At 38.0% G+C, this 144,179-nt stretch overlaps 7 protein-coding genes across 7 annotated transcripts in view; 2 read left to right on the top strand and 5 right to left on the bottom strand.

Annotated features, from left to right (window-relative positions):
* cacnb2b (calcium voltage-gated channel auxiliary subunit beta 2b) overlaps positions 1-7,500 on the bottom strand; it is a 20,562-nt gene extending 13,062 nt beyond the window's left edge. Inside the window, exon 1 of the mRNA XM_014998672.2 lies at positions 6,825-7,500. Within this exon, the coding sequence (XP_014854158.2) occupies positions 6,825-6,842 (18 nt within the window). The 5' untranslated portion in view covers positions 6,843-7,500. The remainder of the gene's footprint in view (positions 1-6,824) is intronic.
* Positions 7,501-19,020: 11,520 nt separating this feature from the next.
* Positions 19,021-25,013, bottom strand: tmem236 (transmembrane protein 236). The gene is made up of 4 exons (XM_014998674.2): positions 24,102-25,013; positions 22,361-22,433; positions 20,502-20,625; positions 19,021-19,719 (listed from the first exon to the last, which is right to left on the bottom strand). Exons 1-4 carry the CDS (start codon positions 24,356-24,358, stop codon positions 19,094-19,096), a joined length of 1,080 nt encoding a protein of 359 aa, XP_014854160.1. The 5' UTR covers positions 24,359-25,013; the 3' UTR covers positions 19,021-19,093.
* Positions 25,014-25,147: 134 nt separating this feature from the next.
* On the bottom strand, positions 25,148-35,905 carry stam (signal transducing adaptor molecule (SH3 domain and ITAM motif) 1). The gene is made up of 14 exons (XM_014998673.2): positions 35,515-35,905; positions 33,975-34,059; positions 33,572-33,647; positions 33,195-33,290; positions 32,936-33,082; positions 32,716-32,806; positions 32,347-32,542; positions 31,998-32,092; positions 30,556-30,644; positions 30,308-30,395; positions 30,146-30,200; positions 29,431-29,584; positions 29,138-29,259; positions 25,148-28,136 (listed from the first exon to the last, which is right to left on the bottom strand). The coding sequence occupies exons 1-14, from the start codon at positions 35,552-35,554 to the stop codon at positions 27,932-27,934; spliced, it is 1,539 nt and encodes a 512-aa protein (XP_014854159.2). The 5' UTR covers positions 35,555-35,905; the 3' UTR covers positions 25,148-27,931.
* A 1,365-nt stretch (positions 35,906-37,270) lies between these two features.
* colec12 (collectin sub-family member 12) lies at positions 37,271-66,481 on the bottom strand. The gene is made up of 10 exons (XM_014998675.2): positions 65,936-66,481; positions 62,088-62,138; positions 45,104-45,226; positions 42,375-42,461; positions 40,202-41,245; positions 39,324-39,884; positions 39,054-39,196; positions 38,860-38,966; positions 38,633-38,775; positions 37,271-38,258 (listed from the first exon to the last, which is right to left on the bottom strand). The coding sequence occupies exons 1-10, from the start codon at positions 65,940-65,942 to the stop codon at positions 38,239-38,241; spliced, it is 2,286 nt and encodes a 761-aa protein (XP_014854161.2). The 5' UTR covers positions 65,943-66,481; the 3' UTR covers positions 37,271-38,238.
* Positions 66,482-70,802: 4,321 nt separating this feature from the next.
* Positions 70,803-75,053, top strand: clul1 (clusterin-like 1 (retinal)). The gene is made up of 8 exons (XM_014998677.2): positions 70,803-71,038; positions 71,200-71,348; positions 71,441-71,611; positions 72,428-72,866; positions 72,953-73,075; positions 73,162-73,376; positions 74,617-74,795; positions 74,915-75,053. Exons 1-8 carry the CDS (start codon positions 70,936-70,938, stop codon positions 74,928-74,930), a joined length of 1,395 nt encoding a protein of 464 aa, XP_014854163.1. The 5' UTR covers positions 70,803-70,935; the 3' UTR covers positions 74,931-75,053.
* Positions 75,054-75,155: 102 nt separating this feature from the next.
* yes1 (YES proto-oncogene 1, Src family tyrosine kinase) lies at positions 75,156-101,772 on the bottom strand. The gene is made up of 12 exons (XM_014998676.2): positions 101,376-101,772; positions 90,429-90,710; positions 88,649-88,748; positions 86,500-86,598; positions 85,662-85,765; positions 85,215-85,364; positions 83,590-83,745; positions 81,789-81,968; positions 80,161-80,237; positions 79,820-79,973; positions 79,082-79,213; positions 75,156-77,061 (listed from the first exon to the last, which is right to left on the bottom strand). Exons 2-12 carry the CDS (start codon positions 90,700-90,702, stop codon positions 76,853-76,855), a joined length of 1,635 nt encoding a protein of 544 aa, XP_014854162.1. The 5' UTR covers positions 90,703-90,710; positions 101,376-101,772; the 3' UTR covers positions 75,156-76,852.
* A 4,813-nt stretch (positions 101,773-106,585) lies between these two features.
* Positions 106,586-113,630, top strand: adcyap1b (adenylate cyclase activating polypeptide 1b). Its single transcript, XM_088014740.1, is given in 6 exon segments — positions 106,586-107,637; positions 107,973-108,077; positions 108,948-109,082; positions 109,451-109,555; positions 110,197-110,293; positions 110,295-113,630. Coding segments are annotated over 5 exon segments (627 nt in total). The 5' UTR covers positions 106,586-107,637; position 107,973; the 3' UTR covers positions 110,481-113,630.
* Positions 113,631-144,179: the final 30,549 nt, after the last annotated feature.

Raw genomic sequence — 144,179 nt, forward strand, 5'->3', positions numbered from 1 at the left:
TTTTTTTTTGCTTAGTTTAGATTGAGCTACAATGACATGATCTTTATCAAGCTAATTATATTCTAAAACCCTCTGAGGTGAAGTAGTTAGAGCCATTCTGTGTGAAAGAGGGGACCAAATTCCTCTACACCAATAAAAACATACTTTTCCATTTATCATGCAACCATATTTAGGTTTAGAGGGAGTTTTCCACAATCGCTCATGTTGGTTTGGGTAATTTTTTCCCCCCTATTCATAAATTAAAACATCACTTTAAAACAACATTTTGCTTCATATTTACTCAGGATGTTTTTTCTGTTATTTATCTGAGACACTTAAGCCGAAAAAAAGTGAAAACAGAAAGATCCAATAGCCTTTCAGCACTGAAAGTTTGTATTTAACCAACTATGAAACAGAGATTGAGGTTTGGTGCTTGGGGCTCTTTTAGTAGCCTTTGGAACACAAAACAACTGAAGTGTTATGAAGTAAATTTGGATGCCAATTCAATGCTGAGTCTGGGTCAATATTAAGTAGTTTATTAGGGCAATATTTACCACCACGAGTCAATCTGCAAAAGACAGACTGAACTAAAGAATTAATGACCCAAGAAACCTCCACCATCAATTTTGGATCTCAACCAGCGTAATGGTGTGATGAACTTCAAGGAACTATGCTTAAATAAGATTAACACACGAAATGGAGGTCTTAATCTCAGCGTTGTAAATATTCTAGTGAAAGAAAACTACTTAAAATTACTTTCCCATATATGGACTTTCAAATTATTGAAAATTATAGGGTGTATTTCTTTTGTTTGTTTTGTACACCACCTTTGTATTTTGACACCTGCAAGTTCTATGTTCTTTGTTGATCTCCCATCCCAGTCAGTCATACTTTCACCACGATGAAGAACCAGATCATCATAAGTATAATACTCTGTTGAGAAAAAGACGACTCTCTCATGGGGCCCTGGTCTCCCAGTAGTCTGTCCATTATTTAACAAACACCAGTGTTTGAAAATGGCCTTGAAAAGGCATCAAAAGAAAAATAATAAAAAAGAGGCAGCTAACTGATGCTTTAAAGTCACTTGAACTCTGTCTCCCATTCTGTCTACATCGTCTCCTACTTGCTGCTTTTGGTGGTGTGCTGTTTGAGCGCCTCTCAGTTGCAGCTGACAGGGAGAGAAACCTCCAGAATGATTTTACTGTTGTACACAAAAAACATAAGACTGCCACATTTCATATGCAGTTGTCCACTACTGAAGCAAACTGAAACAACAGCAACAAATGCATGAGAAAGTATTTGAGGCAAGGAAAGCATAGGCGAAGTAAAGTGAAGGACAAAGATAATGAGAGCAAGTAAAACTGGATTCCATGATGTTCAACCTGAAGGTGACTCCTTTTCCGTTCAAAAGTGTTTACACAGCTCTTTTGGTGTATGCCAGAGAAGTGCATTAGGAAGGAAGCCTCTCATTGGGAAGATGAAAATCCCTAATAGGAAATAATCAGAGGAGCCAACTGGCTGACCTGTAGCCCTGCCATTCCTTAAGAGGGCGAACTAAAATGTAGAATGGGTCTTTAAGAAATGCAAACATAAGGGGTACTGCTACATTAAAGATAATAGCAGTGGGTATGCCTTTCCTGGTCAATTTCACAGTTTTAAAAAAGAAATCAATCTAGAATCTGGTGTCATCACATTAGAATAGTAGCAGGCAATGTTTTTGGTTTTCATTGACTCCTGAAGTTGTGAGACACAGCCTCTCCAATGTGGGAAAGAAAAATACTCAAGTGCTTATTTCACACCTAATTTTGACAGCCTCACCTTTCATCTTCTGATTTGCATACTTTACTGTAAACTTTTGCTGTATTCCCATTCAGTTTTCACGAGTGTTATTCTCATTAAGTCCAACATTTGTTTACATTTCTAGAAAAACAGTTAGGTTTCCAAAAAACAAAAAAAAACAAAAACAAAAACAAAAAAAAAAACAGCAAAACAAAAATTCTTCTGAACCTTTGGTTAAGTGAAGGATTGAAGCCAAATTACAATCTCCAACGTTTAAAAAAAATAAAACATAAACATACGATTTGTAGAGTTTTCTATCTAAAGATGGTTTTCTTGTTGCACACTAATTTAACAGATGGGGAGATGTTTCCATAGCAACCATTCAGAGAAATTTGTCACCTAAACACAAACATCGCCCACAGGAAAATTTAAGTCTCCCATTATAACAACTCAAAAAAATCTCTTATGAAGAAATTTTAGACCTTTAATTCATACTGGATGCTGTAAAGGGATATAAGACATTATCCCTTTACAGCTACTGTGTGTTGATACATCAAATGTGTATAAACTGTGTGTTTGTGTGGCTGGTTGTTTATCTTGTGTGTCTCTCTGTGTTGCCCTGTGATGGACTGGCGACCTGCCCAGGGTGTATCCTGCCGTTTGCCCAATGACCACTGGACATGGACACTAGCGCCCCCGCAATCCTGCAAGGACAAGCTGGTACAGATCATGCATGGATGGATGTTTTAAGATCTGCTCTACAGATATTTTCAAAGAACGTCGATGCATTAACATCCTCTGTCTCCAGATGTTTGTCAATGCTTTTCTGTTTTAAAGTCAGTGCAACAGTTTACTAATCTAATTGTGACTAATAAAATCCACCAGTTGGAAGTAAGCCCAGATCTCTGTATACTGTTTTTTTTTTCCCAGCATCAAAGGGAATATTATCATTTTTTATCTAATTACAACGGTGCTCTTATTGTCCTCTTATTGTTCATTTGCCGCTCATTAACGTTTGGTGAATTATTCAAACGACTGTGAGGATTTCTTTGCCACACAGTCATTTGGTCATTAACATTTGCTCATTTGCATAATGTGTGCTCTCCAATACACTTTTCTCCGATCCCTGTTTCATCAGCTGCCTTGTATAATTTGTCTGAAGAAGACTGGCTGTGTGCCCTCAGCCTGATGCTACTTTGGAGTAGATAAGGCAGCTTTCACATAACATTTTCAATATCCTATTACTCATTTAAACAATTAGCAAACTGGCTTGCACAGCTTGTTTGAAAATAGTTTAACAAGATTGTTAAACAGTATTGTTAAACAGTATTGTTTAACAATACAACAGTATTGTTGCATTCTGAAGTAATAGGATTAATAGTGCACACAGTACAATTGATAGGTTTTCCACCATATATATGATGAAATGTATAAAAGTGTCAGTGAAAATTATAGAAAGGGAATTGACAACGTGGAATGTGTGGATTGGGATTATTAAACTTCCATTAAATTAAGGTAATCCTAAATTTAAGGTATTTGGTGGCATAAAGGCAAATTGGGAAATAATGTTTGAGTGGATATCAACGTGAATAAAAAAATTATAAGCGTGATTATAGACAACAAACTCTGCCGGAAGTCACAAACCAAATATTTAAGATAAAAATGATCTGGATCTATGACCACGCATCATAAAAAGGGACATGTAGAGTAAGGAAATGCTTGTTTCTACTATACTGTTCTTTTAAAACATCATATATATGTTCAGATTTAGCCAAAGCAATCAGTATAGATTCAATAATATAATAGAAAGAAAAAATTGTTAATTGCTGCACTAGGATTGCTCCAAACTGGTCAGATAATAATCAGTAGTTAATCCCATCAGTAATATTTTCAGTTTTAAGCATTCAAAGGAGAGTAAAACATCTGACTAATGTAGTATGAGATTAGGTGATGTTGTCGCTGGGTGATTGTTGGTTCTTCCTTTCTGAACAAGCAGCAAATGTTTCTGTAAGTCCACATTTCACCTCCTAAGAACTTGTTAGTCTCATGGTTGAAATATCCCTGCTTTGTTTTACAGCCTCCTGCTTTTATCTGAAGTGACAAAAGTTAAAATTATTACACTGGCTCTTTCTTTTTACTATTTCAAACAATTCAGCTTTGAGGACAAAATGGTTGCTTGCTGCCCGTAGTATCTCACCCACTAATAGGTGCCTGATGAAAGGATAGTCATTGTTAAACACGTTACCCACCAGTGGTTTTATGCGTGACCAGCACAAAATATGGCATAAAAATAAGAAGTAGACCTTGACGATAAGAGATGTGAAAGCCTGAATAAATATTAAGGTGTATTCATTATACTACTTTTAAGAAATGTAGCTAAACTCTGTTACCACTTTTTGTTGCTGTCCTGAGGTTAATCACCCCGATGTGTCTCAGTTTCTTATAAAACAATGACTAAGCACATTCTCTTTCCTTTGGAAACATTTTATAGTTTCCAATATTTACTGTTATCATTGGCCAGTTAATCATCAGAAGAAAAAAAAGCAAAACCAACATCACCAGAGACCGGTTGGTCTCTGGTGCTATGATGTCCGCTCACATTTTCTTTCTGTGTCTGTCCGGGTCTCTGATTGTCTCTGTGTAAGGAGATTAAGATAGCATGCGTCAATCTAGGATTTAGGTCCAAAGAGACAAATGCAAATTCCACACAGACTGCCAACCCTGCTTCCTGTGACTATGAGCCCACAAGTTCAAGCTCCATCATCACACACAGACACAGACTCCATTAACTGTATCAATATAATTTAATGCCTGACTTTTTTGGCTCGTTTAATAGATATAGCTCTGGATGTCCCTCATCTCTGCACATGATACAGTGTGATGTAATATTGGCTGGAAAGAGGGAGGTCTGTCCTTTTGTATGGATATCACTAGGGGAAAAAGAAAAATCTTATTCTTCTTAGAAATAATTTCCAATTATATTTGAACTACCTGTACCTGAAACTATCTGCAACTCGACTGTAGTTCGTAGCCACAAAGTAATGATAGCACATCATACACACAGAGAGAGAGAGAAAGAGAGAGAGAGAGAGAGAAAGAGAGAGAGAGAGAGAGAGAGTGGAAAAAAAAACATTTAAACTGAAAACAGGTCTAACTACAGATACTGAAACCTAACAGACAGCTCTGAGTCTTATTGCTCCTCTTCATGCTTGGGAGTGGAACAGATAGTGTAATACCCCAGTAACAACTACTAAGAGGCTTTTCCTATTCTAAGTAACAAGCAGTGGGCCAAACCTGCTGCAGTCCAAAACAGTAGGCCACCCAGTGAAAGATTTTTTTTTTTATTCATTTATTTTCTAACTTTTTTTGTTTTTTTAAACTTGAAGTTAAACACAACAAATGAGTGTCTAAGGCTAAACAATATGAGTAAAAGATTGAGGAAAAAGTCACTTCAACAACAGAGAGAGACTTTGAAAAAAAATGTTTGGGCTGGGTTCAGTGGACAGTAAGCTCATAATTAACTTACTGAGTAAATAAATCAAATGAAAAGTTCCTGTTTTGTTATTTGCCGGTTCACCGAATGCATTTATGCTTTCCTGTCTCCTGCATCAACAGACTGGAGGTTCTGCAATATTCAATGTTTTGAGTTTGGTAAAATATAAATACATACATTGGATAAAGTTAGTGACATACAGTGGACACACCATGACTACACTTCAGATTTGGATTGGCCTTACAAATACATATCTGAAAATAGTTGTGTTAGCACTAGGTTCACTTGAGTCAATAATTTGTAGGACAACCTTTCCCTACAATTACATGTGCAAATATTTTGTCTCTACCAATTTTGCACATTTAGAGGGGAAATTGTTGCCCACTCTCTTATCAAAAATGCCTAAGCTATGCCATATTGGATAAAGAGCATCTCTGAACATCAGTTTTAAAGTCTTGCTACAGATGCTCAACTGGATTTATGCCTGGAGTTTGACTGGACCATTCTAAAGCGTAAGTTTTGATCCGAGTCATTTCATTGCAGCTCTGGGTGAATGTTCAGGGTTGTTTTACTTCTGCAAGTTAAACCTCCATACAGTGGATCTCTATAGCTCCTCCAGTGCAACCAGCTTCTTGGCTGGTAAATAAAAAAATACTCTCCTTGTCAGTTTTTTCAGAACTTCAGAACTAGATCAGACTTTTTTTTTTTAGTCTTTATAATGCAATTTATTTTATAATGTAGAAACCTCTTAAGCAATTAGAGACAGTTTTTTTTTGGACTCACTAACCAATGATTCTGAAGCCAATTGGTTGAGCTGCATTTCATTTAGGCCTATTAGAGGAAATGTGACTAAGTAGAAAAATAAACTGCTTCTTAAATTATTTGAATAAATAAATAAATAAGCAAAAAAAAAAAATATTGTTCTTCCACTATATAATTATGAACTACTTTGTGTTGGTCAATTGCAGAAAAGCCAGATCAATTACAATAAAGTATGGAGTGGTGTATATTGATGTTTATTAAGTAAATTAGTTTGTCTTTATAGAGAAAGTTATCAGAATAAAAAATAAACAGATACTGTTACAGCTTCAAGCCAGAACTGATCAAAACTTTCCTTTCAGCAAAGTTTGATCAGTTTAACTCTGTACAGTCCCTATTCCCCAGTTGTTCCTGAATCCATTTGCTGCTGCTTCAATGCTGAAGCAAATGGGAATTCAGTCAGCCACTGGCAATTCCCACAATATGAGAGAGAAAAATCAAGGAAAGAGATTTAATCCCTCTGATCCTCAGACTATTAGTTATGCAACTCTCTGAAGCCTGTCATTCAGCAGGACACATGGCATGATACAAGCATGTGGAAACGCAACTCTCTGCCCCTGCAGCGCTGTGGCTGTTATAGTGGTTGCAATGATATGGAAAGGCCTCGCAGACGGGATTAACGCCCAGTGCAACAGATGGTGTCTTTTTTTTACGCTTCCTGTTCAGCACACACTCACAGATACACACATGCAGATACAGGTAAAAGAAAAGAAAAAAAAGAGGAAGCAAATCAAGAGAATCCTGGGAATTTTACCTTCTTTTTGGGCGGCATCGTTGGTTAAAAGTGTCCACCTGCGTTATCCTAACGAGCTGACTTCACCGGTCACCTGGCTCCAGTGAGTGATACATAAAGCATGCCATGAGAACGCGCTTACTTCCGCTTAATGTGTCACAACGGATCGATCTCTGCGCAAAGAAAAGTCCGCTCTTTACGCGCTGTTTTGAGCGTAAAATTTCCCAAAACGAATCGCGACGCGCAGGACGGCACTGGAGAAGAGTTTGGAAGCTGCACCGTGTTGAGTTGAGGGTAGTTACCCTTTCCAGAGTCCTCTGGGTATTAAAGGCTTATTTCTCAGTGTGGCATCTGTTGCGCCGCACACCGCTCACTCTGACCTCAGGCTCCCGACCACGTCAAAGTTGTTGTCCCAACCTGCCCGTGCGTGCGCTCCATAAATCCAGAAATATTTCAAGGTGAGAAACGTCTCATTTGTGCAGCAGATTTCATCCTCGGCTAGTGTGACGCTTGATGAATGTGTTTATGCATCCCGTGCGACTTCCTGGGGTCTGGCTGCACAAATGAGAATATTTTTGGCCCGGCTCCAGGGGAGAGAGATGGAATTAAAAATCAGGCAATAGAAAATGCCTTTGTGCGCCCTGTTTACAGCTCAGGACAACAGACAAACCCAGCATTCCTCATCCGGAAGGAGTAATCATGAGATTTTCTCACCACTAACACTGTGTTCAGCTGCACACACACATACACACACACACACACGCACACACACACCCCCCCCCACACACACACACCCACACACACACACACACACACAGAATGATTGTTATATCATGAGGTTATCCCTTCACTGCGTGGACTGCATATGGCGGGACATCGCTGCAGAAGCCCGGCAGAAGGACTACCGGTGGCGGTTCTCACATGAGTGGCGCACTGGGCTAGACCCCTGCAAGAGCCAAAAGAGCCTCAAATTATAATGTAAATGAGTAATTAAGTACATGCTTAAATATGAAATAATCTAATTTACATTATAGATACAAGCACTAAATAAATTGTTTCCGTGTTTTAGAGATTATTAAAAAAAATCTTCCTTGTGCCTTTTCTAATTTAATAAAACAAAGTTTGGTAACACTTTATTTGAAGGGGGGTGAATAAGACTGACATGACACTGTAATAAACATGCTTAAACTTTACCTTTAATAACATAAAGTTACCTCATTTTTAAAGTGCAATCAGTAATACTTTTATAAAAAAAATTACATCAGTGATGATTTCTTGGTTAATGTCAAGTTGTCATAACAAAGGCATTTTGAATAATGTCAACTTTGTATTAAAATTGTCATAATTTACTGAATGACGCTTTATGACAAGGGTCATAAATATTCATGAAGGCTTATTCATGTTCATGACAGGTTTTTATGTCAGTGTCATGTCAGTCTTATTCACCCCCCTTCAAATAAAGTGTTACCCAAAGTGTGTTTTGCTTTAAAGAATCTGTATTCAGAGCATTCAAATTGGTTCTTAGTACTTATGCCATCCTAATCTAAAGTTTTTTTTGTTGTTGTTGTTTTTTTAAAGATAGTAATTAAAACCCTAATAGACTGTATCTAAGCGTTGTGTTACATGTTATTCATTTGTTTCTGCACTTTCACTTTTCTAAATCAAATGTTTTGGCTGCTACATTCACCACTCTTCTAAAGTAAGTGATGCAGCAAGACCCATTGGTCACTGCAGCTGGTTCCTATCCACAACTGTGCAGGGTACATCAGCAGATGGGCGATGCAGTGGGGTACTAAAGTCCTCTGGGAGAGACACAGATGAGACGTTACATAATTGAAAATGGAAAAGAAAGCTCTGTGTCTGTTGTCAGCTTGGCCCAAGCCTGTGACCTCCGGGTCAGACACAAATGTGTGCCTAAAGTACTAAAGTACAAAATCTCTGTAGTCGCAGTGTATGTGATCCGAATCCAAATCTTTGCCACAGTTTTTATAGCAATTTGACAATTTCAGATCTCCCCTCTCTTTAAAAAAAACCTACTTCTGTTAATTTTATTAGCCAGCAGGAATCATTTATATTAATGTTAAGAAGGCCCTGAACCAGATGCTCTTATATTTCTTGGGGCCTCCTGTCTGTCCTTGGTAGTCTGGTTTCTAATCCTGTCATTATCTTCTCCTTGGCCTTCAAAACTCCTCCTCTTCTAAATATTGATACCAAAACAAACAGAATCACACCCATAAAACAGAGCAGCTCCCCCTAAGCCGTTTCACATTCTGTCATTTTACAGCCACATACCTAAATGTGTTTTCTGTTCATTTTATGATGGACCCAAAGTTAAATTTAACTGTAAAGAAAATAATCTTTAAGACCTTTGCAAAGTACACTACGAGTATGGTATGCATTTGTTTTAGGGTTCCACAAAGATGTTCTGAAAACAACATTCTAAAGGAATATAATTATCTCAGAATAAATGTGGGTATTCTGCAAAGAGCTTCAAAGATCTAGTTTAGATCAAATCATTCATATGTGTTTTAGTTGCAAATTCAGAATCCACACCTAAAATCTGCAGTAATGCATGAAAATCAATTCATACTGGCGCTCTTAAGCCAGTCTTACAGAGCTGGAGCTAATAGGTGAGTTTTGCATTTCCTTTTCTCCTAGCACTTCATTACCACTTTATATAAATAAACACGCTGCTTTGAATTTTGCATTCAAGAGAATTATATTTCCTTGTGTATAATTCTTTTGTCTTAAGGTGACAAATAAGGTTTTATATCCACTATGAAAAAGAAACTCCCATCAATCCAGGCTGGTTTAGAGTCAGTTGTATTTCAGCTTTGACTGGGCAAGCCAGTGCCAGAGCAGTTATAGCTGCCAAATCTAGTTGTAAAAATAGATTTTGGAGATAGTAATATTAATAAGCAGCCAAAACACACAAGACAGAGACTGTTGTATGTGGGCTGATTCTAATGCGTTTTTCCTCACAGTGACTGCTTTGACAAGTTTGCACAAATAGTTTGCTAGAATTCAGTGATTTTTTTTAAATAACATTTAATAACACATTTCTGGTCTATTTCACACCAGTTCTACTGTTAAAATATTTTAAATCAATCCCAATTATCTCTTTACTACATTTTTATACACTCATACAGTTGTTATGTTCAGGAGGCTTTTGGGGGATTTTCTTTTGGCTTTGGCTGCTTCAGTTTCAATTCCACATATGTACCTGACCACCGAAGAATGCTGTGTAGCCTGTTCAGTAAAATATGAAGAAAAATGAGCAAAAGGCAAACAATGTCCAGGATTTGTGTTCAGAAGAGCATCCTCATAAAAATAGCTCAGATAAAGTTTCCAAGTTTTTATCAAGTAAATGTTGGTATTTTTTTCTAGACAAATTACTTTATAATCTTTAAAAACGCTACTCATTTATAAGGAAAAAAAAAAGGTAAGAGAAACTGAATGTTCTTTCCACTCCCTTATCTCTGGTAACATATTAAGAAGTTCTCCCAATTCACCTGAAAGAGTTTAATACCCTCATAAAATGTGCAACATTCATTAAATTTCTGAAACTCATACATCTCCTCAGATCCCACTACTGTCATCCCCTGGCTTATCCACTCTATCACACGTGTCCATATGCACATGTCCGCTCACACATTCATAAACAAGCCTCCGTCACTAAGCCTCTTACAATCAGTGTGCTTGCATGTGAGTGTGTGTTGTTATTTGAGGCCAGAAATGCATGATTGTGCTGCTGGGCCCGAAATGGATGGCACGCACAATTACCGGCAAAGCTCCAGATCCTAACCTCTCACTCAGTCCTCCACTTTGTCCATACAGCTCACTAACGTACATCTGCCTCCAGTCTAAAAACAGAACCCTGTCTCCATGAAGCCAAAATGCTGTGCTTAGTTTGCCATTTTAAACTGTGGCAATTAAGTTGCACCCATTTTCCCCGATTTGAGATGAATAATTGTCTTCCACAATCTGGCTCTCTAATGCAGCTGAAGTTTCTGTTTGCCTTGGTAGGAGGGTGTGATCCTCGGAGCAGAGGAAAGCTAATAGCTAGTTGGTTGATCACCATCTGTTTCAGCTGACTTTAGCTCATCAAAGGAACACACACTGAAAATGTTCTCATCATTGGGATAAAAGATTGTGTCAGCAGATATTAGAACTCTAACAATTGTTTCAGCTGAACAAGAGGAGCCACACCCACCGATTAATCTGGGCCGTGCCCATCGGCATCATTTGCTACAACTTATCTATCAACTGTAGCTCCACCAATAGCAGAGAACGCTTTTGTATCGGCTTTTGTATCTGCTGACAGAAATACAGATGATGTGTTTCTGTGCTTTCCAGGTTTTGTCTTCGTTCCAAAACTTCTCTTCAAACTTCAAACTCACTAACAGCTGTTCTGTCGAATCTGCTGATGAGGCAGAGTGGTACAGCATCTGGCATTCTCAGTACATACATACTTTCTGGAAAGATGTCTATTATGAAATCTGCCCTCTTCAGGTAAGGTAACTGTCACTGATAATAACTTATCCATGTTTATGCTCAAGTGCTTGGGTCATGTATCAGAAATATATATATAGCAGACTTGCAAGTCCACATCTAAATGGCTGAAAATGCTTTGGAATGGCCTAGTCAATGTCTGGACATAAATCTGATGAAGAGGCTGTGGCCCCAGGTCAACAGGCCATTTAGGCTTGAAAAAACTCCAATTGTAGCCAAATTAAACAAAAATCTGCAATGATTAGGGCCCATTTCTTTCACTCTGATCTTAGAGACTAATTTCTCAGTTAATGCAAACACCTGCTGACAGATTCTACCAAGAGTTATTATATTTTAAGTACTTTGTACTCAGCCAGTTTAGTTTAGTCAGTTTAAGTTAATTTTTTTATTATTCAACTAGAAAAACTAAAAGCAGCAGGATTTGTGTGGCGTTTGTTTGACAAAAATCTTTTAAAAATAACCTGCAAAAATATGGATGTGCAAAACTGTGTTTTTGAGACTGAATTTGTCTTAAGACAGTAAAAGTCTGCTTTTGTCCCTCTCTGCTGTCATCTACTGCAGCTAAAATGTCAACAACTTGCAGTCCTTTTTTCCCCAGACTATATGGTAAAAAAAAATCGGAACTATCCCTTTTAATCATCTTTGGCTGCACAACTGTTCCACACAAAACTGCTGACGCGCAAAGAAATACCTTCCAAAATGGTAAATTACAAATTAGTATGTGGGTAGAAAAATAATCTCTTTGTAAAAACTGTAATAAACCTCTTTTGACCAGATAACGCTAACAGCAAGAAAAAGTCTTTTAAATCCAGTAACAACTCTCCCCCTCTGTCCTCGTTTCACTCCTCCCCACATCCTACCAGATAAGGAGCCAATACTCACCCAGGAGACATTCTTTGCCTTCAGCAATTTGGACATGGCCCGCAGGTGGAAAGGCAGAGAACCCGACTCCCGACAGACTCAGTCACATGCAAAGACGCCCAGACTGCATTTAGCAGCTGTGGCAACATCCTCCATCCTCCACTGTCTGCCCCCTTTGCCAACAAACCTCCCCAGATTTACATCTGCCTGAAGCCTCGGCTGCCCATCAGACCCAGCGAAACGTTCTGCAAGGAGGAGGAGGAGGAAGAGGAGGAAGAGTGGGAGCCAAAGAGAAACAAAGACGAGCTCCAGAAGTAGCTGTCAGAGGCAGAAATAGAACTTGCATAAAGTTCCCTCCGTCTTCTGCCTGAATCATCCTCTTCTTCCTCCTTGTTGATGGTCACCTGATCACCCTTAAATGACTAACATCCGTGAGAATATGAAGGTAAACGTCTATCTGAAGCACGGCTTAAAATGTTATGAGAAAAAAACAAAACAAAAAAACAACAACCTGCAAACAGTCAACTTTGCCCTCCTAACATCTGGGGGGAAAGAGATGAAGGAAGAAGAACAGTGAGGAAGAGCGATGATGGGAAACTGAGTAAGGTGAAATCAACCAGTTGGAAAAGAGCACAGCAGGTTGGAGGGCAGGGTGCTGATCTCCAGCTTTAGATTAAAGAAAAACATTGTTTTCTCTCTAATGTCTTGTTTCCATTCCATACTATGTCAAACAGAGAACAACAGGGGGGAGGATGAACCTATTCAGCCTCCATGCTTCTGTCCCTGCCTGTGTTATCTTGTGCCGTGATTGTAATCTGGCCGATGAGCCTCTGATTGGTCAGGCAGGGAAAGAGAAGGATTGGTAGAGTCAGAGATTAATGGAATTATACACGATCGCCTGTTTTTCCAGACTTAAAATCACATTCAAATTGAGCCTTTTCTGGAGCGTTAGTGACAAAACATGATGTGAGCAACTCTGCAGCGAACTTTGCACAAAAAGGAAGAACATTTATGTCTGGGCAATAATTTTCCTCTGGCAATATATCTTGCTTTGTTATTTTATTCCCTTTAAATTGTGACACATTTGTAAAAAAATTATATCGGCTTGTTAAGCATCATAGTTATGGGTTTCCTCCCATAAAAAAACAAAACAAAACAAAAAAAAACTTGTCAAATTCACCATCATCTGGGTCTCAGCGTTCATTCTACAACCGCTACATCATGACAAAAGCGAAATTTAACAACAAAAAATTTCTCTTTTCTAGCAGTCGTTGTACAGCACATACAGCAGTAAAACAAGCTGACCAAACATGCTGGAGCTCCTCTTGGGTTGCTATGTAACAGGCTGGGTTACCTTGGGCTGGCTAGGTAACGGAACAGCGTCCACTGACTGTGACTTAGTTATAAGGAAGTTTTTCTAACAGCTGGTTTTTCAGATACCAAAAAACATGAACTTATTACCAGAAAAAATGTTGGGGAGTTTTGTAAGCTCTCTGACTGTTTCTATGAGCAGTAGAGACTCAAATGGAAGCATAGAGTGACGTGTGACTCATAAATATTGGCACATAAGTATTTCTGAAGGATTATAAAGTAGCACAAATTGGTAATAAATCTGAACTGTTTAACCTTTACTGAGCTCAACCTTTTGTGTTGGGTTTCCAGTAACAGTGCTCTCGCTTAGACTACTACACAATGCAGAGCACAATTCAATAAAATATGATTTTCTGTTTGAAACAATTGATGCTTTTATATTCAACAGCCTTTACCAAACTATGCTCACCTACGTACACATTCATCAATGAGTCTTCATCAAATGTGAGCAGCAGGTATCATTTGTTGTTGCGACGCTGCTTTTATTCGACCCGATTTTCTAAGCTCCTTTTTTTTTCTGGCTTGGTGCTGAGGTGGGCACTCATGCTATGCAGCAGTTACAGCGCGCGGTAATCTGCAAGGCTTTAAGCTGACAGTCGAGAGAGTGCCGAGGGCCAACAGTAAGCCAGCTTCATGCGGGGGAAAATATGGCGACGATAAGGTTTTCTGCAGTTGACGCCATCACAAAATGCGCAGCTCTAATAAACATCATAATATCAGCATTAACAGGAATTACCAAAAGAAGTGGAGGCACATGCAAAACTCGTGCAGTAAGTAAAGATGAGTTGGAGGAGAAAGTTAGAGAGGAAAAGTAGAAAAGGGAACAGAGTCAGAGTCAATCTGTCATCAACAGATTGGTGAACCCACACTTGTCAATTTTCTGCCAATATTATTTTACTTACTCTTGAGCCACTTGAATCTCAACTGGTTCAAAAACTTCTGTATTGATTTTACTTGATTTCAGTGAGAAATGCTTCATCAAAGCATATTGATTGATAGACTTTAAATACTTTGGCAACTATCCAAGTGAATGAAGATCACACTTGGGGCTCTTCAGGATTTTGAAGAGCCGCAATTTACCAATATCTATAAACTCTCCGTAGCTCAGGTTATGACATGCTAATAACACAAAACGTTACAACTCTGTTTCATCACAAAGTCAAAGTCATGTAGAGTCACTAAGTGTGTCCATGATACGGACGACAGGATTTGTCAGAATTTGCACAAGCTTAATGCAAAAAAATTAAAAAAATAAAAAAGTTAGAAGCCTTTGTTTTTTATCTGAAAAATATATGGTTAGAAATCAGTAATCAAATAGACTCAACAAGTGTATACTATCCATTAAAGTTTTTTGTCAAGTACACCCACAAGTGTAAAAACATCGCCAGAATACTAAAAATACACAAAAAAATCTGGTGTAAACTTTATTTTTTTGTAGATTAAATGACTGTTTTTGGTGTCTTTACAGGTAAACATTAATCAGTCAACTGCAGCTTATCCAAAATAAATCTTCTTTACTCTCTTGCAAGGTACTTTAATTCATTTGTGTGTGACTAATACAAATGGTAGGTGGCCTGAAGCTCTTTTCCAGTCATATTAACTACTCAAAGTGCTTTACACTGAAGCCACATTAACACATTCACACTCACATATATAAACCAATACTCAGATTAGTAGGCAACAGGAGTCACACCCACAACCTTCCAGTTGCAAACTCTTTACACCAGTAAAAAAATCTTCCAATGTCTGTTACAAGAGGATTACTTTGGAAAACAAAACTATCTGAATTATCATAGTAAACATTATGACATTCTTTTCTTTTTTTTATCATAATAGATCAAAGCCCGGCTGAGGATAAACGAAGAGAATAAAGTGCAAGAGTCCGCAGTTTAAACTCACTGTTTGTGTAATTGAGCATGCAAACGTACTGCAGATGAAAGACGATGCACATCTGAATAAGTGAATTAACTGCTGTACCCCCCTGTAGTCCCTTCGCTCTACCCCGCCGCAAGACTCCACTGTTGCTATGCGATCAAAAGGGTGCGTATAGATCCTGCAGGTGATGCTGCCACTTACATAGGTGGACTGCACTCTCCGCCAGTGTCCCAGCCCACAGCAATGCATCAAGACATCAAGTTTTAGGGAGAGAAGGGGACAGGCCAGATGAGCCTCCGGGGGTTGGGGGGTTGGTCACCTTAAAACCAGCTCACAAATTTCACTCTCATGGTCCATTAAGAGAAGCTCATCAGGGAGTTTGGGGATCCCGTGAGAGACGAAGACTCCAATCTACAAAGTCCACAAGTTGTCGAAGGGGTGGAGAGAGAGGGGAGGTCACCTGGGGAGTCAAGTGTCTGCTTCCTCTTTTGAGACCTGGTCCAGGTGAGGCTGACAGCATATATCTAGATATCCACCACCTATGCAGCGTATGTCAGTCTGAAGAGCAGGGGGATTTCTAAATCTCTTGGTGTGAATATGCTCACCTCATCTTTAAAAGAACAGGTGGTTCATCTGTCGGTCTGCATATTTGCCCTTCCATCCCGCCTCACCTCTATCAGTGTCTCAGCATCCCCTGTTGAGAATCCTTCAGCCTGCACTTCAGTTCAAACACCGAGAACAGTCGGCTGCTGGAACTAAATATCATTTTCTTCTCTGCGAGTCTCTCAGCGCTCTTCAGTTTCTCACATTAGTTTAGTCAGAGATCCTGCATCACTCCACATCCATCTTGTCCTCATCCCTCTCTCTTAAGCTCACTATAGGAGTCCAGAATCAGACAGTTTCAGGTTCAGTGCTCTTCAGTCTTCCTTTTCTTCCTCCTTAAAGATTCCAGCCCTGTAGCCCCTCCTCCTTCTCAACCACTATCTCTCCTTCTCGCTGCGCATGCTGTTTCCTTCACCACAGGGGTACCGTCTCTTCAGGGGCGTTTCAGCTTACCTGAGTCACTCTTTGCGATCCTGTTGCGACTGTCTGTGCACGTGTGTGTCGGTGTGTGTGCAGAGGCTGCAGCTGAAGTGCTGTCCCTCTCTGTTGCCATGCTAGAGCCGGGTAACATTCGGCTAGCGCAGGAGAAACACAGCCTGAATTCAAATGCACCTCTGGTCTGTCAGATTTACAAAGCCTCCTCTCCTGCTCAGCAGCCCCCAATCTCTCTTCTGTCTCCCCCTCCTTCCTTATCTCATGATCTGCCCTCTCTTTATCTCATTTCTCTATCTTATTTTCCTCATCTCTGTTCACCTTGTCCACTCTAAGTGCCTCTGCTGTTCAATTTTGAGTAATTTTCTTTTAATTTTGTGCTAAAAACAGCTTCCTCCCCATCTTATTACCAACTATTTACAACTTAAACATAATTCAGATTAAATTAAATGATCTGGAAGTATTTATGGCTGTAGTGAACCAGTTGATTGTTATACATTACTTTGTGTTGATCTGTAATATAAAGTCCCAATAAAATACACTGGAGTTTTTGGTTGTAACATAACAATATTTTTCCAGCTTTCTTTGAAATGACTGCACCAGTGCAGAGCTACTTTTTATGACTGTACCTGTTACACATTCGCTTTGTTTCACACTGAACCTCATTAAAAAGATACAATTGTAAATTTTTCTTCTTTGTTAAAATTCTCCTCACTGTGTGTGGTGTCAAGGTAAACTTTCTACAGCTTTGATCACAGTTCTTGGTGCTTCAGACTTCTTACTTGTTATTCAAAATTGTGCATAAGCAATATTGGATCATTGGTTATGTTTAAGATAAGCAATTCAGTAATTAAATGGACATGGTATGGTTTTTTTTTCGTATGTTTTTTTTTCCATTTTGAAGAGTGGCTAAAGATATGATCCTCATGTTTATTCAGCAGAGAAACAGGAATAAATAAAATAAGCAATTATAAACACATTTTATCAAGGCTTATTTATGCTTACAAAAGAAATTGTGTTGTTATATATGTTTATTATTACTGTGAAAGGAGTTATATACTTCAAAGTCGCATGAAAACTTTATCTGATGTCGACAAATTGGCAAATTTGAACTCATCATTGACAATCAGGGGATCTTCAAGACTCTTATCAAGAGAAATGGTGTCCAGTCTGCTGTTTCCTATGATCATTTTAAGCATTCAGTCTGTCATACTAATGAGAGAGTGTCCTCCACCACACCAGCAACCTGCACTCCAATAGCAACCATTATTTGTAGCGCGAGCTGCATTAATGCCTTGTTGCAGAATATGGTATAAATTATTGAGAAGCAGGAAGATCATGGCTGTGGGGAAATTAGGGGAAGTTAATTTCAGTTTTTCTGCTCATAAATGAAAGCCAGCCAGCTCTTTACTGCGTGAGCTACAGCTGCTTGGCTGATGTTTTATCACTCACATGGTAAATAAGGTCTTTAACAAATTTCTTCCAGAGCTTCATACAAATGCATTATTTCTCCACCTTATATGATTTTATGTTTTTCTTTGTCAGCTGAAACTAATCTATCACAGGAACAAAGACCATATGAATGTGTAATTCTGTTTAATGTGTCCTGGTAGGGGTGCAGTATAGTTACTGCATTGTGTCGGTGCAGCCACTATGGATGTCTGCACTGACACAAACTCAAACATTCAAAAGAAAACAAAAGCAAAAGCACTTAAAATCTAAAATATCTTCAAAGCACAGACAACACTAAAAAATATATATTTGAATTGATTTGCTTCATGTTTCATATTGTTTTCATAAAACCTTGATTCATGTTCTCCCAGAACTCAAGACTATCTGCTCCTCATCCTCCTTTAGTCTTAAGTTTTGGTCATGTTAACTAAATGCGCTCGACTCACTTCATTCCTGATTCCACTGCAATAATATATTCAGTTAATATTTTGAAGGTAATCTATTACCTCTGTTTATGTTATTTTGGATAGGTTTTGTTCTTTAAAGATTTTGGAATCATGTTTTCATTCAACTAAAACTCAAGCAATGTCATTACAGACCTTTTTGAATTTTATGGGGTTTTTTTTAACAAAAATATTCTTGAGTTAAGCCTGCTAATAGATAACTTCTCTGAAAAGCACCTCACATATTTAGTTGTATAAATTTAAACATTTTCACTTGTGTATTTTTCTCTATCAATAAATATGTAACTTTAAAACTTTTTTTATTACTTTCTGTGTTTACAGATGTACAGATTTTAAGGAATAAATGTAGCAAGAAAACAAGTTCAGAAATAAAATAAATATGTACAGTATTTTCCAAAGAACAAATGGCAAAAACTCTATGTGTGAAGTTATTGGATATCTACCCCATTATGTTCTTTGACTTAGCAGTTATGCACCATATTTAGGCCTGTCATGTAAAATCTGAATACAATACAGTTTGATTTAATTTGACTGTAATGTGACCAAATGTGAAAAAGGCTCACGAGGTATCAATACTTTTTCAAGGAAATTTATATATATATATCTATATCATTAGGTTAATAATTACACAAATGGTGTTTCAGTAGGAGTCCATGGTGCTGCTCTTCAAAGCCAACAGTTCAAACATCCGCAGATGAGTTGGGGTCTTTACGCTCCTCCTCAGAACAGGCGGTGTCTTTTAAATATCCTCAGCTTGGTCATCCATGTGAAATAGATAAAAGTTAAGCTTACCAGGACATTTTTCAGAGGATATAACAAAGGTGTTACAAAACCAAACACAATAATCAGTGCAACCCGAATAATGAAGAAAGGAAGATCCTGCAGCACAGCTCCAGCAAGCGGCAGCAAGAAGCTGTGGGGAGCAATGATCATGCGGAGACAAGAAAGGAAAGCCAGGATGTAGACTGGGAACACCCACGCTGAGTAGAAAATGACTGGCTCCCCGGAAACTCGCACCAACTCCACTGTGTCCATCCAGAACAAGAAACACTCCACAAATACCTCTGCCCTTCCATCTTTCCTCCACAGGAAGCTTAGGGGACCTGAGTAAGGCATCAGTCGTGGGGTGGAAGAGTACAGGTACGAAGCGTTTGGTCGTGTGCTGTGAGGGGATCCAGTGACATCCTGCCTTTTGTTGGCTGTGCTGCCATTTCTGGCCTCTGTCTGGCCTCGGGTCACACTGTTCTGGCCTTCATCAGCTGGCAGCTGGCCTGAAACACTGGTCACATGCGTCAGGTGGGTCAGGACAGGTCTTGACATGTCGTAGTCAGAATCCATAATATTAGCTGCAAATGACAAGACTAGATGTTATACAAGCTTAACAATGCATTGTTATGTTTAAAGTTTAGCATGTAACAATAAGAGAAAACTGAAACTGGAAGGCAACAACAGATAATGAGGACAAAAGAAATGTCTTGCCTTTCTTTCAGAAAATACGAGATTATATGGCTTTGTAGACTCATATTGCTGTGGTGTTATTGGCATAGACGTGTATTTTATTTTATGTTTTTCAAGCTTTCCTATCTTACCATGTTTACTGGGATAACGAAAACATGTTGGAGTTTAAACATGAGAAACAAAAGATGATTATGAGAACACCAAGACCATTCACCATCCATAAAGTATGTGAGTTACTATTAAAGCCCAGTTCTGTGTATGCTGGGATCAAGTGCGTAGAATTCAGGGTGTTCTGCTGCTTTAGGATTAAGTGTGTTTGTTTTTCAGAAAAGTCCCGCGATGCCCTTTTTGTTTCATACCTGAAAGTCCACTAACCGTCTGGGAATATAATGGATTGCTCTTAGTGTGCCTCGAAAGTGGACTGATTAATATTTGCAAAATTTATTGACAAAGTAAAGTAATGTTGTCACTTCTGCTTTGAGTTTCAAGTATTCAACATACCACAAGATAAGGGAACTGTCAGGATTTGTGAGATTAAGTAATGTTAGTTATGGGGAACCGATACAATGTTGGAGTTGTATATTGTCAATTCTGGAGCAGAGGCACCACATTACAGATAAAGAACTGGGTTGAACTCCTAAAAAAATAATCTTCTAAGTCGAAAGCTTACCTTTACCCATGAGGTTGTGAGGCCGTAACCTCTCTATGACATCCACACAAACCAGGGAGAAAAGAACCAAGGAAACAGGCAACTCTGTGAAATGGTCGAGTCTTTGTTGCTTGTCCAGCTGGACCTACAGTTCAATATCAGAAAAATGGATGTTAACATCTTCCCCCATGGAAGTTCTCAGATAATTTTTAAAAGTGAATTTGCAAGAGAAATGTGATTTACAGTAGAAATGTGATTTACAGCAGATTTCTTTTGTAGCAAAAAGAAATCTGCTACAAAAGAAATCTGCTTTTGTAGCAGGGTTACAAAAGCAGATTTTGTAACCCTTTGTAATCAGTGTAATCACAAAGCAATTTGTGATTACACTGTCACTTTGATTCCAATTTCCTTATTTAGTGGGAGTATAAATCTGTGAAAATAAGCTTTGAGTAAGCTACTGCTTTTAAATCCAACTTTCGCATCATGAATAAAATAAAGTAGTCATTTCCTGGATGACTAACACTGCATCACATGGGGAAGAAGCATGATTGGGTGTTCTTTACAAGACTGTCACTCCATTAAAGTTTGCATATATTTGCTTGTCTCATGGACTCATGATGGTATTTAAGCCAGATTCTGGTGTGGACTTAGATAAAGCCACTGTAACACTTTTTGGTAGCCACTCTGTTGTAAATTTAGTGTTTGGAATCATTGTCTGGTTCAAGACATAACTCCAGTCAATCTCTAACCAGTGGATAGAGAGCCTCATGAGTTACTCTGTAATACAATGGAGAGCTAATACAATGTTAGTGTTAGTTTCTTTTCCTCCACTTAGTAATATGCTTAAATCCAGCGGGTCGTCTCGTCTGATCTGAGTTCCAGACAGTCCAAGCTCGAAATGTCAAAGAAAGTAGGTTACCATGATCCATTTATTTTGTTTGTCCATCTCAGGATGTTGAGTGCCATTAAAATTTGAGTTAATGGCAAACCTGTTTTTCTTTACTATCTGTTACTCAGTATCTAATATGGACCACATAGTCTTGTGACATTTCACTGCCTTGGTTTGACTTGCAATGGTGACAAAGTCCTGCTCACTACCAGAAGAGATAAAAGTGGTCAAGTACATCTGGACTTAAGAGGGAACATTAAGTCGATTCTCACTTCTGAGTGTTTACAATTCAGGGGCGAAAAAGTGATCCGTTGTGTTTGGTGTATCCAAACTTACTGACTAGTCATTGTGATGTTTCGATCAGCTGTCAGTCTATTCATTAAACATTATACTTGAACAAACATATGAGCAGAAAAAGTTAGCTTTCATCAGCTATTATGCTAAGACTTTTCTACAGTCTTCAGAGAAGTCTACTGTCACTTTGACATTCACTTTAGTATTCAAAACTATATTTTTAAAAAATATAAAATGTGGGCTGTGAAATCATATGAGAAATGTTCTGAATTTTAGTGATTAAGTTTCATTTAACTCAATAAGTTGCATAAGTTGCAAAAGAAATCTACAATAACGCTTCGGCACACTGTAAATCTTGCAAATGTAAATATACAAGCTGAATCTGTCGTCTGTCATTTATCTTAATGTGTTTTTAATGATGGACCAATAAGAGTAGCTTAGCATCCAGCTAATGGGGTCCTAAACAATAAACAATAAAATTGGTGCCTAAGCGTGCCATATTGACAATAACTGCTCTAAGTATTCAAGATCTTCTTTTTTCATCCACAAAGGGGGTTGCAATGTGGGTTTGCAGCTCAAATAGGCTGTTTAAAGAAAATATGAGCCTCTTCAAGGACCCAGCTGGCGTGTGACAGAACAACACATCAACAGGTACATCACAGAGATGATGAACAGTGATCAGTCTTGAGGGAATTACCTTGGAACTGGCTATTAGAATGGCAAAACATGGCAGCGTTGACAGCAGAAGATATGCCAGTGCTGTCGGTCTCCTGAAAAGTGAATAAGGTTTATGTTGTCATTGAAGTATGAGAAATGTTTCGTAATGCAATTTGATCACATAGCACATTCATGCACTGTCTTCTGGTCATTATCAGCGTAGGAATAGTTATGTGTCCCTTCGTAATGTTGGGGGAAAATAAACTCAAGCAATAAAATCCATCAATGCATATCTTAAAGAGCCTTTATGCGGACAATAAAACTGTTATACTTCACATTCACAGGACTTTTAGGGAAATGTACGAGCTGAATGGAAGTGATTTGACTTCCTAGTATTTCTACTCCTTGGGTTTTTATTTTTTAGAAAACATTTAATCACACTGCCACTATTCTCTTCAACACATATTACTGAACTTTCCCGGAATAGAAAAACACAATAATTGTGAACCAGTAATTGTAAAATTGTAAATTTAATTTATTTGTAAATTGTAAAATGGAAAATATGTAAATGTATTCAAACATTTTTTCAGTACTGTTTTGTTCAGGCTGTCTTTCTAAAATTTCTGTATTTTTCTCCATCCATCATCTCATCAACTGACCAACAATTCTGTCGATGCAGGCGTAAAGCATCCCCACAGCATATTGCTGCCACCACCATGTTTCACAGCATAATTGGGGTTTTCAGGATCATGTGCAGTGTTAGAGTTCAGTATTCTCCATTTATGCCAAGAAGTTACATTTTGATCTCATCTGACCACAGCACCTTTAGTATATTTGCTGTTTTCCCTACACTTGGTGCATATTGCAAACATTTTTATTCTTTTTTGCCATTAGAGGCACATTTGAGGGGAGCGGAGGCAAAACAATCCTGAGAACTGATTCGCCAACCTGAGCAGAGGATTTCTGCAGGTTATCTAAAGTTACCAGCGATTTCTTTGTTGCTTCTCTGGCTGATGAACATTTTTTTTATTTTAGTGGCTGTTTCTCCTGTGTTTTTCCTTGGTCTTTGTGATGTTTTCTGTCCAATAATGTTCTCTAAACCTCTGGGGCCTCCACAGAACGGCTGTGTTTTTCCTAAAAATCACAACTCTATTTATAAATAAAATGACTTCTGGAGGGGATTGAATGCAAATGCATGAATTTGTATCATTATAATATGTTTAGTTAGGGAAATGTGCGAAATTATGCTTTTCTTTTCACTTCAGTATGTTGTATGTTCTAATTTATAGAGGACTGTCCCATAAAATAACATACATTTAGGTTTGTTGTTGCAGTGCAAAAAATGTAAAAATGTTCAACAAGTTTAAATATTTGTACATGCAATATGCTCTCAGCCACTCTTGATGCAATTAATAAAACAGATTTCTGAATTAGTCACAATAGATTTTCATTCCTCCACTGCTTAAAGCCCCGTCCTTATAAAATATTCAGGTTTATGTACACTTTTAGAAAAATAGAAATACTTGAACTGATTCTATTCAACACTTTTAAAAAAATCAAGTGGCAGCAATAACCTACAGGGATCGTTCTGCATCACAATTTACCTTTTGAGCTGATTATTCTTGTAATACTCAACAAAGGACACCAATTTATTCCCCCGGGAATTCAACTCATTTCTTTTGCAGGGTTATTACTTTAGTTTAAGCCTCAAATATCCCTGATAATCTCAGATTCATTTCAGTCCTCACTAAGACAACTGAAGACAAATAATTGTAACTCACCACTGCGTGATCTCCGAGATGAATCTCCGCTTCTTCAGGATCACGTATTTGAGAGGAACCCACACCAGCAAGGTCGCAGAGGTCACATAGGCAATAGAAGCCGCCACCACGAGCCAGTAAGCAGTCACATCCTGCCCTTTCACGTCTCTTATAAGCCTGGCAAATCTCTCCATGACTACAAAGACGGGGACAATGAGAGCCGCGAACTGCAGCACCTCGTACACGATGAGCTTGACCGTCTTCCCTGAGGGCATCATCCCTGAACGCTGGTGGCTACTTGGAAATCGGAGCTTCAGACTTTGACAATCATCTCCCTCAGAATGTCCCTGCGGGAACGTTGAACTCTGCTCACTGCTTACACTGCACTGGAGCTTGTATTGTTTTACTGCCTGCCTAATGAGCTGGTCACATTCATCCTTTTACAACTACAAAAACAGAAGCAATCACCATCTCATAACTTCAAGAAGAAACTGCACAGTGCTTGACAAATGCAAAAGTTCTATAAAAAGTACGGTTACACTAAGATCAGGCATGCTCCAACTTTCTTTACAGATAAATGAATTAAAACTTGGTCATATTGCTCTATTTGTTTATGTTAGAGGAGCAAAAAAAGAATTGAAAACAAAAAGCAACATTTCCCAAAAAGCCTCTGTTTCAAAGGTCAGGGCAGATTCATATTTTCCTATATCAACAGCTAAAACTACGTCTACATCTAGTGGCAATGAAAAGACAGCTGCTGCAACTGGAAAAGATTTGATCAAAACACAAACCTAATATCGGTAACATTTTAATGTAACCATGTCTGTACACATATTGTTGCAGATACAAAGTTGTAATGTTCACATCAAGCTTAAATGAGCTTAAATATGCATATTTTTGGAGCGTTGCTGCAACCTAATGATGGAAGGAAACCCAGGGCAGCTAGCACTGTGCAAACATCAAAAGCTTTACTGAAAACTCATTTAATCATGAAATCATTACTGCAAAAATTATTCCTCTAAATTATGAATATGAAAAAAGGGGGAAAAAAATCACACATTACTCTGTACACTTGGCCTGGTTTTATTGTGAATACCAATTATTAGGTATGGTTAAAAGAATACATAGAAACAGCAGAGTACAAGTTTGGGCAGAACCTTTACAATAACGTTGAGATTAAACTCAAAAACAGGCAGCATCTCAATCCTGCACAAAAAAGAAAAACAAAAGTTACATCGGGGCTGCAGTCCAACGCTGTGGTGCAATGAAATGCTTCATTCGGATGACGTATGACAACAAACTGGCACCTTCTCTCCTTGTCCCAGAACAGCTGCTATGGTTGAACACGACCGATTTGACTCATTTAGTTTCTCTCGACTACATTAATATTTAAATAAAATTCTCCAAAATAGAGTCTGAGTACAAAGTCTAAATTAAAAGTTGTTTTGCATTCTTAAGGTGGCATGTGGATTGCAAGACATTTACACATTTGAAACAAGATATCCAAGGAGAAAATGAAATCAGAAAAGTTTGTCCAGAGTACAGAAACTTGTCCCCACTCTAAAGTTTACTTCAGCATTCGCACTTCAAATTTCCTTCACAAAGCATAGTTAAACATAAAACACAAAACAACTTTAGTTTTCCATTTTATTAGCTCATTGAAAATCTGATTTTCCAACCATCATATCCTTCTCAAAGACTTGCTACATGTAGAAGTCATAAATTATTCAGGACTAAGAACACACTAAATGCATCATCTAATGTTGGGTGAGAGTTAGCAACTAAACATCTTCAACTAATGCCTCTTCATCGGATGAAACGTCCCTTAAGTCGGAGAGAAAAAAAAAAATCACAGAAAACATGTGGGCACGAGATCAGTCAGTTCTAACGTCGCCATTAAACCTACAGTACAATAAGAGAAACGCCCAGGTTCTCATCTGAAATATACAACTAAGTTAGGCAGAACGCACATTCCACTCTATTCTTTGAATACATACATCCTGCAATACTTCATTAAAAATATCATCATAATAATTAAACATAAATTAGAAAGCACTACAAAAAAAAACCAAAACAAAAAAAAACAATGGCAAATGAGGTGTTTACAAAAAAAAATAAAAAATTAGTGGGGCTCAGAGTTTTTCCCTGTTGTAACCAAGTTGGTGGTGCACGCATGTTAGCACAGCCCTGATGGACACAGAGGACTGCAACCCTCTGAGAAAGGATGCAAAGTTGCTTGGATTGAAAAGGAAAATGGGCATGTAGGGATGGCTAATACACCTTTAATTCACCAGGTACATGCAGAAACGGCAGAATTTAATTTTATGTCTGGGAGAGCTGTGCCAACATACAGCCAACTGCACGGGGTCTATTTTAATACAGTATATACAAATGTCATGTGCATGCTTCCGCTGTCCTTGTTTTCTTTCCCTCCAGAAATCAAAGTGGCTTCAGTTTTCAGTACTTCTTAAAGTTGAGAACAATTGTAAAAGATAAGCAGGAGAACTACAAGGTACATTTTCAGCTTAATGTTTTGATGTAAATAAAAAAGTAGAAAAAAAAGAAGAAGAAAAAAATACTATTTTCGTGGCAAGACCGGGGCTGGAATCGGCTGTAGTGGATGAGATCACCGTGGCAACCCTGAATGTGTCTCAGTGTTAGTGTTTTAAAGTCTGCATATGTAGGCCTGTTACTAGTGTTGTCAAAGAACTGCTGTGGATTTCATGCGTTATGTGGATTATCTAAATGTTTTATACAGCAGGTGCAGTTACACTTGTTTACTCTAATCGGTAAAAACTTGTTTTGTTTACAAAAACCTCACATTGTTAAGAAATACGGGACAAATTCTAATAATCACAGGTGAATCTCAAAATTATGTTTTAGGTGTTTGTTTCTGCTCATCCACTCAAATTCTCATTAAAGAGTTTGAGTGGAAAGTTTAGTAGAAGGAAAAACTGGAGCAGAAAAAGGGAAAATGGCAACAGTGAGAACACAGGACTTGTGAACCCAAGTTCCTTCAGCATTTTGGGTGTATCCAATTTTCCTTTTCTTTTTGTTTTAAATGAATTTTAAGTTATATTCTAATTTTGTGACATGTTGAATTTTTAAGCCACAATCATCAAAATTTACTGACATAAATGTCTAAAATTTATCACTCTGTGAATAACAAATTTATTCAGATCCACCTATTTTGATTTTACTGTTAAGCTATCATAATCTCTAAGTGCAAGATGTGTCTACATGTCCGGATAGTTGCAATTATATTTAGAAATTGAATAGATTCGAAAATTAAGAATTCAAATTATGTTTTTTTTGTTTGCAAAATTATTTAAAGAGCCTTTTTAATGGGTCGTTATAGTTTTTTTTTAAAAACAAACAAAGTAACAATAATGTATTTCCATAAATCTTTACATCAAGCATTACTTAATAATTTATTGTCAGATTTTGTACATAAAAAGTGGATTTCATTCTGGCCGGGTTTAAATTAGGTGCTTAGAATTACACCGTGAACAAAACATAAACCAGTCCAACTAACAGCAGCTGAAGAGGTAAAAATGTGCAAAGATGATCAAAGAAAAGAATGATGCATACCTTCAAACTTACATACTTGTCAGCTCAAATCAAAACCTTATGAATACCTCATGACCAGCAGAAAGAAGTAACTGTATTCTCACATGTATATTTTCCAAATAAAACACAAGGTGCACCAAACGCCAGTGTTTGCCTGATCCGATTCAAATTTTCAAACCTGCTGCTCCTCCTTAATGGGAACAACAACGAACTACTTCTTACTGCGGGGTGACAATGTGTGTTTGTTTATCCAATCTGTAAGGAGGAGAAGGAGGGGGGGCCTATAGCAAGGCTTTCTCTGAGTAAGGGGCCTGTGGGACGTCTGAGGGAGGCGCTATGCTTGTGCCAGAGGGGGCGCTGTAGTTTGCAGGAGCTGTGCACGGTGCAGCACTGGCTGGGTTTGGGTAGGACTGAATGTCTGCTGGAGCCATAGCACCAGGCGCTGCGGCGTAGACCGGTGGCTGGCCCATGTACATGTGGACGTCACTGTGTTGAGAGAAGAAAAAAAAAAATGATATTGAGGTGGAACGTTTGAGCCATCCTAGTTTCAATTTGAGTTTACTACAAAAGGAGGTCACAAAGTAACAACAGAACTGGTTTTGAGTTATGAAGTTATTTAGTTGGTGTCAACATTATCACATTTTATTGAGAGCTTCTGGGGCTTTAAATGACCCGGATTTATTGGTCTATTAGGTGCTTTCAGCCACTGGCTTCAACAGATGGAGTTCTGGTGGCTGAACCCCGATTATGGTTTGTGACATGATCTGAACATTTTTGGAACGGTCATGTTTTTTGTCTATTCATCTTGTTTAATGCCTGTATTTATGTTCTTGTAGATGTTTTGAAATATTACAAAAAATAAGACTTCATAAATTAAGTTATTCTCATAAGTCTAATTGTAAATACTACATAATTTAGAAGTTGCTTCAAATCTGCAGGAAAACAGCTAAATAAGGAGAAGTATGCAAAAACAATAAGAAAAAACTAAATATTAAAATTATAATGACTTTTGAAGAACACCCCCAAATTTGCTGTGGGGGCGTTCAAGTCCTTAAAAGCAAAACTCACAGGGAAATGTTGAAAACAATAAGATAGACAAGCTTTCAAATACAAATGGCAAAAGTCAGTATAAAAATTTGTATAAAAATCAGCAAAAAGAACACATTCCTAAATTGAAAACAGAAAGTTGGATTCTGCCCATACTTGTGTGCAACAATCTTAACATTTATTACAAAATTAAACACAGAACAGCGACAGTTTAGCAACATATTTAGAAAAAAATCTATACCAAAATTTCTAATCTTCCATTTGACTTTAAGAGTAAAAATCAAACCTCTGTTTGAAAAGTGAGGACACTATAAGAGCGGTACTAACAAAACGCTCAAGTAAAAAAGAAAAAAAGACAAATTGAAAACTACAATCAAAAGAAGAACTTATATTATTATACTTAGGGTATCAAGAAAGAGATTTATGTTTCAGAAACTCACCCGGGAGCTGGCTGACCCGGTATGGGAGCGCCAGCAGGAAGCTGCTCCACAGGAACCGTGTAGCCCTGCACCCCGGTGCCACTCATGGCATATGAGCCCGACGCCGGCTGACCAGGGTAGACCTGCGGAGATAGAAACGTCCACACAGTCCGTACAGAAACCTTATGAGCAGCACACGTTTTGTAACAATAGTTACTGCCCTTAGTTTGGTTTATAGCAAATAAATAATTCATCATATTAGTTTAATTCAAAACCTCAACAGAAAACGTCCTGTCCTGCAATCAAAACTTTACCTGCTGTGCCGCGCTGGCAGGCTGCTGCATGTAGTACTGCTGGCTCTGCAGCTTGGCATACATGGCGTACACTGGATCTTCGTTCATCAGCTTTGCGTATAGAGACAACGCTTCCATGACCTTTACGTTCAGCTCTGACAGCTCAGAGTGCTTCCTGGCGAAACAAACCAAGAGGGGAAAGTGTTAGCAACCCGTCATTCATTATTAAACTCACACTGGAACTAAATATTTATTAAGCAGAAGAAAGCTGCGTAGTTTGGAGATAGATTAGAAGGGACAAAAAAAAAAAAAAGTATTGAACTCTACAACATGGTCATTCATATGAGGATGCAAAACAAAACAAACAAACAAACAAAAAAAAAAATCCATGACTATTTAAACCTGTTGGTCTCAGGTTGTCATTCACAATGACAGGGGTGTCAAACTCCAGTCCTCAAGGGCCGCTGTCCTGCAGTGTTTAGATGTGCCACAGGTAAAAAACAGTGGAATGAAATGGCTTAATTACCTCCTCCCTGTGTAGATCGGTTCTCCTGAGCCTTGCTAATGACCTAATTATTCTTTTCAGGTGTGGTGCAGCAGAGGCACATCTAAAAGTTGCAGGACAGCGGCCCTTGAGGACTGGAGTTTGACACCCCTGTCACGAGAGGACCCAAATTTGGGTCCTCTCGTGACAGACAGGTTAAATAAATGTGGCATAGAGAAGGCAACATCATACCTGTCTATGTCCTCCAACTTCTGGTCAATCAGAGGTCCCATTTGGTTACATGCACCTGAGGAAAAACAAAAATAAAGATTATGCGTTTCCTCTCTGGTAAACAACCAACAATTTTAACTTCATTCTATACCACTGATTTAATTTATGATACGTTTTGTCTACCTTCTAGCTGGAGCAACTCCACGCTGTCCGACTGGTTGTCTGTAGGATCTGCACTTTGGATCATCTGGAGCAGCTGATCCATTTTGTCCTAAAAAAACGTCACAAGCTCATGTGAAAAGTTAAACCTACACGATCCTTATGAAAACTGGGAAATTTAGTAACGCCACTCATGTTAGTGTTAGCGAGTAGCAACTTTGAAATGTCACAGTAAAGCTCTTTACTGACGCAAGTCACAGAAGGGAACTCGCCTCGTCTATGTACACAGGCTCCTGTTCAGGCTCTATTGTCTCCACCTGGATGTCCTCGCTGAACTGTACAGTCTTCTTCTCTGTCTTCACTGCAAATACACAAACAACAGCAAGAGCAACAGTTTCATTTAAGCACTAAACAATTCTTCCGTACTAAAAATCTGCTGTAAGCTTTCGATGCAACCATCCAATATGTTTTACTTGAATACATGGCTGTTTTCATTTTTGTAGTTTGTTTTACCAGTTGCAAACAAAAAGAATTGAGTTTTTCCATTTATTTATGACTCCGACTTTTGTTTTCATTTGCTATAAAAATATATGAATATGAAGAACCACTACCAAAACACGGGCATGGTCTGGTATAGACTGGTCACTCCTATCAAGGTTCTGGCTTCAAAGCAGCTAAAATTAGTCATTACCCCATTAAGGAGGATAAAGCAACAAAAAACTGTCTGCCAGCTGATTATTACTAAAAACACAAACAGTGACAGTGTGAAAACTGACAGCACTCAAATCAAGGCGCTATATTTTAAAACTTGTCTGTAAGTTTTTATAGTATAGACTGTAAGTATTTTAAGCAGCTGACTGAAACATGGTTGCATAAGAAAACAAGGGTTTCTTCTTAAGTCTACATCACAGACTGAAAACAATAAATGAATGTTTTGGCTAGCACTTAGAACTGTAATAGTAAGAAATGTTTCAGCTCAGCAGCAGCTAGAGTAGTTGCTTTTCGGTTTAAAATACCAGCATTTTGATCATATCAAATGATTTATTTCTAATTTTTGCATAAATACAACGCAATAGCTTTTTGTTCATCATACTGGTTAATGTTATATGTGATTTTTTTTTTTTTTAAAACAAGGAACCAAAGTCAAAAGACTAAGAAGAGTAGCTGAAACAAGTGACATTTTTCAATTCTACCATGTTATATGATCAACCTCCTTTCTGTAGGCTTGAGTCAGACAATTTATCCTAGTGAGATTACAGCACAGCTTATTGAAATCATTTTCAGACAACGCACAAACTAAATCTGCTGACATTTTCGCAGGAAATCATCAAGAATATAAACAACTCATGGAAAAGACACGGCGATGTTCTGAAGAGAACGAATGGAGGAGGAGAGAAGGCGTCAATTGTGCGAGCATACAAATGAATTGCACAATGAAGCTGTGTGCTAAGTGGGAGCTGTAGCCAAACGCTCCACACACTTTGTTTATGACTACATGAACACATAGAGGGATGCCGTTTAATGCATGACTGGACCAACCATCAGGCACTGGAGTCTTATTTATTTATCTTATTTTAGTTGCTTCACTTGTCTACAAGTGCTAAAGTTTCTTTCACTCCAAGATCCATAACGCTGGGTTACTATGACTGAATATAATGAATAGAAAAAGAATGAGTGATTTCTGAAGAAATGCTTTGCTGATCGTAATACTCACTCATCTCAGGTTCTGCAGTGAGATCGGCAGTGACAAAGTTCGAAGGGAACAAGCCGACTCCCTGGTATGTTTCCCCTTTCCACCAGTTGGGGTCACTAAAAACACAACAACTATTTAAGGATCAACGCTACAAGGATCATGGTGAATGACCAGTTTATCTAAACAAAACAAAAATAATAAATATGACAAGCCACATAAAACACACAATCTCCTTAGTTAGAATTTACATTGGCCTTTGAAGAGAAATTTAAATTTGTCAACTGTCTTTCACCACAAGACAAAAAGAAAAAAAAAAAACATGCAACTCCAGAAATGTCAACTTTCAGACTACTTGTGGGATGAAGTTCACCTGTCGTCCAGGATGGTAATGATTTCTCCGGACTTAAAAGTGAGCTCATTGTCCTCCGCAGCCTCGAAGTCGTAGATGGCGCGGACTTTTCTGCCGTCGGACTTGTGTGTGGAGAGCAGGCTGGACGTGCTCGGGTAAAGGCTCGACAGGGACGTCTGCGGTTGCTGTCGCTGCTCCTTTAGCGACAGCTCGATAGCTGCAGACAAGGAGAAAATGCACTTTATGATTTTTTAAATTCATCAGGCTGAAGCAAATTTGCAAAAGTACATATTTGATAAACGTTTTTAAACTCTTTTCTGTTTATTTAAGATTTCCTGTGGTGGTTTGATCATCAGCGGAAAAAGCTGTAATTCGCTGTGGCCATTTTACCTTTGGCCAGATCTTCTTCCTCCTTTTTGTTTGTGGTGGTGGAGGGATCCTTTGCCACCAATGCTGGGCTTGCTTTTGCTTGCTCTGCAGCCTGGGAGAAGATGATCACACATCAGATGACTGAATCATTTTTTTAGCATGCGCACATTGGATCCACTGGCACTGAAGGCACTATGAAGACTAAATGTCACATGACTCAACGCACTGGCAGCAGACCTACCTGGGAGCCCACCGCTGGGAAGGTGACCCCTTGCTCGCGTAGATTCTTGATCATCGCAGAGATCAGGCTGAGCTGCGGATCATTACGGAAGTCCTCTGCCCACTCCACCATCAGCGCCTTCAGCTTTTCGCACACTTTTGGGTGACCCTAGGTGCAACCAAATTAGAAAGGAAAAAAAAACAAAAAACATACAAGAAATGACCACAAGTACACTATGTTTTTGACTTGACATTTTGCAAAACTAAAATTGACCACGCACCTTATTTAAGACGTTGCTGACTTCACTGGCGAACTCTCTAGAGCAAACCTCCAAGTGGAAGATTTTACCACAATTAGAAACACAAGCGCCCAGGAGCTGTGTGGACAACGACAACAGGAAGCAACGATCAAAGAGCTGCAAATCTGAATTCAGACATGACTAAAATAAATCCTGCATCTCAGTGATTTCCAAAAACACACCGGGGTTGGGCAAAAGGATCTTAGGTGGGGTTGAAGTCACAAGACTTTTGCAGCATCTATCCATTTGTCACTATCTGTTTAGCAATATGTGTCCTTAGCAAATACTTAGAACTTCTTCTTCTTCCTTCCAGACTTAACTGTGTGCAAAACACGGCTGTTTGTTTACAGTCTACTTACAGTCAATGCCTGCATGGCTACGTGGGGATCCTTGTGGTTCACTCTTCTCATTATTGAGCGGAGACATTCTTTTGGCCTAAAAGACAAGAGCAGAACTCAGGTGTCTGAAGAAATAAACAGAAAATTTACAGAAGTATTCACAACCCTTCAGCTTTTCTACATTTTGTCATGTCACAACCACAATCCACACCACACTTCTGTGAATTTCTTTGTAAAACCAAACCCTTGTATTCACAGTTTGTATTGTATTTTTGTTTTTCACATAACATTTCAACAACATACACCAAAGTTTGTAGTTTTTGTCATCAACTGTGTACGTCATCATAAAACACTGCATGTGGGCTCAAAAAACGGTGGAAAAAAAAACAGTGTTCTACTTCAAAATAAGGAAGATTAAGTTTACCCAGTGCGTGACTGCCCTATCTTATCACATATGTCCAGAATGAGGCCCCAGTCCTCAGCTGTGTTCATCTCACTGGTTGCTTTCTCTGCAGGGAAGATACATAGCATGCAATATAAGCAGAAATCCAACAGATCACAACATTATTATTATTATTTTTTTTACATTTTATAGAACAAGGTATGAAAGAGAGGCTTTGTTAAAAAATATATAAATAAGCTAAAAAAAATTATTTGCATGTGATGTGTCCAGTTTCTATTTATATGATCATAGATTGGTGTAAACAAATTTCTGCTTCTAACTTGTCTGTGAACTAAACAAATGGTTCGATTGTTCAAAACTGCAAATGAGCACAATCATGAAATGGAAGTCTAACAGCATAACAGAAAACATTTTCATCTCAGATGCAACATATCAAATTCAGATTCTAACATAAAAAATATCAAATAGATAAATAAAGGACTTTCATTCATTTGTTTTCAAAGTTTGTTAAGCCTCTTTCGTATTCCTCTTTTTAAAACATCAGAAGAAATTTTAAAGTCTGCCACATGTAAAAGTATTTCATAATAAACTGGATCTTTGCATGTATAGCAGGAGCTCGAGGCATTAGGTTACGTTTGCAGCAAGCCTGTATATTTTAAAAGAATGACGTTTTAACTTAAACGGAGAAATAAAACTATTGCCACTGGTATGTGTTTGTTTTTCTTTATGGTTTCTTTTATAAGAAAATTAATTGATACAATTGGCAAGAACAGAATGGTCATAAACATATGAAGTGTAGCTTCCTTGACAAAATTAAACATTTTGAAAAAAAAAATAATTGTTCATGTAACAGTATTTAAACTGTTACATGAACAAGAGAGATTATCAGTTATATGACTGACGTCAACCGTTCTATCAGGCTGATCAACTAGCCTGACATAAGGTTATCAATTATTCCTTAAAACATAATCAAAGCTAAGCATAAAACAAGAAAAAAACGACTATAATTTGAAATTATGTTATGACAAACAGCAGGGACTCGATAATAATAATAATAAAAAAAAATCCTAAAATCCTAATAACAGTATAGCCTAAACAGTAAATGCTGGGTCAGAGATTACATATTAGCCCTGTCTTTAAGGTGCTGTTTTTCCTGCTCACTGTTTATGCCAATGAAGTGGTTAACCACTCCACACAGAACAAAGAGAGCTGGAGAAATACAGCGTAACTTCATGGTTTCAGATAACACCACATCCTATTTCGCTTCCACTTTTTGGTTAATTTCGGGCTGGTTAACCCACACGGTGGGATACAGATGATGAGGCAGGGAGCTCATTAGCTGCTGTAGTTAGCTGATGACTGCATCTGATCCCCACTTCTGTTTACATTTACGTTATCACAACATAAATAAGAAACATCTATATACGCATTTGTAATACTAACTTTTTTGTTAAACGAATGTAAGAAATTTTGTTTTAGAAATAGCAAATGATCTGAAAGGCTGCGAAACCCCAAACAAAGCTGTTTGATCCCAGCTACTTATGTTAGCCTGATTACTCACCAACATCTTGGTCAAAGGGGTTGGTCGTAAAGAGAGGCATCGCTAGGGTGTTGACAACAAGATATTTCACCTTCCTTTAAATATTGTTTTTTCCCCCTCCTCTTACTTCATCCACAATAAACACATAGTAACAGCAACTACATAGATGTCAAATGGAGCTAGCTGATTCTTTTCTACACAGTCACTCCTTCTCTCCAGACGGCAACAAGCGAGGCATGCTGGGTAAATGAAGCAGATAGTCTGATAACGAATAAAACTGTGGCACCGACAATAAATCCAGCGCTCAAAGTCAAACACTTATCAGTGTCTAAAGTCCCTTTGAACCAGAAAAAAAATTATCAGAAGATACTAATTTTCTTTGCTGTGGGAAAAAAAAATAAAAATAGCATGTCATCGTCAGGTGACGTTGGTCACATGACGCTTTGTCATGTTTATGTTTAAATGAAACTGATTACAAATGACTTTACAGTACGGATTATAGGTGCATTCTAAAACAAAATAAGCATGAGTGTATATCAGTTTCAAGAAAAAGAAAAAGAAAAAACATATCACTAGTTATTTTACACAGCTGCTTAGAAAGGCATTTTTAAGGAGTCAATAAAGCTCCTGTTTGCATTGTTGATGTCTTGTGAATAATTATTTTATCAGGATAAAACACAAGCTACAGTAAATATGCCCTTGTGTGTGCAAATCATCAAAATGACGCCTTTGTTTTTATTCATTAATCTTTTTCTTTGTATTTACATTCATTCAATTTTAAATTATGTTTATTTTATTTTCTCTTTATTATAAACATATATGTTCACAGTACATAAATTCCTCCTTTAAATCGTGTTTATTGTGTATGCACAGCTGAAGTCATTGAGAGGCATGTGACAACATGCCATGCATTTCAGAAATAGACTTGGAAGACATTTTTGAAGAAAAACAGAGAAGAGTGCGATGGCCAGATTTTATTGTCAAAGAACGCCGAAGCGAAGATCATTTCAAGCAGCCGAAAAAATCAATTTGGTCTGTTTGATGTATTCCAATAAGATGATGATTATTTTATTGTCTTCAGAACTGCTACCTCTCCTTAGTGTGCTCACAAATTAACCAGATGGAAATCTTAAAACAGGGATAAACAGATTTCAAGTTAAAACTCTAAAGACACATTAGGCCAAACTTAAAAGCGCTGCCACCTATTGTTTCTGTGCTGTTTATTGAGGTGGCAGCAAGAAGGTGGGGTTTTGCAACTGAAGTGGATAAAAGGTTTGTTAAAAATCTGTCAAAAGTAATTCGTCATTGAGATGCTGTGGTGATACAGGGGTCAAGCACAACCCACTTATGGAGGCCTTAAGTGTTCGGGGACCTTTTAGTTTCCATAAAGAACTGTTTCAGTATCCCATGGAGCTTTAGGCAGGAACTCTGAGTTGGTATTGAGTACGCTAGCTGCCGTCTACAGTACAAACATGCCTAAGTGTCAGGTTTATTGGTCACACTAAACTGTCCTGTGATGGCCTAGTCACCTGTCGCAACAATAGTATAGGTACCAGCAGTCCAATAAAGATGAGTGATTATAGAGAATGGATGACTGGATGAATGGAGAGGTAAATGTCTGAAAGGCCTGACAAGTGAGAGTTCTGATACCTTAAATCAAATGGTCTAGATTGGGTTTGTGAAAAATAAGACACTAGTCTAGGCAATATCATTTCATTTAACCTGAAAGAAAAAAAACCAAAAAAAAAACCCGCAAAACTCAGTCACTCAACACAGAGCATCTTTACTGTTTTATTGTCTTAAGTGTCTTGGTTGATCATTATTAGCTTGGTGAATTAAAAGAGGGACAGTAAAGCATTAAAACAGATTACAAACCACAACTTATTAAGTAATATATGGTACAGTAAAGGCACCTTTTACATCAGCGAGAGGCAATGCAAACACTTGTTTCACCTGCCATACTGTATTTGGCATGTTGGATAAATCTCTTTATACTGGTGTAAACTGAATTTTCGTGTTTTAAGAGATATGAAATCACTGACAGGTAAGATTCTAAGTAATGTCAGCCCTAAAACAGCAAAACTGCTCAGTAGTCCTGATAATATTTGTGACTGGAACCTAGTAGTTTAAGAACAGTGACATTTACCTGCACTTTACTTGTTTTCCCATACAATATTGGATTGGTTTAGTGAGTAAATGTGAGTGCTTTGCACTGCAAGATTTTATAAGGTACAACATCTTATAAAAAGCTCGGAATCTATGAAGTATTATAAAATAAAAACAGTTTTCACCTTTTCACTCTCCAAAATATGAAAAAAAACTTCTTTTTATTAAAGATTTCCAAGTATAAAATCTGCAAAAATGTTAAGTATAGTAATAATGCAAAAATATCAAACAGTACCAAATTTTATAGAATACTATTTACAGATATACATGAATGGAACTGGCTGCACCAAATCCTAATTTGTTACAGCTTACAGACATAACTACAATCTCATGATATTTCTGTACCAAATCTCAGTTGGTACCGTACTTTGCTCCTTCTTGGGTTCCACAGTTTGTTTTAAAGTGCCTTAAAGAAACAACAGGCACTAAAAGTAATTATTTAGAATCGTCTTCTAGTCTCCATGATGCCTGACTGAGCCGCCTTTATCCTTCAGTCTTTAAGTTGAGCTCCTTCCTTCACATGACTCTCCTTTTTGATGCACCCTCAGCTTCATGCATAGAGGAAGAAGTAGATGGATGCTATAAAACTGGAACCACCACTATGAAGAGAAAAACATGACATGTAAGGCATATATTTAAAATGTATTTATTTACTGAAAACAATGCTTTCAAAAGTATTTATACCCCTTAGATTTGATCACATTTGACACATTGCAACCACAAACAGACATTTTTGATTGGCTAAAAGTCTGTACTTAGAAAAAACAACCAGCACGTCACCATCAACGAGTCCCTTTGAGTGAATCATTTAACTTAAGTTTAGGCTGTTGCATGACAAAACATGCCAAAGTTTAAGGAGTTTCAGTACTTGTGCAAGTGTCAGAGGGAAGGAGATTTTGAATGTCTTAGTTAAAATTTAAAAAGATATAAACACTTTTGAGAGACAGCATTAAGATTTTAAGTAAGTACTGACACTCAGATGAATGTTCACATATGAACCCAATGCGGTCTGTGCAATAGAAATCGTTCCAGTTAGCATTATGGATAAGACCCGCACAATCCTCTCCATTTACATGACCGTGAGTCCAGTTATCGGGCTGACCAGGTTTCCAGTTTCTGATGATGACAATGCAAATTTGTTAAATGTATTCATGCCAGTCTGAAGAAATTAAAAAGTGAATTTATGAATTTATAACTCACGTAAAAACCGGTATGGTTCCATCCACCCACTTCCAGACATTTTCTTCTTCCTTGTCAGTAAGACCCAACCAGAAATAGCCCTTTGAAATGGCATTTCTTATGAATTGCTGGTGGAAAAAATAAGAGAGAAATAAACATTTGATGATTATTTTAAATAATTGGTCGAATTATGTGAAATGTGATTTCATCTCTACCTGTTCTTCATTGTCATTGATTATGAGCATATGGGATGATATGTTTTTACAGAACTTGTTTGCTTCATTAAAGTTGAGTCTCTGGGAACCAGAAGAAAAGTAGTAGCAGCTGTCCCCAAACTTTCTGAACTCAGGAGGACAACCTGGAAAACATAAATATAAGTATTATCAAGTGAAATTAAAACATACGTGGATGCAAACAGTCTCTGTCTGGCAAAAATCTCTGGAAGTAGCAGATAAATTTAGGTTTTCAATTGACGTGTGACTCACCAGGTGCAGGAGTAGAAGCAGCAGCAGGGGGCTGTTCCTGTGCAGAGTCTTTTGATTTCTCCGTTGGTACTGAGGGTAAAGTCGGTAGGGGAGGTTTGATGACTTGAGGGGCTCTGGTTGGTATTATATTGACAGAAGACACAGGACCAGGCAAGCCTGGAAGGCCTGGAGGACCAGCAGGGCCAATTGGACCAACAGGCCCACGAGGCCCCTCCAAGCCTGGAGGTCCTGCTGCTCCTCTAAGTCCCTGTGGCCCTTGTGGCCCTGGCAATCCAGGATTTCCATTGGCTCCAGGGTACCCATTTGCTCCAGGGTCACCTTTCTCACCAGGGTTTCCAGGTCTGCCTCCAGAGCCTCTAGACCCTTTAGGTCCTGGAAGCCCCCGAGCACCAGTGGAACCTTTTGGACCTGTCGCACCTGCTGGCCCAGTAGGACCTCGGTCTCCTTTTGGTCCCACCAGGCCTGGCATTCCTTTGTCTCCTTTATCTCCCTTCTGTCCTGTCTGGCCCATCGGCCCTTGGGGACCTTTATCACCTCTGGAGCCTTTTGGACCTGGTGGACCTAAATCAATAAAAAAAAAAAAAACTTGTTCGTATTGGGTTCTATTGGATCTTAATGAAGAAAAGTTCAGTTGTATCTGTACAATTTACACTTCCATGTTTAATGACTTTTAGGGAGAAACAGCTGTGATCAGGATTAGATCAGTGTCATTTACACCATGAGGCAATATCACAATCAGTTAAACTTGTTTCTTTTTTGTCTACAAAAGTTATACCTAAATGTCACAATATCAATGTTGGTTGCCTACATCTAACCCACCATTATTCTAAAAGCAAAATATTTTCAACAAGCTCGTTAAAAATGTTGTTTGATCTTACCCTGCAGAATGGTGAAGTTGGTAATGAGCTGCGAGTGTTTGCTGTCTACCAGCTTCATCTCCTGCATCACATTGGACAGGTTGTTCACCTCTTGGTCCAACCTGGTTGCAAGCTCATCCTGCTGTGTGCGCAGATCTTTGCTGTTGGTCTTGGCCTCTTCCATAGTGGCATTCAAGTCTGCTAACAGGTCCGTGTGCCTCATCACTGTCTCAGCACAGGATCTTAGGCCGGTCAGGTCAGAGCTGATGACACCCAAGATCTGCGTGGCAAAGCTCATGTTTCCTGTCACACGGTCCATGGCGATCTCATGCTTGTCCAATCGTACTTCCATCTCATCAAACTTTAATGAGGTGGCATTGTCATTGTCTCTCTGGCGATCCATCAGCTCACGCAAGCCTTGGTCATGACTCTCGGTGATGGCTGAGGTGTTCTGGATTTGGATGACCAAAGCATTAAGCTGGGTTCTCAAGTCGTCCAGTGTGTCTCCATTGGAAGTGGCTAGGGCGGAATTATTTGCAGCCAAAACCTGAAGATTCTGGACCTTTTCTTTCAGCCACTGTGAGTCTGAACGCGTATGATTGGCCGTCTGCTGCAGAATCTGATAGTCATTCTTCAGTTTCTGTACCGCCTGACTAACATCTTCGACTGTCTTCTGTAGCGAGCCGAGCAAGTTGCGCTGCTGTCCTTGGGTGATATTAAGTGAATTGACATTCACTTGAGTCTCACTCTGCACTTTGACCTGCTCCTGGAGCTCAGACTGGAGTCGTGCAGTGTCTGCCTGCAGGTGGTCAATCATTCCACTGTAGGAAGCCAAGGACTGATTGATCCCACGCAGTGAGTCTGCGTTGCCATCCAGGACACTTTGAAGCGAGACATGGCCGTTCTGCATGTTGTCTCCTGTGACTAGCAGGTCTTCTAACATGTCTCTGTTGCTTGTTGCTCTACTGCTAATGTCTTTCAGTTGGTTTTGTAACACTTCCAGATCTGATTTGAAGGTACTGATTTCACTGGTGGCATTGAGGGACTTCTCTCCTGCTTGATCATCTGTGGAAAAAAAACAAACAGGTAGTAGTAGGCCCGAACATTTAGAGATGCACTAATTATGGAATTTTATTACTGCCACTGAGAAAAATGTGTTTCTGAACACTATCCCGTTACAATAGGGTAATCATGGAAACACCTTCACAGGACTCTAGATGCCACATGATGTCAGGTACAGGATTTACATGATTGCATTACATTAGTTGTCTTCTATGCCTTCGTTCTACACCAATGGGGTCAAACGAGTCACACCATATCCATGTTGAGTACATTTAAGGTGGTGAAGCAGAATTCTCCCATAACTCTCCAGCTAGTCAAAGAAAATCACCACATCTCGAGGATTGGACTGATTTTTCCTTCTGTGCAGTCCCATTCTTGTTGAGGATCCTTCTTGGAGTCATTAATACTATGTGTAGTATTAAAGATTTCACCCACAATATGCAGCAGCATCAGTATCTCTACAAGTATGATGTAAACCACGGCCAATTAATCCAAATCAGCCATTGTAATCTTCATTATGAATGCAGCATACTACCACAGCCACATAGAGAAAATTACATTTATTTAAATATATTGTAGCATTTGTACAATATAACTGTCATGTTGTAATGAGATAATGTCAAAAAACTTATTTTCAAACAGCAATATGCTTCCAACTTTTAACCAGTGCAACTTTTTTCCTTTAATGTCACACTTGACAGTTTCAATTTGAACTGACTATGATGTTATATTCTGAGGATTGCAACAAATAAAAGAGGACACATTTGGTGTAAGTGCTTTGACCAAGGTTGTAGTTTGAAAATGAAGGAACAAGATTATTCCAATGGATTACACCATGGGCACCAAACCTAAAATTGTTGTTGTTTTTTGCATTAGAGAACAAAAAATGTGCATGAAATTATATATCGTAGGTTGACGTGATTATAGACCAAAGATTGCTTCAGTTCTTTGCATTGATGGATTAATGAATGGTAACAACAACAACAACAACAACAACAACAACAATCATAAACAAGGGAAAAATTGGCTGATTTTGATCAGATGATTGGTGCACTTCTATAAATATTATCTCAGACTCAATATCAGGTTCAATTATTGTATGATAAAGCTACCTGATTCCAAACAGTCTTACCTAGTTTCTTTAAGTCTGTTTCGACAGCATTGATCTTCCCTCCATAATTCTGCATGCCCTCAGTGACATTGTCCATCCTTTGAACAACTAGAAAAAGGGCAAAGAAGAGATTGATTGGAAGAGATACATACAGAGAATATCACTTTTTAAAAAAATATGAAAGTGTCAGAAGGTAAGCAGCAAAAAGCCTTAGTTTAGTTTTTGTTTTATAAATGTGACATTAATTTAATTAAACCAGCAGAGGGAGCTGCTGTATTCTTCCTTTCACTGTAGCAAGTAACCAGGCAACTGAAAACTGTTGACTTGCCAAAGCTAGAGGCTGAGATGTTCATAAATTCCACTTCACAAGTATGAATATGAAAAACAGCAGCTTAAATTACACATCACCACACGCTAAGTCCCACTGTAATTTATCTTCCCCTCTCCTCTGCAACTAAAGTTCATCTCTCATTTGTGTTTTATTTTTTATTTTTTTGCCAGTAGGTGGGTGTCTCAGAACTCAACTGGAAAGCATCCCAAGCGCTTACTGTTATCATTCCAGGAGTGACAAAAACACAAAGCAAAAACATACACTTAGGCCAAACATAACAACGTCTCAGTTTGAAATACCTCTTGGCTCAACGCTGAGAAACTGAGTTGCATCTTTTTCTACATCTCTCTAAAGTCTTTCCAAACCAAACTAATTCTTCTTTTCAATGTATATTCAGCAGTGGCGGGTTACTGGTGGGCATGTCAAGGTTTCAAAATGTTTTAAAAACCCTAAATTATTCTGTCATATTGCTACCAAAGTTTAAATCTGATTTTCGTTTTATTTTAATACAAACTGTATAAAACAAAGTGAGACATTGTGTCTCTGGGTTCAGTCAAAGCATGAATGATTAAATTAAAGTCATTAATGCATTAAATGAACATTTTCATGAAAAGTCAGAGAAAGGGTCAAAGCCACTGCCTGTCAGCTGGCTGAAAGAATGAAAACTACAGTTGACGAGATGCAAGTGACCAGTCTATGAAGCAATCTATTCTAGTGATTTGCTTATCCAATAACCCAACCAGCTAGTATCTGTTTGAATCAGTACCAGTTTCAAAATTTGTTCTATTTTAAGGTAAAAATAGTAACATTTTGGACAGTAAGCAGCTGAAGAAACAAATGTTTAAAATTTTAGACAACACATAATTTTAAATATTTTAGTTACGTTTTCTGTAAATGCTGTGAAAGCTGTGCATTTATTTTAAACATTATGTCAGCGTAAGAATCCTATACCAGACCTTACCAAATTTATGTCCCTCTCTTCTTCTGTGATTCAATATTACAACAAACCTGTATGGGAAAAGCAAAGCAATTTTTTTTCAAAGAATTTAGCAAAGACTATAACCAAAGATGATTGAAAATTGTGAAAAAATGGTGAAACTATTTTTGTATGAAGATGTCTATTGATGTCCAACTGGGCTTACAAACTTGTTAGCATTGCTCAAATTGGCAAACTAATGTTCAACATTTTCACTTCTAGACAGGACTAATCAACTAACATAGAGTATTTTTCACCATAATTTCTTAAACTAAATGAAATGTCTATTAACCTTCAGCGTTTGAAGGCCTGAGGCTGAAGAGAAGCTTACTTTGGCACTAAAGAGCATTTGAAGAAAGCTTGCTAACCTAAGTTGCTGGAGCTGGTGCAGACACTTTGTGACACAGCAGGCAGCAAAAACACATCTCCAACAGGGTAAAGTATTCAAATGTTGACATGAGGCTCAGTACACAGAGAAGACCAAAGAAAAACAGAATACAGCTTGCAACGGTTTTCTTCAAAGTTCAGCTGCTTTTGACACTCGTGAGTGAACTTGTAGTTCACGAGACAACAAATTGGTCCCCGCTAATAAAATTTTTCTTTGGGTTGTTAAGCTATAGTAGTCACTGCCTGGTCATCTGGTATATATTAGAGGCAAACCATCAAAATAGCACGGGCTCCAAGCCAACCCACCCGTAAAGCTGCAAACCTACAACAATCCTGACAAAACTTAAAAGGCAGCAGTCAGCTTTAGATCTCAACTTGTAGATTTTCCAACGAAGGCATTTCGTATTGCCAAAGAGAGCTTTGCAGTGCGTTTGGACCAGATAATACTTTAGAAAATTTTGCTCAGATGTTTTGACAGGTATACAGTGATTGTTCTGGATCACTGTTCTGGATATTGGACAGTTCTCACTCTGCATTATCTTCTGACAATGGCTTTGAGGTACTTGAATGTATCTCTGTTTTTAATTAATGTCTTCAAAAACGTCTCAAAACACTAAAACACTTTGCAGTGAGGCCACTGTCACACAAGGATTTCAAGTCATGACTAATCTTTAAACAAAATCATATCAGTGAAGAACAATGTGTCATAAAGGCCTGTTTTAATCAGTAAATGTTTCTCTGAACTTTCTTATTTTTCTGACGGGACTGAAATGATCATTTGAAATTCTGCATGAACTCAAATTACTTTGTGAAATTCCCTAATCTGCAAAACACCAATTTTACCAGCAGAATTTATTAAAAGGTTTCCAGAGGAGTCTGAATTTGTCTTTCTAGTTTTGTCACAGTGTAATATATTGTGGAAATTCCAGTAAATGAATGCGGGTGGTACATTTTCTTTAGAAAAGGTAAATGACAAAATAACACTTTTTATGTGTCTTTCAGAAAGTGTACAAAATAGTTTACAAAGTGTAACCGTTAACTTCCTGTTTAACTTACCTTTGTACCCGAGGACAGCCACTGCTATAGTGAGCAGGGCGCAGAGCACATAGAGGAGAGCGATGGCTGCCCTTAGTGCCCAATCATTTTTACACTTTGTGCACTCAGTACCCTCCTGAATTCCTGCAAAACATAACAGGGTCTGTGTTACTAATCTGTCTACAGAATGCAGTAAGTCAGCTTAGTCATATTCATGGATAACAATGAGGGCCAGCTGTTACTACGTAACTAAAGATGGGAAGCAAAATAAAACTAAACAAGCCAAGAAAAAGTGAATGCACTCAGTGTTTTGTTTTCTTTTCATAACTAAGTTAAATCCAACATTTCAACACTGGGACACCCTGAACCTTTTGTCAGCCAAGACTGAACTGAAAACATTTGGTGGCATGAGGAGACAACGCAACTCAATGAAACTGCAAACACTGTCCATGTGCTAACCATACCACAACACTGCATTCCTTACCGCCAGCCGATCTACAGCAAGACGACAGAGAAACTTTTTTATAATTCATCTCGCAGATGTTCACTGAAACGTCTTAATAATCCCCTGAAACAATGATTCAATGATAAACATTAAGCAGGATGTTTACTTTGGTTCAATAGAACTGACCAAGTTACGTCCAGCAAGCACAGCAGGAGAACAGCTGGCTGAGACAGTGATGGTTATTATGGGAATTGAAACCTATTGAAACTTAATCAACTTTAAATGAAGATATGGCAGTTTATGTGTTTCATTAAGGTGGAAAATAAAGTGTTTAAAAAATATTTTAGAATACATATTCAATGTGATTTCTTTGTGTTCCATTAATACATTTGCAAAAACTGCAAAGCTTTTTTACCCTTTGTCATAATGGGGCATTTACGTTTAGTGCCCCATTATGACATGGGTTCATGGACCCATTGACTTACATGTAAGCATTTTGAGGTTGACAGGTCAAAACAACATTTGATATACATCTGTAGCAGCATAAAATGTTGAAAATGTGAAGCACTGAATACTTTCCAGATGCACTGTGCCTTAAACTTCAATGTATTTTATTGGGATTTTACACATTCGACCAACACAAACAGTGAATAACTTTAAAGACAAAGAGAAATCTCAAAAGGTTTTCAATTTTACTACAAAGTATTTGTATTCAGCCCAACTAATATGGTACAGCTTCAACTACAGGTCTTACACAGTATGTCTCTACAACCTTTAACCATTCAAGAAATGAACATTTTGTCCATTGTTCTTTTCTCCAGTTCAGTTAAATTCTCAATAAGATTTGGGCCATGATTTTAACTTAGCCATACAAGCAAATTAATATCCTTTAATCTAAACAATCTGACTATGGCCCTGGCTGTGTATATAGACTCATTGTCGAACTGGAATATTAACATCCACTCCAGTCTCAAGTCTTTTGCACTGTGTAAAAGCTTTTCTAAAGAAATGCATCACCATTCTACGTCCACCAACATCCATCATCATGGGGATGGTGTGTTCAGCCGATCTACAGCAAGACAACAGACTACTTGTACAGCGAGGCACTCGACCTAGCAAAAATGTAACTAAGTCATGTAGGGGACACATAACCACATGTGTAAGAAAGTGATCTGGTCAGAGAAGACAAGACTGCTCTACATTTGAAATGCTACATTATATCCTCAGATAACTTTCTCATTTCACACACAGCAACTTGCTCTGTCTCTTTAAGCCATGATGAAACTGCAACCAAGAGACTCTATCCTTCCCAGAGATGGGTTGGGCAGGACCGCAAGAGCAGCACTGGGGTTTAGCCTCTCAGTTTTGGACCCACACATCTGTCCAAACATCCCTCCTGACCACCTCAAGGGACCCCTTTATGGACCCAAACTTGAATATGTAGGTCTGTATGATTTGTACTAAGAGCAGCATGACGGGGGCGAATGCAGGGAGCTTGATCAGAGAAACCTCCCTCTGTTCCTTACCACATGCAGATGAAAGTACAACACAACACCATGTAAACAGGCGGCTAGACGGCTGCAGGTCATGGGTCAAGAACAAGGGAGAGAATAGTTTTTCTTTTGTCTCTCTTGATTAGACTTTGAACCACAGTTGGGGAACTTTTTGTGTTTATCCCAATAGGAGGGTCACTTAATTTCAAGTACTACCTACCAATCAAATCAGTTATTTCTCTTATATTTCATTTTCACTTATATAACTATATTACTATAAATAATAATAGTAATATACACATGCACATACAGATTCAAACTCATAAAACCAAGCATAATGCTCTAACATTTGTTATACACACCATCAAAATTTAACGCACATTGCGTTATCAAAGTTGGCAGACAGGATAAGAAACGGACTGAGACTGACCACGTTCTCCCCTCAGCAACACGTCAAGCAAGATGAAAGCCGATGAAAATTCAGTCTGAGGAGCCTAGTTTTGACTCTTTCCAAAGGTGGAAAGTTTTCCATTCCTGTGCCTGTCCAACTTTTCAGCCTGCATCCAAGGGTTTTTGCTTAAAAAAACAGTTCTGTCTCATATGGTGAACAGACTAAAGATGGTGAGTAAAGGTTTCCAATGAAGGTGCAATGCTTTATTACTCTGGTTTCAGAAAACAACTTCAAGGTTCCTTGGAGGAAATCTTTCTGAAAGCCAAAGACTGTACATATTTGGGGATATTGAGGTTTTTGTCACGTGAAATTGTATAAAATAACAACTTAGAACTAATTGAAATGTCTTATGTTAGGATAAACAAATCCTTCAACACAAAATTTTAACAAAATATTAAGCATATCCTTGAAACACATGCAAAAAAATAAAAACCAAGCAGTTTATGTCCTCTGTGTGTGCTGTGTTTTCAGATTTTTCCATTCCAGCCACCTGCGAGATTTAATGTGAGTCAGCAAGTTTCTTATGTTTCATAGGTCCGTCTTACTTTCTGCACATAAACTATCACAGTACATAAACACGCTGACACATGCATCCCACAGACTGCATGAGAACGCATGGCCTGGTGCAGAGCACCGGAGGGCTGAGCCTGTTGAGAGTTAAGAGCCTGGACAGCAGCCAGGACGTCCCAATCAACAGGCTGGACCGGAGCCAAATCATTTCCAACAAGTGAATAAATGCCAGGAAAGCTTAGAAGAATCAAAATGCTAAACTATGACTGCTGTTTCATGCTTGAAAGGAAGACATTGTCTGTATAATCTCAACATTTTACTTAAAGTAAAGAAAAGGATGTACTTGTGCTTAAGGATCTAGACTAATACACCTGGACAACAGAGCTGTTTCCTGTACCTTTTTCCTGTCAAATGCCAATGAGGCTGGCACTTTTTTTTCCTCAAATTTTTAACATCTGCAGTTTGTACAACTGCTTTATGGGTATAAACATGAGGAAACGAAGGAGATTGTGATGTTTTGAAGTTTTTGTGGTGTTTTTGATACACTCCTGTTCATGTATGCTGATGGCATAAAGTTCAGTGTCCTGCACCATTGTGACTGGGTATGATAATTTCCCATGATGTTACCACCTTGCTTGATTTTTTCATAATAAAGGATCCACTAGAAATCTGGAAATACATTTCTAATGCTCCATATATGTCATAGTGTATGCTATTTATGAACATTTCTGATGTATAGACACAATCTAAGATTTTTGCAAACCATGAACACTTTCAAGGACTTAAGTAGGTTTAGAGGATCGGTTTCACCACAGCTTCATGGTAAAAATAGAGGAGCAGAGATAGACTGCTCCTCTAAAGTTTCTGTGAAACTATCTGTGAAACTTCGTACTATGACTAAAAAAAAAAAAAAAGAAGAAACCACACCATTTCCAAGTACCTGCCATTAGACTAGCGTACACGCACCATCTCACTCCAGGCTGGCAGTGGAAATTTCCATAGCAACACAAAGAAAGCTTGTACAGGCTGGAGTCTTTTTTGTGTGAAGAGCCTTTGTGCAGAGTGTTAATACTGTGTCATATTCGGTGAACGGGTGGCTACCACAAAATTCCTTTGACTTCACCACCTTCGACTTGGGGTTGTCAGAAAGCTAAAAATGTTAACAATTAAAATACCAGTAGTAATATAAACTGACCTCAAGTGACACATCGCAACAGAGAAAACTTATATTTTTGTCTCAATTGCATGAAGGAAGAGACATGTGTCTTTAAAGTAGTTAAGCTGTGTAATGTTAATTCTGCACCTAAAATCTACAATCAGAAATCCCAATAATTTATTCACACATTGTGGTTAAAGATACAAATTTACAGGTACAAAAAGGCTTGGTTCAATACAAAAATTTTAATAAAAAAGCTATAATTTCAAGTTATCTGCAGTGGAAATTTGAGACAGAAGTATAAGGAAAAGGATAACTGCATCATGTAGAGAAAAAGTGCCATTGGATGGTGACCAGAGCCAGGCTGTTAGCCATAGGTTGCAACATTCATGCACACAGGGCTCTTTTTAGTGTTAAGAGTCTATCGCTACTGTGTGTTTAATGGCTCAGCGGGGATCAAGAATGTCTGCCAAGTGGACAGTTGTCTGTTCAATACTGTGCTTCAACAAGCACAAGTGTCCTTGTGCAAAACGCTGATCTGCAAATTGGTGTGTGTGTGTGAATTTGGCTTGCAGTGTGAAAGTGTTTTAGTTGGCTGTTAAGACAAAGCAAGGCGTATTCAAATTCAGACCATTTAGCATTTAAAAGCGCAACAACATGCAATTACCTCTGTAGCCATTCAAGGCGACTGTGGGACAATTTTTATCCTCATTTTTGTTCTCTAACCTGTATCCATTTTGTACCCAGAAACAAATCTTTTTATTCTGACTTGTACTCCACCATAGCGCAGCAGTTTTTAGACTTTTAAAAGATTATTGATTAAATAAGGAAATAAATTATCAAAAAGAAAGTCAAACCTCTGAAATAATGGAATTAAATTTAAATTTGATACATTTAAATGGGATCAATTTATTGGTAAACAATTTACTCAAGTTTTTAAATTACATTTCTGTTGATGCACAAATTATAAGTTATGACCCCTGATCATCATAATCCTGCTGGTAGATGTAGTTTACCGAACATACATACCAATATTTACTTTAGAAGATAGCAAAGGTTTTAATTGATTGGTTATCAAAACAGGAAAAACACTAAACAAGGTATGTAAAAACCTAACATAATGTCAATATTAAATGTCCTGTGCAAGCAGCTTTGTCCCTCAACCAGAGATTGAGAATATTATGAAGAATGAAATACACTGGAGGCTTGTAGTGTGGGTCTAACATGAGGTTTTCTTGCCACTAGCCAATAATAGTGATATATTCGGTCTCGGTACAATTCACCAAGACTTTGAACATCCACACTGCTCTGTGTTCAAATGTATTTTCTGCATAATTCCCACTGACTAACCCTTATCTAAGCGGAGCTTTTTAGTAGTGTCACTACCTAAATTGGTGACTTGGATGTATAACACAGCAGATTGACTTCAACCTTCAGCTGCCTCTCTTCTTTCAAACAGAGGGAAATGTCCAGAAGGTGTTCTAAGGTCGTGACTTTTCACATAGGATCTCTGTATAGCAGAGACTTTCCTCCATGTTTGCACCCCCAACCCTTCCCTATGTTTAGTCTTTGTTGCAAGAAGCTATTGTTTTTAAAAATCCTTACCCAACGGAGAGACTTTCAAAAATTCTGTGTGGACTGGATCATGTGTGGGCTCTATATCCAAGATTATATCCAAAAATTATAAAATAATAATTTCCAAAAAAAAAGAAAAAAAGTAGTTTGTTTTAAAAGAATGTGTCTGTTTGTCCTGACTCTGTACATGAAGCTTATAAATTGAGCGAGAAATATTAATGATTGATAGAAAACATAAGAGTAAAAAGTTTACATTTGTTTGGATTGAATACTTAGGCTGCTTAGGTAATACTAACAGTCTCATTTTCAGGAATTTTAATGTAATTGTCGTCATTTCTCTCTTTTGGTTTTAATTAGGTAACAGGTGGTGCCTTTCATTCATTTGTTGCAATCATGTTAAACCCACGGCGACGCTTGTAAAGTACACTGAGGTTTCGGTGTCCTCCTCTGGCTTTTACAGCTAGCATTCTCCAGGAGGAATGTTAACTGGAAAGCATGAGGGAAGCTACCACTGCAACAAATTACTACAACATTAGGTTGTCTAAATTGCTGAGTCAGTCATAGCATGTCCGGGCTTTCTGTTTGTTTGGGTTTTTTTTTTTTTTTCTATTCAGTCTTCACTAAGAGGTTTATGATTCTTTAAAATGAGACCCAGAGCTCTCAAAACATCTGGGTCTGGTTACAGCCGAGCCAAAAGAAAGGACGCATGAAAACATTTGATACATCATTCCTTCATAGTAAGCATGACGAGAATGAAGGGGTTAAGTCTTGAGTTTGCAATTTTCAGTGTTTTTATAAGAACCACATTCACAGCTCTACTCAATTCCCTCTTACAATGATAATAAAAAGCAGTGGGGCAGGCTTTCATAGGAATGTTAAAGTTATTAAAAAACATTGACACATATTGTGTCCCATGATGTGAAAGCTGAGATTGTTTAAAAAAGTGAAAAAAAATGTATACGTATATATGTTAAATATAATTTAATCAAATTCAAATTGATTTAACTTGTTAGTAAAAAAAAATACTACTTTAGTTTGATTTAACCCTAATTTGATAAAGATGGTGATTAGTATTAATATTATTTAATCTGTCAATTAAAACTTACAAAAAAAATAGAATTAATATAATTTAGGTCCAAAATTCTAATTTTTACTGAAGCTTTGTGGAGAGAAGAACAAAAGCAGAAGATAGTTCTATATTTTAATGTCTGAATGTTGAAATGCAATAACTCCTGGCCGCCACACGAGGCTGCGGTATTTAAAAGCACAGAGACATTCTAACTGACCAAAAAGTAGGTCTTAAAACTGAGATTTAAAATCCAAAGAACATGGAGTGGATTAGATGGCATTTTCTCATCACATCTGTGTGTGGTTACATTCAGACGGGCTATGACAAATGGGCCATGTGCCGTAATCCTCAGGGGCAGATTTTTGAGAACATACACGGGCTTCTTCAACTAAGTTGCACCACTGTTGGGGAAATTTTATGATGTTGGGTTGGATATCAAATGACTCTCTTTTTCAGTCAGTAGCTGCTCCTAAATCGCATTCTCTTCTCTCCTCCCTTCGGTCGTGAAGTGCAAGATGAGATATTACAGTTTGGGTCACATCTGCTGGTTAATACCAGCTCAGTGATGCAATTTAGCTTGTCACTTTAACTCACTGAAATAAAGTGAAATTATGGCAGACAGATTTCCTTTATTTTGCTCAGAATTCATATTTACCACAAAAGTAAAGTATGTTTGCTCACCAACCCTGAATTATGCCATATTTGGTCTCACATTTTCACACATCGCAACCACAAATTTCAATTTATTTTACTGAGAATGAACATGTAGATTGTCCTAAAGCAGAAGGAAGGTGGTATGTAGTAAAGTGTAGCTTGTTCATGTGCAGCCACTCCGTTACCAATGCTATGCCCAAAAAGTGGCAATATGAAGAAAATGACACAATTCTACACATTCAGCTTAATTGTACATCAATGAAGCTCCTTCTGCTGTCTTGATATCTTACCCACAACTTTCTTCAAGAATGTTCTGCCTCTAAAAGCATCCTACCTGATTCAAGTAGCAAAGCTATTCCTTTTATCAGATGTTTTTTTCCCAGGCACTAAAAACAGCAGCTATCAAGCCACTGCTAAAAAAAATAACAATCTGGACAAGTCACTACTGCAAAATTACAGACCAATCTCCAACCTTCAGTTCATCAGTAAAATGATTGAAAAAGCTGTTTCAATGGGTAATTAGCTTCTTAACAATGACCAACCACTTAAATGTCTTTTAATCTGCTTTCTGTGCTCGCCACAGAACTGAGACTGCTCTCGTCAAAGTGTTCAGTGAAATTTACATTTATGTAGACTGTGGAAAAACCACAGTGCTGGAACTGCTGGACCTCAGCGAATCAATTCGACACTGTTGACCATGAAATATTACTGAAAAGACTGGAGAGCTGGATTGGACTCTTTGGTCAACCTTGACTGGATCAAGATTAGGAAGTTCTTTGCGTCATTGGGTAACTTTTCACCTGAGTCGACAAAGACTGCATGCGGGGCGACCCAAGGTTTCATCTTGGTGGCCTTCTAGTTTAATATCAGCATGCTCCTGCTAGCTAAGATTATTATAAGTAACGATAAATTACCATAACTATGCAGATGATACACAATTGTACAAGTTTACATTAACTATTTTCTTCCTGTTTTTTCCATTTTATAATTATGTGCTAATTCATGTCTGTCTACTTCATAAAATTCTGATAAGATATATGTGTAAGTTTATAGATTAAAAATACTTCTGAAGGGCTTTGTTTTGTAATCATGATAATGATTAAGATAGTCCTGTCTCTGAACCACATGTACTGTTTTTTTTTTTTTTTTTTTTTTTTTTTTTTACTGACCACAACCTGAACATTAATATATTGTAATCTATAACAATGACGTTCAGTGAATAGGTTATGTAGTCCAAACAGATTACCTAAAATATAGTTGCAGCCAAAACACAATGCAAGAAAACATTTCTTTTATCGCCAATCTTCATGCACTAATTAATTAATCAATTAACTGGTTGTCCTCTTCAGAACCAGCACACTTCTCTTTAAAATGCAAACAATTTGCAATAAAAAACCTCCTCTTTAGAAAAGACATTTTTACAAGCATGCATTTAGGAAAACATGGAAGCCATAACTCAACTTTATTGGACTTAGAAAAGAAAACAAAACCTTTTCACCATTCCTACTCATGTTCAAACGACGGTATGTTGGAATGAGTTTATTTCATTAGAACCTCAGTGAAGCAAAGCAAACTGACCGTTCATATTTGGGTGTCATTCAACATCTGTTAAAATGTATTACATGTGTTCCACAGATACGTTTATGTATTTTCATATATTACTGTATATGCACTTTAGTTGAAGTTTTTATCAATAAATGATTAGATAAGTGTGTTTGTGTGATGGCAACCTCAGGAAAATTAAAAACTGTGGTTCACTACTCACAAAACTGTGAACTTTTTTCTGTTATACAGTCTTGATGTGAAATCCTATGAAATCCAAACAGGACCTCTTAGCCAACACACTGAAAAAGTCAAACTGAGTACTTTCATTTCTTTGGAATCATTTTATTATATAAAAAAATACATTTAAAAGCTTTGAGTCAGGAAATTTGGCAGATTATTTTCCGTTGCCTTATGTAAGCAGATCACTTTTAAAAGTCCCTTATGGATTCTTTGTCAGCAGATTAGTCATGATTTCATCAACACACAGCAATTAATGATAGTGAAAAAGTGTTTAGACGTTTGACATTTACAGAGTCAAAACAGATGTTTGCTTTAGCTGACAACATTCTTTTGAGTTGAGGTATAGAAATAATCACGCTTTAACTTTTGCAAGTAGCTGAAGTAAGACCCTAACATGGGCTAACGTGGCAGAAAATGTGCTGTCAAAAATATTAAAATAATAACGACGATCATCTTTGAAAAAGAAAATCTGAGCTCTGTGGCTTCTGGGCACAGAAACTCAGAGTAATAGGAAACCATGAGCAGAAATGGTAAGAAAAAGTGTGAAAAAAAAAGAAGAAAATCCAAGAGCAGACAACCAGCATCAAGCAACAAACCGTAACTACTAATATTAAAACATCACTATGATTCATCTACGGAAAAACTGAGATTCCACATTTTACACAAAAAAGCACTAATTAGGAATGAGTAAATCACTCATTCAAAGCACACAGCTACAGAGCAGACTGACTTTGTGGATTCCACTATATTGTTTTTATTGGACGGTGGTAATGTGGAGAACAGTGGGAGGAAACTGGAGTACCCAGAGAAGCATGTAAACATGTAACCTCTATGCAGGAAGATCCCAGGTAGAGAATCGAACCCAGAACCTTTTTGCTGCAAGCCAACAATTCTACCAGCTGTGCAACTGTGCATAAATTGATTTCAAACAAACTCTGTTAATTCAAGAAGACAAAGAAGAAGAGTGCCTTTCAAAAACTAAAATGAAAACGCGTGTTATGAGTTAAGACTAGAAAAAAATGGTTGAGAAGAATACACTGGTTAAAAAGAAGTGTAAAAAAACTCATAACAGTACCAAAAGAATGATATAATCAGGCAATCTAATGCATTTTATAATACACCCCCCTTCCCTAGATAATTAAATAAAAAATAAATATGAACTGATTGTTCCTCAGGCTCCAAACATGAACATTGTAAAATAAATGTCTTATCCTTTCATAACAAAGCAATGTTACAGGGGCTATTTAAACTTCTTTATACACAGTCTAAAGATTTAAGGCTCTCATTATTCTCATAACAACACTACATCCAAGAAAAGCTAACTGAACTGTGTAAAAGGTAATTAAGAGCTATGACTTTGTGTTCCAGATGTTCGTTGTTTGAAATTTTTCATCAAGTTCCTATAAAACTTTGCCTATTATAGTGAGCAGTCCTAATCTGTCTCTGGTGTCTGTTTAGCTCACTGACAGAGTTAAACGGCACGCATACGGATCCAGTAAAGAAGAAACTTCAATAAAGGTTGTACTTCCTAAACCCAAAGTGTTGCTTTGTTCTACACACCATATTATTTATTTTCTAGGAATGTAATTCCTTTGTTACCAGAATGCAGCAGTTTGCATAAAGATGAGCACTGTGTAAGTGTGAATAATTATTAAAACAAGTTATTAAATTGTAACCAAGCGGGGGAAAACAAACAAAAAGACATTACAGTATATATAATGAATCCCAGGGTGAACTCTCACAGATATCTATCTGTGTCCCTGGAAGAAATTTTAAATATCAGAGCCTCACTAATTTTACCCACCCCACCACAACATGAGCATAAATAAACCGAGACATGTTTTGTTACTTCGATTCAGAAGACTTCATTATACTCTCATGTAAGTCCAAAACCACTGTGTCTGTGAGCCGAAGTTGAAGAACACTGGAGTTAAATCTTAGCATCCATCTGTGCAGATGGGATTTTTTGTGGTTGTGGCTGCTGGCTGTGCAGCCCACCATGGAAGCAATTCCAAAACTGAATCAGCAACAACCTTAGCTCAGCCTGATGTGCAGCACCCCGTCCCCTTCTGCAACCCTCCTGTTTATAAGCTTTATCGGCCAGCTGAGCCAGTAAAACCACAAAGCGTGGACCAAACCAGCCGTCCAGCCAAGAATGGCTTTACTTTGTGGGAAAAGACGCTGAGCACAGGGACGATAGTATCTGAATTCCTGTTTTACCGTGGTCCATATCACAACCAGAGAAATTATGCAATGCACTAGTAAGATAAGTTTTTAGAAATTGATACCACATGCAAAGTCTCTAAGGTACAAAATAGTGAAGCAACAAGTCACCAGGCCATTGCCCTGCCTTCAGACATCTCATTGTTTGTCCTACATAAATCTTTAATATGGTGCTGACATCCAAATAGGAGGGCAGCAAAACCTCACACACTTGATCTCAGAGTTCTACTACTTCTGAAGGAGACAGAAACAGGCACAAACCAGAGAATTAAGATCAACACCAAATCAGGAGGCATCTAGAGAGTAAAGAGTTTTTATGCAAACTTCAAAGTTCCGGAAAGATCTTGGTGGTTCCCAGCATTAAAGCTGAATAGTCCGTTGTAAATTGGGCCTGCGTTTCTACCATACAATGTGTATTTGCTTTGCAAGCAGCAATAAAGGACACATGAATAATTTTCACTATCAGCTTGAACTGGGTCATCCAACCTTTGGCCAGTCTTCCTTAAATGTTCCTTAGATGTTCCTTTAATTTTCCTTTGAGACTCTTTGGTTAGCGATATATTTTCTTTGTTCGGCCTCCAAGGCACTGGCCACTGTTACAGTGGCATTCTCATTACTTCCACAGATTGCATAAAGATTTCACTTAGATACAGACCATGTTATCAGGATTTTCACTCACCAGCAACTTTTTAAAATACTTGGCACGTGGTTAGACCCCCCCGCTCCTTCAGAGCTGCCCCAACTGTTTATAATATAGATTCAACAAGGTGTGGCAAACATTTTAGTTCATATTGTCATGACAGCTTCCTGCAATTCCACTACATCCAAAAGATATCATATTAGATTCAAGTCTGATGACGTTGTAATGCAGTGAACCAATGGTCAGAAACTAGCTTGAGATGATGGAGGTGAATTGTGACTTGGTTACTACCGGTTAGCTAAGAACAGAAACTCTCATTTTTATTGGGAGCAGCTTTTTGGAGTGCTGTTAAAACAGGTGGAACTCTGGTTAAATGAATAGAAGGCATAATCATGGGATATTTTTATGTTTCAGAAACTGAATTTATCTCCTGAGCGTATAAGCTGGACCTGGATCTTGAAATGTGATTGCAACAGATAGAGGTGAAGTTAAACTCTGTAGGACTGAAAATTGTATAGCTGACCCCACAAAAATAACACAAGTGTTCTTGTGAGAGAACGTGTGTACGTTATCAGAAGAAAACATGCCTTCATTTATCTTTTTAAACATTTGAGAACCTTACAAATGGAAAAACTCCTTACTGTTAAACACGACCAAGCCAATCCAGTATGTTGATAGAGGGCCAACATAAGCACAACCACAGGAACAAAAGTGCTACAGTCAGCTCTGGGAGCTGGACGGTGAGCAGCACTATAACTCATGCCAAAACAAAACAAACCAAAAAAAAAAGTTATTTTGAACTTTCTTTGTATTATAAATAGAGGATGCAGTGAGGTTTGAGTTGGCCTCTTTGGGACCGGCAGGCCTCCATTGGGTTACACAGCATTGCAGAGGTAGATGTGCAATTTCTTCACTGAAAATTAACTGAGACACTTCTAATATTGAGTCTGTTGTTTCTGTGATGGAGCCAGGCCTGGCTTTGAACAGAGATCTTGTCAAACATCTATTATGTGAGAGAAGACACCCTATCAGATGACGGCGGGTTAAAGGCGTTCTGTTGAAATTGGCCCAGATTTCCCATGGGGGACGGAAAGGGGGAGTGGTGAAATAGAAAATTTGATGAGGTCGGTTAAGATGATTCCAGTCAAAACTACAGCAGCAACATATAAAAGCCACTCACACACAGAAGCTCCTTTGCAAATCCATTTTTTTAATCATTTAATAGTTTGAGAAAAACTAACTCTAGTTTATCGCATGAAGGAGAATCCAAAAGAGAATTAAAAATCCAAGCATTCGATCAAATTTTTGTTTCACTTTTATCAAAAGTAAATCATACATCAATGCCTCCCCATGGCTTTAGCAAATCCTGTGTAGTACAATGTGCCAAAGAAGGGTTTGTCAAGTTCTTATTAACGTCTGCATGTCAGACGCACAAAACAAATAATAGAATCAGGACCTAATCCGGACATAATTGCGCTAAGGGTTCTGGATAGTTGACCTGAGCCCCATCTAAATCTGTCCTCAATTTGAGCAGAAATGCTTGTTGCATACTTTGGATTTTCTCACAGCAGGATGCAGATATTCTGCCCCTGTCTGGCATACATTGTGCCTCTCTTCTATTGGTCGATTAAGTACTAACCAAAGATTTTGTGACCGATAACGACCCAAAACAATTTAAACAAATCATCCAAGCAAATATTATACCTGTACTGTTTTATCTGTGTACATCAGATAAAATAGAACAGATACACACATGAAAAGAAAGGATTGTTTCTGCTTTCTTCTTGTGAAGTTAACCTTTTTCACGATGTCTATAGTGCTCTAATGCTTCTTTCCTCCTTCGTCTCCCCCCCGCCCCCTCCCCTTGACTGGTTTTTATTAAAAACACAAGAGTAATCTTTCATTAGGATACCAGAGCACACACACTGCATGCATGCATGCATGCATGCCCTGAAGTGGGGTCGTAAGTAGAAGGCAGGCATTTTGAAGACATTCTTTTCTCATAATAAAGTCCCTGTAAATTAAAGCCACTCGCTGTTTTGCTCCCAAAAATAAGTCAGGCAAGGAATGTGACTCCTCTGCTCAAAATAAGTGTTGACAAATGTTTCCCCGCTGAAAAAAAAAAAAAAAAAACTAAAATCAAAAACAACCCTGACAATATAAAAAAAGTAAGTTGAAAAAGTTTTTGAAGAAAAAAAAAGTTTGCCTCTTCTCTTGCTCACAAACCTGGATCCTGACTCCTATACACTCCACCTCTCCTGCTTTGTGCGTTTACAAGTTTGCGTTGAATAAACTTCCAGTACGGAGACAGGAAGCAAATCAGCAGCGTCTCAGGTTTGGATTCACAGTGGAAAAATAAACCGTCTGTGGAAAGCAGATGCCGGAATGAGTTATGTACTTCATTCCTCTCTTTGCTAAAAACATATGAATGGCAGAGCAGCCAGAGTTTTCTGTCAGTGCACAAGTATGTGTGGTAGACGAGGAGTTTACATGTTTGGAAAAGGCATTTGCTTTTTTCCCCCCATAGATGAAAAGATTTAGTTCAGAGCAATAAACTGCGAGCAGGAGCCATGAGGTTTTTTAATCAAAGGGCAAAACAAAAGCTGAGTTACTAAACCTTTTTTTTTTTTTTTTTTACATTTTGTTGCATTTTTGTTACAGCAAGAAACATCAGTGCATTTTAATGGGATCATATAATTAAGCAACATTAAGTAGTGCATAAGTGGAAGAGGGTGGTGTGCATTTGTACTCGAGCTTTTCTACATTTTTAACTCTCATCTGCATCATAGCTTTTAGACCAATATCTCAAGATTAGAAAAAGCCATGGAGCGCTGTTCATTATCTGTAAAAGAAAAGGGACAACAAACCTAGATGTCCACCTATATGACAAGCTGGGCAAGGAGAGCACATATCAGAGAAGCAGCTAAAAACACAACTGTAACAATAAGGGAGATGCAAGAATCTGCAGTTCAGGGAAAGGAATCTGTTGACAGCATACACCATATGCTGTTTCTTCACACACCATACAAATCAGGACTCCAGCTAATAATGGCACGAGGAAAGCCGCTGCGCGAAGAAATGTACATTTAAGGTTTGTCACATGTAGAAGACAGCAACCATGTCAAAGAAAGGCTCTACAATGTAACAGTTTTAGCATACACACAAAGTACTATGAGTGAAAAACTAACATTGCTCTTCGCCAAGACCATACCATTCCCAGAGTGAAACATAGCGGTGGTAGCATCATTATGCCGGGATGCTTTTCTTCAGCCTCGTCAGAACCGATGGGAGAATAGACGAATATAAAAATGTACAATCTTTAAACATAACCTATTACTTCAGACTGGAAATGAGATCCACCTTCAAACAGAAAGGCAACTGCTACGACAGAATGGTTTAGCTTGATGGGTAATCGCGTGTTAGAAGAACTCGGTCAAAGTTCAAACCTAAATCTTATCGAGAATCTGCGGTGAGACTTGAAAACCCACGTTCACTGAGACTCTCCATTAAGTCTCACTGAGCTTGAGCTATTTTGCATAGGACTGAAAAATGCAAAATATTCAGTCACTAGATGTGGAAAGTTGATAGAGACATATCCCAAAACATTTGAAGCTGTAATTGGTGGTTCTACAAAGTATTTAAAATCTCAATGCAATACTTTGAAGTGTGTGGCTGAAAAGAGTTAAATGGGTGTAAATACTTTAGCAGAGTGATGTATTTCTCCATAGTATTTATACTCAGTCAAAGTAACTACCACATAATGAAGGCTCTGTGAATGTTTTGTAGGAGTTTATTTATTATCAGATACTTAGAAGATGGATTTTATGTGGAGTGATCCTTTAACCTGGGAGCTGATTGTGTACAGCTGTTTGGTAACCAAACGTCAAGCCTATACATGAAACACACATGTGTTCAAAATAAATAACAAATGCATTAACCCCAATTTGGTGATGTTAAGTTGTCCATATCAAGACAAATGTTTAGTTTGGAACCAAGAAAATCCAAACTGTCCACTTATTAAAAGCATCAATACATGCATATGTCAAGTAGGCAAGAAGACTGTATAAACTAAATGTGGTGACATACAGTCTGTGGATTCCTGCTGCATTCACACCTCTTGACATATGGGTGCCTAATGCTTGAGCAACACATAAATGAGCACTAAAACACCTCTTAAACCAAATAACCTCAAGTGCAGTAACTTGATCTTTGCAAAGGTCCCAGGGTCAACCACTACATCATCCCAAAGTTGCAGCAGCACAAGCCAAAGGAGGCAGTAACACATAAGGAGATGTGCAGGAATTTTGGATCAAGTTTGCTGACCAGTCAAGTTGCATTGGCTCATTGGACAAAAGACATGGCCTTTCTCGAAAGATCAAAAGTCCCACTGCATTGAGCCCTCAACAATTTACAGCATATACGGTAAGGATGAGAAAAAAAATCATTTTTTATTAAAATGGTTTAATTTTACACTTAAGAATAAAAATAAAACAAACAAAAACTGAGAAATATTTTCAACCTAATATCTGGTGCACACACCTTGCATTGCCAGTAAAATATATGAAACCGAAACATGTCAGCGCAATCACTGCTGTGAATGAACTAAAACACTCAAGCGGAGAAACAGTGAGTAGAAAAGTTGATTCACAAAAGAATCACTTTGTACCGAGTGAAATGAAAGCACTCTGATATTGTGAAAACAGTGCGAAGTCAGCAGCTGGTCAGGAACACCCAGAAGTTTGTGGTTTCCAGTTTTACTGTACACAGTAGTCGTATAAAAAGGAAAAGAAACAATGAAGGAAAAAGCCAAAAATGAGCTTGTTTCTGGGAAATTCTGGTTTCTGTTTGACCTCAGAGATTAGTGTAGGTGGGATCTACTCCAAGCAAAATACAACAGCCCCTAAAATGCAATAACTTGTATTAACATGAACATTGTGTTATTTGGAGTGAAACTAATAGGAAGAGTGGTCAGAGCTGGAAACGAAGGAGGAAGCCAATGCTCACCAAACCGTTTATAGCCGAAGGACTGCACCTCCTCTTCATCAGTAAATTCGTCTGCAGAGGAAAAAAAGAAATTAAGTAAATAAAAAATGATTTAATTTAAAAATATGAAACAAAACAATAAATGTTTAGCCTTCAGAAATGCAGGTCGTTTAACATGGTTGGTTAAGTATTTTATTCACATTTCCGTAAACAAGCTTCATTAAAAAAAAAAAAAAAACTTAATGAATACTATGTGTTGACAAAGATTATTTTATGCTACTTTGATCAAAATGACCTAGACAGATCATAAAAAAGAACAGATTCAAGCTCAGAGGGTAAAAAGCCTCCATTGAGAAAATTGGTTTCGTTTGTTTCTGGGAAATCACAGTTACCACATAGCAGACCCCACGATGAGCTAAAGAGTGATATGAATAATCCAAGCTGTTGTAAAAGATCCAAAGGAGGAATTTTGGCTTTCCCAACATCTCCACTAAACATTTTCCGGTTTATGTTTATGCACGACATGATTGTGTTTGTATCACACTTGGACAACATGAGCGTCCCTGGCTGCTCAAGAGTCATTCAGGGGAAATCACGCTTCGCTTTTTATTTCCAAATGGCTGATTTAAAAAAATGTGAATCAGAGTGAAGATTGTTTGGATTTAATTTGTAAAGGCTACAGCTGTGCTACTTAGGAGGAGGTTGCTCAATATTAACATTTCATCAGATGGGAATTTCATTTGTTTTACAGACGAAACTGATGGACCTTTCCCTGTAATTTGAACGCACAGCATTTCAGAAGTAGCGTATTTTCTGGACTATAGAGCGCACCTTACTATAAGCCGCATTTACAAAGCTTTTTTTTTTATAAAATAAAAACCTGGAAATGTATATGCCGCACCGGGCTATAAGCCACTGATATCTCCGCCGCTCTCGGTTTTCCTTAATAAATCTGCTATTAAGGGCGCAGCCCCTCCCCGTCTCCAACGCCGAACCATGGATTCGGCAGTGCAGCGGCTATCAATCTGTGCTGCCAGATCGACAGCCTTCAACTTAAAAGCTGCATCATATGAACTTCTTCGTGTGGTTTCCATGATGAGGGGGTTTGAGTTTGAAAATATATTTCTCCTTCGTATCTGCTGCTATCATGTGCTTGTTCTAAATGAAATATAGCACTTTCTTCTTTGATTTCCAATTTTGACTTCCAATGATTCACTTCCTGCTAAAGACCCCCCTGGTGGTTGAAGAAAAATCCACAGAAAAGCAGCACCGGGCTACAAGCCGCATGGTTCAAAACATGGGAAAAAAGTAGCGGCTTATAGTCCGAAAAATACGGTATTTCATCGTTACACAACTATGGATAAAACAAACTATTTAAAAAAAAAAAAGTAAGACCACCTTTATTTTATCATGCTTAATACACCATCTTAAACAAGCCCAATCATTGAGTTCAGATGTTCCAACCACTTCCATGGCTGCAGGTGTATAAAGTTAAAGCACACGTGGACTGTTTCTTCAAACATTTGTAAAAAGAAAAAAATAAATAAATATATGGTCCTTCTCAGAAGCTCAGTAAAATGAAGGATTGTTCCATGTGTCAATGCCACTTAAAAAATTCAGCAATGACATTTCTTTTCTGCTAATCCTTCCAGAGTCAATTCTTAGTGGTATAATAAAAAAGGGGATACAAATTCACTTTGAAATGTCACTCCAGGTAAAATGAATTTGACTTTTGTGGTTGCAAGGAATTGCCATTGTCTGAGTGTGGTGTGCCAGGTGTAAGGTTTTAAGGAGGTTGTCTTATGATGTGGGATTGTTTTTTAGGGGTTGACCTTTGACCTTCAGTTATGGTGAAAATACGTCTTAATGCTGTTGCTTACAAATAAATTCCGGACAATTTTATGCATCCAAATTTCCAGGATGAGTTTGGGGAAGTCACCAAGCAAGGTCGAGAGGAGAGATTAAAGTTGGTGTGAAGGAACTCCAACTGCCTGGCAAAAAGTCTTGATTTCAATCTTAAACTAGAGTCAAAACTACAAACCAGGTTTCATCTCATCGAACCTCATACATGCACTTCTGGAAAAGTGTTAAAAAATTCCAATAAACACACTCACAAACCTTCAGAAGAGCCTTCCCAGAAAAGTAGAAGTTGTTATAGCTGCTAGGGGTAAGCCAAGTCTATATCGAGATTAAGATATCATTACAGTTTGTGTCTGAATGTGTGTATGTGTGTGTTTGTGGCAAGCATCTTGATATTTTTGGCAATATAATGTAGTATAGCGTATAAACTCTGCAATCAATTTTAACCCACTGTAAGACAAAAAAACCCTGTTAATCTAAGGTAGGATTGTATCCAAAACATGTTTTCTTTTAGAAAATCTCCAGCACTATTCAAGTGAATTTCAACTGGCTTTCATTGCAATGATTAAAGCTGAATTTTAACTAGTCCTCTTTAACACATTAATGGAGTTTGATGTTAAGCCGTTACATCGTTCCTCTGCTAGCAATCTCTAAATGGTTTTCTTCCATTTTTCCAAGTGTTGAAATCTTACACTTTGACACACTAAATTTCCCCTGTTAAGTAAAACCATCCTCCACAGCATGACCAGCATGTTTTGAAATGGGGATGGTGTTTTCAGTGTTACAGTGCTAGTTTTACAACAAATTCTGTCTCGTCTGAATTTGCTGTCTCCTAAATGTCTCCTGGCAAACTGGGAATCTGACCTCTTATGGCTTTGTACAACAAATCGTGTCTCCATTTTCAGGCTATGGATTAAGCAAACGATTTGTGCCATGAGCTACTCTAAGCTTGGGTGTTTTGTTTTTAGAATCTAACCCTGCTTGAAAATTTTCCACGACTTTATGCAAGCTCTGTTTGTCTGTCTTCATCATGCTTGTTTGTTCTACAATATTCTCTAACATTTCTCTGAGACCTTCATACCAGCTTCAATTATGCAGAAATTATGTCATTTGCAGACCTAAAGGGGATGGAATCTGCTCTCCACATTTTTTTATTAGACATTTATTTGCAAAAAACAACAATAACAACAACAACAACAACTGTGTATCATTAAATCCGTCCTTGTTTGTGGTTGTAGCGTGACAAAATGTAAAAACATTCAATGTGGTGTGAATACTTTTGCAAGGCCCTGTTGTTTTTCTCACAATCTACAGTTTTCCGAGAACGACCACAAGGGGGCAGAGTTGTTGGGATGTTCATTCTTTCCCACAAGTTCATAGCCTACTGACTTACCCAGAGGCTGGGAATGACATGCCTCAGTCTTTATTTAGCAAAGTCCAACACATCAGGGAACCACATGAGCCTCACATCCAGGCGAGTTTATTATAAGCCTTTGTTTACATCAGCGCCAGCGTGATTCATACTACGTATTTTAGTGTTTAAAAGCAGCAGGAGTACAAGTGAGGCCACAACGAAGCTTTTAAAATGCTTCAATTAAATCTGACTCAGTAGTTCCTGCAGCAGCACTTGATTTATCTGAGCCAGGGTCAATTTTTAAAATAAGTGCATGAATGAGAGCTACATATTCAAGCGCTATTTGTCTAAAGTCATGTGCATAACTTCTGTTTGGGACAGCTGTTTTTTTTTATCTGACTTTCTGTCTGATGTTCATCGGTGGACAGATGCAAAACAATTTGAGGCAAAAGCTTGGTAAATGAAACCAGATGTTAGAGTAGTAACCCACGCATTCCTCTCCTCTTGTCCCAGAGCAGGAGAAAAAATGAGTGCAGGAAAATGTGACAAAAAAAAGAGCGAAGAACAATTGATCAGTCATCACTGACACTTGGCGTTTATAAGCCTGCGGTCGATTTAAAACAATTTTAATAGTTATCATTAAAGTGAAGCCTACCTTTCATTGTGGTTCACTGGAGTCTGTTTATCTGTTGGTTGAAGTCACATTCACAGCATCGCATTGGAATTTCCCATAAGGCACCTTGAATCTGCAGGTATCACACTGTCCTCGTTTTATTAGCAGGAAAAACAAGTTAAGAAAATGAAAAAAAAAAAAGAAAAAAAAATCGGAGGCAAATCCAAGTTTTTTTTCACTGTGCAGCTCTCTCTTTCTTCTCTTTCAGTACAGGTAATGCTTATGCTGCTGCTAAAAAAAAAATCTAATGAATAAATAAAATAAAAAGAACTTTGTTAAAAAAATGATGCAAAGTTCATATGATTTCCCCTGGCTTCTGTCAGTTCAGAGAGATGCTGAGATGAGCTTGTCTCCCTGTCCTACTCGGATCTGAGGTGGTACTCCCGCCGCTGCAGCAACAAGAGGAGCTTAAAAACTTAAGGAGTCCTAACGTGAGAGGAAGTGCTGCACGCACTGCTCGGAGAAACCACGAGCTCCTCACATCTGTGCGCACCGTCTGCACACAGCTGCTTTCTCTGCGTGCGCTGCTTTGTGATTTTACCATCGAGAATAACTAATGATGACAAACAAATTCTGTTTACACAGTTTGAACTTGTATAACATGGAGGTTTGGCTAAGGTAGGGGGGGGGGGGAAGGTGTGAAATGGATCTAATGATATCCTTAAAAATGCAGCACTTATAAAATAATTTTAAAAGCACATTCTTGATTCAAATTTTGAATTAAAAAGCAACAATCTCCAGTTCTTATTTTGACTTTACTTTGACTTTTCTAAGCTGGATAGAGTCCACCTGCACAATGCAATCTTAGTGCTCTGTTTTGGCCACTTGGGGGCAGTAAACAGGATGATGGAACTGTGACGTTTTGCCAACTATTTTCACACGCAGCAGACTTATTTTGGTTTGTTTTTCAGTTTGGTCATGAACTCAGAGGGAAATTAAATAAGGGACCAAACATGAAAAGGGTTCCGTCATAGAACTGAAATATCCTTTCTTGTGGCTCAGTGGTGAAATTCATGCATAATCGATAGGGCCCAGGTTTGAAAACGTTGTAGAAAATCTTGATTGTATTGTTCAAGAAAAAAATATTATATAATATAAATATATGGCTAAATTTTGAAAGCTTGTTTAAAGTGATTACTTGGAATTACTAAGTTAATCACGTTTTGTAGTTTGAGTAACTGCATTGATTACGTGGATTGTTTAAACCTTATTCCAGGATTGATTTCTTTTTAGGTAGTTCAAATAAGACAAATAAGTTCTGAATAAAATAGAATAACTTTAAGATTAAAAAAACTAAAACTAAAAAGCATGACACATTCACTTCCATATGAAGTCAAAAGAGATGTAATATGACCTCATGAGGGGCCCTGCTTTAAGCAAAAACACATTTCTCATCTCAGTACTTTTAATGTGATCACATGAAGCTCCAAGGGATGCTGTGTCCTGTCGAACTGAGGTTTTCTGTTGACTGAGCGACGCTTAACGTTTCTCAGTTCAGTTTTACCTCAAAGAACATCCATTCATCAGCCCTTTGTACATTGTGAAGCTGTTTAAGTCCTTCATCTGTTTGTCTTCCATAAACTAAAACATACCAATGTGATCAGGTTCAACAATTTAGTGCCTAAAACTCTTGATTTGCGTTCACCTATCTGTGATTAATTGCTTGCCTGCAGTGTTTTACCACTTGGAACTTGTTTTACTATAAAGTCTTTTCTGTGGTCTAGGTGGACCAGGGGATAATATCTGGTAAAATATATAAACCAGGTGCTGAAAGTCCCAGAAAGGGCTAAAGTTCTGTCTGCTTCTGATTATGATCCTTTAAGGACTCAATTTTCTGGGTCACAGATTCTGCAGAGAACACAATTCTTTTGGGGGGGAGGAGGAGGAATAGTTGCAGAGAAAAACCTAAGAACAACGTCCTGTGTCACACATTGGATTCAAATCTGATGAGGAGATACGTAGAAATCATTTACAGCTAAAGAAATCCTTGGTATTTTTGGTTAGTGTCAATGCAAAGAGGTTTAGGCTTACAAAATTAGTCACACCCGTTAACTTTTTATGCTATTGTCATATGACAACCACAACTTTTATTGTGTGTTACTGGGATTCTATGTGATATCTTAACACATATTAGACTCCAAACTTGTAGGAAAATGACAAGTTGCTTTTGTTTAATTTTTTGTTATCACAATGAAAAATCTGAAAAGTGTGGTGAGCCACCTTGTGTCAATATTTAAGTGTCTTTTACATCAGATATTGGGCTATGTCTCTATGGCTGTATGTTTAGGGTTGTTGTCCTCACATCCTTGCAGTGAAAATCAGTTGGGATCTTAAATCAAAATCATCTTGTTGATCTAATTTCTTCCTCATTTAGAAATGTTTCCTTTTCCCAAACAAATTAATCATCAAACACCACAATAACTAAAACAATAGAGATGAGCTCACTGTGATGAAACGGCTTCTGAATGCGTTTGTATTGTTTGGACCAAGACCTCGACGATTCCCACTGACAGATGATTTAAGAGCCGATGCCAGAGAAGCGCTGCACATGTTTAGCAATCAACCATCTTTTATTTATTTTTTGGTAACTAAAACTATTTCCAGCCACTAGATGCTCATTGCAAATGACCAGAAAGCTAATTAGTTTTGTGAGCAACAAGCAGCTCCTTTGATATGACCACTTACGCAAACCCTTCCTCTGAGCATGCCCAGCGGTGGATTAATGGGCATCAACCTCAAGCAAAGACAGTAAGAGGATAAAGTTCACGTAGGACGAGCACAAATAGACCTGAGCAGGTCAAGATAACACAAACACTTCTGTTCACACAAAACACTTTGTATTTGAAGGAGAAAGAGCTTCAGTCTTCTGCTGGTGAGTCGTTTTGGTTCAGATGGACCAATCTTTTTTAGTCCAAATCTTTCAGTCTGATGTGTATTTTACTTGTACTTCCTATTCCCTCAGTGAGTTTTCAGTACATCCGACTCTTTCTCATGATTTGAAAGAATTAGCTCATTTACCTACTCCTTTACAGGGAGATATCTTCCTTACCTCTAAGATTTTTAGGCATCTTTTTTTTATCATTTGAAAATGTTAAAATATTTGGCTCCATCTTTAAATGTTATAATCTTTTAGCCATCTTTTCACAATACTTTATGAAGTTTATAAATAAAGGTTAAATTTGATGGCAGCAGGATTTAAACAAGCAGCTTTTATAACCAGTTTAAACCCTGGCCTCAAATGGGCACATCTCCATTTCTAGTAAATCCTCATTGGTTGCTATATTGTGTAACTCCAAATTATAACTGGGGACAAAGCAAAGCAGACATGGGAGTTCAGCTGCTGAATCAAAATTAGCAAGAGAACAATTCAAAATTTGCTTTGATTTTTTTCATTTTTTTTGCTCATTTTCTGCATATTTTCATGACTTGCTGGAGCCCGGTCTCCTGGAACAGCAGACGGTCGCTGACGTAAACATTGTTTTCCTGCTGAGAAGAACCCAACAATGTAATTTATTCAGGGCTCACACACTTCTGTTGGCCTCTTTGCGGTATGGCTTAGACTAAAAACTACAGTCAGATGTGAAAGGCAAAAGAAGAAATATGGTTGTAGATCAAATAAAATGCAGTGAAAAACAGACTTTCAGTTTGCTTAAAGTGCTACAAATAGCAACAACATGTAACCTTTTAAATCTTCCTAAACATACTATATCTTATGACTGGGACTTTAATATACAAATGTAAGAAAGTCTGGGTATTTTTCTTTCTTGCCATCAGAAGTATTCATTTATTACCAATGAATTACTTAATATTTTTGTTCTTGAAAACTATAAACAGAACTAAGAGAAAATAATTTCCGTTTGACTATATTTTGTGAACAAATGTGTAGCACCACCTAGTGGTAGATTTGATAAGTGTCTCTGCCGTTAAAACCCAGTCAAGTTAAAACCCTATTACCTCGATCAGATTTTTTTTTTAAAAAGTGGCAAACGTTTTAACACCTCTAGATTTTTTTTCCACATTTTGTAATGCTAAAACCACAAAGACCAGTCCAGTCTCACCCAGTGACTGCTGGAGATTGGCACCAACCTGCAACCCTGCGGTTTAGACAATAGATAGATAACCATAAAGTTCATTGTATGTTATTAGGATTTTAGGTGACATTAATTAATGGATATTTGTGAAATAAAAGGGGAACATATATTTTAACAACACTTGCATTTCTATTCAACCTTTATGAGTCAATTCTTCTTAAAGAGCATATTTTACTCAACTTGCAGATGAAAGTATTTCATCTCTACCAAGGTTGCATGTTTTTTCCTCTTTCTCGTTGCAAAAAACGGAGAACATCTGTGATTATCAGTTTTCAAGTCTTGGGACATATACTCAATTGGATTTTGTCTGGACTTTGACTCGACCAGTCTAACACATAAACATGTTTTCATCTACGCCATTCTTTATAAAATTTAATATTCTGTGTAATTAGTGTTGGTGCCCTGCTGGAGGGTGAACCTCCACCTGACTCTCTACTCTTTAGCAGCATCAAAAACATTTTTCCTCCAGGATTGTCCTGGATTTAACTCCATCTATGTTGTTTTATTTCTCAACACTTATTTAAATTTCTCCAGAACATTTTTTCCTGACTTGTCTGCTTAATAATGCTTAATAATGTAATGTTTTCTAACCTTTGACCTTTGCAAAACAGCCGATTCATACTGAGATCAAATTACACATTCCATTTACTCAAAGGTGGCATCGCACATCAGTTAGTTGCAGTGTATTTTATTAATGGGTGTCATAGTAGAGGAGTATTTCCTGATTTGTATTTATATATATATATAAAAATAAAAAAAAACACTCTGGCATGCATAAAGTTGACTTTTACAATCAGTCATCCAAAAACTCCTGAAATAAAAGGATAAAAAAAAACGTCTCTTTTCTTTGTTTCAGACTGATCTGAATCGCATCACAAATCGCCACTAAGAATGAAGTTCCTTCTCAGTTTGACGACTCTCGTCGCTGCATCATGCGTCCTTAGTTTTGCCGACGCTGACCAAACTGATGTCTTCACAGACGACATCTTAAAACGTAAGTTGGCAAGTCAGAATCTTTTCCCATTCCCGTTTCCATCCAGACAAAGAAACACTTAATACGTTCCAAATATTCCTTTAAAATCGGTTCACACGTTTCCAATTGTTGTAAGTGTGAGAAAAGGAACATTTTGCGACGTGTTCATTTTTTTGTCTCAGAGCTGTCAGAGGATGGCGAGAAGCTTGTGAATGAGGAGATGAAGAGAGCGCTGTACGGCGTGAAGCAGATGAGGGAGGTGATGTGGAGGAATGAGCAGAAGCATGAGCACCTCATGAACTCTCTGAAGCACAGCGGAGACAAGAAGAAAGTGAGAGAACTTGCCGGATATAAACAAGAAAAAAAAAAAGATTCAAACACGAAAAAAAAAAAAATGTTACAAGCTCTCACTTCTCCCACCAGGGGGCAGCCCAGCTAGCAAAGGATGTGAGTGAGAAGCTGGAGGAGGCAGAGGAGCAGTGCAAAGACTCCCTGCAGTCAGAGTGGGAGGAATGCAGACCCTGTCTGGAGGACGCATGTAAAACCTTCTACACCTCCACATGCCGCAGGGGCTTTGCTTCTTTCCGCAGTAAGGTATGAAAATCGTCTTCTTACAATGTAAAAAAAAAAAAAAAAAAAAGAATCAAAAAGAAGTTGGGTTGAGACTTTCTATTTTGCTTTGGCACAAAACTGAACAGCTAGTAATCGCTTACTTAAAAACCCTGCAGCATGACAATACAAGCTCTTTTATAATCATGAGTTTCCATTTGCGACCAGCTGTCCTGCTGAGCAAAATCAGAGAACTTAGTTTACCTCACAAGATGTTTTCTTTGGTCTTTAGAGGCCTGAAAGGTGTAACTACAGTGTCCAACAGTGAAGAAATAATATGAAATACAAGCTAATCTTCCTTATGTTGAGTCCAGTTCATAAACAGATCATAAAACAATGCGACAGTGGAGACAGACAACCAATAATTTCCTCATGTACCCCACAAAGACAACACGAGACATTAAACAACCACAGATGGGGGGGGGGGCCCCAACACAGTTTCAATAAATTCAGATTTTAACTGAAATTCTGTCTTTTTTATGTAGCCACATTGCAACCACAAGCTTCAATGTATCTTATGATTTTTATTACATGATATATAAAATTTAGTAAACAAAGAGGCCTTGGATGCTTATACAATGCTCTCTTTGCCTGGTGTCTATGTTAAGGTGGATGATTATTTCATGTTAGGTTAGCAGCGTACCATATTTTTTTTACCACTTTCAGATAACTGCCACCTTTCCCAGTTGTTGGATAATCTCTCCGTAACCCGTGGCAATCATCTCACCACACCCAAGCCTAAAGCTACAACGGAGGATAGCAGTCAAATACTCCAACCGCCATAACGTTCATGTGTTGCAGGTGGAAACCTTTTTCCAAAGAGTCTCCAGACGCTTTGGTCCAAGAGAGCGCCCTCTGGAGGCAGGAGACATCTTGGTGAACCAAAGTCCTGACGAATCAGAACCAGATGTAGTTCAGATTGAGAATTCTTTCAAGCGAGTGATGAGCAAGGTGGGGACCCTGGTGAACTGTAGCATCGCCTTGGTCTCCAGGATGAGCAGCAGGCTTGACGGAGTCCTTCAGAAGGCTTTCCTGAACACCACCAACGAACTGTCAGAGGACAATGCTCCCGATCCATACTACCCTGGGCGCGACTCCGGCTTCCTGCAGGGCGTTGGGCTGGAGGAGGTGCTGGAGTCATTCTTTGACTTTGGAAGGAGCGTGGTGGAGGAGTTTGGAGCTGTGGTTACCCAGGTGTTTGATGATATCCATCAGACTGTGGAGGAGGAGACTAAGAGAGGTAACTCGAGTCTTTTCACGCTGTCGATGCCATTGAACCAGAGTTGTGTGGATCTAATTATATACACGTTTTTCTCCTTTTTCCAGAGATAAAAAGCTTCCCTCGCTTCCTGCAGAACAGGAAGCTGTGCAAAGACCTCCGCAGGCAGACATCAGAGTGCTGGCAGCTTCAGAACAAATGTGAGGCCTGCCAGGGAGCTCTGCTCACAGGTGAATCGCCTCTTCACTCAAAACGTATTATTTTTGTAGAGCTGATTCCTTTACACACCACAGCTCATGCTTTCTTTTCACCACAGAGTGCCCCAGTGTTCGTGAACTGCATGTGGAGCTGGATGAAATCTCCCAGCTGCTGGATGTCTCCAAACAGCAATACGATGAGATCTTGTCCATTGTCCAGCATCACACCGATGAGACGGTCAAGTGGCTGACCAACATGGCAGCCGAGTTCAGCTGGGTGGCTCAGGCTGTGAGCAACAGCAGCACTCCTCAAAATGTTTTCCGCATCACAATGGTGAGTAGGCAGGGTTGGCAGAAACACGCAAACAGATCAGAGGAGGCAAAGGTATAATTGAATAAGCTGTGAACATGTATTGAATCAAGTGTTCTGCACGTGAATCTCCGTGTTTCAAAGGTGAATTTATTTCAGCAATTCAATTTAACAGGTAAAAATCTGAAAACCATAGGGAAGACAAAACAATCACAGACATCATCCGGACGCTCATTGGAAAAGAAGTTAGCTGCTCCCAGAGTGCTGCATTCAAACATGACAAAAAGTTTAGTGGAAGGAGAACCTGTGGAGGACAAAGGTGCACGAATATCAAGAATAACAGACATGCTTACTCTTTAACAACTCCTACAAATTTATACCCTGAATTCTTTGCAACTTTGATTGAACCCCTACAAGCAATTTTAATATGTGCTGCTGAATTCATTAGATGTTTTCTACAAAGCTGTAAGAGTCACTGTATCTAAATCATTTGCTACAACTGCTGCATTTCTAGTGGCATTCCTCCCTTCGAAGCAGAGGCAAGACGAGAAAGGAGTGGACTGCTCCTCAGTTGTTCAAAGTCCTCCTGTTATATGAAAGTAAATTCACAATCTTTTCTAGACAACATCCCAGAGTCTGGAGGAAGAGTGCAGAAGTACAGAATCCAAGCTGCTCTATGCTCAGTGTGAAGTGTCCACACTTTAGGGCAACAAGTCATGAGCTGGTGTTGGTTCACTGTGTTGCAACACGTCCAAAGAAAGTGCAACCATCAATCAGGGAATCTTACATTTTATTCCGTTTCCCCACAGAGAATCTATGAAGTCTTGTCAAAAGGGAAATGAAACATCAGAGCCAACAATGCAGAGCAGCTAAAGTTTTCTCAACATCTCAGCAGACCCACAATACGACCGTCTCCCTGCTGTAGCAACATGTGCAAAAGTTAAACTTTAAATCAACATCTCCTTTCAAATCTTCTGTTCTTATTAGTTTTATGTAATATTTAATTTCTCCAAGATGAATTTTATTATTTTCATTAGACATCAACCTTAATCATCAGCATTAACAGAAACAAAAGACTTGAAATATCACAATGTGTGATGATTCAGCTTCATAGAGCTGAAATCACAGGCTGAGGATTACCAGAATGCGTTTCTGTTCCGAATTTATTACAGAAACATTTTTTGTTGAAATCCTGAATTAAAAAAAAGGGGATGACGCATCTGTGTCTGCAAGAGAAAATGCAATTACCTTTTCTTTTCTCTAGGTGGCACCAGAGAGCCATGAAGAGCAGAACATGTCTGCCACTGAGACTAAGGTGGAAGTAAACGTCCTGAACTCTCCCCCACTCACACTCAACATCCCCGGGGAGCTGGAGCTGCACGATCCAGCTTTCATCCAGTACGTGGCCCAGGAGGCTCTGGACAAGTACAAGGAGATGGTCAGGTGAGTCTCGCTTAACGGCTCAGCTTCAGCAACGTGGTCCACTTCTTTGATGCAAGATAAAGCATAAACTCTTGACATTGGAGCTCTGTTGCTTACAGTACGTTTTGTTTCCCCAACAGGATTGAAGATGCGTAACACTGCTCCGTCTTATTTTCCGCACTTTATAGCAGTAGACATCTTCGTGTTGATATCCGAAGACAGTACAGCTGTAGCCGATATTTATCCGACTCCTTCAAATTTTCTTCTTGTTAAATAGCCGTAACTTGATAAAATATATTCTATTCACAGACCAAGTGAAATGAGACACTTTCTGATTTTTTTTTTTAGTGGATGTTAAACACATGAAAGCTACATGTAGCATTTAGTTTATCATTTTATTTTATTCTGTACAAAATCATTAGTTAACATTCTCATAACTTTCATCATGTGTACCCACACTAGATCAGGTCTCATTCTTAAGGGACAATCTCTTACATGAATGATGCACAGAAAGAAAAAAAAATCACATCTTCAATATTGTCTAATTTCTCATACTTTCAAGGATTCTGTACCTGTGAGAATTTAAACATATTTTGACATTTGTATTATTTATTAAAGAACTAAGCCATGGCTCAGCCATAGTCTCCATTATGTGCTTGTGTTATCTGAGTTTTATTAGATTAGGTTATGAGTGTGAGAGTGGAATGATAAACCTGCATCAGTTTCGGTTATTTTAAACTTTGCTTTGACTGTAGACGTTGCTCAGCGTATACATGTGACTTATTGTAACCAATTTTTTAATCAACTGGCATGTTCAGTTAATTAAACTCTCTTCCCATTTTGAAGAGAGTTTATGAAAAATGTAAAGTCATATGCCACAAAAAAACAAAACAGGAATTTATGAGATAAAGCTACAACGTTCCTCAGCATTTTGGTCAATTTAAAAAGTATTTCATTTATTTTATTTATTTATTTTTTTACAAATGTGACTTTAAAATTTAAATACATTTTTTAGGTATATTTAGGGGAGCCACAAAATGTAAATTCCTGAATCCGCCCCACGTAGGATGTCATAAATTGCCAATTAGAAATTCAACAGCAACTAGAAATATATATTAAATAAGACAAATAAGAGTTAAACTTATTTGTAAGGTCTTTTTTACACATTTACCAAAAGTCTTTCCTGTATGTTGCTAATTAATTAGCTTCCTGAAATTGATATTCAACTGTGAGTAACTCAAAGTAAAAAAATTAAAAAAAAAGTTTATTAGTGGAGTTGTCCAAACAAGACAATTTGACAAATTAAATCAGATCCTTTTTTCCCCCTAATTGCACAGTTTAAAGTTCATTCATAGAAATTGTTCAGTTTAAAAAAGGTAATTAGAAAAAAAAATCTATGTAAATTATCAAAATGTTTTAGGATTCCCCAAATTAAAATGACAAAAAAAAAGAGGCAAAAAAGGAAAAACTGAGTTTTCAATTCAAGTTAAAAATCATATAAAACCAATCTCTTATCCTGAATCGTCCATCTGATCACACCTGCTAAAAATATGTTAATATAAACTGTATATACATCAGCTTTGATCTCTCGGTACATTCTTCCATCCATTCAGCAGACCTTTTATTTAATTAGCCACATGCTTTACACTCATCACATACTCAAGTTAACCAGTTATTGGTCGCTTAGAAAGACGTCCTTAATCCACTTACGGATTCAAACCAAACGATAGTTCATATAAAAGGTCTGGATTCAGATTAAAAAAATCTGACTTAACAATAAAAAGAGGGAATTTGTAAGAAGGTGGGAGAAAAACCATCATTTAAAAAGTTGAGAGGAAAAAAAACACGTCCATTTGTCTGTTTGTATCACAGTGTTGTGGCCAGCTCACATGAATTTATTCTGATAGTTTCCCAGAGCTTAATATACCCATTTGCACACTTGGTCCCATTGTACATCAGGGACAATCATTTTCAGATGCCAGTGTTGTCTTGGCCTACTTCTTAATTGCTTTTTTTGTGTAAAATTTTTTTTTTTTATCTCCACCAATGTACCTTAGAGTTTAACCTAAATCCCAGGACTAAAGGTTGTCTCCAGGCTGGTATTGTGGCTCTGTAGCTGTGAAGTAGTCTTCCAGGAAGGACTGGATGTATTCGAACGTCGGCCTTTCGTCCGGCTCCTTCTTCCAGCACTGCCTCATCATCTCATGCAGCGACTCTGGGCAGCCCTGGGGGCAGGGCATGCGGTAACCGCGATCTACCTGCTCCAGTACCTCTCTGTTCACCATGCCTGGAGAAGCACAGAAACAAAATGTGACTATACTGAAGAAAATGCATCCTAGTAAATAAGGCTTGCACTCCTAGTTTTGTTCTTTGATTTGGGGAATTTGGGGTTTGATTAAGAGACTTGAATGGGATCAAAGTTGGTTAGTCCAATCACTACTGTACCTCCCAAACACAGAGTTGGTCATTTGACCAGTTTGATGGTTCTGTGCAGCTGTCTGCCCCAAAACTCAATTTTAACCATTCATCAGTTTATACACACTTGAGGGATGTTTCAGACCCACTTTAAGAACCAAACATTTTAAGTAATTTGTGCAGTTGTTCATGTCCTAGAACAACCAGACATAAATTAAATTAAATTTGGCAAGACTGAAAAATCGCTGGTCGTACACTGCTCATGCTAATCAAGAATAGACAAGATTTCCATATTGAGACATGAAAGGCCAGTAAATACATGCCCAAAAAGGTATGATCGCATTGAAAGAAAGTCATTTTCTTTCCCCTTCAAAGGTTATGTACTATGAGTTGGTCTGTCAAATAAAATCTCAAGAAAATACTTTGAAGTTTTGTTTGCATGTAAAAACATGAAAAACTTTGTTGGTATGCTTTTATAAAACACTGTACACATAAAAGAAGACTGACTGACTGGCCACCGGTAAAGATGGTAAAGATCTCAGACGGAGAAAAAAAAAAACAAAATGTGGAGCAGAAGCAGGAAAAAAGATTAGTTGTGGGGATGGAAATATTTGGCCAACACATGTTTTTCAAATCCGCATCACCGCTATCCTCAAATAGTCAGAGCAAACATGGAACATTTTATAATGTCAAGAAGACTTATTTGATTAGATGATAAACACAGCATGTTGTATTTCTGTCAACTGCCTAGAGAAACTGCAATCACAGAAACCAGAATTTTAAGAAGGAGAGTCTCAGAAAACCTGAGTGACCTGACAGGAAGCTGGGCTGTTATTTCCCGAGAGACCTGCAGTAGACGTTTAAAGCTGCAGCTCTGACACACCAAAGACATTGTTAGGAGTGTTGGCATAGATGCCCCAGAGTGGCTAACATGCTGCCGTTTGTCACCACCAGCATTGGTGTCAAGCAGAATGCCAATCAGCGCTGCTTTATCCTTGAGCCGTGGATTCCGCTCTGAGATGGGAAGACAGCGATGCTGAACCCTGTGACACGGCACAGAGACCGCTCCGCTGGGAGCTCGACTGCAGTTAAAAGAGGTTATGACGGAATCAGTGGCATGGCCGCGGCCTCGTCCCCCTCCCCTCCGCTCTGCTCCGCTGTGGGAGAGTGGGGATCAGATTATCTCGCACTGGGGGGGAGAGCGGCAGGGCTCAGAGCAGCTGCTGATTCTGGGATACGATAGCCCGGTGGTATGCCGGATGCTACGGTGTTAGCATGATTTATGGCTTTCATCTTAAAACCTGAACTCCTAATTAAATGTTTGGTCATCCATGTTCAGATGTTTTTATTACGTCAAAGGTAATTTAAAGAGGAAACAATGTCATGCTCCCATTCAACATCTGCATCAGAACATTGGATTAGAACATTAACCCCCACCCTACACACACAAAAAAGAAAAAAAAGAAAAAATAAGTGTACATCACTCGGCTTAAAAAGGAAACAGGGGCAGAATTTAATTAAACTGAATGATTTTTTTTTAGTGAAAGCAAAGCCACCAGATGGTCTGGCAGGCTGACATGGTGGTTCGGATGGGCTGCGTTCAGAACGCTGATAAAGGCGCATACAGACAGCCCGGGTCAGCGTGCTCCGACTGGGAGAAAGAGATCACATTGGTGGAGGGGTTTTCCCCCTGACTGACAAGTCACAGGACACCGGCTCTGACTCACACCAGTTAAACCCATTTCTATTCTGATCCACACAGGGGAGATAATAAACGATTTAAATGACGGAGTTAAAATATCAAGGCAGGCAGGGAGGAGGGAGGAGGAACCTGAAGCAGCACATCCTTATAAGACATCTTTGGTGTGTACGAGCATCCGTGTTCTGCTCACCTGGATATGGAACTCTGCCCTTTGTTACCAACTCTGTCAGTAGTATTCCAAACGACCACACGTCTGATTTGATTGTGAAGCGACCGTACAAAGCAGCTTCTGGGGCCGTCCACTTGATGGGGAATTTAGCACCTGGGAATAAATAAAAATTTGGTTAAAATTTTAAGCACAAGGTCAAAAAAAAAAGTTAAACATACAAAAATCATAATATAATAAAAAAGGGAAAAATTAAGACGGGTATCATTTCACTCCCACCATTTTTCATGGCGGTCCCACTTTTGGTCCCACTTTTGAATTTACTGCACATTTTTATCTATTCCAGATTGATTCCACATTTCAATCTGTATCACACCCTTAATAATTGGATAAAAGTTCTCTAGCAACTTAAAGAGAAACAACAGCATTCGTTTAGTAACCATGAGAAACTTCCTGGATGCGTTTGGTTTGAATGTTTAGCTGCTGTTGGTTCTGCTAATGGAACCAGAACCAAATCAGACAGAAGCAGAAAGAAATCGACCCCAAACACAGCTCTGCTAGGGATTGGGTCTGATTTCACTTTTTAAATCCCATCATGGATTCTGTTGAGAAGGGAGGCATCCAGAATGTGCATGCTAGTAGCTTCCCACTCTAACCCAACCCTTACGTGTAATAATCTAAAGCAGTCTTTCAAAGATGGTCTTAAAAATACAACAGCGGCCATGTTGAGTGCACCAGTGGCATGGCGGTCCAAACGCGCACCTTGACGAGCCGTGTACTCGTTGTCCTCTATGAGCCGGGCCAAGCCGAAGTCTGCGATCTTACAGACCAGGTTGTCCGCCACCAAGATGTTGGCGGCTCTGAGGTCCCTGTGGATGTAGTTCATCCTCTCAATGAAGGCCATGCCGTCTGCGATCTAGAATGTGCAGAACAATGTGATGGGAGGATGTGTCGATAAGCGGAGGAAAAGCATTCTCACTCCATAATACTGCCACCACCACCATATTTCACTGGTTTTATACAGTTGATTTACTTCTATAGCATAAAAAAACCTTCCCTTCATGATGTTTGCAGCTGAGCAGGCAATGATTTATTTACTATACCTGTGAAGCCATGTCCACCAGCTGAGGAAGCTTCAGATGTTTTCCATCTCCTTCTTTCAGAAAGTCCAGCAAACTACCTGTCAGAAAAAAACAAAACAAAACAAAAAAAAAACACTACAGTTAAGCAGAATCAACACACCTGTGTGTACAAAGGTAATGAAGCAGGAGTCTGCACCACCCACAAAAGATGCGGCAAAACAGACACACTGAGGAGACATGAATGTTTTGGCGTGGATAATGTGGGACTTTTTTCCCCACTTATCTGAATCCTCATATGGATCTTTGCAACTAAAAAGAAATCTACTTATCTTTTACTTTGTAACTAAACTCAAAACATTAAATCCAACTTAATGATCATAAGTTACGCTGATGGAAGGTTATACAGCACGAAACAATTATTATACGTGGGAAAATGCTGAAAATGATTTGCTGCACCTTGTTAAGAGGTTATTTTAGCAATGAAAACCACACCTTTTATAAATAAATTTTGCTTGATCTTCAAATCTCAAAGGTGTGAGAATGTTCTGCAGCAGTCATTTAGAAAAGCAAAACACATTTAAAGAAGAAGTTACTTCTGTTAACACTGAGGCAGAGAAATCACAACACAGTACAGGTTATTCAACTTCCAAAAATTGCGGTATATGACTTACAGTTTGAGAGTTTCATTGTTGGTAATGCAGATGTGGTCATGAATGTGGGAAATATTTTTTATTTTGTATATTTATGCGTGTAGATACTGGTGAAAACTATTTTTATAGCTTACAGATATTTTCCTTTTGAAACCAACAATAAATTTTGCACACTATGCATGGCAAGTGTTCCTGCTTAATCAGAGCAAAAAACGTCTGATGGAGGGAGGAGATGTCACCTTTAAGCAAGGACAATCTGTCAGGACTGATTGAGATTTATCATGTAATGAATGGTTGGCAAGATAAATGTGCAAGACGGAGGGGGAAAAAAAAACAAAAAAAAAAACACACGTAGAAGCAATCACCAGCTGGTCAATCCGCAATCTGGAATACATCATATTCAGCCTATTTCCAGAATAAAATGATGCTGTTAAGAATAAACTGTCGCTTTGCATTAAAACAACCCCTGTTATATCTGAGTTAGCCATATGGTCAATGAGGGAGCGCATGCCGTTAGCAGTGCTCCAACTGATGAGGACACCATTTAGAAATGCTGTGCAGGCAAAATCCCTGCGGATATGAAGTCAAAGTGGCAAGAGCAAACTCTGAGTAAAGAAATACCAGACAAACACCATTTATGCTAACGTCCAGATGTTTGTTTGAAAGGAGGGAAGTCTTGCTCTTTTTCACGATGCAGCAACAACCTTCCAGTTCGCAAAGTACAAACTAGCCTATTTTTTCCCCACTATGATAAAGTCTAAGCTTTGCGTGAGATTTCTAACTTTTGTTTAAAGTCTTTTTAGTGCATATAAACTTCTGAATGTGGACAAAGCTAAAAGATGTTTTGAACAATATCTCCTCATTCTGTTTTACGAAGTATATTTCTAAAGGAGACAAAAATGTCACTTTATAAAAAATTATGGCTCAGTAGAAAAATCTGTAAAGTGCATCAAAATCCGCTATAAAATTTTCCAACTTATGCCTTTGAACTCTGCTTACCTTTACCCATGAACTCAGTGACGATGTAAATGGGCTCCTCGGACACCACGGCGTAAAGCGGCACCAGCTTATCGTGTCTGAGTTTCTTCATGATCTGAGCTTCCTCCAGGAACGCCTCTGGAGACATGGTCCCTGGTTTGAGTGTCTTGATTGCTACTTTAGTGGTTCCATTCCATGTGCCTGAGTAAAAAAAACACACACACAAAAAAAAGGCATAATCAATAACATTGTCCTACGAGGCACATAAAGTGACTTCATATGATCCTTTCATATTGCTCATTTCTGGGAGTTCTCCCATGTGTACAAAAAACCCCATCAGCCACTTCCTGGTTGGGGCCGACTTACTCACGCCCTGCTTACGTACAATGAGCCGAGGCTGGCCTTTACAGATGACTCATCCTGACCAAACTCTACCAAGCTGAAGGACAAAGTAGGGCAAAATACACTCAGCATGCCATCTGAAATCAGAGTGACAGTACAAATGCTCCAGAAGCGTAGAGTGAGGAGGATTGACAGTAAAAAGTTGCAGCAGAGCGGGAAAAATCCTGAGCAAACAGAGCAGGAAGAGGCAGAATGAAATTCCTGGGATTACCCAGCGGAGGCTCTCATGTCGATGCTTGCTGCAGGCCAACCTCGGTTAAAGACGAGAGTCGTGTTTGCTCAGAGGGGCCTGTCTGAAATGCAGGCTGGAGAAATGAAGCGTATGACGTGACCTGTGGTTACAGAACTCTGTGTGCCACAAAAAGAGCCAACAGCCATCAAAAAAATCAGTCTGTGGGCTGGTGAAGCAGCATGATGATCAGCTTCATTACAGACACACACCAATTAGACAGAGTTTACACACGTCAACTGTGTTTCACATTAAAACTGCATCATCTATGAATAATGTAAAGAGGATGCTTTGTCTCTGTGTGTAAGCCCTAATGGCTCTGTTACTGTATGCCAACAAAGCTATTTGCCTTCTTTACTTATTCATGAGCCAAGTGTCGAGTATCAATACCACCAAGTAGATTCATCCTCAAGCGTTGCTGATGTGGGAAGTACAACATGAATAGTTAAGGGTTGTGGAAACAAATTAATCCCTTTGTAAGCAAATTAATCCCTTTCTCATTCGTTCTGTTGGAACGAATCAGAAAGAAACTTAGCTTTTAATGACTGAAACATGGTCTTAGCAGATAAATATGTGAACCATCACTCTGAACACCCCTCCGCCAGCATCATGCTGTAGGGGCGGCAGCATCATGTGCTGCTTTGCAAATGCCAGCCACTAGAATGGAAGGTCACACTGTGCCCATGTCAAGTTGCATTTCATTATCAAAACTGTAGATGCGCTCCAAGCAAAAACAAGCAAATATACTGCGAATAATTTGGAATTATGTTACACAGAAACATCCATTCTGCAGATGGACAAGTGTCCACTTGGACAGCAAAGCTGCTGCGTTTTAATCGTCGTGTGTACATCTGACAAAAGCAATGGTATTTATGGAACTGTACAGCAAAATGAGTAAAATGGAGAGACTGAAAAAGCTTGGGTGAAAAAGCACTCTGTAAAAGTTAGCTGAGGATATTTACAAGAATTACTTTATCTACGGTAAAAATACTCCACTGAGCTAAGAAAAGCAGCTACTGACATATTCCTCTCAAACACGTCTCCAGAAGCCGGGAGAAAGCCTCTAGCTGAGTCACTTGTTCTAAAGTAAGTACCAGATGTATTTACAGTAAGCTCAGGCGCATCACAGTTTACCCAATTAATCTCTGACATTCAGCCTTATGCCCGAGTGCGTTGTAATCTGCGCCTTACCCATCCAGACTTCCCCGAAGCAGCCCTGTCCCAGTTTGACGTCCAATCTGAGGGACTCTCGGGGGATTTCCCAGGCATCTTTAGCAAGTCCCTGAGTTTGCGGCTTCACCGTCGGGCACACAGTGGTCAGCTTGTAGCACAGACCGTCCACATGTTCTGGGGAGAAAAAAAATAAAATAAAACAAACAGGCTGGCGTTACAAAACAAGTCATGATGGACCAATAATAAAGTTGAATAAAACAAAACTTAAGCACATGCATTTTTTTTATTTAATTGTGAGAAAGGTGGAAAAGCAACAAGTTGTATTCATTATCTGACAGATGAATTAAATCCTCAATATAATCGCTCTCTTAAAATTGGCTTCTGAGATCAAAAATGATTTAGAGCAATATGAAGGAGTACTGACCTTTGAACGCACAGTTATTACTTTGAAACATTTCTTTAAATGACCAGAGATCAATATGTGTAATTTTTGAATTTTCAATAAACTCTTTGTAGTACATGAGTTAACATTCTGCCATGTTGTGAAGCTTTCTTATCACAAACCAAAGGGGATTTTTTTTTTTAAGAAGCAGCTGACTGCTTATCAATTCTGTGCGGATCAAAAGATGCATTTTAAACATTTATCTTAGCATCACATGATTTGCTTTTGGGGCAATTATGCTAATAAGGTCTTCTGCTGCTTACAAATTTGTAACATTTAAGATTTAAAGTTATTTTATTCAACCAGAAGTTTTTGGGTCTTGTACAAAAGGAGGCTGACATCCCTTAAAAGCCAATAAAAACAATGCTGAAGGACTTTTACTTTTGGAAAAAAAAACAAAAAAAACAAGTGGTTCTTATGTTGAAAATGAAAAAAATCTTCAGTCACAGAAAAACAACCAAACTCTTCTTATAACTTTTGACCAATAAATATTTATGGCTTATCGTTGGTGATGAGGTCTCTTAAGCTCTTGCCACAGATTCTTCATCAGGTTAAAGTTGAGACTCTGCCAGGCATATGAATACTTTTGTATAATTCTGTTTTATTAAATCCAACACCGTGTCATGAGGAATGCGACTTTACCAACCCAAATCATGTTTAAGACGCATTCCAGTGGTAACTCTTTTAATCCTGTTTGGTTTTGCATTTTTCCAAACCCATCAACTCTTTTAACATGCTAACAAAATTCTGTCAAGCTTCACCAGCTCTCGACTTATCTTCAAGCAAGTTTGCATTTCTAAATTTATTTCTTATTCTTTCCTGATAAAACGTTCAGGGTTTCATACAATTTCCACATGTGAATAATGTTTTCCTCTGCAGATGGAGGGAGTCTGAACTATTTAAATACGACCTCAATCTATGGCAGGTCAAGTGCAAAATAGCATTCCCTCTCCAGGACCACTGCTCATGTTTTTTCTTTCCTTGCCAGAACTTAAAATATGGTCCAGAAATGCTCAATACTTCATCTTCAAAAACACCACCCCGTTTCACTAATTATATTCATATCCCGATTACACAACCAACAAACACAAGACATGACAGGCTGGAAGAAAAAGCAATTCAACCCCAGGGTTCTGTTCACAACGTAAACAAATGTTTGTGTAATGGCTACCTGAGAAAAAGGCTTTACAAGGCAGCATACCTGTGTAGTGTTTCACCAGCATCTGTAGTGACACAAACTGCGCTCGTGTAGTAATGTAATAACCCCCATTATCCAGCTTGCGGATCTTGTAGTGTTTGACGTTGTCTCCCTTTGTTTCGTCCCAGTCGCGTAAAGACAGAGAGTAGGCTCCTTTAAAATCCAAAGACATGAAGTTAAGTGCAAATCTCAGCAAAAATACTGGAGCAATGCAGGCCACCAGATGTAAACTGAGGAGGACGTTTGCATTTCTAAATTTAACCCCATACACTTACAGAAAATCAGAAGAGAAAAGAAATCAATTTTTAGTTTTATGAGAGGCACCTTGGCATTATTTAACCCTTTCACATGCAGACTTTCAGAAGAGTCAAAGCAATCCCTTACATTTAAACCAACTAGAGATATAAAGGTCTTTCTGTACCTAGTTTCTTTTTGAATGCATTTTCTTACCTTTTGTTGTTTCGCTCTCTCGTATTAAGAAAGTTCCCCTCTCATTTCCTGGTAGCAATAAGAGGCGCTCAGTGGCTTTTCGGCTCAATTTCCCAAAGTACCACCTGAGGAAGGGGGTGGAGGGAGTCAGAAACTTGAACAAACTGTAGACGAGTACGAGACGTTCTCATCAACAGAAGAACGCATTCTTGATGCAACGTCTGAAAGCTGGACACCTGTCTAGTTCACGCAGTATTAAAAATGGATGTAGATGGTTTTTTTTGTGCTTCTCATATGCAGGTAGCAAGTAAACATTGCGAATGCTCCAGGCACTACTGCTTATCACCCGATCTAATAAATATTTAGAGATTTCAAAAATTGTTTATTTCTATAAATAAGAAATAAGCTTGCAGCTCTAGACAATCTTCCTACTTTGAAAAACAGAGCACAGTCTATTTCCAGCCACATCAATGAGCTCAGTCAGTTGTTTCGTTAGGCGGTATCGCATCCTGTCGATAACAGGTGCTCACTTGAGATTTTTTTTACACCTCTGGTGAAAGTAAATTGGCGGCTTTTCCCCCCAGTGCTTAAAACATCCGGCATTAATAAAACTGTCAGAGCTAAAGAGGAATAAAAGTGGTGTTGTCACACCAGAGGAACTGAACAATAAGAATGCCACTGGGTGCTTGGTGAAAACATTAGCAATATGTTGTTTTTCCTCATTCCAACGCAGCCCAACATACACTTTTCCCATCTTAATCAGAAGGAAATCAGTAAAGAAGTTGGTAAACATGAGACTAACAAGCCGAATCTAAAGTTTCATGAAAATGCTCGAAAAAGTAGCAATTTGGCTCCTCACTCTTCAGACTGTATGGAGTCGGCTGGGGCCACATAATTGCTGGGGATGTAGCCATTTTCTCCTGTGTTGATGGAGCGGGCCTCCCACCAGTCACCTTCCCTGAGGAGGCAAGAAAATCACCAATAAGGAGCATATTAAACAAGCCAAAGCATTAGAGAGAAATGCACCCACTCTCGTATTAAGAGTGCACAGCAAACATGAAGATAAAAAGAAGCGAGGCCATTTCACACGTCACTCATATTGTATTGGGGGCGGAGTTTAGCCTTGAGTTAGAGCCTTGCTTTTCTCATCTAAGCCTGCAGACACCTCTGCAATAATCTTTGTATTTATGGATATGGGTTGACGGTTTTGCTTCTGCTGGTCTTATTAATGTTAAAATTATGTTTTGTACCGTTTAGAAAAGTGTCATGTGGTGAGAATATTAAATTCTTGTTTGAACCAAAAACTACAGACAATTTTACAACAAGGCATCAACAATAGGATGGGGCTGGTTAGAGACCCAGCCTATTTTTGATATACAAAGATTTTATAAAGTGAATCAGATAAACACAGAACTATATAGTTATATAATTTTTCTGTTGTAAATTCATCAGATGTTTTTTTAATGCTCTTAAATATCTTTGTACATGTACAGACACATGATCAAATTATCTTAAAACTCACATTTCCTCAGTATCCGCAGAATACCGAGGAATATAGTTGTGCTAAACTCATTTAACATTAATGAGTTTATTGTTCAAGAGCCCATTTTCCCTCTCTATAAACAGTGACCGATACTTCCGTCTCCCCAGGGGTTCTGGAAAGCCGTCCCTGGGTCATGTCACACAGAGACGAGAAACAAAGATGACTAAAACTGGCTTTATTTTACCGTTTGTCTGTGTGCCTCAATGTGAAGGGCACACATACATTTTAGAACCACAGCGTCTTGGATCAACTCCACAAAATTTCCTAGCTGCAATATTTCACAAATTTAATAGTGAATTTCCATCTGCAGCTGCTACATTGTGGAAATCCTGATCACTGTTCATGGGAAAACCTGGTATTTTTACTCAAGGTTCCCCACACTATGGGAATCTGGCCATTTACAGCCACAAGTCACTGTAGATATGTATAATGAAAACCTTTCTAAGCTTTGCTTTTATTAAATTTAACAAATCAAATCATGCTAAATGCAATACTAAGTCAAATCTAAACATTGAACAGGACAAAACTGTTAGGAATAAACTAATTTAATTAACTGGTGAGACATTTATACTGGCTCTAAAGAATATTAACATACAGATGGTTATATTTAAAAAAAAAAAAAAAAAAAAGAACACTCGATCGGAAAATAAACACTCCAGCAAATGCTTTCAAACTTTACAAATAAAAGATGACTTAGAAGAAATTCTGCAAAGAAATAAAGACATGAGATCCTAAATTTATCTGATCCAAATTCAGTGAGATCAACAAGCAGATCTGAGGGTTTAAAATTAAGACGGGAGGAGCAGGGACGCAGAGGCAGTGCGTCTGGTGGCATTTTGAAAGAACTTGGTTTAATCTGTACTCTTCCCACCTCTGCTCCGAAAGCAGATGGCATTTTCATCGCTATAAAAGCCATGTGAGCCAGACAGTGGTGGGAAGGGAAGAGCCATGTGATGAACTGAGGAGAGAAAACTTGGAGCGCTGCCCATTTTCTCAGCTGTGCACACGTGGGAAAAGATTACAGAGCAGCAGCTGATGGGGAGATGGCAAAAATGAGTTTTCTCCGAGTAATTTATCATCTCTTTTGCACGCATAATCCACATTGTTGAGGTATTTTGTAATGCCGATTTTATATTTGATCATATTCCAATACTCCAGAGTATCTGAAATTCATGTTATTACGAAAAATATATCAGGTTTATGTTATTCAGCTGAACAGCATAACTCAAATTTTATCCACTAACTCGGAGGAAAGGTCTGTGCCTGTGCGGGTGAAAAGCAATGGGAACCTAACAGATGCTCCATTAATGAAAGCCATTAACCCAGACAGTTCTCAGCCCTGATATCAGACCTCAGTTCAATAAGGGATTAAACAAAAAGCTGAAAAGAGCACATAGGAAGCCACGAACAAATATACAACCACGCAGCAGCTTTAGTTGTCCCCTGTAAAAATACAAGTACTCACGTGTTGTTGATAATCTGAAAGCGATCCCCTTTTCTGAACGACAGATCATCTGACGTCCTTGCTTCATAATCGTACAGGGCGACAAAAAAGGTCACTCCACCTAAAAACAAAAACTGAGGCTTAAGTATCTAGAAATAACATATGGTAAATACAGTTAAAAACAGTTAATTTTCCACCTTAACCCTCCACTTTATATAAAAAAAACATTAATTTTTTAATTAGTTGGTTAAATATCAATTTCAACTGATCAAATAATAAATCCTATTTATTAGATAAAATATGTCTGTCTTGAAGTATCCCACTTCCTGTGGGTCAGAGCGTGCTCTAAAAATACAACTGGACTGCTCAGCTGTGATTTATCTTGTTTATTGTTTTTAGGAACTCTTTGGGGACGCAGATTATTCCCACAGCATATCTCCAACTCGTCTCATGAGAGAATCATGCAGTCTTATTCATTTATGATAAAAACTTTTAATATATGTTGTCGGGAACAGAAATACAATTTACAGCAACAACTGAAGACCAAGATACCCTCTAGAAAAGCACATTTGAAAGCTGGAGCTCTCTCACTGACCCAATGTCTGAAAGTGATATAGCTGCCAAGTCTAGAAAACTACAGAAAATATTGGCTAGCAGCTTCACCTGACCTCACAAGCGACTGGTAGTTAGAAAATATAACACACTATACCTCAGTCAACAGGTCACGCTAACAATACTCCTATGTGTCAAGGCTCAAAATTAGCCATTTTCATAGCAATGCAGTTTTGGAACAAAGCATGCTAGCTGTGACAGTGAGCAAAACTTCAGCTGATATTAGGAAGGCTGAACACAGTACAGAAAAGTTACACCATGTTACCCTTTTGAGCTTTTAACTTCTGGATGTCAAGGAACGTCCACATTTAGGAAATGCTGGGAGTCTTTGAGAAATTTCAAAGTCAAGGTATGGGTCAATATTCTCCATGACAGAAGAGGTCAACTCCAGTCTTCATGAGCCAGGATGGTCCAAATTGTAGATGTGACCCTGATCCAACACGCATGATTAAACTACCAGATTAGCATGTCAAGGTTCTGCAGTAGCCCGCTTAAGAACCGCTTAAGTTCTGAACCAGAGATACAGCTTAAACATGTAGATCACTGGATCTTAAAGTCATGGTTTTAAAAAGATCAGATGAAGTCTACTGTTTAATGTTGAAAAGGCTAATCACGCTAACTGCTCATATGACAAACACAAGCGAAGATCTGAGTGTGACATCACTCCCTCATCAAATTTTTAACTTCCAAAGAAACAGAATACGATATGCAAGAACATGTTCTGTGTTGTGACATTTCCCTCTAAGCACTGCTATGATGATAAAGTCACAAAAACTCATCTCAATTTCTGACCCACCGCTAACTTTTAACATGCATGAAGGAAGTCAATGAATTTTGTGCATATATTCCCTTTTTTCTCCGTTCAGGAGAGTCTACGCGTGCACTGCCTCCCATATCACAGACCTATTTTTGTTTTCTCTTCAGCCTTGGTGTTTTGCCTCACTCATTTCAAATGTCTAATTTGCATAACATCTGCTTTGTCTAACACCCTGTGAATAACAAATGTTCAGCTGCAGTTGTTTCAGATGGATTGACAGCAGAAGGAAAAGTTGAAACAAGGCAGAGTAAAAATCTTCGGTCCCCAAATGACAGAAACCAGCAGGTGTTGGTGAAGAAATAACAAATAAACTTAAGATAATTATGTTTCCCCAAAATGAAACAGATTGTGAGGCACTCTTTGAAAACGGACCTGTGATCACAGCAGGGAACGGGTTGTTCACAGTCACCGAGGTGAACGATGTCGAGGCTCCACCAAAGGGGGTCATGGCCGAAGAAACTCCACCAAAGGGTGCAAGGGCAGCGGGGTGGCTGTTGTTCTGCATCTTCATGGATGGTGATTGACCCATAATTGTGGGTTCTGGTCCATAATGGCCCAGGTGAGCACCGACTGGCACCACATTGGAGTTATCGGGTTGGTACTTCAGCGCCGGGCCCTTGGCTTCTTTACTCCTGACGCAACCCATCGTCAAGCCTGAAGAGAAGAAATGGGGAAAATTAAAGAACAGAACTAATATCCAATTTGGATGGTGATAAACTGACAAAATATATCCTTCAAAAATGATGTGAGAAATAGTTGGAATAGCAACTACAGTTAAATCTAAAGTTTAACTTTAAGCCTGACAAATCTAGGCTTAAAGTAATGTTTTCATTTTACCAACATGTTTCTTCTGACTGGAGATGAAATTAAGGCTTTTTGGGCAGACCAGAGACCCAGACTGAGTCTGTGGAGGGTGCTAAACATTAGGGTGACAGCACAGAGGCCTTCCATCTTCAAAGTCTTGGTACTCATCACCAAAGACAAAATCATAAAACTACCAGTGGAAACATGCAAAAAACAAATGTCCTTGTAGAAATGCCAATACAGACATTTCCATTAGCTATTAAACTGGGCGTGACTGATTTTCACGTGGTTTGTTTAATAAAGTGTAAATTAACAAAGTTCTTCTAAGGTTTACCAATTTTATGTCCTATTGTTCAAATGGTTTATAGATTTGAGGATTAGATACTGGAGAAAGTGCTGACATAACTTGACGTAACGCGTCCCTCCCCTCCCTAGTGCTGTGTGCTTGTATTGCATTTAACGAAGAAGAAAAACCTGCTGTTGTATCTTTTTTTTTTTTATGTTTACTCAGAGTAGGATTTCTGCGATTACATATAGTGATAGATTAAAAGCCAAAAAGATGCAAATAATTTTGCTACTTTAATCCTCATTGTCATATTGATGACAAAATATCAAAATGATATTTTACGTTTATGTCTACCTCAAATTTAATTTAACTGGTATATGATTTAAAATGGGGGGACAAAACATTTCCCCAACATAAATTCTCTAGTGTATGTAAGCCTTATATGTTCGGCAACTAGTTCAGATTTCTATGATTTGATGGATAAGATAATGTTCAAAACATGCAATTCGTTATCTTCAAGTTCTATTTATGTGGCCCTCTAGAGTCTTGATTTGGCCTGTGGACCTTGAGTTTAACACAGCAAGTTCTAAAGGAAGTGTGCTGGACCTCAATCCACCAATGACTGACTGCATGAATTGTGCCACGCCCAGTAGGAGAGTAAACACCGGCCTTTATAAGTCAATAAATAAAATACACAGAGATTATTTCAAAATCAATCCTGAAGACTAAACTGAAATATGAGAGTGTGTGGTATAGGAGTTGGTGCATGTGTCATCAACTGCCGCAGATCTCAACACCAACACAGTTTTCTGTCACCTTTGGCCTCTTCGTTAAAATTACTTCAGTACGGTTTACGTGCGTCAGAGCTGCGGATCAAACCAGAGAGTGTACTGCTTTCAGTGACTCATATCCTGGTATCTGACAGATGTTACGACAGTTTCGAGTACCTGAGTGCGACACCTCCCACAGGTATGCAACCGTGTGGACTGCATGTCAGAACACAGGAAAAATATTGCATATGCTGCAGCTGCCTACAGCATAAAGCAAGTAAATAAAAAGGATAATAATTTTAGAAAAAATGTGCATAATGGACCCTAGTGGGGGTGGTCCTGTCCTTGGTATGAAAGTAATGAGCTGATCTGTGTCCTCCTCTCTAAAACTGCTACAAAATTACCTCAAATACAAGAATTTGATGGATCCAGCCAAGAGAAGAAAAGAGTTGAATTTGGTGCGACATTAGCCAGGCCATTGCAGTCAACATGTTCTGTATGAAGCAAGCCGTAGAATAATGACCTGGCTTTTACCAGGTTAGTGCAGAATAAAAGTGTCAAATATCGCAACTTAATATTTTTACGATAAATGCATTGAGATATAAAAAGCGGTTTTATTGAAATCTATAAAGAAATTGTGATCATAAAAGCGTTCAGCAGTTATCTGGCATACCTAAAAAATATAAATGTTTAAAACAATATTTAATGCCAGTTTTCTGTTAAATGTATGTTTTATATTACAAAATATGTTTAAAGGGTCCAAAAAAGAGACATGTTAGAATAAAAGATGCAAAATATAACAAAACAAAAAAAAAAAATTTGATTGGCTTGAACATTTTTTGCAAAGTACCATGACATGACATTTGTTATGAAATGACAATATAAATAAACTGAATTTAAAAGATTTTTTTGTAAAAATGTATGGCAAAAAGTTGCAAAAAAAAAGCACAAAAATGTTAAAAAATATTTTTTTAAATAAATTTGAGTCAAGGTAAAAGAGAAATTTTATTTCTAAGTGTAACAGAGTCAGATTTTAAGATTTTAATTGCAACCATCTAACTTTTAGAATATGTAATGTGTTTTGTCCGGTCATCCTCATTCTATCTGTTGGCCTTTCTGCAACAGAACACAAATGGTCACATTCACTGCATTTGGAGTTAAAAAAAAAAAAAAAAAGTGAAATTCTTTGAAGCAATTCACCAAATGGTTTCCGTAAAACAGCTTTGCATGCACAACACAAATGGCACTGTCCTCCTTCCTAGCTCAAACATTAAAAAGACACAAAGCATAAATTCTTCCAACAGAAACTATCCATTTGTAGACTGCATTGCGGGCACAACTGGGAGATGAAAGACAACAATCTAACCCAACGTTTAGTAAATATCTGTCAAAAATAAGACAGCATAATTAACAATGCGTCTCTTGTAATTAAAAAACAACACTCTTTCCAAGTCTTGATTAATTAAAGGGAACTATTTGATCAAAGAAACAAAATTTAAGGCTGCTCAGAGTAAGTTAAATTGTTGACTTGTAAAGATTTGATACAGTTCAAGTCCAACATACCACAGTATACTTTTGGTTTTCCTCTCGTTATTGTTGGATTATGATGTTTTTACATCATTATGACAACATTATATTGTGACAAATGGAGTGAAGGAAAACTCTGTTCTTTGTAGACTTTGGAATAATTAGAAACGTATAGTAGAACGCATTTAAGAGGTTAGGAAAAAACTCCACAATAGCATTTAGACTCCAAATCTGCAAATGTTTATATGGCAACAACAGAAAAGAGGGCTATGTGGACTTCTTGTGTTGGGCAGCAGTCCAACTAAATTTCAAATCCAACTAATAATTATGCTAAATGTGTTGCACCACACTAACACTAATGTTTTTCTCCTTTAGATACAAAAGGAAGGTCATGGTCTCTGAAAAGCTGCACCAAAGAGAAACCTGAGGAAGTCCAAGAATCAATCCATGGATCTATTTGTAGGATACAGAGTATTGACTTTGTTCTAATGAATAAACAGTATTGACAAAACAGAAACACAAAGGGAATAGAAACAAAGTAAATGGGAGATCAAGATTAATAACAAGTGACCCAGAGAAATGAACACAAACAAAAAGCACAGCAAGAGGTTTGTCTTAAAAACGTTTTTTTTTTTTTTTTAGTTGAGCAGTTCTCACAATTTCAATTATATAATTCTCACAACAGATCTCTCTAATGATGGCCATTTTAGTTTTATTTGTTAAACAAATTCTCGTTGTGATAACTACAAGAACAAGTGTAATTGGTAAGACGGTTTGCAGAACAACTTCAGTTTGCATTTTATGGCAAATGCCATTATTTATTGTTCAACGAGGCAGTAATTTCTAAAATCACAGGCAAATGCATATTTCATGTTGGATTTTAAATTCTCCATTTTTAGCTTTCTAACATCAGCACCAAAATATAAATAAATAAAATGCATGTGACCATCACCTCTGACCCCATTACTTCCTGCATGTCAGATTCAGCATTATCCCAAATGTCTGCCAGACCCTGAAGCTGATGTGACAACAAAGTGACAGCTGAGCTTACAGAAAATGGCAAAACAGAGAAGAGTCCCAAATGACAAGAAAAAGAAAAAAAAAAAAAAGGTCAGTGTTCAAAATGTCAGTCAGGCTGTGGCTAATAAATGTACAAACAAATATAGGTAAACATTTTCCTGTTATCCAAAAGTTTTACATGGAAGCATTAAGCGTCTGAAGCAGAAAACCAGCATTTTCTTTGTCTTTTGACGACATGTTCAAATATTTTTGATTCACATTAACAAGGAGTCATATCAAAACACGGAGCTAGCATTTCCCTAGTGGCTTACCTTTTGAAAACACTGTCAATAGGAACAAGATGTGAGCTTATTGGAAACTGTTGAATCAAACCCATCCTTAGAAACAAATTAAAAAAAGCTACATTCGTACTGTACTACTTGGGAACTGTCCAAAAAATAAAACCAGGGAACCATATTATTATTCTTTCACTGCGTTTTCAAGCCTATACATGATTTTGTTATTGCAATATCAGATGATAGATTAGTCCTAATCGAATCCAAAGCATCGGAAAGGCTTTATAATCTTGGAGTTTTTAAGGATTAATACAGGAGTTCCTGACAAAACTCAATGGCCAATTTGTGTTGTGAGAGTGCAGCCTGTGGTTTTATGTTAGCTGCAACCATACTTATAGGCAGAAAGCTGCCAATTTTTGGTTACCTCAGAGCTTATTTCCGTGCCATTACATTCAGAGTGAGAGTCTGCATTGACAGCTGAATTTCCCTGTGTCTGTCTTAGTCTCAGTTTATACGGCCGGACAAGATGTTCTGTTGGCTTTGACAACACAACATTAAATGAAGTCATTGTGAAATATGCCAAGAGTCCAATTATCAATGGGTCGACATGCTAGCTCTACCCTCTTTAGTGAACTGCGGAGCATGAAAACAGTGTAAGAAATTGTAGTTGTATGTGTTAAGCTAGAAATAACCATAAAACTAATGATAAAGCTATGATAATTTTAGGGGATGTGTTCTCAGAAGATTACTGTAATTTGGTAACAAAGTAGGGGTAAGTGGGGAAAGTTCCTAATCCTAATGAGTTGGATCGGATTGGTAACAAAAACTAATCTTGGTCTAAAAAATCCAGAATATTTGCTCAAATAACCAGCCAGAATTATACTAATCTCTTCAAGTAGTTAGAGACACAATCAATTTTTCACTGCTGCTTTCTGAAGGAACTGAGAGAAGGATGGGATACTAATTCTATACATCTCAGTTGAGCATAAAAGCCATTTGAAAATCAGAGATGTTTAGTAACTTATGAATTTTTACAAAAAATCAAATATATTCCCTGAAAATATTAATTGAAAGACTAGACTTCATCCCTAATTTTACATCCCTAATATTGCTTATTGGTGATTCTGGATCACTAACGTCTGAAGTCAATGCGACATCCACACCTTGATAAACATGAAGGGATTTAAACACGTTTGTAGAGCAGTGATTCATTCTGAGATCGTTATAAACCAATCACAAGCCTGAACAAGCCCACATTAGGCGAGTATTTTTGGTTTGTCAAACTGGTTCAACGGCCTACACTTTAAGGCAAGAAGTGAAACTCGGACAAAAACAAGTCGGTGGTGAGAAAATATCATGCCCAGAATCTCGGGAGGATGTTTTGAAGATTTTCATATCCGATAAAACTCACTTGAGTTTTATCAGCATATCTATTTGAACTCCCTAAATTCTCTGGATTCCTGTGATGCTAATCTTGTGCAAAACATGTTTTGTGTGAGCTTCAAAACGTAACATTGCAAAAGGAAAACAAAAGTGACATGATCATCCCTCATAATTTAGTCCTACAAAAAGACGGATACTGGTTTCTCCCTTCTCAGTTATATCTGCTTTTTCTTGTACACAAAACAAGAAAGTGGAGCAACACGCAAACAAACCCAAGCCCCAGATAACATAACAAAAACACTGAGTCCTTACACTGAAAGGCAAAGTTCAAAAATTAACCAAAAATACACCAATTAAATGATTAATTGGTGTATTTTTACAAGATGCTGCAACAGTTTTAAACACACAGTCACAGAAGCAAAGATCAGTCAGTTTTAAACGTTTAACAAAGCAGGATGAAACCAGTTTTAAAGAAATGTTTGTGACAATTAAAAAAGAAAATGCATAAATAACTATAACACAAAAATTCCTTGTGGGACAACTCAGCTTTATGACAAATTAAATTCCTTGCACAACACTGTGTCCTCTCTGTAATGGCCTCCTAAATGGGGCTTTTATACACACAATGACATAAACAGAAAGAAATGTGCTTCAAGCTCAAATGGTGATGCAGGTCACATATTAAAAAGTCAGCCCCGTTAGCTGCGTGTTACTTTCTTGTGGATGACCCAACAAACAATTTTAAGGATAATGAACTGCGAGGTTTTTACTTTTTGAGCTTCTCAACAAATCTTAAGAACTCTTCATAACAAAACTAGAATTTTTCAGAAACCTCAAATCAGGTCAGGCTGTAATTTGTTTTGATTTACATGTAGTATAACTCAGTTATGCCTATTTGCATAAGTGAGTTATGACAACTGAGTTAACCAAGTAAGCATCACATGTTTATGGATTTAAAAATGCTAAAATTTTCTATCATACAATTTTACATTCACTCAGAGACAGTGCCAGAGTAGCTGAAGTTTGGATTCAACTTGGAACATGACTGCGTACTGAACTGTGTTTCAGTGTGTGAATGTGTCTGGCTTTGGGGTAATTGGTCTGACTGGAAGAGTATTTAGTTCAGATGGTTTCCTTTCTAAAAGCGTGCAACGCGTTCTGTCTGGATCTCTTTTTGACATAATGAAGAAACTCTCCTTGGCCAGCAAACTGTTCCGTCTCAACTCGCTTCAGCACAACCAGTGCAACATGTTTGTGGTAAGAAATCAAGTCTGATGCACTGAACGTCAACCCAGTGTGTTTCTGCTGCAAATACGCCAGCAAACAAGCCCGCTCACCTTTCACAAGTCAGCTGACATGAGGCTGCAGCTAACACACATGGAGGCTCAGAGGTGGAATAACAGCAGATTGACTCCATCACTCCCCAGTGCCATCTCCACACTTCAGAGAACACACAGATGTCTAGAAAGGTGTCTAAATCAAAGCCCCGAGAATTCACTAAGAGCCTATAACCTGTTTTAATTAATTAGCCAAAATCGGTTTGCTGCACTTTATGACTTTATACAGATAGGGAGAAAAAAAAACTACAAATACTTCAAATAGATGTTTTGCTCTGCATTTTTGCTTAAATCTTTGCATAAAAGTTCAAACGAATACACATTGTATCACTATCATTTTGTTGCTTTTCTGTTTATAACAAACAAATTGGTCTATACCTACAAACAAGTAAAAGAAATATCAGAAAACTCTGCAAAATAGCTGACACATGGTTTATGGGGAACTTCTGCCTCACAAGAAGACAAGAATACACAAAAGAAACCGTTACTTGGTCAACTGAATGCTGGGGCCAGACCCTAACCAAGGACATGTGGAGCTTCGTGCCAGACAGCCTGTGATGCCATGTCAGATTAAGGAGACACAGGCTGTTGCTTCCCACAGGGCCTAACAACAATACTGCAGCACTACAGGCGGGACGCTTTTCTTTAGCTGCCACACATCTAAACTGAGAAAGAGAAACAAAGATTTTCTGAATGCATCTGTCGAAACTGTCATCCTGAGACTATTTTATCATGAGAGATTTCTACAAGCAGCCTCACGTATGTCAGTTCACTAGACCATCATGCACAGATGCAGAAGATTGTTGCACACTTATACTTTTCGTGAGATGAAAAATAATGTAGACCCAAACTAGGGTGAATAAAGAAATGATATTAAACTCTGCAGAGGCCTTTTGGCAATTGAGTTTCCACCTTATGTAACCTTTACGGTCACTTTGGATTCATCTGAGACAATGGGAACCTTTGAGGATACAGAAATCACCACACCACATAAACTGAGGCTTTTATTTCACAGAAATTAAGGATGGCATAGTTTCCCTTCCTGGAAATGTCTTGCATGGAGAAATAAGACACCCCGGAACTGTATGGCTGCTGTTTTTAACCCTCCTATAAAGATAAGGTTTTTTTCCGTACACACAGAAAGGTCCATTGAAATCCATCAGTTAATAGCTGTTCTGAACATGCATAATAAGCCGTCTCAACACATGCACCACGTCTCTGACATTTTGTAATTATTTCCCTGATGGCAGCTCATGAGAAGACAAATATTCACATCAGATGAGTCTGACCTTCAGCTGCTTTGCTGTACATCTATGCACATGCTGCCCTATTGCAAATCACAAATAGTAATGCTAATTCAAGCCAGTACATATTTTAATTTGTGTAATGCATGTTCTGCTTGTAAAGTGTTAGAATCTATTTTACAAGGAGGATTCAACCACAAAGTGATTCCCATGATTTATTTTAGAAAAAACAGTGCATTAAATTGGAACAAAAACATGGCACTATGAATTGTTAGCATACTGCATGAAGGTTGAAAAAAATCCATATTAACCTTATCTGAGTAAGACATTTTGAACTTTTTTCAATCATTGCTTTGAGTAACACAGGGCTACCCACATCAAAACATAATACGATATTTTAGAGCATGCAGCTGTAACAAAAATGGAAAAGCTTTAAGGATGCAATTTTGCAAAAATTATGTTTAAAAAAGTTTATTTGAAAAAAATGCAAAAAGAAGAGATATCCGTTTCTTTTTAATCAGAAATAAACCCGTGCAAACGCTTTCTTGAGAAAGATGCTACACTGTTCACATAAAAAAAAAACCCAGCTGCAAACGGAAAAAGGAAAATACAACAATAAAACCTGTGTTCACACCTGTCATTAACATGTGTCTGTGGGGAGACAATCACAAGTAAGGGGCTCTCAGCAGGTCACACACATTCACACTTGTTATTAGAATTCGTCTCAGGAGACAGATCGGCACTCACTCCAGCATTTTGCATGCAAATAAACATCACTTCCGCTTTCAATGACCAAATGGCGTTTAATTGGCAGGCGGCAGCAATGATGCCATTAAAGTCAGATTGTAATGGTAAATAGGTTATGATAAGAATAGGTTGTGATAAGAAACTTCCTTTTCTTTGTTTGTATGAATGGCATCTTTCTAGTAAAGAACTTCAGGCATGAGCCAGGCCGTTTTGTCAAATGTCTTGAGAGATTTTACTCAATCACTGCGGCATTTCAAGAAAATCCTCGTGAGCTTCTGCAGTAAGCAGCCGAGTTATTTTTCCCACCCCTTTGAAATAGCTAAGGGGTAAATGCCAGCTCATGAAATCTACAACCAAAACTATTTCAGCAGAAACCAGCTCCCACTAATCGACCCGGGTTATTCTCCATGCTGCGGCTTGTTCTTATCTTCAATCTGGGCTGCCAGCGATGCCAATCACAGTGATTGGAGGGAAGCGGCCAGCGGGAGGGGAAGCGGGGAAGCCGAGGGGGATGGGGAGATGGACTTCCTTCCGAATCCATTCATGCTTTTTGAGGCCACCTGCTGTGCCTGTCAAAGGCTGGAACGAGGCTGGGGGAAAAAAAAAAAAAAAAAAAGAGCGAGCCATCTTTCAGCTATAAAAATGAAGAGCAGCTCCCACTACATAGCTGGGAAATCTTGAGAATTCTCCTTTTGCAGGTGGGGACGTCCCGTGACAGCCTAGGTTCTCTCTCTCTGTTCCTGGCACAAAATCGTGGAAGTCTCTAATCAGCAAACTGTAAATGATGATGTAGAGTCTTATTTGTGTCATGAGGACACCCAAGGAGCATGAGAGGATCCTCAGCAGCTCTAGTTAAATCCAAAGTCCCTGAACCCCGGCCAACGCCACCTGTTCCTGCTCCTCACCCCTCCGCCAACAGCCCTCTCGCTTCCAGCTGTGAGCGAGTGCCTCTGTGTGAATGTGTGTGGTTGTGTGTGGAAGTGGAGGAGACACAACTGTCCGGCCAACTGGGGCTGTACTGACAGAGAGGGATTACCGTGGAGGAGGATTACTGGGCCACTGGAGTATACCAAACAGAGACATTCAGTAAGGGAGACAGTTATAACAACAACCATTGCTGCAGAATATTAGGAGCACATGAGGTTGAGATGTTCCTGCTCTACATTGCAATGATTAGTTGAGACTAACCCGCATTTTCCTATGCGTCTCCTTGTTTTTCCCCCCCAAACTTTCAGAATCTCCATCTGTAAAGTGTTGATGAGGTGTTAGCATAAAGATGAACCCATTGGTTAAACATTAAACCTATGAAAAATGTTATACATATCTGACCAATTGGGCATCTAAGTAATCCTTTGCAATATTGCACATATTTGTACAGAAATCTGCATATCTTAGGGGCACCTTCACAATAAAAGCATGTGAAAATTCAGAAAAACTTTTGCAAAACGCTTAAATAAAATGTTTTGGAGACTCCCATGGGTATTGTTTTAAAGGCCTCCAACAGCTGAGGCCTGCAGCAGCTGATTGAGTATATTGAGAGTGTGTGTGGAGGAGAAAAAAAAATGGGTGAGGCAAACAGAAAAGAGGAGATTGTTAACTCTTAATTAGCAGGGCAAATAAACATTTCTTCAAAACTCAAAATGCAGCCGAGTTGTCTGCTTTTCCCCGTGTACGGTTCATTTAACAGATACACACATTCCGACAATAGTTGTTGTGGACATTTTAACAAACTAGCTTGGAAAACTCGAATCCCGGAGCAGGTTGGAGTAAACATTAAACCGACTTTTGTGACATTGTACCCACACCAAAGTTAACTCTCCTGCTCCTTTCACCAACTTTTCCTGACTGTAGACAGCAAGGCCCTGCTCATTCCACTTCCACGACAAAACGTGACTTTCCCGTGTCTCCAAGGCGGGCGTTTCTTACCTTAAAACCAACCTTAGCAGCGTCGTACGTCGGCTACATGCGTCCTGTGATCGTTTTCCCCCCCTTCTGTCCTACAACACAAGGCGTTTTGTAGTTTCTCGTGGGAGAATCCAAATAGGAGGAAACCGCCGACACAAGCGCTCTGAACGTGGAATCTCAGTCTTCCGTCTGTCCCATGCCGATTAACTACTTCACCAGCTCCCAATAAGTCCTTCACTAGGGTCCTTTCGTTGTATCCCTACACAGAGAGGACACTGAGCTACGCCAGAAAACAATGCTCAACGTAGCTGTAAACACGCGAGGTTAAGTGTAAGGAATCACCGGCGGATGGTAGGCGAGGGAAGCCCAGAAAAGACTCACAACAATAGCAGGACTAGTACAGAGGAGAGGCAATGAGGCCAAAGAAGGAATCATGCTGCGTTCACGGGTAGAGATTACACTCGGAACATACATGTTTGGTTTAGAGGCTAACTTTTTGAAGCGTGGGAGATATGTTGTCGCAGTTCTAAAATAAATGTAAAAATAATAAATACTAAGGCCCTTCTGCTGTCGCTCTGAACCGAGCATTTCCAGCTGAAGTGGAGAAAATTACGCATTTTACTGTAAGAAATCCAACTAAATAGAAAACATGACAGAGATTTGAACTGACTGGAGCTCCTTATTTTTAATCCATTTATGCTCATTTTCACAGATGGGGTTTTCTATTCTGTTCTAATTGTATCCTTTGATATTATTCTGTATTTCGGATTTACACCAAAAACGAGCAACCTTTACAACATTTATTTCCATAAATAACAAATAAAGTGCACTGCTCCTGAATAATGATTAGTTCAGAAGACCATCTGTTGAGTGAGTGAGAAATATAGCTGTCAAAAAAGGCTAAATTAAATTAATATGTTCTCTTCTAATCTCTTCAATGTGAATTAAAAAGAAAAAAATGTTTACCAACAACTTGTCCTGTCTATTCTCTCCAAAAGTAAAGGAGAATATCTTACAGGAGTTTTACACTTGCAGTGATAGGTTTACACTGGTGACTAGCAATCGATTGTAATATTTCTACCTGAAAAATGTTTTGAAGCAACTCATTTTTAACCTATTTATATAAAAAATGAAGAACTGGTTCTTACGAAGCCTTTTGGAAACGATATAAAGTTTCCAAAAGGCAGATTACTTAAGCAGAATTTGTCCTACTCAAGTAATCTGCTTTCCTGTTTTGCTTTTATCAGTTATTTCAAAATATTTTTTTTAATTGAACTTTTATGTATAATCACATGTTAATTACTGATGTAGTTAATTGTAGATGTTTAATAAAATATTAATTGATCTGCAACAAAATGAACGTACTTGTTCTATTAAGCTAGTTTTATGACACCAAATGTATTGTTTTTTGACAGTATTCTCCATAATTATAGAAAATATGTTACTGTTTTGTGCGTTTATAAAACAGTTTGTCCTAAAGCTAAACTAGATTGTAAATATGTGATTTACAACTGTGCAAAAAACAAACTTTATTTCACAAACTACATTTGGAGAATTGTGTCTCAATATATTTTCCCTTTCCTTTTTTTTTGTGATATATATATTATTTATTTATTTATTTATTTTTTTTAATTGAAATTAGTTTCCTGTTGTGTTATTTCCGACAGCACTTGAAGTTCACAGCGAATCCTGCTCAATGTGTATCCAATATGGCCGACGTCCCTGTGTATTACAATAGAGTGAAAAAAATCCGGTCAGTCTCTGAGCTGCATTACTACTACACATGACATTTATACACTAACAAAATATAGATCAAATATCTCTTCATTGCCAGAACGTTTAATAAAAATGAAACTGAACTGTTGTAGATCTGTGTTTAACCTTTGAACTCAATTACAGTGTAAAGGTGTTTGGTGCCCCCTACAGTTACATCTATGATTTTAGATCTTCTGCCTGGGGCTCTGACAGTGGAGCTCTGCAAAGTCTCATTATGCTTCTAGAAAATCGTGTTCTCGTTTATTTTTCACACTGCTTTGAATTCATTTGATTCCAATTATCTGTGCACTATACAGAAAGTGTGGTGGAGGGAAAATATTTTGAGGGAAAAATGTAATATTGACATTGCAACTTAAAAAATTACTCAGGGGGTCCAGATTAAAGACTTTCTACTGAATTTTTAAAGGTTTGGAGAAAGGATTTGCTGACCTCTACTGACGCTGAGTGGATAGCATGCGAATTGTGATATTACAACATCACACACAGGGAAAGGTTAATAGTAAATCAATTTTAAGTGAAGGGAATTTTTTGTTATTATTTTAAACTAGTTTAACTAATAAATTAATTAATCGTTATTGATAATCTTCTAACTTTAATTAATTCATTTTAATGAAAATAAACTGTTATAAATGTACTTAAGGCACTCCCTCTGTCCTGTTCCTCTGCAGATTGTTCTTCATCAGTCTGTTCAGCAGCAAATCACCAAGTTATTTCAAAGGCAGTTTTTTTTCATTGTGCTATCAGTCCACTCTGACTTTGTCAACAATGGCTTTTACTCCTCTCTTCTATAAACGCCAGATTTGAGGAGTGCATGACTATTAGTTTCCTTGTCAACAAGTTATTTTATCTCTATATTTCTACAGCTCCTGCGGAGCTACAGGCTTTTCAGCTGTTTTTGTTTTTTTTTTGTTTTTTTTTTAATAATCTTCTTACCTGGCCTATCAGTTTAGGTGGGTAGTTATTGCTAAGCCATGCGTTGTGCTATCTTTTCATTTTCAGATGGTGGGCTGAACAAGGTTGATGTTCAGTGCTTTGGATACAAGTTTCAAACCCTAACCATGAGTAAACATATTATTTTACTTGCAACCTAAGCAAAAGGAAAAAGGCCACTAAAACCATATTTCCCTTTTTTTGCAGTTATGCACTACTGTGTGATGATAAGTCAACTAAAATGCCCCCAAAATACTTTTAGGTTTATCTCTGTAAATCGAAAAATCTTAAAATTGTATAAGTCAGCTTATATGCTTTGAACATTTGTTGAGTTTAAACAGACATTCCTTGAGATGTAAAATTAGCTCTTTTGAGTATTTATTCTGCAAATCGTTTTGGTTTGACTTAAAGTTGACTTTCTTTCACACCTTCTTGCATCTCTCACATTCATCGTGTTTGAATGTGAAAGACGTGCACACAAAAAGACAAAATAAAACATCGTTTTTTTTATTATCATATTTCACTTCTTTTCCTCATGATGGCGCCGTTTGCTCAGGGTACCGATCCGCATCTCTACCTGCTGCACAGAGCAGGCCTAATATTAGTAGTCAGCTCCAGTTCAGCGGTATGGGCTTTAAGTTGGGCGTTTTACAGCGTCACGTCCTAAGAAAGAAAGAAAGAAAGAAAAAAAAAAAGTTGTGGATCAGGCCCCTCCTGGCGGTGACTGGGTCTCTTCGTCATAATGCGTCAGCCTAAACAAAACGCTGACGTGCGCCTCTCTGGCAAATTCTGCAGGTTATTGGTGAGCTTTAGGTGTGATTCAATCAAATCAAAAGATCAGCTAAGGCTCCCCTTCGGGGACCAGGACGACCCCCTCAGAACCAAACGCCTCTGTCTGATTAGTCACGTTTTAATGGAAGAATTCATCCTTTAAACTCGGCATTCTAAAACACTTTCCTTTACATAAGCCAATAAACAGGAAGGTTTAACTCTCATAATGAAGTGGGTCATTTAACTGAAGGCATGGTTGTTACTAGAAAAACAGAAACCAGGAGAGATCAACAGCGTAATCTTGTTGTTATCTTAAAAAAGCTATTCAAAAGAAGAATACAAGATAGGGGGCCATTTTTGGATATAGAAATGGACTGCATAGATATTCCTTCAAGATAAATTAATCAACTTTAACTCAAATACATTTTAACGGTTCAAGGTCTACTAAGACATTATCTTTCATTTATCCAGTATTGGATCATAAGGCTAACAGGTCCTGAAGGAACAACCAGACAGCCCCTTTCCCAGTAACACTCTCCAGCTCATACTTGGTGATCCCAAGGTGTTGGCAGGCCATAGGGGATCTGATGAGTTTGCTTTGTTCCAGATATGTGCCCAGAAAATCTCCAAAAACAGAGGTGAAAACAGGAGGCATGCTGATCTGGTTTAGGATATATCCAAAATCATATACCATATATACTCAGATTGTGTAATAAAGGGAAAATACTTTTGTTATAATGAATTTGTCATTCTGTAACACTTTTTACTTTTACCTTGAATTTTTTTTTTCAGTATTAGTTGCATGACTTACATATTACATTGCCCTATTTACTTTGAAATAATTGAAAGCTGTTAAAAACTAGCTAGCAAAGGGTGCAAATCTGTAGGTTAAGTGAACTAAGCAATTGCTTGGAGCTCCAATACCAACAGGGGGCCCCAAACGCATGAGGACCGTAACACAAGTTATGTTTGAAAATGTGTCTCCCCCCTCCCCCCTCTCCTCACTTTTAAAAAGTGTTACATCAGAAAAATCGTGCAAAGGAAAGATGTGTTGTTCTCGATATTTAAAGAAAAATCTATGTAAATCTGCTTTAAAAAATGCTTAATGCTGAGCAAAATAACCACGCTTTATTTATGTGCCACCTTTCAACACGGCACAACCACCTAAACTGAGGGAAAAAGAGAAAAATAGTGCAGTAAAAGTCATATATGATGAATTGAGCATCTATGATACAAAGGGATTTTAGGTCAGTAGTGAAGTTATATGTTTATGGCCTGAAGTATAGCCTGGGATAAGCTCTGCTTAGGATTCAGGAAATCTCCCCCCAATTTTCTGAATGGAAGATAAACATGACGTAAGCATGTCGTAGTAAGCCGGTGTTGGATCCTTTAAACCTGACATAAACTGTTACGCAATTTTGATTTTAAAGGAGGTGATAAAGTGTTGTACATTTATGATGCAATGATTTATTGGAAACATTTAGCAAAACCCAGCAAGACACTTTTTTTGAAGTGTAGCTTTTTTGTATCATAAATGATACATCAGGCTAATCGTGCAGCAGAATATATCTCTGTTTATCACTTTTGCAGTTTCTTGGAATCTGTAAATTCAGCTGCATATTTCCTCCATAAAGGAGCTTTTTGTGCAAATTCTAATTGTTAAACAGTTAGAGATCTCATAAATATTTGTAAAGATACAAATGATACATTTGCAACAACAGCTCCAGATTTTTCTCAACGTTTTTCGTTCTTCATGTGAACAGAGCATTTGAACCACACAACACAATGGCATAGTGTATTTACTAAAACGTGACTTACAGAAATAGATTCATCACAAAATCTACATAGGCTATCCTGCGTCACCAGCCCCTGTTTAAATTCAGGTCCCTTAAGTATTTTAGAAATCCAAGAGATCTTGTACTTCTGCTGTGTGGCCATTAAAGCCACCACACTCGTTACCGAACGAGCAATTACTGGAAACGATTAGAAAATGCGACTCTGAAGTCTGGAAGCGTCGCAATCTGAGACGATTCATTTCAGCACCGGACAGCTCCGGCGGTCCCCAGAGGCCACGTCTATCAAAGCCACATGGTTACATGAAACCACCAGATGTACCAGCAAAAAAAAAAAAAAAAAAAAAAAAAAATTCCTTTCAGTGGTGGTAACTAAACATTAATTTGTGACGTGAATCAAGTAGACCTTGAAAAAGTGGTCATAACATCTGAAACTCGTGCATGTTTTTTTTTTTTTTTTTTTTACGCATACGTTCCCCGACGTTAGCAAAAAGCTGAAAGTTTTAAAGTAAACTTCAATCTGTGGATGGAGGGGGGCGGGGGTCTGATGGATGCATCGATGAGGAAGGAACTGTACCATTATATTCCGGGAGGAAGACTTGATGACGTCCATAGCATCCTTAATGTGACTTGGTGAAGGGAGGAGGAAGAGGGGGAGGAGGGAGGTGGGGGCCAAGGCTTACGATGAGCGGATAAAAATCCCCGGCAATCACCAGCGCAGGACAAAAGTTTGGAGCAGCGCTATGTAGAAGAACATCTATAGCGCAGTCTTTTTTTGTTTGCGACCAGGCTGCGTCCCTTTCAATTTCACTGTGTCTATAAAAGTGAGACGGGCTGCACTAAAGAGTGGGGGAGATCAACATAAGGAGACCCAACGGAGGCGCTTGAGCCAGGAAAGAAGTGCTGTGAGGAAGAAACACCGTGTCTCAAACTCTCACACACGCACAACCAACAAAGCCGCGCCCGGATCACAGCCTACACAGCACAGCGCTACACCTGCTTTCCTGCTCTAGGTATGTGCGCCTTTTTTTTTTTTCTTTTTTTTTCCGCTGTCTAATTCAAATTATTTTGTGAGGAAAAACTGAATCTCTAACTTTCACCACAAAGAAAAACAAAAAACAAAACAAAAAAACAAACAAAACCTAAATTTCTTTTATTAAGGCAGCATGGCTCGCTTTTTTCTTTAGTTATATATATATATATATATATATATATATATATATATATATATATATATATATATATATATAAAACAATAGCAACCAGAGTCTGTTACTATGATTAAACAAAGAGCGTTCATTTCTCAGCAGAGAAAGTAACCTGTTTCCTGTCTGTATTTCATCGACAGCATGGCCAGTTCGAGTAAAGCCACTTTAATCTTGCTCATCTACGGAATCTTAATGCACTACAGCGTCTTCTGCACACCTATAGGACTAAGTTACCCAAAGATCAGGTAGGTTTGTCCTAATCCTTCCATACTGAAGCTATACTTCTTTAAATTATTCATTTCAAAATTGTGTTAAGCGGCATATTTTTCAATGTTCCAACCCTATGTCTTTATTTCAGACAAGTGCGCAAATATAGGCGCAATTTTAGAGCGCTGAGCTAGAAAAGAAAAAAAAAATAACATGGGTGTGCAATAATTTCCCCAAAGCACACAAACGCAGGTGTTGAGTGGAAAATGCCTATGGAAATTGCGTACATGTATCAGTCCAGTGGGACTGCTCGCAGAACTCCCCCTTATTAAAAATGAGAGAGCAGTCGGTGCGCTGGATAGCCCTTGGGATGACGATGGACTGGCGTCACCAAGGAGAGGCGAGGCAAAACGAATCGGAGAGCTCTTCCCATTTAAGATTTCTTTATTTCTTTCTCTTTTTTTTTCTGCTAAAAGCATATCCAGAATTAAATTTGGGCGTGGTTCTCTTCGATTCAGAATTTTTTCAGCTATTTTTAAGCAGTCTTTTAATTGATTTATTCCCCCACTCTCTTCTGAGGCTCCACCGCCCACACTCTTATAGCCTATAGGCGATCTTTTTCAACACCTATTGTTTCGATTTTTTAATAATTAATGAGTGTGAAGTCTGCGCTGAAATCATCAGCAGTAGCAAGTTGGAATATAAAACAGATTTTCTACCCTAAGGAAAAAGGGTTTATGTTTGTAATTTTAAGTAATTATTAAAAAGTTATATCTTAATACTTCTCTTACTTCATCAGAAACACATAAGGCGTGTCTGCGGGTTTGAGGCAAGCATTTTCTTTTCTTTTTCTTTTTTTTTTTTTTTTTACTGCATCGGATTTCTGACGCCTGCCTTGCACGTTGCAGACTTGAAAACGATGCGTTTGATGAGGATGGCAACTCTCTGTCCGACATGGGCTTTGACAGCGACCAGCTTGCTATACGAAGCCCCCCATCTCTAAACGACGATGCGTACAGCCTGTACTACCCACCAGAAAAAAGGTAAATCCCACTTGAATGCGTACTGCAGCTGGGACAGAGCGCCCCGTGTAATTTGCCCTGTCTTACTTCCATACCGAGTAGCCTCAAGTTGTTGTTTCCATTCTGCTGAACATGAAGATCACGGAGGGAGAGCATGTTAAGGCTTTTTTTAAAAATGCTGTTTATTTATTTATTTATTTTAAATTGGTATTGTTATTATTATTATTATTATTGAACCTCATGCCGATGGGTGGGGACATTCTAGGCTGTCTTGAATCATTTTTGTCTGCGCCTCTTTTTATTTCATTTATCATTGTTTCTGTCATTATTATTTTTTTTCCTTTAAGTCTCTGATGATCTATGTGTTTTTTGGCGTTTTATCATCTCAGACCAGAAAGGCATGCTGAGGAAGAATTAGATAGAGCCTTGAGGGAGATCCTGGGTCAGTTAACAGCGAGACATTATCTGCATTCTCTGATGACTGTTCGTGCAGGGTAAGGGCATTTCTCTTCAGCGTTTTTTTTTTATTTTTATTTTTTTATGTTTCTGCGCTGCACAACTTCAGGCTGCTTGCGTCACTCATTATATGTGCGTGATTTTTATTTATTTGTTTATTATTATTTTTTGTGTTGCCTGTCCATAAAACCCTCTAGAGGTCTTCATTGTGCTTATAGTGTTTCTGATTTGCAAAACGAAGGTAATAAAAACAGGAGTCTTATTATAAAATCCCCTGCAAGTGAGGTGTGATTGCACCATTAATTTCTGATTTAACTGTTCTAAACCTAAGCGCTAATGAAAAATCATGCGTCAGAATATCCATTGGGCTTCAGATGAATAATTGAAACGCTTATTTAAATCAAATGCGGAATTCGGTATTATCATATTTTCCACATATTTAAAAAAAAAAAAAAAAAAAAAAAACGAAAAACAAAAGAATAAAGGCCCAACTGTTGATCAAAGCGTAATGATAATCAATATATGTACATAGTAATAATAATAATAATAATAATAATAATAATAATAATAATAATAATAATAACAATTTAAAAACACAAATTTATGCTGAACTTGCTTGATTAACGAATCTTATCGTGATTTCTTCCGTTCTGTGTCTTTTCCCCCGATTATTTTTCAGTGACGACAACAGCATGGAGGAAGAGTCAGAGCCCCTGTCCAAAAGACACTCAGATGGGATCTTCACCGACAGCTACAGCCGCTATAGAAAGCAGATGGCCGTGCAGAAATACCTGGCAGCGGTTCTGGGTAGAAGGTACAGACAGAGAGTTAGGAACAAAGGACGCCGGCTCGCCTATTTGTAGCTCCGCTAAAAGAAAGAAAAAAGAAAGAAAAAGCGCCCAAAACTGCCCTCCTGTGTATATACATCCAGTCGTTAACTCAAAGTCATTCAGATATATCTGACCAACCAGTGGATTGCGCCTGTGTTCTTTCAACATGTATTTATGTATGAAGTAAAGCCATTAAAATGAATATTTTATTAATAATATCGTTTTTTTCTTTTCCCTTTTTGTACAAAAGCACTTGATACCGCACAGTTATAGCTACTTTGTGGACCAATATTTTTATTTTTCATGTTGAGATGTTGAAAACAACAGAAAAAAATGACAAAAAAAGATGATGATGAAATCAGAAAAAAAAGATAGATGTGCACCTTCAACGTTTATGCGCTTGAAATCTCCTAAGGTCATCCACATATGCAGAAAATAAATAGATTTTCAAAAGACAATCAAAGTATTGAATGTTACTACTTATTTTTTTAGTCTATTTTTTTAGTGTTGTTTTTTTTGTTTCTTTTTTGTTTTTGTTTTGCAAAAGCAGGCCCAAAGAAGCAGTGAGCATGCTACGTGAGGCACATGTGGGCTTATCATAAATGATAGATGCTACTTTTTTTTTTTTTCCATACTCCCTTTAATGGGAGCTCTGTGGGTTTGGAGAGTTTTCCTGCCCCTCCAGGGCGTTAAAGTGAGATGGGTTCTGTTGGACAGCTCCTCATCTGATGGATATGTGGACGATTTACACATCCATCCATTCTACTAGTAGAAAAAAATATACCCTGTTTGTGTAGAAAGTATGGATATTCAGTCACACATGGGCTTTTGCAGGGGGATTATTGCCTTTACAGGAGATCTGGTAGCAGAAAGCACTGCCTGCTTACTTGCCTCAAAGTCATTTCACAGTAGGAGATAAATCACGCTCTACAGGACTGTGCAAAGAATGTTTGATCCTCTCAGTGTTGTAAACCAACAGGAATATCTGGAAAAAAAATGTGCTTAATCTGTTCATTGTATGCAGGTAGCAAAGAGAGAGAGAGAGAGAGAAAAAAAAAGAAAAGCAGGAAACAAAGGAAACATCAGAATCCTGGATACTGAAGGAGGATATTTACCTTTTATTTGGTGCATGTGGAAACTGACACCTTGCTAATTCTCGTGTAGAGACTGCATGCCTATGTGCTTTTATTGCTATTTTTATAAAGTGGGCTGCGCCAAGCTCATTTCCGAACCCCTCCCCTCTGCTATATTGTGACAAAAAATGTGAACAATGAGGGCTAGAGGTGGTAGATACTGGAACTGCACTGACTTGTTGAATCTTTACCTCCCCTGCCACTGTCATGGTGGACATAACAGAACGCTGATTACTTTTTGTCTTATTGTAGCAGTTTTTTAAAATTTCGTTTTAGTCTACATGGCCTTTGCTGATTTAGTGCTGTGTTTCAACTGTTAGTGAGAAGCTGGTCTGTGTCGGATGTCTACTGTGCAGTGAGGAAAAAGAACGAGGAAGAGTGTCAGGTTGAGAAATGGAGACGAGAGAGTGTTGAAGAAGTGGAGAGGGAAAGAGAGGTTGCACAAGAAACCAGCCGCAGCACCCCAAGAGTCAGGGAAGGCAGGATGTGTTAAAACCAGAGAAGAGTTGAGGGCTTCTTCTGCCTCAGTGAGATTAGGGTCAATGAGTCTGATAAAAGCAGAATATCAGATGTTGAATTCCCTTCACAGAGGTCTTCCTGCAGGATGATAGGTTTTCCCTCTAACGCCAGAACACGGCTGAATGAAGTTCACCCTTTCCAGCAGACAGGAAACCCTCCCCCCCTGACTTTTTATAAGGGAACATTCCAAGTATTTATTCCCTCGTATGCAACTGCAGCTTTGTGCGTACGCTTGCAATCGAATCAGCAGTCTGTGTTCTCCCCATAGAAAATACCAACACACTCGTCTTCTAATTTGGCTTTAAACCACAAGCTTTGTGTGTATGCGTGTGCGTGGTGTGCTTGTGTGCGTGTGTGTGTGTGTGTGGGTGTGTGTGTGTGTGTGTGTGTGTGTGTGTGTGTGTGTGTGTGTGTGTGTGGGGGTGTGTGTGCGTGTGTGTGTGTGTGGCAAACGCACATGTATGTGTATCATGAGTGACCGAACACAGACGTGGAGGTGGAAACACCGTTTGGCTTTTGTGCCTTGCTTTGATGTGAGAAACCTAAAAAAAAAAAAAATGAAAAGAACAAAAAAAAATAAAACTAAGAAAAATTCGCCACGAGTGACAGATGGCAATTTCAGTGGCCCTACGATGCTGCAGTCCATTAGCTTACATTGAAACTTCCTTTTACTCTGTTTAATTGCTCAGCTTAGTCTGCCCTAACAGTAGTAGAATTAGGCTTTTGTTTTCACAGCATGGCCAATGAGTTTTTTTGAGTAAAAAAAAAATATATATATATATATATATTGTAGACAAGAATAGAATGTATATGTTGGTGGAGCAGGCAACATGTGAGTGCGTGCGTGTGTGTGTGTGTGTGTGTGTGCGTGTGCATGAGTTTGGGTTGTTTAGTGTCTGTGAGAGTTTGTGAACAATGACCAGTGTTTGTTATTGTTGATTATGAGGTGTTGTTGATTATTTTGATATTGGTCAGTAACTTATATGATCAAAAAATAGCCCCTATATATATCATTTACGACTCTGTGCAACACTATTTCGAATAAATAAAAAAAGGGTTTAAGAGCATAATAACAGAGATGTTGTTCAGATCATAGAAAATGCCTGTTGTTGATAGTTCTGACAGCGCCCAACGCCTTACTTCAATGTGTAAACTCTTATCTATTTGAGAACATTGTGTTTTAGAACTTAACCTCAGTGCAAAGTGGCATCGTTAAACACACACAAGTCCTTATATGGGGTTCTTACGTTTCTCAATGTCATGAAAGTGTTGTAAGATTTGTATGAATAAATTTTTGTAAACAACAAAACCAAACAATCGATGTCTAATCTTTGATACTTCACCCTTCTGAGAGGATCCAACACAAACAGTTTAGTCACACACAAAATGACTCGAGACTTAATATATCTTGGGATTATACGATCAATGTGTTCCTCTGAAGACAGATCAGCTTCCATTGTAAACACAAATATAAACTCATACAAAAGAAAATAGGCTTAGAAGTTCTCCAGCAAATATAGTAAAAAAAAAGCTCCAGTGGAGTGTGTCGATTTCAAGTCCGCTTGACGTGAATGCATCCTTTTCATAGGAAAATCATTAGAAATGAAAAAATTAAAAATTAAAAAAAAATATCACGAAACGAAATTGACACACACACGAAGCAGAAGCAGAATCCAAATGGTGTTGTTTATCACTGGTTAAATGGCAAAGTGTATGCGTTCTAAGAAAAAAAATGGGTTGTGCAGTTGATATTTAATGGTAATAAAACTTAATTTATCTAACAAAGAATCATCAATCATCACAGCCAAGGAAAGCTTCGACCCTGGACTGAGCAGCAGAGCTCACAGAGAGGAGGAGACCACTTCCCTCCTGTTGTAAGAGCCACGTCTCTCTCCCCTCTCCATCCTCGGCCTTGGAGGAGCAGCTGCGTCCCGCGGGAGAGGAGGATGGGTGTGGCGACGAGTTTGTGTGTGATCTGATCCTCATCAACCGGGAGGAGTGTGTGTTGTGGTGCGTGCGTGTGTGTGTGTGTGTGTGTGTGTGTGTGAGTGCACATTCACTAGAGCTCAACTAACCCAATCAGAGAAATGTTGCATGGCAACGGTCCACAAAGGGACACGGTTGTGTGTGTGCGCGTGTGTCAAGTGTGTTTGCTTTTGTCTGTGTGCAGACCTTGGTCAGAGTCTGCATTGGAATGGAGTTCTGCATAAAACCTCACATATGTGACTCGAGAACAGAAGATTTTAATAAGATCCAATTATTGGAATAAACACAAGTATCTTCAGCATAGAGGAGCACAAAACATTCAAGCTGTTGGACATATATCTTTGTTTTCTCCCCTCCTGAGCAAGCTGATTGATGATGTTTGCCCCACTGGTATGAAAAGGCTGACAAATTGTCAACTGTCAGAGTCAGAGCCACCTTTGGGAAATATAGGTAGTCTCCATTCTTTATTTACGCCCTCCTGTGCACTTTTCAGCTGTCATAAATAAAAGCAGGGGTGGGACCCTCGACAAGTGAAGATTCACAGATATTTATTGCAGCTTTTTGTCTTCTTTTTCTTACTAATAAGTATGGAGTATGGATCAAATGAGTGGGGTAAAATGTCCAAACAAACAAGGAAACAAACAAAAAAAAAATCACATTGGATTTGAAATGCAATCTCCCATACGCCCACAAGTGGATATCAAGGCAATTGCTTCAATTTGTTGGCACAGCACAGGACTGCGCATGAGGGGCCACCCTCGACCAATTTGTACATAATGTACATTAATGCCTGAATCAATAAAAGATGACTCCTCCCTCCTCTTAGCGCTGCTTTGCCTCTGCTCTGTGGCGTGCATCGCTCCACTTCTCATCTCCCCATCAGAGTATCTTTGCTCTGATTGATCCCATTTTATGTGTCTTCCAGGAGAACAGTTTCTTCTTGCGGATGAAAATAAGACAAGCTCACACCTTACCCAGCTTTAAGGGATGCACTGCGCCTAATAATCTTTCTTCTGGCTCTAGACACGTCTTAATCATGTTCCAAGTGTCAGAGGGGAAATGGTTGAGGGGCAGTTAGTGTTCAGGGCTTTTCCTGGGAGGATTCCCAGATTCGCCTCCGGCATTGCAGCCACACCCATCCTTCTTTGTTCCAGTATTTTTGAAGAGCATGTAAAGCCAGAAGTGTGGATGCATGGTTGAAATTGAGCTATTGTTTGAGACTTTACATTCTCTACCCTTTACCCGTGCTCTCTCCCACTCTCACTGTGAGGTTTTTGTACAAACACGCCCCCCCTCCTCCCAAATCTCTCTCGCATTTTCAGGGTTGTAATAAAGAACTCATAAGACAGGCCCAGACACAAGTGATGATGCAACCATCCTCCCACCCACTGCACTCCTCCTGAGTGTCAACTCATGAATTATTCAGTGGTTAGGTTTGTTTTATTTATTATATTTTTGGGGGTGGGGGTTATAATCCGGCCATGGCTTTAATGGGACTCCTGTGCATGGTAGCAATGATGCTACTTTTCTCCTAAACACAGACTCATGGCAAGCTCTGCCATATCTGTCATTGAGCAGGAGGTACTCTGCTGTAAACACAGGCCCTATGAGAGCAACAGAAGACAGAGAGGGAGAAGTGAGTGAAGAGAAGGAGTTGTGGGCGAAGGTTTGAAGACATGGACCACTGATCAGGAGATGTTTCCAGCTCAGAGGGTAAAACTACCTCTGCTGACTGACTAACCAAGCATGACCACAACTATCTGTCATTTATTGCAATGTTTCTTGGACAGGAAGCAAAAATAAAAAAATAAAAAAAAATAACCACATAGAATATTCTCAGCTACCAAATTTCAAGAGTCTTTCTTTCTATTCGCTGCTGGAATCAAAGGTTTCTATCATGCAAATTGAATATTTTGGGTTGAAATCCTAAGAACTCAGCAGGGAAAATAATCAGGTTGACTTCATTCCAGAGAGAAATGGTTTTCAGTTTTTCTCAGATAGGATTTGGTCTCAACTGACACACATTATTTACTAGTAATGGATGAATATAATCAAAATGCAGTTTATTTAAGTATTTCGAATAACAAAATGTAGCTCATACATTGTATCGGTCAAGTACACTTAGACTGATGAGATTAATTTAAAACTTTTGCTAGAACATATTTAACACTTTAAAATGTTACTTATATATTTTTTGATGATAAAGGTTTATAGATAATAATAACAACCAAAAAGTTAGGTTATCAGAAACTGACACAGAATGTTAGTTTATGTTATTCTACACAACCATAGTAAGACAGAGAGGAAAACAAAAAATAGGAATAATTACAATTTTGAGAGGATTGTGAAGTAAAGAGTTTGGAAGAGCTCATATGGGATGGATTCCAACTAAAAACTGTACTTTTAAGAACGTCCTATTTGATAAAGTCATGTACTAAAGTACAAGTAATACTCTTGTTTTAATGTTAAAGTCTGCTATCTGTTTTGATTATAGCTTTTGAAACCTGATCCATCCTTGTCAAATGTTACTTGACCCCTGATTTTGTTTTTATGACATTCTCTTTGTTTTTCATCCTATTTTGTACCCTTAACTGCAGAGTCAGCATTATTTAACAGAGACCAAGTTTTATTAAAAGAGTGTTCAACTGACTACTTCTAAAAACCCCAAAACACATAACGCTTGGTGTCCTTCTGCTTTTTTATTTTGCTTGTGAAAGAAAGTGGTTGGGAAACAGCAGGTGCTCCACAGCAGGAGAGCCTGCTGGTTTTTGAACTTATTGGGATGCAGCATGCTAAGAAGTTTTGTGGTGCACCCTATGGGATCACAAAATGTCCATTTTGGATACATTTTATTTGTTGGGAACCTCAACAATTGTTGAATTTTGAACTAAGTAAGAGTTAAATGACCAAAGTCACCTTTTGCAGTTTCATCACTGTTGTCATTTTTGCTTCTTGCTCATTTAGTCAAACATTACTCATAGTGCTTAGGGCAAGGTTGTGCAAACACTGAATTATGTATAATTAGCTGCTGGGTGTAAAAAAATAAATAAATAAAAGAAAACTTGAGATTTGTCAAAAGGGATGTGTTTATGCTCTTTGTAGTCCTGCCCCATATTTCTCACCAGGATCTACTACTATACTACTTCTACCCATAGATAAACACAGTTGTAGGTCTTGAGCATCTAAATCTTGGGACAGATTTGCTAAATAGAATAATCAGTGTTTTCCCAGTTCATTCTTAAAAAGAACTACTTCTAAGTTAATTTCAGTCAGCTAAAATGATTTAATTTGTTTTGATATTTCAGCAACTAAACTTCATAAGCTAAGATCACATGTCTGGCTTGAATCAGTTCCTGCTTTTTTTAAATATATTTTATGAAATTAAGCTTATAAATAGGTCATAACATTATCCACAAATTAGCATATCAAGGATTGGATTGCCTAACACAAATTTTATTCTCTATTGTTGTCATGTCCCACATGAGCCATTTCCTATTGTGGTGCATCAGCTAGAATTGATACTCTCATTCCCAAAGTGTATTATTTTTGTATTAAGAAAACAGCAATTTACATTTTTAATGAAATACAGCTCATTTGGACCACTTTCTGATTGCAATGACTGCTATCAAGTCATTGCAGATGAGATTTGCTTTGTTCTTTCAGATGTTATTATTGTCAAAAACAAATAGTATTACTGATTCACTACAAGAAAGGAAAGTTAAAGTTGTCCCGAATAAAACACCCAAAACACTAATGTACCTCACATGTTTTGATAATACATCCATAAAATAAATAAAAAAATCTTCCAAATTCAAATTTTTATGTTTCTCTTCTTGACTGTGTTAAAGAACATTAGCCAACAAAATCTTCAAGACAATGTATGTATTGTTGTTTTAGGTGCTAAAACTGTAGGATGACCTGAGAGACAAGTTAGATGGTGCAACATCTGTTCATGTTTGCTTTACCTCCTGTCCATGGATAAGAAATGTGTTGAGCCTTCTGCATGAAGGAAAATCTTAAGATAGTGTAGATAAGTTTAAAGCAAGGTAAGATGTATATATCTACATTACATTATGAGTGTGTTTCCACAAATGTGCTAATAATAGTTTGTCTACGGGTATCAGGCTAAATTCCCCCCTGCCCCTCACACATGCGCCCACACACACACACAATCATTCACCCAGCAATCACTCAGCTCACACCTTTACTGAAAATGCTATGGATCTTTTTGCATCATATAGTCAAAGTTTCCTTCTTAAAAACTAGAAATCTCCCTTTATGTATTAAATTACTTCAGGGTGAAGAGTGTTCACTTTGTGTTCATTAAAACAAGACACAGCTCAGGTCAAGCTTCCCACAAATGTGAACTCCACTATTGAACACATTCATGTGAATGTGTTCACACACAACATTGGGGATGAGAGGTAATGATGACAGAGAGAGAGAGTGAGAGGATGAGAGACTAGTTGTAGAGTATGAGAGTAAAATTCACACCCTAACACATAGCCTGTGCTGATGTCTCTTCTCTCTCCTTTTAATGAATGCAAGCTCAATCTGTGTCATTAAGGCAGGCAGTACTTGTATGGTAGGAACGTGTTTAATATGTCGGCACTCGGCAGAATACCGGCAAAGACAGAGGGATTAAACTGTATTACTTGAAGGGCAGAGTTGCAGACCAGACAGCCTCTTGGACAATGAAAAACAATATTGTCAGGAAGAAAATTTGCTGGAGACGAAGTCATTTTCTTGGCTTACACCCAAATCTAGCACTGATTTTTATTTACGTCACAAATAGATTTAAATATAAAACATTCTTTTCCATGTTCTTCGTCATGGTGCTTTCAAAATGTGGAAATCCTAGAACTCTCCTTCTCCTACTCCTCACTTGCACAACAAAAAGGTAAGTGTTCACTTTAAGAGGCTGACGCACATAGCAGGTACAGGCTTTTCCATCTTTCACACGTATTCAACATTAAAGTAACTGCCAGTCAGCAAGCAACTCTTTGGGAATTGTGTGTGGCAGCTCTATAAAAAAAAATGAAGCTCTGTGAGAGGGAAAGACGTAGTATAAGAGGGAAACGTGGGGAGGTGAGGCAACCAACCAGGCTCTTCATTCACACCTGTGAGTGACATCCTGTACCCCCTGGGGAGGACAACAGCCGAATATCATCTAGCTCCCCCTCCCCACGCCCCTGTTCCCTTCTGTTGAGCGACTCCCCTCCAACTCATCCCCTCCCATAATAGAGCCTTTGTTTAGTGATTGACACGTGGCTGAAAACAGACATACCGGTACTCTTAAATCAGCAATCCGTGATAGTCTTTGTAATGAAAATCTGTTATTCACAGCTTATAATCACAGCAGAGCTTACTGCGTTTCTTACATTTCTTTTGTTTTGTGTAGACTAATAGAGTTAGGCTTCATTAATCTACTAATATTTAACTTCAAACACTGGGAATCCCTCTACAAGATTCTCAAAACAGTTTGCTGGAATCCTGGCCCATCCCAATTTAGGTCAGAATAATTCTGGCCACACATCTTCATGAAGATTATTGTCTGTTGTGGTAACGAATAACAAAACATTCTGGTCTTTTAAGATGATGACCAACAATAGCTTTTAATAATCTTGGACCACCAGGGCCTCTTTGGATGATTTTCCAGCATGATAAATTTTCTTTGTCTGCGCCTCATTTTTACCTTCTGCAAGTCTTTCTTTAAATCTTCTCTCTGTCCGTCTTAGATATAAAACAACTTTCCTGTAGACATTCCAACTAACAGACAAAATGCTTAGTGTAGCACTTTGCATGAGAATGACAATTATGCTGATTTATGGAGTTCTGTTTGTTCAATCAGTTTATTGCAGTAACACAGAACAGGAGGGTATACCGCAACAGATAATGATCCTGATGAAGACAAAGCTAGGGCACCATGAATTAGTTAGAGTATTAATTATCCTTCCGTCTCTTTGAGGATATTCACTTGCTTGCACTCGTTTTTCCCTCTATAAACTTTATGAAAGCAAGAAGCCTTGTGCATCAGACTTCAGTATTAATGAAGCATCAAATAAGCACATATGTGATACAATAAGGACTCTGCACTAGCTCCAAAGTTGTTGTTTTCAAATTACAAAATAAATCTTTATGGAAGAAGGTGCTTGCCAGAAACACAGAACACAGAATCAATCGGTTCATTTTATAAAATACAGTCGGCCAAATACAACTACAACCACTGTACGTTTTTGAATGTTCAAGTCAAGTCAATAAGAGTGACGCAATCTGTTTTCATGTTCCTTCAGTGCCCTAGCATTAGTTTGGTATAATAAATTTAATTACCCAAAAGTGTCCAAACAAGATATTTCTCTTCAGCTTAAAGACTAGCCCAGCAAGCAAATGACCAATAAAACATTTTGCTCTGTTTTTCAGTCCTTTGGCTCAAATAACATTAATAAGCAATAGCAACATGCCTGAATGACTCTTAAGCCAATCTGTATTGATTAGCTGTTTCTATCCTCCTGGGAGAGCAGAACATGCAACCACTTTTCCAACATAGATAAGGTCACATTCCTACACAGTCCTTACATGGTGAAAGATATCGTGAGCTCACAGATGTCACCCAGAACATGACTAAATATAACTTTTAATCATGCTGGTTCAAATCATCTCGTTGCAATGATTTCAGTATGAGACAGACAGTCTGTTAACAAAATCTGTTTTTTGGCTGGTGCCCATGCAGTAGTTGACTATGTCTGAGTGAAAACAAACTGTCAGACCAGGAGGCATCTCTATCAGATGCTCTTTCCACAGTTGCCTAGGTTACCAGCTTGTGTGCTTATCACAACCTTAACTACAACAACAAAAAAAGCAGAGGGACTAGTAATGATATGCGAGTTTCATTTGTTCAACAATATATATAGACCGAGCGCATATTTTTCTTAATATAAAGTTAATCTAGCTGAGACACAGGTTATTTAAACTCCTTAAGATCTCTTTTAGATTAGCTAAAATAGGAGTAGGCAGTGATTCACGTATGAATAAACGTAAAACACATTAAGAAGCTTTTCCTGCAGCCTTCCTTCATTGGTTACCTGGGACTCTTTTGTCAACATTAGTTTAGCAGTTTGAACAAATACTTGTAAAGTTGTAGCAAAATGCCCAGTGTTGGGCTCTAACACACAGTATTTGGTATGCTTCAATCCATAACAATAAACATGTATAACCCATTGTTTAAAACTGATAAACAGTAGATAAAGACTCTTTGTCAATTTTTAGAATGTGATCTAACACTTAAAAAAGAGAACAGCATAGAACTGACTGGATTTGCTTGTTTGTTTGTTTTTTTATTGTTTTTTTAATTGTAGTAAAATTACTACAATTATTTTTAGAACACAAACTAGAAAGCATAGAAGCAGCAAGTGAACATTTAGCAGTTTAGTTTGCTGTGCATCAGCTTTGTCCATTATAATCACACACAACTGCGAGCATCTTAAGCATGGATATGCCTGGACAGATAGACTATACAACAATATAGCCGCTTGAAAATACTTAGTGCTGATATTTAGAAATGTTTAAATCAGGCTCAGACTAAAGATATGTTTAAAATCACACACATAAAAACTCCATGGAGTTATTTCGACACTAAGTTAAGTACAGCTCCATAATACTTAATTATTGCTGCTGAAACTACGCATTTGCTATCAAAAGTTTTTGGTGCGGCCTACCTTTGTCTCCACCATAGCTGCATGAGAAACACCAATGTGTCCAAATAGCAGAACGTCATGATAACTGCAAGTTCTCTGTTTTCATTTGGTGTCACCTTTAGAAGTTGTGCTGGGGAAAAATGCATTGTGAATGTTCTGCTAATAAACATCCAGGGTGAGTTAAAGCTTAAAACCAGGCTGTATTCATTCGGTAAGCAAGCATTGAACCAATAAGGCTGTACCAGGTATTCTGGGAATGAATCCATACACCCTAATCATATTTCACATCTCAAGAGTACTGGCTGGTACTGATTTTTTTTATATCTTCACTCTACATGTACAATAAAGGTGTTGTGCTATTGAGCTAAGTTGTGACAGAATTTTATACCCCAAAAATCTGTGGAAAGCTGGCGTATGTATTACAGTGTTGGATTAGTATTATTTTCTTATGCTTAAACCCACATAACCTGTTTTTTTTTTTTTTTTTAAATGCCAGCATACATCACAGGACAGGAAACAGTGCTACTACATCCTTGAGATTGAGAAAAAAATTGCCAAAAATAAAAGTATACATTAAGTCTACAATAAATCACAAAAATATGGCGGGGGTACTTCTAAATCTAAGTTATGTTTATCTATATTTGATAAGCACACCAGCAAATATTGTGAGTGCTGAATGTTTGTTATTCTTGGACAAGACTCCTGCACGCCTGCCTGGCCTTCTGTTGTGAGCAGTCAGTGTCTGAAGAAAACAAATACTTTTGTTTTTAATTAACAGTTATAGATTAAGAGTAAAAAATTCAGGCGAGTAGAATAAGCAACATTTATGAGTTTAGATGATGAAACAGACCACCTGAACCCATAAACTGTTTGTGACTTTTTGGACATGGTCAGTGAGTTTCTGGGTTCGTCTCTGTCGCTCTGTTATTTGTTGTCGCTGTAGAACAACTCATGCTTGTTTGTTTGAAGGCTTGGCAGCTGCTGCATTTCAGTGACATCATCATGCTGGCACAGTCAACACTGACAAATGCAAAATAATAACATGCCATTGACAACTAAGAACCAATGATGTCTGTAAATAAAACAAACACACTGCTGATAAGTACCCTGATTTTATTTTAATTAATATAAAGAAAGAGCATTATCTCAAAGGTTCCTTAAAAATGCTTTCCTATATTGGTATAAAAAAATAAAAAATCTAACAAGACAGAAAACACTGAATCTAATTTTATATGATAATCATTCACCTTTGTCCATGATAAAAATAGTGTCAGACTAGAATCATTATCACTTGCTCTATCTTCTCCGTCTTATGCATGTGTTAAATTGACAACTGACAATTTTTGAAACACACACACACACACACACGCGCACCTACACACCCCCACACACACACACACACACACACACACACGCACACACGCACACACACACACACACACACACACACACACACACACACACACACACACACACACACACACACACACACACACATTAAAGATCAAGGATTTGCATTCCTGCCTTCTAAAAACGGAAAGGTGTGGGAAGCATGACTATAAATATATGATGAAAATATGCAGAAAGTTTCCCAATGTCCCAATTCTCTTTGGTAACGTTAAGATTTGTTCACTATGTGCTGACATGGCTCAAATATTAAATCTCTTGGCTAAACAAATTGCAGCAGGCAGGTGAAATATGCAACACATGTTCCTTACAACAACTTAATGCCATTGACAAGAGTTTTACTTCATCATGTGATGGACATAAAACAGCTTAAACTCTACATGCAGAAATAATTAACTGAACAAAAACATAGTGTCTGCATGTGAATGACTGATTTCCTTGTAAAGAGTCCTGAAAAGCCCTACGTAATTCTGATGTCATTTCATTTCATTATTTTCGAACTGCAGATGAAATCAAAACTTTTGCCTTTGTAGCTATGACAACAGGATTACAGGAACCTTTTAGTACAATGAACGAAATTTAAGAGAAGAAGAGCAGGAGTTAGAATGATATGAGAAAAATTTAGAGATAGAGGAGATGTGATCAGTGACATCAGTGCATAATTGGGGGAATGTTGAGCAGCTGTGAGAGAGTAATTAACAGAAATAACACAGACAGCTGAGGTGTCCACTTAGACGAATCAAAAAAGGAAAAAGTCGAACTCTAAGACAGGGGTGACCCAGAAGTTATCAAACCCAAACACAGGCTCTGCTTCTGTACACTTCTTTGAAGAAATGAAACTATCTTAGCACATAGTAGCTGACTTTTGTTTGAAGTTACAAATCATGGAATCCTCAAAACAATAATTTGCCTAAGCTGACCCTCACCATGTTAATACTAGTAGATGAGACACCTGAGGGTGTGTGTTAATGGCAGCATGGATGTAATTATGCATTTAGTATCCAGCCCCCTGCTATTCCACCCTCCAGGTCATTTTCCTTATCCAAGGCTGACTGCAGTATATCTGGACACACACTGAGAAACAGCTGTCACTGAGTCGAGCCTCATAGGTGTCCATCACAAAGACCTGCGGATCCAGAATTCTCACCATCTGCTGCTGTTTTGCTGGACGAGCAACGCAGGCAAGCCTATTTCATTTCTCCTGCTTGGTGTGGGAGGTATCGTCACTGACTGACAGCAGCTTGTGAGCATGTTCGGAGCCATATGGGCAAAAACTGACTGTCGCATGTTGGCAAAAGGCAAAATTATTACTGCATCAGTTGGAGTGTTAAATTAACACTCTGTCAGACAGCTGCCTCTATCGGCAGATTTAAGAGATTTATGTAAAATTCTAAATCACCAATCTTGAGGCAAATCATCCTTATGCTTGAACAAGCCAATGTAGATAGCTTTTTTGATCAATGGTCAGTACAGCAGGATTTGTTTCGAGCACTCTGGTTGTATTCACACCTCACACATTTGGTCTGCTTTAACCGGACCAGAGTTCTTTCCCCAGTTGATCTGAACCTTTTGTGCAGGTGTGAAAAGACTCAAGTAAACCCTGGTGTGTACTGAACAACTGAGACCCACTTTTTGAGGTGGTTTTGGTCCACTTCAAAAGAAAATAGTGCGGTTCATTTCTGTAATACATGCCAGCCTCGATCCAAATCAACTAAAAGAAAAATATCTTTTTGAACATCACAAGCCACTGTTTCTTGACATCATGGTAAAAACGAACCCTTGAATGTCGCTAATTATACTATAATGAAGGAAGATTTATATAGAAACACTAAACCCAAAATGCTACTATTGCATGGGAAGATCATTGTAGGCAAGATGTTAGTGAAGACACACAATTAAAGTGTTCAGTCTAATTGCATATCTTTATTTGATATTTTATAGTTTTTTTGTATGCTTTTAGACCTTAGTTTTATTAGGGTTTCGACTGTTTTTACAATGTGTCATTCCTTGTCGTTTCCTGCTGGAGTGAATTGTATATACTTATGTTACACAATCAAGTGTTTTTTTTTATTTTTATTTTTTTATGACACAAATATAACCATTTGGTACATTACTTTTACCACTTGAGTGCCTGATAAGTCTACTAGTTTGTTCAGAGTCTATTCAGGTTGTTAAGATTGCCGGACTCTGATTGGTTTATGAGTTTGAATTACAAACCAATACATTTACAGAATCAGAGATGTGTCCTTTTTGCTATAAGAGAAACTGTTTGTGGGGACGTATCTGAAGATATACTGGAAGCCCGCCACTGTTTATCAAGGAGAACCGGGTTTGAATAACAAGGTCTCAATGTAGGCTATGATGTGTAGATTTTTGAATAAAAATGTGTTTAGAAAGCTGCATACAAATGGTCGAATGTTTGTGAAACACCCTAATTAAATGGGCTGTGAGATGAAGTAGTAACCAACCAGTGTGGAACAGGGATAGTTGCTTCTCACTTCTGAGAGCCACAGAAAATGTCTGGGAAAATGTCCAATTTCTGTATTTATTTTAATGTAGCAATGTTTCTTTGGAGGTGCACACAATGAGATCTGGAAAGTCCTAAAGAGACAGACAGTACAACACTAGGAAAGTGTTGTACTGGTTTGTTCAGAAAAAGGAAGACAGAGAAACGATGATATTCCTAAGCGACGACCCTATAACAATATAAAACTTTACCAGCTCAAAAAGGCTTTGTAACGAATAAAAGGAAAAGGATAACCCATGAAACACATTGCCAAAAAAGTTCTCACACCTCCTTACAGTATGTACTCACACAATACATGCTCACCCACACATGCTCATTAATGCTTCTCTCCCAGACTCAGTTATGTGAAAAAAAAACTCATCACAAGGACACCATCGCAGAAAAGAGAGTTGACTCTAATTAGAGCAACCTTTCTGTATGTAAAACACAATGTTGGAAGCTTTAACTGTGTTAATACACACACAGCCCAAAAAAAGTTAGTAAATTCTTCCCTTCAAATTCTGCTCATAGTAGCTATTGTATAAGAACAATGATTCAACAACCGCACACACTGTAAATCTATACTCCATTAAAGCTTAATCCACATGAGCTTGAGGAAAAAAAATAACACAATAATGCACACAAACACACATTTATATAACAGTAAAAATTACATGTAGGACTTTAACAATCCAGTTATGATTTACAGGAAAAGAAGCTCAACCCCAGATACCTGTTGCTGGCCAGCTGAGATCCTGTTGTGGTATGCCGCTGATTTTCTTGAAAATGTGGCTTAACTTTTGAGTGGACTGCTTGGAAAACTTTGATAAACTTCAAGACAAATCTAAATTGTTTTTTTCCCTTTGCAGTAACTTTGATAGTGAAAGTGAGACTATTTTTGCTGCTGCTTCTTGCATAAGACAGGCTATCTGTAGTCTCAAGTTTATGAAGCAGGAAAACAGCTCGGTCTTTCATTCCTGTCTGTATACCATTAAGCTGAACCTTTAATGAGGTATTGAACTTGAAATCAACAAATATATATTCCTAAATCACTCAGCTCAATATTACAGGGGAACAATTCTTAGTGTCACAGTCCTATTTGCTTTTATGGTACATTACTTTGCAAAGTTCTGAAATGTTTTACAGTAAAAGTTGAGTTTATATCATACATTTTCAATAGCCTTAAAAATTGAGAATGTTTTGAAGACAGATTTGAATTAAATTTAAAAGTAATAAATAGCAATAGCAAAAAATGAATAAATAAATGTTATTTTAACAAAGTTCAACTCCAAATTGATTAAAAGTATCAAAATAAAGTTAAGTGCATCTCATTCTTCCTCTTTTCAAATTCAAATGCATTTTGTCTCTGCATATTTTTTTTTAAACAAACTAACTTTGCTGCTTGATATTCTTTTAAAAAAGAATTCTTTTATATGAGAGCAAGGCCCGAATTGAACATGCAAAGCAAAATGCACCGCTACAAAAAGTGCCTTCAGTTTATCCTGGGCACAAATTGAGAGAGTATTGATTTTTAGGTGCAACAACTTCCTTGGTCAGCAACATTCTATTTCTGGATGCATCATATCATCAGGAAGCCAACGAGACTTGATTTGCGCTGAGGGACATTACATTACCTCGTCTTCCCTCCAGTTCCAGTGATCTATTTCTATCAAAGCACTCCAAACTATATTGCCATTTAAGTTAAATTTAGGTTATCCGGAGAGACTGCATGAAGGCAAATCTCATTGTTGTTCTGCTGTGGAGGCGGCTCTGTATCCCCCCGGATTAATTGCCTCTCCTCTTCAGTATTCCTTCTGCAAGCAGTCTCATCAGCCCGTGTGACACATTACCTAGCAAGCATGAATGAAAACCGATGGTAATGAGCAGTACTTTTTCTATGCGTCAGCAGACACTCATATGTGGTAAAGCGGAAACAGGAACTTTGCGGCTTGTGCCTGAACGCTTGAACGTATAAAACAACTGCAAAAATGTCAACTTGATCTCCAAGAGCTTAGGATGCAGCAAATCCTCAGATGAAATGGGATCGGGAAGTCTTCAGTGCTTGTCAGTCGAAAAGTGACTGATACATTTTTAAAAAGAGTGTAACTCATAATCTTACGTATGGATTTCAGTATGTTTAAAGTGATGATAGAAAAATCAGCATCAAAATGCAATACTCTTCCAGACAGAATTTTCCATTATTTGTCCTTTTCATGTAATATTAATAAGGTGTGAGTACAAAACTTGACAAAAACATTGTGGCGGATAGTTTTTACGATGGTAAACCTCAAATGAAAACATTTTACTGGTCCTCCACACCCGCTTCAGAACTTGTGGGGAATGATCTGTCCATTCTGTTGTACCCTGATTGTCGAATGTAGCCTTTTTCTGTGGCGTTTAGAATCTGTAGATACGTTTAAAGAGCAGCTGCGCTCTGGTGCAAACAGCAGCAAAACAGGCTACAAACAGGTGTAAACAGAAAGTGACTATGATTACAGTGCTAACTCCAAATACACAAAAAACAAATGCAATAACAAAAATGCTACAATCACAAAAAATAGAAGCAAAAATCTACAATCAGAACAAATGCAAAGGAAAAATACTGCATGTAGAGGAAATAGGAGCAAGGGGGGAAATGTTGCAAATAGTAAAAACAACAGCAAATATGAAATGCTTCAAACTCGCTCCAGAAAATGGATTTGCTCAAGGCCACTAGCACCAACCAAGTGTTGACCAACAAATCGAATGGGAATCTCAGAGATTCTTAGTAAAGAAATACCATTGGCATACAATCATGTTTGTGGTAAAGAGGTGAACTCATGTGAGCTAATGAAGTCAAATGGTCAAAGCAGGTAAACAAAAAACAGCATTGGCTGCAAGTTCCAGGTTCGTTTGGTGAATTTTATTATTTAGTATTTTTGTTTAGACTCTCACATCCATCTCCAGCATCATCATCATCTTCTTCTTCTATTTTCTTTATATCTTCAAATCACAAAACATTTGCACACGTACTATCTCCAGCATCTGAAATCTTACTGATCTTATACCAAATTGGCAAAACACCGGCACTTCATTAGGCCATACCATAATGGAACAGGTCAAACCAAACAACTAAATCTTAACAGAGAAACAAGATTATTAATCTAATTTATAGACTTACCTACATATCTAAACATTTTTGTACAGGGCAACTCAAAAAATGTTACTTTAAAGGAAATAAACAAAACCAAACAAACAAACAAAAAAAAAAAAACTCCCATCCACCTGCTCAGGCTGTAGCATCTAAAAAGGACAAAAAAAGGGTGAGTAGAAAAGAAAAACAAATAATTTCCCATAACTATTCCATGGAACAACAGAAACATTCATATTCTGCCAATGGTGCAGAAGTGTTTGCTTTAACTAAAACATATTGATGTAAACTGCAATATAATGCCACCACAAACAAACCTGGGATAGTGTGTGAAACAAAGTTGCATTAGCAATGTTTAAACTCAAGTATTATGACCAAGTCTAGAAAGATTAAATAAAAAAGAAGTAATAAGGGACAAACGGTAAATACAAACTGAACCACTTTGTCACAAGAAATTAGGAGGAAGGATTGTGTGTTTTCCTTGATGTCTTCTTCAAACACAAAGTCTTCCTGGCTACTTAATATCGCCTACTCAAGACTCCCCCTAGTGGTCTGGATCACTGTTTTTGTGGAATGAATTTGCTGTTGTTTTTACTATTTCACCATTTCACCTTTTTTGTGTCTGTTTGATTGTAGGTCTTTGCTTCTATTTTCTGTGATTACAACATATTTTGTTTGCAGCACTTTTCTGTTGCATTTGTTTTTTTTGTGTGTTTTGCGGTTTGCTGCACACTTACACCATACATCTGAGCTATTGTTTCAGATTACACTGGGTTTGTATCCTCTCCAAAATTAGGATGACAAATAAATAATAATAATAATAATAATAATAATAATAATAATAATAATAATAATAATAATAATAAAAACTTGTGTAGTTGTTGCTTAGTTTTTTAAGGTATGACCTTTCAGTTTATTTCCTTAAGTTTCATGTGAAACCAAAGCCGGTGGTGTAGTCAAGCTTAAAGCAATGAGAGAGACACTCATAATATTGGATTTTCATAAAGATCACCTTGTGCAACACCTGAACCACACCTGTGGTGCTGGAATGCAAGTAAACACAGAGAAAATGTTGCCGCTCTTTTCTGTGCAGTGTAAGTCTAAGTGTAAGTGTAAGCTGCTAAATGATTTCCGGAAGATCTATGCTCATTTTAAATTTATTGTGTAAAGAATAAGCCACTTTTTTACTTCTTTCATTCTTAAAAAAAGTAACATCCACTCACATGGCTGAAACATTTACTCAATAAGATAAGGAAAAAAGTCCCGAATAAATACTTAAATAAAAATCAATACTTTTTCTTACTTTTTAAGGCTTTGTAACAGCCCTGAGACAACACAAGTCCCATTTTACCACTGTGCCAGAGATTTTGTTAACTACACTTTAAGAATGTCCGCTAATGACAGTGTGAGGAACGATTTTCCCTGAGCCAAGAAAAATCCTCTCCAGAGAAAAGCTCTGAACAATCAATGAATTCTGATTAAATCACTTATAGCGACGGTGAGGGGCCGCTGCAGATGAGACGCCTGTCCGAGGGTGACGTGACGTGATTCATGACAACCCGGAGAGTCAGTCACTCCCTTTTGGGCGGCCATCCCTCCGAACCTCTGGGTCAGCCCCGTGATAAATATAGATGTTGACACACAGATTCTACCAGTCATAGGGGCAGACGATTCATGTAGTGGGTGGGCTGAATGTGGCCCCATGTCCACACCTGACACCCTCCAATTATATGTGACAGATGCTTGGCGCGTGTACACGCACATTAATACTCTGCAGGGTGGAATCAAATCTCCATATATGATACCGGGTACCCCACCACCACCAGCCCCCTACTGCTCCTTTTCTTTTGTTCTCTGGATGTAAGTGACCAGATGTGGCCCTACTACAAATTTAATAAGGATTCTGAGATGTCGGTGTGTGTGGCTGCCTGTTGTAAGATACACTTTAACATTTATTGACTTTGTTAGATAGATTGCTTATGTATTACACTTATATAAAACGGAATAAGTGTATATGAGTGTGTGTGCCATTGTGGTGAGAGTGACACACACGTTCTAACCCTATATAGATTGGTTTCTCCAGATCATCTTATTAGCAGGCTCCATGTGTCAATGGTTAATCCCTCAGTCTCTCAAGGGATGCCCCCCATCCTGCTACCCTCCTCCTGTCAGCCCCTCATCACCACCTCCACAGATGGGTCCTTTTATTTCCCCACAGAATACTAATGATGCCCATTGAAGGATTCCAAAAGGCTGGTTTCTCCCCTTAATGCCGAACGTGGAGCTGAATGGTGTAAATGATGCAAGCAGTGGCCAGGGGAGGGTAAGAAGGAGGGGCTTAGGGGCAAACAGACAATAGCTAATGCAAACAAAGATTTTCTCCACTGATGTTTAAGTGGCTCCTTCTGAATTCATGTTTTGTCAGTCTAGTCTAATAATAACAGACCTTTAATATATCAAACCCAATGTACAGAATTTTGGATAGATATATTTATTGAGAACGTAAATCATTAATATAGAATTGTAATTGGTGTGGCTGACAATAGCACTTTCTGTTTTTAATTTAAAAAAAAGACAACAGGACAGTAACTCATCCACCCCTCCCTCTTTCTCTAAATAACTAATTAAATTTACTGTAACAATTGCGTTAACGCAACAGCTTATGAGGCCTAAAACAAACAATTAAGTGCAGTAGACAACCTAGAACAGAACAACTTTTATGGGGATGTGGATTTCATTTTCCATCAGGACTTGACAAAGATAGCTTAAAGGTTTGGTTTAATGACCATGATGTTGTTATCCGTGATTGGTCAGCAGACTTGTCTGACCTAAATCCCACAGAATTGTATTATTAATTGGAAGCTGAGAGAAATCAGATCCAACAATGCAGATGACATTATTAAAGGAAACTGGAGACTGCCTCCATGTGTCAATTGATGCAGAAAGAGCCGCAACCAAGTAATGAGTCCATAGAAATTTCAGGTTAAAATGGCCTTTTTTTATTGATCTCATGTAATATTCTAATATTCTGACACTGATCTTTTTGGGGTGTTTGTTGCCTGAAAGACACTAAAGACTAAAAAGAAAAAAAGAACTTGTGACATTTTACTCTGTAAAGTGAATTGACATAATATCTTTCTGGAATGAGTGAAAACAAAATATGGAACTTTTGCTCTGTGAAAAGGTGTGATAAAGTTTACAATGTTTTCTGATTAACTTATGTGTCGGATGTAATTTTTTAAAGTGACAACCTTTAAGCAGGTATTAAGCATTTTTATTGAATATTAAATACATTTTTACTAGTCTGAAGTTATGTTGGAATCTTAAATGTTGTTTTCATTAGCTGTAAGTGGGGGAAAAAAAGAGTAACAGAAATACAAGCTTAAAAAATTAGTCATTTAGTCTATATAATGTTTTTACCTGTTGAATTTCTTTGCAAAATCAGAGTCTGTAATTTCAATCAAATTAAATTAAAAACATAAAACAATGTTTTTCACAATTTCTGCAGCCTAATGTCTCTTATAAGTTATCATAGTGACTGGCGCACTTTGTCGAGCTGCAACAGTTTTTTTTTGTGTGTGTGTGTGTGTGGTGTGTGTGTGTACGTGTGTGTTTTCACAAGTTTGTAAATCTTCACAGTTTGTGTCAAAGCACTCCAATGAGCTCCCAGCATTTCTTAATCCTAAATGTTTGATGGCAGCTAGAGGTTGAAACCTGAAAAAAAAAAAAAAAAGATTCAATCCAGTCTGCTCAGGCTGCAGATGCTCCTCTGTGTAGCACACTGCATTGCAGCTATGCTAAATCTAAGCTGTAGCTAAAGTTATATCTATTTATCCTTGATATGTGGGTGGCTTGGGGGTGTCAGCCTGTTTGTGTCTTTCTAGTTGATGTATTTGTGAGGCCTGTTTTTGTCTTTCACATTTTCTCTAGCTAGCGCTAAAGCCAAAAGTTATAATTAATGACGATTCAGACAAAATATGAAGTTATTTTTTCTGAAAATAACAAAAAAACTTTATTTTTTTTTAAATCTTAAAAAAGGAAAGAAAACAGACAAAGATGAATGGATGAATCAAGAATGCAAAAGCCTGTTGTACAGTTCAGCAGATCAAGGACCTGCATGGTCCACCTAAAATACCACGCCTGGTCAGCAGGGACTTAAATCACTACATAAATTTCCATTTTACCCATATTCTTTTTCTTTAACCTTTACCAAAATGCTTGTGTTGTCTGACTTCCACTATTGACACGACTCTGGATGCAAACCTCAGACTCTGACGTGACACAACAGTCTAATGTAATCTCTTGGAGACAAAGTGGTTTATGTTCAGAGTGGACGTTGAAAGCCATCAAAGCAAGGATGGTTGTAATGAGATAATATCCATAATAAAATAAAGCTGGGAAAAGTTGATCATTAACCTCCCATATTACAGCAAAAACATTCGGTTCTTACTGAGCCGCGAGTGAAATTACAGTGCTGTTAGAAATCTGAGGATATTGCGGAGATCCCTTATCTGTCAAGAAGCCACATAGAGGCACAATATAGCACAAGTCTTTAAATGAGGAGCTCATGAAATAAGCACCGAAAATTAATAAAGATGGAGAATTAGTGTCCCACTACAAATTTTAACTATGGTGGGAAATAATTGGTTTACTCAGCGACTATGTTGTCTGTGCAAAACACAAAATAAAGTCCAATGATGCTTAAGTTGGAATGATCAAGAAGAAAACTGAGAACTTATCAGTAACCTTTACAACTCGCTCACATCCTAAATCGGATAGGCAAAGTTATCTCAGCTATTTTTTCCAATAGAAAAAGACGGCACAGAGTTGGAGGCGCATTTCTGAAGCACATAACCAGAAAAAATGAGACTGTGTGGGGGGTTCAAATAATGCAAAGCTCCCAAAACAAACCGAACTGTTATTATAAAGCCAGGTTTGTATTTTCTGTTGTATAACTAAGATCTATTTTTTTAAACAGTGAAAAATCTCTATGTGAGTGCATATGTAGGGATGCACCAATACCCGATTTATTTTTAAATTTATTTATGTTTTTTAAACTCGGTAAGAGTTTAAAAAAAGTATACTTGGTATTGCCAAGGTAGTTAAAGTCATGCTGCTGTTAATTGGTTTTCTCAGCTTAGCTTCTGTGCGTAATAGTCGTCTTCTTCTATTTATGTGGCTCACATTCAGTTTATGGTGCATTAAAGCTGCTAACTGGGTTACAGCATTAATGCTCAAACTGACGTCTGTTACATTACTCTGGTACCGAGTCCTGTATTTTCTGAGCAATTTATGAATAAAAGTACGCGTACGGTATCGGACAGACGCCTGATGCTGGTATCCATATCAGTGCATCCTCGATTGAAAAAGAAGCAGTTGTTAGTAGCATATAGACAAAGTAAGGTAGCTGGAGAAACTTTAGATAACATGACAAATAGATATAGACAGAAAAAAAAACAACAACATGAAGGACGTCGGAGTTCAATGTTAATGAAGCGGTTACATGTCTACTCCTCAGAAATGTAATAAAGTGGTTAGACATATTTGCCTCAGCTTTACACCGGCAGTGTTTGTCATTTTATGAACTCCGTTAACCTATCTTGGCATAGCTCTGTGTTGGTCTCTGTCGTCGGCTGTGTCAGAGGAAGTGTGTCATCCTCTCAGGCTCTGAAAAGAAATGGAGCCGGACATTTGTCTGAATGAATATTGCATTTCTTTCCCCTGCAGTCAAAGGTTGAATTATTGAAGGGAATGCACTTTCAAAAACAGTCTGAGTGAAGTCCGTCGAAGATACAGCAGACTATATAGCCTTTTGGCTCGTTCTCTTTATTGTGGCGTTAAAGAAAGACCTCTGCATGAGCTCAAGAGATGGAAAGCGTGGTGGAATTCCTCCCTGCTGGCTATAGCACAGGCCGACTCGTCTGCCTGCAGAAGCAACAGATGGCCGCGGTCTTTGGTTGCTAGGAAACTGGTAATCAAATACTTTAATTCAGATTGATTTAGGAATCTGAGGTTTATTAAAAGAAGGGTGAAGTCTTTTGTTATTCAGATGGCAGGATGTCTCATTTGGTATTGCGATTGGTAAATATTTGCTTTCAAGGCTGGATGTAGACTTGGCATTGTGCTCTGGACAGGCTGCAGATTTGTGCAGAAAGCCGACAATTGACTGAGAATGGGTGACAATATCTGAATGATGGAGGAATGAATGAATAACAGCAAAAGCAGAGAAAGCTAAATATTGACAGTTGAATTCAAATGTGAAATTCTTTAAGAAATCAGTTTAATTTTGTTTGCAGGTTACGTCCTGCTATATTATACCTTAAGTTTTTAGTCTTTGTCGGAAATTCTATCAAAACACTTTAAATAGTTGTTTAAAGACGCATTAAGGATAAATGTATCAAATGAAGTTGTAATCAAAAGTTTCAACAGTGTCAGAGGTTAACAGTTTCATAGTTTAGGAGCACAAAAGCTCAATCACCTCTAGACTTTGAGCTAGGAAACATCGAAGAGAAAATGACTGGAATGCTCTTGTAGACATTAAAAACATCACATATAGGATAAGAGACAGAAATACAACCTTGAAATCAATCCTAAAACACACAGGAAGCCAATGAAGAGAAGCCAGAACTGGAGACGTTTTTAGCACCTGATAAAAATGAGGTGCTGCATTTTGGATAGTTTGTAGGCAATGCAGAGATAATTTATTTATTTAGCTTATTGTATAAGGTAATAACAGCATGAGTCACTTCTCCAAGCTCTTTGGTTGGCAGCTTGTCTAAGCTGGAAAATAAAATTGATTTCACAACAGCATTTATCTGTTTGCTTAGCTTAAAAGCAAAATCAAAACTAAATCTCAGATTCTTAACAGCAGAATGGCTGTATGAAACCCAGGGGCCAATATCTAAAAGTAATCAACCAACACTTTGCAAATAGCAGTGCACTTGAACTGTGTTCAGTTGACATAAAATAATAGAATGCGATACAAAATACTATGAATGTTCAATTAAAGAATTTAAATAAAATGTAAAACAATTTTAAGCAGAGATTTTGCATATATTGTTTTCTCTTCTGCTGCGTCTCTTCCATAGCCGCAGCTTACAGCCAACCGATGCCTCATTCTTGATTAAAATGAAAACCACGAGGCAAAGTGAATGCAGTGGTAGGACTGCCATGTCTAGTGTTGACTGATTTGTTGATTTGGCTGCCGTTGGTGGAGGAATAGTTAAGCCCCCTGTGATGCTGCAGTGTTGGAGTTGGTTCTCTCAGTTAGAGGGACTGATCAGAGCTGGTATAACATTTCCCTGGAGAGTTCATAAATAGATCTAAACAAAAGACAGACCAACCTGCAGGAAAAACAGCCACAGCTTGTATCTGTTAGCACCAATTTTTCAACAAGAAAAAAAAAACAAAACAAAACTACGATTTAGTGTTTAATCTAAATTTCCCCATATACTATTGCAAAGCATTATGTTTTCATTTTAAATAATGTAAGTCTGAGATAGGATTCATAGACAAAGAAGAATAGATAATATAATATGATGAAAATGCTTATCTGCACATACCACGATGGCAATTCCTTTAAAGCAATCTTCTTCACAACTAATCAGAGGCTGCCACAGATATTACACCAACCGTCTTCTTGTTGTCCTTCAGTGTTTAAATCACATAATTTACAGTGTGTAGCACCTTCCAACAACAACTCGCACTGAGGGCTTTTACAAAGTCAAAAAGTAAATACAAAATAAAATACAACATATGTAGGGCCAAGCAAAAACTAATAAAAACGGAATTAAAAGAAAGTAAAGAAGATATAAAAAATACTAAAAGACAAGTCTTTTTAAATAAATGACTCTTAATCCAGACTTTTACCCAAAGCATGTAAGAGATGGCGTGCAGCTCACAGTGAATATTATTTCGTAGTGATGGGGCAGCAACAGAAAAAGACCGGCCACCCGTTGCTTACACTTTGATCGAGGAACCTCCAGCAGACCGTAAAACCCTGCTGGGCTGCTGGGTTTTCAAACAACCGGGCAAGTACAGTGGTGCAAGGCCATTTAGTGCAACAATTTAAACTCTATCCTAAACTGAACCTTCAGCCAGTGCAGAGATGAAAGTACAGGGGTGATATGTTCATGGTTACATGAGTTAGTTACTAAGAGAGTGTCAGAGTGTTGTACAAGCTGTAAACAAGAGATGGAAGATGCTGACAAGCGAAGCATTATGAATCCTTCAAGTATTTCTCTTTTTCTAATGCTGGGCAGCTCCATCTCCAACATCATCTTTTATTGTATTTGCTATCTGTTCTCAATGCATGTCCAAACCACCTCAACCTTATCTGTTCCTCTGGTCCGCAAAGCAGTTTGCTGCGTATTGCAAAGTGGGATTTTACGTTCAAAGATTTATTAAAGCCGTATTACCTGTACTTACTGCAAGAACTGTAATATAAAAGCAATTATCGTGACTTTTTCAAATTGAAGAGAGCTATTAAAAGCATTAAATCATTTTCACACCCACATTCGACATTTTCTCTATCACGGCCCAAGATATAAAAAGTTTCTCTCTCATTTTCTTCTTCTGATTTTTTTTTTTCTAGTGTCAGGATGATTTCCTTCTAATCACAAACCATTAGACAGATTTATAACCACTTGTCAGATTTTTGCCTCCTCAGAGACATTTTCTGGTGGCAACACATCAACAACCTTGTGACACCTCGAGTCCCAATGCACCACCATTCACACACCAGTGAACCACGAAGCAGATGGAATAACAACTAAACATTTAAAATGAAACCTGCACCACAGGTAAAATGGCACATAGCTTTTTTTTCTTTTTGTTTTTTTTTGTGACAACACAGGACCAAATATCCTTTGCCAAAATCTTTTGCTTCAAATACATACAGGGCAGATGCTAAACTTTAATAAGGAGATGCTAAAATGAAGAGCTGTTTTTCTGTGAAACTCACAGGGTGTCTAGTGGACCTAGGGGAGTAAGAGTTACATTGCTGCAGGCTACCACTGCAAAAAGCGCCAGAGATGATGGTTACTGAAAGATATGTTTAGTTTATAGTGTCTCTGGGGCCAGAGCTTCACAAGAAACACTTTACTTTCTTATGAAGTGTAAGCTAAAGCTGGCCTACGCATTAGATATACAAAAAACATTCATCTTAGAGAATAAGAAAAAAAATAGAACAACACTACAAAAACCTAAAAAGGTAATGCTATTTTAATCCAAAAACAGTTTCTGGTTTTAAGTGACAGTTTCACAACAAAAAAGTCCATCTGCTCTGTTTTTTTTTTGGTTTTTTTTGGTTGCTTATAAAGAGCTGTGCTCATAATCATCTAAAATAATGAGTGCTATCTCGTAGAAGTGTGTGGCTGCATCTTGAGTCGATAAATAGACTGCACCATCTAACCTCTTGCTCTTTCTGCGTTGTAGCACTGTCTGAGTAAGTTCCTTCGAACTAATTGTGTGCCGAGTGTAAATATAAAGTGACAGTTTTTTCTTATGTTTAGTTGGGAAGAGGACACTTTATTTTCCACTGCTTGTTTTAATAAGGAAAACTTTGTTAGATAGCTTTTTCAAGGCTGATTTTGGACTAACAGTGGCGACCTGCAGAAAACGCTTAATGAGTCCTTCTTTTTAACTTAATTTAAACTAAAACTGTTCATATGTATACTCAGCTGAATACAAAAAAAAAAAAAAAACAAGCCAGACTGCTGGCAATGAAAGCAAAAACAAACTCATCTTCATACCAGCTCAAACCCACACTACATTAGCAACAACTCAGTCCAAAGTAAACGGAACTGAAAGTTTTCTCCTGGAAAACCATCCCATGTGGACTCTTTCTGTCCTTCTGTTTGCTGGAAGCAGACTGCAGCAGAGAAGATCATTCAGAATGGACTGTTTGGCAAAGACCCACTTATCTAGCATGATAACCCTAGAGAGAAACTGAGACAAAGAGTTTTCAGCAGTCTTCACGAAGTAAACAGCTGTTCCCATCTCATTTAAGTGCTGTTTATTTTAGGAAAGGCAGACCTGAACAACACCTTGCAAATGTACGTACTTTAAACGACACAGCCAGTCGTTAGGTGTAGGATGCAATTATCCTTCCAGGTCAAATTGGTTGGCATTAATAGCTAAAATTATTTTTTTAAAAACTGCATTTTGTTTTTACTCAAGTTATCATTTAAGAAAATGTGTTTGATCGTTTGAAGTACTTAACTGATATAGTAAAAACAAATGTTTTTTTTTTGTTTTTTATGTTTTTTGTGCTGTGAAAAAAGTATTTTTTTCATAGCACTGTGAAAATAATACTTTTTTCACAGTGCTGTAAGCGTGTTTAAGTCAAACAGTAAAGGTCTAAAGATGGGGAAAGAGTGTTCAATAAGCTCACATACTGAGAAGTAAAACTGCCTTTGTGGCTTCCTTATTGCACTCAAGTGTCGTACGGGGCACCAAAGCGCCTTAAGCCACTTGGGACCTTTGCTACAAAGCAAGATGAGTGGCTTAGCAAAATAATTTTAGGATCAACTTTAGGTTTCAAAAGTCACACAGTCGCATCAATCTCAAAAGAATCTCCGGAGGATTTGCAACCCTTTGTAAGGAAAACATACAAAAACTAAGTCCAAAGGATTACCCAGTACCTTTATCTGTCCTTCTACCCAATGAAACTTAATTCAGGTTAGAATGTCTTGCTGAGAAAGAGGCAATCCTTTAAGAAGCTGATACGTCATCAGTTGATATCTTTTATGTAAACTACACATTTTATACAGTTACTTTTGCTACTTTCTTTTGGCTAATAATCAGTCATACAGCATTTAATTTACCAGAAGTGGACATCACAGTTATTTTTGTTCAATTATAGATATTCATATTTGTGAGGGAATTTGCAAGACTGTGGCCCGAACCTAAGTGTACAATTGAAAAGTCATTTTTTATAAGGGATAAAAAGCTTTACTCTGTAGCACTCCTCCAACACTTTGGAAAGTTAGAACTAAAGCTAAGAATGAGTGGCAAGGAGTGAAATGGGATTAGGCATAAGAGACTTCTAACTCGCTTTATTATACAGGCCTACAGACACAAAAAAGACTTATTATTTCCATTGTTTTGGATGCATTTTACAAACCTCTTCTGTATAACCTTTATGTAACATTGTTATAGACTCACAACAAGAAGCTCCTTGGGCTAAATAATGGCCGTAATGGAGTATTTCTCTGAGTGGAGTTTGGATGTTTTTGTCCCCTCTCCCCCAAGACTTAAGGTTTCCTGACAAAGTCCAATAACATGCTTGTTGTGTTAATTGTGGAATCTGATTTGCACTCAGGTGTGAGATCTTGCATTAGAAGCTGTTTTGCAGACATACATCTGTTTTACATTTCTTATCCAACCCAGTCTAAAAAATATATATATCCTAAAAAATGCGTTTGTCGATTGATTTTTACCCAGAAAGCACATGGGCAAAAACCATGAGTGAAACGGTCACTGGGACTAACTAGTATATATTCCATTGAGGGAATGTAACTTTAACATATTAATTTCTCATATGTTAACATAAAGACTCGTTTTGAAGTATAAGTTGCTACTTACAGGCATAGCTTCAAAGAATTCAACCTGGAATGCGGCGTTCATAACAGACACGTGTGTTCATCTGCTCTACCGCTAGCGAACAACCGTACTGATTAAATAACATAAAAGTCAAGCAGTTCCTTGGAAGTCCAACAGATGGCAGCCATGCAAAACAAAACACCCACAGTTTACAGGACACATTTCCTGCTAAAGAGCCCCCTGGTGGTTGAAGAAAAATCCACATATTAACCGGAAAATACAATAAATGAAAAAAAAAATCTTAATGCTCTCTGGTATTGTTCAGTGGGCCGGACCAAATGTGGAGGCGGGCAGGATCCGGCCCGCCGGCCGTAGTTTGGGGACCCCTGTTGTATACTATTATTAAATGCCATATATGCTGACATTTGAGTTCATACATAACATTTCTTTCCTGTGTGAGCTTGAGAAAATCAACAATATACTAAAACTTGTGCAGCTAATCCATATTTTCTTAAATCCCTAATATATATATCCGGCTACCATTATAGAGAGAACAGTTTAAATGCATATCTGCTTTTTGTCGTTACGTTCATAAGCAGAAACTGCTTATGAACGTAACAAGTTGTGTCAAGTTGCGTCTCCCACAAACTTCACAATATATTTACCTGGTTGCGCTGTAGTGTGGTTATATTTGTAGAGTGTAATAAGAGAACTCGGGACACATCCTCGTGGGAGGCAGCATTGAGTCCTATGGTGGAGTAGAGATGCAATGGCTCTTTCCAAGTCTGTTTCCTGCCTGTCAAAAACTCTAAAGTCCAGTTTCACATCAGTGGTTCCAACGGAGGCCGCTGCAGCTTATTGGCTACTGTCTAAAGAATTATGATGTTCAACATAAAACTGAAACCCAGACAGTGCAGTTTGACACATGAATCCTGAGTCTCCAGGTGAGCGAGAGCAGGATGGACGACGGCTCACACTGCATCAGTCACAGAGCAGCTTCGTCTAAACTGGTTAAGCGATGCATTAGGTGGGCAAAACAAAATGGATGAGTGGATGTTAATGCGATGGGTGTAATGAGTTACTCTGCTTATTACATTTGTCTGAGTGGATTGCTCAAACTCACACGGTGCTTGTCAATAAGTTAACATGCAATGCTTGTTGCTTCAAAGTGTAACACTGGTCCCTGAAGAGCAAGTCACAGCTTGTGACAAGCCTGCACAGCTTGTCTTATTAATTTGAAAGTAGAGCAAAGAGCTGCAAAGTTGAAGCCAAAGAGCTGGCTCTCAAAGGTGGTAATAAGTTATTATCAAACTGGGTTTTTTTTTCCAACTCTCAGATGATTAATTAGAAAAAAATATCCAATACCCAAATTTTCCTGGGAACTGATAAACGTTACACAACCATAAATTGGGTCTTGGGCTGAAAATGTGCTATATAAATAAAATGACCTTTACCTTTTTTACCTTTGACAAAAAAAGAGAAAACAAAAGGCAAGCAACAGCTGCAGTGAACTGACGATGAGAGGTCGTATCCCACCTCCAGCCCAATGGCTGCTGGAAATGGGGATTGGCTCCCATCGTCGCATGCCACGTCACACACTGAAAAAAGAGAATGAAGCTCCAACTTAAAAACATTGAGATAATTTGTTACATGTAATCAAATCAAGTTTGTCAAACTTACTTTATGTATGTTTGTTTAACAAGACAACTTAATAAACGCAATATACTTACTTGGATAAGCTTAATTTGATTACTTGTAACAAATTAACACTTTTTTTTTATTAAGTTCCATCACCTGCATTACATCTATGATCACAGCAGGAATTTTTATCAGACATAAATGTGAACGCTTTCTCAAAGAAGAATTTGCGACTCAAACTTTGATGCAGTTTAACTTTTTATTTTATAGCCAGGAGTGCAACACTTTACTTTTCTTCAGTTTAGAGTTTGTGTGAAGAATGTTCAAAGTCAAACTTTCTTAGTTATCTTTTAACTCGGGCGGGCTTCTCTGCTTTGTTTACATCTGTGTGCTGCAATTAGTAACTAATTGGTGAACATAAAGAGCCAAAAACTACAGAGACCGGTATTGAAAGGAGAAAACAAGAACTTTTTTATGGAGCCATGTGACTGGGCATTGATTAGTAGAAAAAAAATAATCAGAAGTTAGTTTAAACAATATTGCAGATAATGTGAAACAGTAATGCAGGCAGTTGTTTATTTATTTTGTTAATCCACATTATGCATGCATGTTCACACACAACTGTCTGCACAGTTCAGGGTCATTCATGGCTTTTTTTTTTCAAATATGAGGGCAATCAAAGACAAAAATGAAATGAAGTTTTGAAGAAAGGTGGTCAGATAGCTCTCATACTGATAGAGTTGGGTTTTAATATTTTCTATGTTCAAAAAAAAAGTTAAGACATAAATTTTCCACCTATTGTTGATAGATACATTTTTTTGTTCTTTTTTTTAATATATAAAATGCTGTACCTGTCATTTCAATGGAAGTACTTAACTGTAGTTGCTACAATATTTATCAATAGGTTTCAAAAGGCTGGGCTGCTGTGTGATGAAGAGCAAATCTGCCTTGAGACAGAAATGACATTGAGAACAACAATGATAACTCAGGAAATGTGTGTGAGTTTGTTCACGTTCAACACTGAAAAAGACGACTTTAGTGGTTTTAGAGTGCAGGAGGATGATGAAGAAAGGCATCATTAGTTTTTCCTGGTAGGCTTCTTTATTGTTTTCCTTAAGATATAGACACTGTTCGGAAAAAGCATTTATGCTATGAATCTTTGTATGTTACCAGCATTTCATTAAAAAGAAAAAAAAAACATCTATGTATGAATATCTCTTGTTACGATGTGGGACACGGTTATAAAAAAAGTGCAACCTTTATGTTCTTTTATTATGTTTCAAAGTTAGTGAGTGTGGCTTACTTTCAGGTGCTGTCCACAATCCAGATGTCATGGTACGTACAGTGTGCCCACAAAAAAAAAAGTCAAATTCATTTCCTTTCTTATAACTTTGTACAAATTTGTTTGTCACCAAGTATATTTGAAATGTGTTACATTTTGTGCTTGTAACTTTACAAAATATTGCAAATTTCAGTGGCTATGAATGTTTTTATAAAGCACTCTATAATTTTATGTGGATAGCCCTCACGTAAAACTGAAAAATACAACAATAATCATGAACAGTAAGTTGACAAGAAAGTCATTGTGAATAAACCACATGCTGTTTGTTAAAAAGTATGTTAGACCATTCTGTTGCATGTTGCCTCTGACATTCTTTGACTATTTTTCACAAGACACGTCTTCTTTATGTGTAGCCACTTTTTGACCCTTATTTAAATGGGGCAAGAAAGACATTGTAAGCAGAAACACATCGCCGCGCCGGTGGTCCTTTTCACAGTCAGAAGGAGGAAAAATGGGGCAGACAAACTTTGTCTGGATTGTCACATTCAGGATGAATAATGCCTCCTAATGTGTTTGATTAAACCAACAAAACATCATTTATCTCTTTTAAAAAACTGTTTGTAATCTGATTACATTTTTAATCAGTGAATAACCCAGTGTCCACTGAGATGAGCTGTCGTCTTGATGCTGCACACCCTATTAATTTAGACACAGCTGTTTCATCTGCCCATCTGTTTTAGCTGGCACTGTGTGTGACTAACAGTGCCGTGTTGTGCTGAATTTTGTTGGTTGTTCTCTCTATTAATCTTGGGAGTTTCCATTATTTCTCGTCTGCCAAGTCGTGATTGCCCGAATGCATCCAGGGCTGGCAAATAAACTTCAGGGATCTCTCTGTGTCCTCCGTCACTGTGTCTTTGAAGGATACTTCAGCCGCAGAGCGGGGAGTGGAGCAGGTCGTTCAGAGTACAGATGACTGAGCACTGAGAGACAAGT

This window comes from Poecilia mexicana, unplaced genomic scaffold (assembly GCF_051168715.1).
Source record: "Poecilia mexicana isolate PSO_F unplaced genomic scaffold, ASM5116871v1 scaffold_17, whole genome shotgun sequence".
In the NCBI taxonomy this organism is placed as follows: Eukaryota; Metazoa; Chordata; class Actinopteri; order Cyprinodontiformes; family Poeciliidae; genus Poecilia; species Poecilia mexicana.

What these genes read in the sequence shown, in the direction of transcription:
- tmem236 (XM_014998674.2), bottom strand. Translation starts at nt 24,358, where the DNA reads ATGATGCCCTCAGGGAAGACGGTCAAGCTCATCGTGTACGAGGTGCTG. An exon ending in ATCTCGGAGATCACGCAGTG is followed by an intron (nt 22,434 to 24,101) that starts GTGAGTTACAAT and finishes TTCACTTTTCAG; the next exon opens with GAGACCGACAGCACTGGCAT. An exon ending in TCACAACCTCATGGGTAAAG is followed by an intron (nt 19,720 to 20,501) that starts GTAAGCTTTCGA and finishes TGTCATTTGCAG; the next exon opens with CTAATATTATGGATTCTGAC.
- stam (XM_014998673.2), bottom strand. Translation starts at nt 35,554, where the DNA reads ATGCCTCTCTTTACGACCAACCCCTTTGACCAAGATGTTG. An exon ending in TCAGCAACGTCTTAAATAAG is followed by an intron (nt 33,083 to 33,194) that starts GTGCGTGGTCAA and finishes GGTTGCACCTAG; the next exon opens with GGTCACCCAAAAGTGTGCGA. An exon ending in AAGTTGGAGGACATAGACAG is followed by an intron (nt 29,585 to 30,145) that starts GTATGATGTTGC and finishes TTGTTTCGCCAG; the next exon opens with GAAGCACTCTGAGCTGTCAG.
- colec12 (XM_014998675.2), bottom strand. An exon ending in CTTCGGCTATAAACGGTTTG is followed by an intron (nt 45,227 to 62,087) that starts GTGAGCATTGGC and finishes TATGTTTTGCAG; the next exon opens with GAATTCAGGAGGGTACTGAG. An exon ending in ATGTGAACATTCATCTGAGT is followed by an intron (nt 38,259 to 38,632) that starts GTCAGTACTTAC and finishes TTCTCTTCATAG; the next exon opens with TGGTGGTTCCAGTTTTATAG.
- clul1 (XM_014998677.2), top strand. Translation starts at nt 70,936, where the DNA reads ATGAAGTTCCTTCTCAGTTTGACGACTCTCGTCGCTGCATCATGCGTC. An exon ending in TTGCTTCTTTCCGCAGTAAG is followed by an intron (nt 71,612 to 72,427) that starts GTATGAAAATCG and finishes CATGTGTTGCAG; the next exon opens with GTGGAAACCTTTTTCCAAAG. An exon ending in CCAGGGAGCTCTGCTCACAG is followed by an intron (nt 73,076 to 73,161) that starts GTGAATCGCCTC and finishes TTTTCACCACAG; the next exon opens with AGTGCCCCAGTGTTCGTGAA.
- yes1 (XM_014998676.2), bottom strand. Translation starts at nt 90,702, where the DNA reads ATGGGTTGCGTCAGGAGTAAAGAAGCCAAGGGCCCGGCGCTGAAGTAC. An exon ending in GTTCCCTGCTGTGATCACAG is followed by an intron (nt 88,749 to 90,428) that starts GTCCGTTTTCAA and finishes TTTTGTTTTTAG; the next exon opens with GTGGAGTGACCTTTTTTGTC. An exon ending in TTTCAGATTATCAACAACAC is followed by an intron (nt 86,599 to 88,648) that starts GTGAGTACTTGT and finishes TTGCCTCCTCAG; the next exon opens with GGAAGGTGACTGGTGGGAGG.